Here is a 117,595-nt window from a genome sequence, read left to right as displayed (position 1 = left end):
AGGTAGCAGAACGGAGGGATCTGGCTGGCATGTAGGGTTTGAATATCTTGTGGAGGTATGCTGGGGCTGATCCCTTGACTGCCTGGTATGCTAGGACCAATGTTTTGAATTTTATGCGAGCTATAACAGGCAGCCAGTGGAGGGTAGTGAGCAGGGGAGTTACGTGGGAGTGTCTGGGGAGGTTGAAGACCAGACGAGCCGCAGCATTCTGAATGAGTTGCAGGGGTCTGGTGGCAGATGCCGGTAGTCCAGCCAGAAGAGAGTTGCAGTAGTCCAGGCGGGATAGAACCATTGCTTGGACCAGGAGCTGGGTTGAGTAGGTGGTGAGAAAGGGGCGGATTCTGCGGATGTTGTACAGGAAAAATCTGCATGCCCGGGTTACTGCTGCAATGTTCTTGGAGAGGGACAGCCTGTTGTCCATCACCACTCCAAGTTTCTTGGCGCAGGGTGATGATGTCACTACGGTGTCCCCTAGGGAAATTGAAAAGTCGAGGAGGGGAGAGGATAGAGCAGGAATAAAGATTAGCTCCGTCTTTCCCGGGTTGAGCTTTAGGTGGTGATTGTCCATCCAGCTCTGAATGTCCCTCAGGCAAGCGGAGATGCGGGCAGGGACCTGTGTGTCCGATGGGGAGAAGGAGAGAAAGAGTTGCGTGTCGTCGGCATAGGAGTGATAGGACAAGCCATAGGCAGATATTACAGGGCCAAGGAATCTGGTGTACAAGGAGAAGAGAAGGGGACCGAGGACTGAGCCCTGGGGAACTCTGGTGGTGAGGGGACGGGGTGGTGATACCTTACCCGCCCAGGCAACCTGGAAGGAACGGTCAGAGAGGTAAGACTCAATCCAGTCAAGGACTGAGCCGCGGATCCCTGTTGCTGCCAGGGAGGACAGGAGGATAGAGTGGTCCACAGTGTCAAATGCAGCGGAGAGGTCTAGAAGAATCAGGACAGAGGAGAGGGAGGCTGCTCGTGCGGCATGGAGTCACTCACTGACCGAGAGGAGTGCAGTCTCGGTCGAGTGGCCAGGTCTGAAGCCAGACTGGTGGGGATCAAGCAGGTTGTTCTCAGAGAAGAAAGCAGAGAGCTGGTTAGATGCAGCACGTTCAAGTGTTTTGGATAGGAAAGGGAGGAGTCTGGTGTGATTGCTTGAAGGAGAGATGAGGGGATAGGTTCGAGGGCGCAGGTGGTAGGGCGGTGAGTGAGCAGAAGCTGGGAGACTTCAGTGTCTGAGAGGAGAGAAAATGTGGAGAAACGGGGCGGAGGAGGCAGAGGGGGCGGAGGGGGCAAAGGAGCTGCGGATGTCTGCAATCTTTTCGTCAAAGAATGCTGCAAAGTCATCTGCAGTGAAGGAAGACTAGGGTGGAGGAGGTGGCACGCTGAGGAGAGAAGAGAAAATAGAGAAAAGTTTATGAGGGTTAGAAATGGAGTTATGAATTTTGGTTTGGTAGAATTTTGCCTTAGCGGCAGTGACAGCAGAAGAGAACTCTGTCAGGAGAGACTGATAGGCTGAGAGGTCAGATGGGTCCCTGGATTTGGCCCACTTCCTCTCAGCAGCGCGGAGGGTGGCCCTGGAGGTGCGTAGGATGTCAGACATCCATGGACTGGGAGGAGATGAACGTGCTGGCCTAGGGACGAAGGGGCATAGGGAGTCGAGTGCTGAGGAGAGAGATGAAGTTAGGGTGGAGGATGCAGAGTTAGTGGGGAGCTTGGAAAATGATTGAAGAGGGGGGAGGGAGGCAGTCACTCTGGGAGCAAGAGAAGAGGGTGATAGGGAGCGGAGGTTACGGCGGACAGTGACAGTGGGGATGGGAGGGGGAGAGGGAGGATGTGAAGAGAGGGGGAGGGAGAAGGAGATGAAATGATGGTCAGACGTATGCAGGGGGGTAACCGTAAGATTGGAGCTGGAGCAGGTCCTCAGGAAGATCAGGTCTAGGAGGTTGCCTGCCTTGTGGGTTGGAGGAGAGTGTTGTAGGGAGAGGTCAAAGAAGTGGAGTAGTGGTAGGAAGGCAGCAGACTGGGAGGCTTCTAGGTGGATGTTAAAATCTCCAAGGAGGATCAGCGGGGTGCCGTCCTCAGGGAAGGAGCTGAGCAGGGTGTCTAGCTCATCCAGGAAGCTTCCCAGGGGCCCCGGGGGACGATAAATAACAATAATATAAAGGTTAGCAGGGTAGGTGATAGAGACAGGATGGAATTCAAAAGTGGATATAGACAGGTCAGGGAGGGGGAGAACAGAGAATTTCCAGGTGGGGAGATCAGTAGACCAGTACCACCACCACGGCCAGATCGCCGGGGGGTGTGGGAGAAGGAGTAGGAGGATGAGAGGGCAGCAGGAGTGGCAGAGTTGTCTGGTGTGATCCAGGTTTCTGTGAGGGCAAGGAACTGCAGGGATTGGAGGGAGGCATAGGCGGAAATTAAGTCTGCCTTGCGCGTAGCAGACTGGCAGTTCCATAGCCCCCCTGTGACCGTGAAGTTCTCACAAGGGGTCAGCGGGGGGTAGCAGAGGTTTGAGGGGTTCCGTTGTCGAGGGGGGCCATGTCGCTGGAAGTGCCTTCTGAGGGGGAGAGCACAGACTGGAATGGGGAGCTGGCTCATAAACTAGGAGGGAGCGACGCTAGCATCGCTCCGAGTGTACCTAATTAGCAACTGAAAACCTGAGTCGAATAACGCGCTGATTACACAGGTTAACAGTTTGTGTGCAATAATCGCAATCTATCAATTCTAAGAATGAAAGTGGTAGATAGAAACCTAACACAACCTAAAAACAAAGAGACCTAACACAACCTAAAAACAAAGAACAGTTTCCACACAGGGGAAAGTTTAAAATCTAACGCGGTATGTAATTAGTAAATGAACGCAGATACTTATCCAACTCTAGCAGGACGGATTTCGGCAGTTCTACGCACCTGGACGAATTATACACTTACTGATATTGTCAAATGGGCTGTTGAGAGTGTGTCGCAAAGATAAAAAACAATATGATAGCGCTAAGGAGGTGGGGAAGTTGGTAGTGAAGGTTGAGAGCGTGGTTCCCAGAGAGAGACAGGGACTCAAAGGAGTAATTTATGGTGTGTACGCCGGCCTGTCTGAGAAGGAAATCTTAGACAACATTAAGGGTGGCCGAGTGACCGAAATCTTTAGATTCAAAAGTAAGGAGGGAAGCAAAGGGAACCCGCCAGTCCTGCTAACGTTTGCAGACAGTGCGCTGCCAGAAAGAGTGTATATTGGAAGCATGGCGTATCGTGTAAAGGAATACGTAAGACCACCGTTGCGATATTATAACTGTCAGAGGTTTGGGCACATTGCTAGCTCTTGTCGGGGCAAGCATAGATGTGCGAAGTGTGGGGAAGATCATGTAATCCAAGAATGTAAGGCAGAGGCCCCCAAATGTTGTAACTGTAGAGGGGATCATGCGGCAGCGTTCCGTGGATGTGAGTACTTTGTCCAAGCCAGGTGAGTCCAGAATGTGAAAGAGCAGCACAAAGTTTCGTATGCAGAGGCAGTTAAAAGAGTGGATAGAGAGCGGGGACTTGGGAACTTAACGACAAACAGTGCAGTGTTGGGGAGCCAGCCCGCTTGTCCAACTTTACCACAATTTCCCCCTGATATGTTGATATTGAGCAGAGAATCTTTGCTAGCTTTCATTGTTGATGTGTTGGTAGGTGCAAAAATAACAAGCAAGAAATCGGACATTATTAAAATTGTGGTTGATGCAGCTGAAAGGTTTCTTGGTTCGAAACAGTTTTTACCGGAAAAATTACATGAGTACATGACAAAGAAACAACATATAGGTAACTCACAGCTGACAACTGACAATATGGAGGAGTTGTACGTGGACGACGATACTGGGGATTAATGTTCGATATTCTTCAATGGAATGCCCGGAGTCTTATAGCAAATGGCCAGGAATTAAAGAGATTTGTCGACGCATTTAAAGAGAAACCTGAACTGATATGTATCCAAGAGACGTGGTTAAAGCCCTGCCTGGATTTTGTAATTCCGGGATATGTATGCTTGAGAATGGATAGGTCTGATAGAACAGGCAGGGGTGTGCAACTTTTATTAAGTTACGAGTCCAGTATAGGAGGCTTGAAATACGCCCTAATCTTGAGTGTTTGGCGGTGGAAGTTTGGAGTAGCCATCGGTCTATAACTATTATTAATTTTTATAATCCTTGTAAGCGTTTAGCATTGTCAGAGTTTGATGAGATTATGGAGCATGTAAGATGTCCTATTATATGGGTTGGGGACTTTAATGCTCATAACCCTCTATGGGGCAGTGAGAGCAAGGACATCAATGGAATAGTTGTAGAAGAGTTCCTGGATAAATATGATTTGGTAGCGATAAATGATGGAAGGCCGACCAGGTATCATATTTTAAAGAATACTTGCAGTCACATAGACTTAACTATTGCTTCTTCAAACTTAGCCAGAATAGGGAAGTGGGATGTTATGGATGGACATCTATTGGGCAGTGATCATTATCCAATTGTATGCAGTTTCGGTAGAAATCTGAGAATAGAAGTGGAAGAGAGAGTTCCCAGATACAATTTTTCTCAGGCTAAATGGGATGAATTTCAGGAGAGGGCTCAAAGTTTAGTAGAAGAGATAGATAGTGAGGGCTCTGTAGACAATTGGATTTCGTCTCTCAGTAAGATGATCCATAAGGCAGCCTGTGGCACTATTCCTATGAAGAAGAATCCCAGATCTCGTGCATTGGTTCCTTGGTGGAACAAAGAGTGACACAGCTGTAAGAAACAGAAATATGGCATATAGGAAATTAAGGAAACATCCAATGCTGTGTTATGCAGTGGAATATAAGAGATTAAGGGCAGTAACAAGAAGAGTAATTAAAAATGCAAAAAGAAATAGTTGGAGAAGATATTGTGGAACACTAGGCCCTGAGACTCCTGGAAGGCACCTGTGGGCAGCGGTACACAGAATGTCAGGATTGTATAAAAGAAAACCAATTCCGGTTTTACAGAATGGCGAGGTGGAAGCAGTATCCGACAAAGGAAAAGCTGACATGTTTGTTGATGTCTTTCAAGCAGTGCATAGATCTGGGAATTTGGGAGTTGAGAGAGGTATGAAGAGGAGCAATCTGATGTTAGCTAATCAGTGGAAGCTGGATAGGAGTTCAGAAAATGACAATCCAATAAATTTGTTTTTTACTATGAAAGAAGTGAGGGATGCCATTTATTCTGGTGCAAACACTACTCCTGGGAGAGACAGGCGGTCTTATGAATTATTCAAACATTTGGATGAGTTAGTTCTTGAAGAAATTCTAGCTTTGTTTAACTCGGTGTGGGCAGAGGGTTGTCTACCTAAGGAATGGAAACATGCAGTCGTAGTCCCTATCTTGAAACCAGGTAAAGATGCATCTGACCCCAGTTCATATCGGCCTATAGCATTAACATCAGTGCTTTGTAAAATCATGGAAAGGATGATTACCAATAGGCTTGTTTATTTTTTAGAAAGTAAGGGACTTTTTGCCAATTTCCAAAACGGCTTCAGAAATGGTAGGTCAACAATGGAGTCAGTCACAGTTTTAGACCAAGATATTAAAAAGGCATTTGATTGTAAAGAAATAGTGGTAAGTGTATTTTTGGATATTGAGAAAGCTTATGATTCCTTGTGGAAGGAGGGACTAATGATTAAAATATATGATTTAGGAGTTAGAGGTAGAACGTTCAGTTGGATCAAAGATTTTCTAATGAAAAGAACAATACAAGTACAAGTGGGTTTGAAAAGCTCAAAAATCGTTGAAATAGGAAATGGTACCCCGCAAGGAAGTGTAATTAGCCCAGTCCTATTTAATATAATGATAAATGATGTATTTAGTAACATTGGAAGAGGGTTTGGACAGTCTTTATTTGCAGATGATGGTGCCATTTGGAGAAGAGGAAGAAATGCAGAGTTTATTTTAAAGTCCAAAAGGCTCTAGTTTCTGTAGAAGAATGGGCAGACAAATGGGGCTTTAAAATCTCAGCTGCAAAGTCTAAATTTATGATATTTGGTTTTAGAAGAAGTTACCTAACCTAGGACTTCAAATTTTTGGGAATTTGGTTTGAAGAGCGAATGATTTGGGCTGTTCATACAGCAAGAGCACTAGCAAAAGGGGAAAAAGTGTTAAATGTCATGAGAAGTCTGGCTGGATGTGACTGGGGGGCAGAGAGAGAGACTATGCATTTAATATACCAGGCAATGATAAGATCTGTACTTGACTATGGGTGTTTTGTTTATGGCTGAAGTCAAGTTCTGCTGGGTTCCTGGGCATACTGGAGTTGAGGGAAATTAAATAGCTGACGCTATAGCAAAGGCAAGTCTTAAGAAAGGAGACATAGATGTAAATATATCCCTGGGAAGGGTGAAACTTAGAGGAAAAGGAGGGTGTTGAAAGAGAATGGCAGGGATTATGGGAAAAGGAGAGTAAAGGAAGACACTAATTTTATTTTCATCCTCAGATTAAAAAACCCAGTTGTTGGTCTGGAATCCGAAGAGATTCAGTTAAAATTAGCAGACTGAGGCTTGGACACTGTGGGTTAAATCATTACTTGCACATTGTAGGAAAACATCCAACAGGACTATGTGAGTGTGGAAACCCAGAAACAGTCAAGCATGCTCTCCTGGAGTGTGGCAAGTATAAAGCAGAGAGGGAAACTTTCTATAAGAGATTGTCAGACCTAGGAGTAGTTGCATTCTCCATTAAATCTTTTTTTTGGCCAAAGCGAGAACCACCAGCTGATCACCAATACAGTTTTACAGTTCCTGCATGAGTCAGGGCTGTATATGAGAGTATGCGCTGCAATTGTTAAATTTCTATCCTGTGGAGGGCAGTAATACGCCTAGTTGCATCTACACTGCCGAAAACTGACAAGAAGAAGAAGAAGAAGAATGGCGGGCATGTTGTCGATTTGGAGCCAAAACCATAGAGTTAAGCGGTCTTGTGATTTTACAATGTGATTGACAGTCCGGTGCCCATCAACCTGAACGAACGATTGCAGAACGAACTTGAGGCTAGCTGCCATTATGTTTTGAAATATATGATCAAATGTTTACGGAGTTTAATTTCCATCCGTGACTGTACTGTGTCATGTAATCACATTGTATGACATTAATAATACAATTATGTTCAGTTATCTTCAATTTATGTTTCTCAGCAAAACGAATATGCTTAGCTAGCATACCAGCTTGCCAGTGAGCTAGGTAGGCTATCCGTGGTTAGCTCACGCATTAGCAATATGAACCACAGGGGAAGAACATCGACTACACTGATGGTCAATCAATCAGAGATGTGTAGGCTACTGGTGATTTGACTAGGCTAATTTTCATATAACTGTCTGGTAGACCTGCTGTTAACCGAGCAAGTTATCGTCGTAGGTTTTCGCCACAGTCAGTTAATGAGCCAGTAACTGCTACTAGCTACTCCATCCCCGTTTGTGGTGTTTACTTGCTGGGTGACGCTAGCTGACAGATCGTTCTCAAGTCACTACCGAATAAAAATTAACACTGTCAGCGGTGATTCACAAATCTACCAAGTATTTTAATAACTGACATGCAGGCGTGTAAATATGACAACGCACTTTGTACAGCATGTTTTCCACCTGGTGCATGAAGACAAAAATAATGTACATTGAATTTCTAATTATTATTAGGCTATTGTTATTATTTTATTGTAAATCATCAAAACCAATGGAGAAAAGCCAATATACGCAAGGAGCCCCCAGGACCGATTCTGAGAACCACTGTCTTAAATGCTCTTGTCGGTCTCTTAAATGTTAAAAACATGTTCCTTTCTAAATGCCAGTCTTACAAAGATATTTAATTTCGTTAAATTCTGTGTGATTTCATCATGTGTTGCATGTTATTGAGCAAGTAAACCTTAAGACTCTTAATTCGCTTCGTGAAACTGAAAAATTTGCAGTGTTTATCCCAAAATCGGGATTATAGTAGCTTTGTCACATGCGTGAAGCATGGCCCAGGTAGACATTTACGGAATGTACACAACTGACAAGCCGTCAAACACGTTTGACAGATAGAATATTTGCCGGTTAGGGTTAGCTAGCTAGTCAAATGGCTTGGTAGCCGAAGTTGCGAACTGTTTTAGCATAGGCTACTGGACTACCAAATATAGCAAGCTGATTACGCTTTCTGCCAACTAATTATTTGGTTAAGTAGGCTAAAGGAAATAGTAAAAATGACTCGGCTACCGAAAAACTTCAGAGGATGATTATTTTATAGTCGTCTACTGCAGCTGTAAATAGCACACGCCATAATGAAATCACTACAAAATGGGATGCCTGAATTTCGCACAGGTGGACCGTGGTCGGAGCCGCAATGTCAAGGCCAAGAGGCGCCACCTCCCACCCCAGTGACCATAGACTGTAGCCCCTACTGTAGCTTAGTCCTCCGCAGTAATCAGGAAGTGAAGCAAACTGTACCTCATTGGTCCACAACAAATATTATAACAGTGCCCAAATGACACAATAAATCATGAAATCGACCCGTGGACAGTAATAAGACGAATAAAATACACATATTGTGACTATTTGTACTCATGAGAAAAAATGATTGACTTTGTATTTTGACCGCGTTTGTACCGTAGACTTACATGGAAAGCGGATATGAAAACACCTATACTGGAGCCAACCGTAGTGGCGCTAGTGAGCAACCAGGAACAACAAGACCAGGAAATGAGGTTCAGAAACGAAGTCTGGTTTTGGCCGCTTGGTTTCCACCGCGGGAACTTTACCCCGGAACTAGGAACCTTTTGAGGAACTCAGTGCGTTTCGACCGCAGGAACTAGGGTCTAAATTTAGTTCCGGGGGCTTTATTTTAACCCCAAAAAAGTTCCTGCTCGGGGGGTAGTACTTTCCGAAAGTACCGGAACCTTTGGGGTGGGGCGCAAGCGCTGAAAATTTCTGATTGGTCGACTACTTGCAGTGTTTTATTTCAACCGCCATGTTTAAAAATCTGCAGCCGCAAACCGATTTATTTTCATAATAACTTCAAATCAAACTTGTATGTTATGCGGCGCAGTAGCCTAGTTTTGGTTATAGCCTGCCAACGTCTTGGAATTATAACGTGTGCTCTTCTGTTCTTTTCTTGCTTTAGTATTCGTTTTATAAAATGCTAAGCATTCGTGCTGGGACAGCATATTACGTACCAAAACATTCAAACGGTTTCATTCGGTTGCTGAATATTTTCTTCCGGATTTTCTTTGTTAGCCCGTTGTAATTGACTCAAAACGTTTGATACAGTTATGTGAGGTATGCGGTAGTTCTGCGTAATTTACATTGGTGATACAGTAAAAGCAAACTGGAAATCACCTTCCGCACTTTTTGTCAGGGTAAAATAACAGGTTAATTCTAGTAATCGTCCCTTTTGCTTTTTCAGACTGCCATAATTTTACTATGCCATTCTTCAATGCCACAAAAAGACCAGGATGACTATGATCTAATTTATGGTGCATGGTTCGCATCTGGAGGGCACACTTCGCTGCTCGGCTAGCAGTAACCTTGAAGGAAAGCAAACGGTGGCTGTACCACTACTAATTTAAATTTTTATGCAAGTCCAGGTTTTCGTTCTATTCTTGTCATTTTGCGATTAGCCTATATGGAATTGACGATAAGAAAGTAATCAATTCAACAGCAAATTGTTTACAACGTGTGCATGTTTTCTGCTGTTGTTGCCAGTTATTTGTGGAATGTGAATGCATTCTCGGATGTCAAGACATGAAAGTGAATGTTCGCATTAAAACATAATGAAGGTGTTTGAGAGGATATATGAAACAGTTACAATCTGACTATTAGCCTGTTATATCCTATTTGTTGCATAACAACGGTCCAAGTTCAATTACCAACGACAGTTTTGCTTGACAACAGTAAAATATGCCCAAACGGCTGCGGAAGAATATTTCAATTTCAGGTGATTAAATCGATAAAAATCAATAAATACAAAAGTAACCATACATAGTCATTGTTGGTAACCCGTTGTATATAAGTGGAATGAAACCCTCCGGGCTGTCCCGGTTATTAGAAAATAATGTAGGCTACTTCGGTGGTAGTATGGGGTTACAGAAGAAATCATAGGACAGATGGACCGACGACGACGTTGCTTTTACATACGTCAGTGGGCTAATTTGCCTAATCATCGCGGGACTTTAGACCGCGGTGGAAACGCAGACAACAATGGGCTGAAGGAACCTTTTAGTTCCTTGAAAAGTAGTTCCTGGGACTAAAAGTTCCGGGTACTTTTGGTGGAAACTAGTTAGCTGCTTACGCTTCAGCTAGCTAACGTTAACTTTACTGTACAATTCAAGACATCAGAATTGTTTTTAACGTTAAACAAATAAAACTTGATTCACATTCAGTACTCACACTCTGATTGTCGTCCATCTTGTCCGTGTTCCTAGAAATGCGGTCCTTGGTTATCCAATTCGGGAGGTGGCAGTGTCACAAAAAACTAGTAGGGTTCTAGAAATGCGGTCCTAGAAATGTGGACCTGAAACTGCAGCCTCCGCTACTGCAGGAACATGCTACTCAGTCCAGTGGCGAGGTTACGTGCCTTTTATGTATGTTGGGCGAAGAGTCGGTATAGGCCAAAATACAGGGGATGTTCATTGCGGACCCTAGATGTTTGGAAAAGCATTAGCTTGAATTGTTATTTCTGTGGGCTGCACCGTGGTGCAGTGGGTAGCACTGTCACCTCACCGCAAGAAGAAGAAGGTTTGAATCTCGGCTTGGGGCCTTTCTGGGTGGAGTTTGCATGTTCTTCCCCTGTCTGCGTGGGTTTCCTCAGGGTACTCCGCTTTCCTCCCACAGTCCAAAGACATGCAAGTAGACCATAGGTATGAGTGTGTGTGTGAATGGTGTGTTTGCCCTGTGATAGATTGGCGGCCTGTCCAGGGTGTATTCCTGCCTCTTGCCCAATGCACGCTGGGATAGGCTCCAGCACCCACCGCGACCTTGGTCAGGACAAGTGGGTATAGATAATGGATGGATGGATGGATGTTATTTCTGCCTCGTTTTGTGTTCATTGCAGATGGCGATATGTCCGTGGCAGTGTGGTTGTTTGCTTTCGTATCGGTAACCAGACCCTCGTGTACGTATGCGGGTTGTTTCCAGTGTCAATTCTGAGAGCGAAGGTATCGGATATGGGTCACTTTTAAAAGTATATCTAAACAGGCTGTCAAAAAATAGCATTTAGGCAAAAAATCGGAACTGGGCATCAAGACCTACAATGTCAGTGTAGCCTAAGTAAACTGTCCTGGCCTTACACTACACTACAGTACAGATATGAAGATGTTAGGCTACACATTACATTACATTACATTACGGGCATTTGGCAGACACACAGCTTATCCAGAGTGACGTGCAACAAAGTGTATAACCAAAACCAGGAACAAGCGTGTTGAAAACCCTAGAGGGAAGTACAGTTCCAAGTGCAGGGAACGACCACGTAGTTTAACTTGGACCCTGTAGGTTAATCTGATTAACACAACAAAAACAGCAACAAAGCAGTCTATGCAAATAAAACAAGCAATAGTTATTGCACTAGTGCCTACTCAACTAAGTCAACTAAGATAAACAGCTTACCTAACTACAACCCTAAGATTACATAGTCAATTGGAGACTACAGGGATGTAGGGAGGGATGGGGAGAGGTGTAGCCTGAAGAGGTAAGTCTTTAGTCGTCGTTTGAAGGTGGTCAGGGTCTCAGCTGTTCTGGACTTCCACTTCCACATATAAAATGCTGCACATTAGAGACATCACTCAAGATTCCTAAATGACTGACACTCTTCTAAACATGTACAATTAGTGACCGCTCACTTGTGTATCCTCACCAGGTCATTATGTATTTACTTGAAGCAAGGGTGGGGTTAGTAGTGGTGAGTGTTCACACTTGAGTCCAAGTCACGGGACAGTCCAAGAGCAGTGCTCACAATTTATATTCCTTATTTCTATTTGGGGGTGGGAAGCAACTTAGCAAAGTTCTATTCTCCACTGAATCCATGTTGATTTTCTGCGCACTGGGGCCCAGTGTAACCTCCAAGGCTGCTGATCTGCTCTGATTCAGGGTGGATTTCATGGCTTCATAAGACCACAGTTCAGAGGAACTAGAAGATTTAACTACGTAATGTTTGGGATCATTGTCTTGGTGCAGGATGAAGCGCCATCCAAAGAGTTTGGAGACATTTGCTTGAAATGTAGCAGATAAGGTGCTTCTGTACACATCAGAATTCATTTTGCTGCTATCAGCAGTTACATCATTAATGAAGACAAGTGAGCCAGTACCAGTATACCAGTGAGTGCAATACATGCTCAAACCATAACACCTCCAACCCCCATGTTTCACAGGTGGCGGGGGGGGGGGACTTTGGATCTTGGGCAGTTCCTTTTGGCCTCCACCCTTTGCTCTTGGCATTACTCTGACACAAGTGAATCTTGGTCTCCTCTGTCCACAAGACCTGGGCTACAGACTAATATACGAAAGAGCAATAGCTCCTTATAATATCAGTGGGCAGCAACGGTTGTGCATCCGTTTTGTCAAGAGTAATGCCCACACAGCACACCATATATTCACCAAAAAGAAACTGTTATAACACTAATTTGTGGCCAAACTGAAGATAAACATAGCCACTTGCACATATTGCCAATACAAAAAGTCACCCTAAATTGCACACCACAAGTGGGTTAATACTTATAACATGCACACATCACACAATCTCTAGGTGCAAAGTTACACTCCATTCAGAATAAGTGGATGGACACTCATTTAAAAAGCACACCACACAAGAGCATTTCATTTGACTGGTAACAAGCTACACCCCAGCCCCAATTTAGTTACCCTCATTAAGGCAAACATATATGATGTGATATTGCAGTCCCACATTGTCCTCCCTTATTAACCGAACTCCAGTATCCTTGCTGAATTACTAAAGCTGAGATTTTTATGAAGTAGGACTATTTTAGTCAAATAATTATAGGACTTAATTCAGCAAGTCTAAAAAACAATATAAAATAGGTTGTATCTTTCATAAGAAACTACAGTAAAACTGAGTGAAGACATTAATTGGTGCCCATACATACACAATATCGGCGATTTATATGGGAGTTACAGTACACATACAAAACTGTCATAGGGTAACCGTGTCTCACAGTCAAGGGAGGTTGTAGGAAGGCTCGGGAGGCAGTAATTCAGCAAAACTGATATTGTTTTTAATTTTTACAGTGATTAAATATTTACAGTGAAATAAACACTGGCAAAAACAAAACAAAAAAAAAGAAAATAAAAAATATTTACAAGTGTTCAGACTTGTCTTAGTCTAATCCAAAGTTGCACACATTGCAACACATGCATCTCCCCAGCAGTCCTGCACCGACTGGCTTTTAAACTCTTCAGCCTCCCGCTAAAGTGGAGGAACAACCCACATTAAAATTCCCGCAGGTATGATAGTTATATAAGCAAAGATTACACCTCCCCTCACTAAACATGGGTGCCTTGGCACGCCGTTTGTGAGTGGGAAACCAGATGTGATGAATCGATAAACAGATTGGATCGTGAATAATGAATGGAAAGCAGTTCACATTTAAACGTCGTTTACACAATTTTCTCAGCTGTTCCAGGCCATGTGAATAACAGCCCTAATTCCAAAAGTTGGGACGGTAAATGAAATGCAAATAAAAACAGAAAGCAGTCATTTGTAAATTTACTTTGACTTGTATTCAAACAAAAACAGTGTAAAGACAAAGTATTTCATGTTTTACCTAATCAACTTAATTGTTTTTTGAAGATATTCGTTTATTATGAAATTTATACCTGCAACATGCTCCAAAACAGTTGGGACAGTCAAGTGTTTACCTCTGTGTAACATCACCTTTACTTTTAATAAAACTTATTAAGTGTTTGGGCACTGAAGACACCAGTTGGTTCAGTTAAGCAAACAGGATTTTCCCCCATTCTTCCATTATGCAGGTCTTCAGCTGCGCAATTGTACGGGGCCTTCATTGCTGTATTTTGCGCTTCATAATGCGCCACACATTCTCAATCGGATTCAGGTCAGGCAAGCCAATCTAGCACCCGCACCTCTGTTTACACAGCCATGCACTTGTAATCCAGGCAGAATGTGGTTTGGCTTTGTCTTAGTGGAAAATGCAGGCACGTCCCTGGAGAAGACGGCGTCTGGCTGGCAGCATATGTTGCTCCAAAATTTGTAGATATCTTTCTGCATTAATGGTGCTGTTATGACCCTTCTAGGGGTTAAGGGTGCAATATTTAAAATGATGTTTGGCACCAGGAGATGTAACTGAACATATAAGCCCTCTTGTGAGAACAATGAGAGACACACAAGGCGGACTACGGTGAAAGGGGTTTTACTGTGATGGTGGTAGGGTTATTTACAAGTATTTACACACATTTTCAAACATAAAACACGCCAAGACACACAACCGAGGCCAGTAAAAAAAAAAAGAGTGGTGCCGAAAATAAACACAATACCCTAACTACGAATTTGTAATATAACTAACCAAATAGCAATACAGAAAACAAAACCTGTCTAACTAACCTAACTACGACCAGCAGTCATAAATACAGGGGGCGACACCACCACTAAACTAATGTGCTTAGACAGAGACCTTACCCTACGTGTCAACACATGTATAGGGGCCCCCGGAACTTGCCTAACACTGGTCTCTGAAGTGAACCAGGGAGGACGAAAATTTAGACAACACACAACTCTCTCATATAACACACAAAATGTACCATTTGCCCAAACACACAGCACAAGTGAGGAAACGGAAGACTCTCGCAGGAACGAAATGGGGATATTTTAAATTGAGAGCTGAGGCGTGATTGGAGAAGACATGATTGCAGGAGGGAGCTGATTGGCGGGGCGGGGGGGGATGAGTGGGGAGAATTCTGATGATTGACAGTGGGGATGACCAATGGGAATAACGAAGGGCAGCACACGGACTCCTGCGGAAATGACAGCAACTGAGAGAGAGCAGAACAAAAGAGGGGAGACAAACGCACACCCGCATCTCACACAGGAACGTAACAGGTGCCCTCACAGATGCGCAAGTTACCCATGCATGGGCACTGACACACCCCCATACCATGACAGACGCTGGCTTTTGGACCTGATGCTTATAACAGCTTGGATGGTCCTTTTCTTCTTTGGCCCGGAGAACACGACGGCTGTTTTGTCCAAAAACTATTTGAAATGTTGACTCGCCGGACCACAAAACACACTTCCACTGTGCTACTGTCCATCTCAGATGAAACCAAGCCTAGAGAAGTCGGCAGCGCTTCTGGACAGTGTTGATGTATGGCTTCTGCTTTGCATAGTAAAACCTTAACTTGCATCTGTAGACGTAGCGACGAATGGTGTTGACTGACAAAGGTTTACCGAAGTATTCCCGAGCACATATCATGATATCCATTGCAGACGCATGACAATTTTTAAGACAGTGACGTAGGGATCAGAGATCACCTAACTTCAGACGTTTTCAGCCTTGCTCTTTACGCACTGAGATTTGACCGGATTCCTTGAACCTTTTAATTATATTGTGCACTGTAGAGGGTGAAATGCTCAAAATGCCCAAAATCCTACTGATTTGTCTTTGGGGAACGTTGTTCTCAAAGTGCTGGATTACTCGCTGATGCATCTGTTGGCAAATTGGCGAGCCTCGACACATCCTTACTCTTGAAGGACTAGGCCTTTCTTGGAGGCTCCTTAGATACTATAACACGATTGCCTCACCTGTTTAGCATCACCTGTTTCACATCACCATGTTATTTCAAGTTATCACGTCCTTTTATTAGTCCTAAATTGCCCCTGTACAAACTTTTTTGGAATGTGTTGCAGGCATAAATTTCATAATAAAAGTATGTCTTCAAAAAACAATGAAGTTGATTAGGTAATTACAAATTACTGCTTTTTGTTTTTATTTGCATTTCATTTACCTTCCCAACTTTTTTGGGATTAGGGTTGTAATTGTGCACTTATTAATTCACAAATCCATGCAGCAGTCATGAGAGAAAAGATGTACAGTGAATTATGAGAGTTCGTTAAAGTTTATTTTTAAGGTGGTAAATTATCCGGGAGTGAAAAATACGGAAGTGGCGGGTTTGAGCGCTTTGATGCATAACGGCACGCTCATGATCATATGTGCAGCATGAAAGTTTAATCAAAGTCAGGGCTCTGAAGTACAGGCCCCTGACAAACAGTCCTTCAAGTCCCTGAAAACAGCATCAGACTCCTCCGTCCACACCACATTTTGAGGGCAGGACTTCCAGGTCAGGTCACCGATTACCGCCGCCCTAGTGGGAAAGTTGGGGATGAATCGATAGTACCAGCAAACTTACCCCAAAAACGAGCGCACTCTCCTTTTGGTGTTTTGAGGCGAACATGCCTTCACAGCCTCCAGCTTGTCGACCTGTGGCCTGATGAGCCCACCACCCAGGACGTACCCCAGGTACTGGACCTCTACCTTCACCAGGTTGCACTTCTTCGCGTTCACCACCAGATCCGCATCCTGGATCCGGCGGAATACCTCAGCAAGGTGTTGCAAATGCTCCTCCCAAGTGTAACTGTAAATCACTACGTCATCCATGTAGGTCACTGAGAACTCCTTGGCCCCCTGCAACACATGATCCATCATGCGCTGAAAAGTTGTGGGGGCCCCATGGAGCCCAAACGGCATGATGGTAAAGTGATACAGACCACTGGGCACCCGGAAGGCAGTCAGTTCCTTGGAGGCGTCAGTGAGGAGACCTGCTAATAACCCTTAGTCAAATCCAATGTGCTCAGGTACTTGGCCTTCCCCAAGCATTCAATCAGCTCGTCCACCCAAGCCATTGGGTATGGGTCAAAGGCTGACATCGAGTTCAGTTTGGAAAAGTCCACATAGAAGTGCAGACCCTCATCCTTCTTTGGCACAAGGACAACTGGGCTGCACCACTCTCAGCGTGGGGGTTCAATGACACCCAACTCAAGCATCACTTGAACCTCTAGTTTCAGCTCTGGGATGAGTTTTGCTGGCACCCTGCAACACATCTGTCACAGTGGGGTTGGATTCAGGAGACAAATGTCATGGGTGTTTACCTTCATTCGTCCCGGCTCCTCTCGGAACAATCACTCTGGGACGCACTCAAGCAGCTGCTCTTGGCTAGCGGCAGTGAGGTGCGTGATATCTGGTGTGGTAGCCCGACCTTGAGTCATAAGGAAGTATTGCTCTCCTAGCTCCTCTTCATCCCTCACAGAGCGGGCCCACAGCTGATCTGCTACCAGCTCCGGTTGTGCCATCCACTCTTTCAACAAGTTCACATGGAATACCTGCAGCTTCTTTCGCCGGTTGGGGGTGTGGATTTCACATAACATAACATAATATAATGATGAGAACAAGCCATTCAGCCCAACAGTGCTCACCATTTTATTAACTAAATTAGTGCTCTGATTACCTACAGGCTAGATAGTACCTAACACTGTATCAAGCCTATTCTTGAAAATCCTCTACTACATGACCTGGCAGGCTTTTCCACATATTGACTTCTCTCTGTGTGAAAGAATTCTTCCTAATGTCATTATGGAATCTACCTTTGGTTAATTTCCATTTATGTCCCCTTGTTCTACTAACAGAACTCAACCTGAAGAATCTCTTGTAGTTCACTTTGAGGCTTTTAAATTCATAAAGGGGATCAACAATCAAATCACCCTGAGTCTCTTTTTACTAAGCTTGAAGAGGTTAAGCATCTTAAGTCTTTCCTCATAGCTTTTATCTTTCATACCAGGAATTAATTTTGTTGCTCTTCTTCAAACTTTTTCCAGAGCCTCTATATCTTTCTTTTATAACGGTCCCCAGAAATGCACACAATACTCCAAGTGTAGTCTAACAAATGTATTGTATGAGATAAGTATAACTTCCTTTGATTTGTACTCAATAGTTTTGGCTATATATCCCAGAATCCTGTTGGCCTTTTTTTTTACTGTGACAGCACAGTGCCTGGAACCAGAAAGGCTTTGATCAACCATTACTCAAACTGAGCACATTCCAATTTTGTTCCTCCGATAAGGTAATCCTGCCTAATATTTTTATTTCCCACATGCAGAAATTCACATTTGGCTCTATTAAATTTCATTTGCCAGGTTTCCTCCCACTTCTGGATTTTATTTAAATTTTCTTGGATTACCTTAGTAGCTTCCAGACTATTAGCTGGGCCTCCCAGTTTTGTATCATTTGCAAACTTGACTAATGTACTTTCTATATCCCTGTTGAGGTCATTGATATAAATGAGGAAGAGCAGTGGTCCCAGCACTGACCCTTGTGGGACTCCACTTCTAACAGCTCCCTGCTCAGATAATATCCCTCCTACTACTACTCTTTGTGTTCTACCCTGTAGCCAATTCCAAATCCAGTATGACATATATCCTCTAATTCCTACTGTCTTCATTTTACTAACAAGTCTCTCACGTGGTACCTTATCAAATGCCTTTTGAAAATCTAAGTAGATAATATCATACGCCTTTCTATAATCAAAACACTTGGTAGCTTCTTCAAAGAATACCAGAAGGTTTGTCAGACATGACCTTCCCTTTCGAAAACCATGCTGGCTATCCCTTAGGATGTTGCTATTTTCAAGAAATACTTCAAACTTGTCTCTAATGATAGATTCCAGTATTTTACATATTATGCAAGTTAAACTTACAGGCCTGTAGTTTCCTGGATCAATACGGTCCCCTTATATATTGGTATTATATTACCGCACTTCCAGTCCTGAGGTATTTCTCCAGTTTCTAAGGACTGCCTAAAAATACCTGCCAGTGGTTTAAAAATGATCTCAGCTAACTCTTTGAGTACTCTTGGGTATATACGCCATCAGGACCTGCAGCCTTGTTTGTCTTTAGTTTAAGTAATTAATGCAGTACTTTTTTATCCTCTATTTCAATATCTGATAAGACTAAGTACTGAATATGCCTTCCAGTCTATTAGTAACCTCTTTTCCTGTAAAACTCTCCACAAAATAACAATTTAAGGCATCAGCAATGTCTTTATTCTCAAAAGAAATGCTCCTTCTTCATTTCTGATGCACCTGATATCCTCTTTCACTTTCCTTTTCCTACTACAGTATTGAAAGAAACATTTAGGATTTTAGGCATCTACGGTAATTTGTCTTTCAAAGAGCCTCTTGGTTTCCCGTAAGTTATTTTTTAACCTTAGCACGCATATTACAATATTCAGCCATATTACTCTCAGTGCTGTCATTTTTATGTATCTTATACTGTTTTGTTTTTTTCTCAAACTCTCCCATATGGCTTTGTTCATCCACTGGGGGGAGCACTTCTTCAACATACTTTTACTTACCTTTGGAATAAATTTACTTTGCGCCTCAAGAATAGCCCTTTTGAACCTAGCACACTTTTCATTCACAGTCTTGCAGTTAAGAAGTTTCATCCAGTCAGTATTACTTAAATGTTCTTGCATCTTTTTAAAATTGGCTCACCTAAAATTAAAAATTCTGGCCATAGAGAAGGCCTTGTTAATTTGCCATAATACATCAAATCTAACTGCATAATGATCGCTACTCCCAAGTGGCTGAATTGCCTCTATGCTACAAATTCTGTCCAGATCATTGCATAGCACCAGATCCAGAATTGATTTCCCTCTTGTGGGCTGATTGACATACTGTGCCAATAAAAGGTCATTTATAACTATATCTAAAAATTCTTTCTCACTTTTCCCTTGTCCTGTCATCATTTCCCAGTTAATAGCAGGGTAATTGAAGTCACCAATAATAATAGTCTCACAATCCTGACAAGCTTTTTTTATTTTTTCAAAGAGCGTTGAGTTCACACTACTGTCTGAAGCTGGTGGTCTGTAATATACTCCTACCGTAAGGTCCTTTTCATGTTTGTCTATGAGCTTTACCTAGATATCCTCACTAGGCACAAGCTGGTCAATTTCTGGAATTTTCTGCACATTAAAATTTTCTTTTACATAGAGGGCTACACCCCCACCTCTCTTACTGGATCTATCCTTTCTAATGAGTTTGTCATGTCAAGTCATGTCTCTGTAATCCCAACACCCAACTTCTCGCATTTAAGCAAAGACATTTCAAATTATTAGTTCTCATGTTCCCTCACCCCCCGCCATCCCAAGCCAACCTTACTACAACTTTGCTTTAACAAGACTTCATCACTGTTCACACTATTATGACAGCTTCTATCCTGGCAGTCTGCACTTCCCTACCCTTTTCACTTTCTGACCTCCCTGCCCCCGACGCATACGCTGGCCCAGTGCAGCAGTACCCCTCCGGTTCAGGTGCAGCCTGTCGCGCTTGTACAGTTCACCCCTGTCTCAGAAGAAGTCCCAGTGCCCCATAAACCTGTACCCCCTTTCCTACACCAGGTTTGTAGCCACATGTTAAACCTCCAAATAAACTGTTGCTTCCCTCTACTTGCACATGGTACTGGTAGTATTCCAGAAAAAACTACCGTGGAGGTTCTGCTCCTAATCTTTTTGCTAACTTCACAATTTTGTTTGGCAGAACCTCAGACCTACCTTTACCTATGTCATTGGTTCCTACGTGAACCATGACCACTGGATCCCTCCCCGCTCTGGCCAGGAGCTGTCCGCATGCTCCAGGAGATCTCCTACCTGGGCACCAGGCTGGCAACATACCGTACGAGACTCCTTTTAATGCAAACAGACTATGTTGTCTACCCCACTAATAATTGAATCCCCCACTATCACTAATTCCCTTTTCTGAGGGGATGTGGCCATCTGGGTGCCCAGTGGCTCCTCAATCCTCCCACTCTCAAGGTCAAGAGCCAGATCCAATTCCAGCAAGGGCTGGAATTGGTTGGACACCACAACCTCAGGAGATGTCGCCCTTTTGTGGTGTTCACGCCCTTTTCTGTGGCTGCGCCCCACTGTCACCCATCTATCTCTTCCTGCCTGCTCTGGCTTCTCCCCCCTTCCCAGCTGCACACTAAATCACTACTCAGTTCCTGGAACTCTGATAATTATGAACTGAGGAGTCCAGCAAGCTGGCCCTCAAGATCAAGAATCTTGCTCTCAAGGCGCTCAACCAGTTGGCAACGGTGGCAGACAAACTCGCCCTGGAAATCGCTTTCCAGAAGCGCGATCATCCTGCAACTCTCACACAGCTTCGGCCACATTTTTAGCCCATAACTATCACCCTCCCATGTCTAGAGTAAGTTACTGCCGAAACGGAAGCATCAAGACCACACTTTAAAAATGTGCAGGTGGCTCTTGGAAAACAAGCAGCAGAAACCGGAAAGGAAAAATAAATAAATAAATAAGGCACTTTTATCTAATGTTAACTGCTGAATAAGTAACAAGAAAACGAACTACCCAGAGTGGAATCACTCCAGTTATAATAAACTAACTTAGTTAGCTTTATACTGTCAGGGTTCTGTGTCTTCCCCCCTGTTTTTCCTGGTTGGGCCGCCAGATGGCGGCACCTCTGTTTTGTGTGCTGTTTGATTGTATCATTGGTTTCAATTATCCCATTATTGGTTGCTGATTGTCTCATGTTCCCTTCCCTCTCTGCGGCCTGATTGTTCATTGTGCCCTCCTGTGTCTCGTCTGCGGCGTGTCTATTTAAGTCTCCCTTCTCCCTGACTCAGGTGCTGGATCCTTGCCTGCGTGCTTGCCTGCCTGCCTGCCTGCTTGTTGCCTGCTTATTGAAGTCTGTTAGTTTGTCTGATCATGCCTCCGACCGTGTTTCTGCCCTGAGTGTTCCTGCCCCTGTTCTGTTGGTAACGTGTTTTTGGGTTTTTGTATTTTCTTGTTTCCCGCGTTTTTTGAAGTTTTTCTTTGTTCGTTATAGCCGCCCTGCGAGGCTTTCTGTTCCCTTTGTTCCCCTTTTGCTGAGTAAAGTCTTTTGTTCTCCCCATTTTGGAGTTTTGTGTTTTTCCCCGCACTCTGCATCTGGGTCCATTCCCGCGCCCACCCTGACATATACTAAATAGCAATGACTGAAGGAACACTTGTATTAGGCAATATTTTAATTATATCTCAGAACAAAATACAGCCCAAAATTTAGCTGGAATAAATTTATAATAAACTACAGCTAATGTTCGTACGTAAAAATGCTGAGACAGAGACACCAAGCCCTCAACTTAAAAGTGCGCAGGTGGTTCCGGACAACTAGCAGCAGAAACCGGAGAATAAATAAATAAAAACTAAGACACTTTTAACTATCTAACGTGAAACGTTGAATAAATAACACTCAAAGAACTACCCGGAATACAATCCTTCTGGTTATAATCAACTAACTTGGCTAGCTTTTTACTAAATAGCAATGACTGGAGGAACCCTTTTGTTTGAAATATTTTGTTTCTCTCAGAACAGACTACAACTAAAATTTACCCGGAATCAGATTATAATTTTATAATAAACTACAGCTAATGTTAGCATGTAACAATAAGGTCAAACTATCTAACAACTATAATATTTTGCTTTTTCAGCAGGACCCATTCTCCTGAACACATCGTATGGGCCTTGCCAATTGGCCAGAAGTCCACTGTCGTCATCATGGTGTGGCCTGGGGACCATGACTGTTTCGGCTCACCCATTGGCGCTGTCATCAGGGTGTAGCCCTGCGGTGCTGTAGAGCACCAGGGTCCTGACTGAGATGGAGTACTTGGCTCTGTTCTGCAGCAGCTGGAGAATGCAGGTCCTTCGGCCTCTGGGATGAAAATGGAGCCATCGCTGAACCTCCCCTCAGCTTCCACTCTTCCTGCTCCTGCTAGACATCTGCTTGGAGCAGCCCAAACTGGTGCTTAAGGCTCTGCCAGCGTTGCTCTTGCTGTCAAGCCTCCACCTCTTGCTGCTTTCACCTGCTGATTTTCCAGGAAGGCCCTGAACATGGCTTTGAGGTCTGCCACCTCAGCATTCACCCTTGGCACTGTGGGGTCTGGTCCCATGGCTCCACCCTCATCATGAACAGGGTTGCCATCAGAGAGGGTGCCATCGTCACCTGCTTCAGGTGCTGGTTCTGATTTCAGCTGCCCTTGTCCACGGCCTTTCATCTCTACTGGGCATCAACTGTACTCCCTGGCATTGAATCCCTCTGCTGCCACCATGTCATAGAGTAACCGTGTTTCACGGTCAAGGGAGGTTGTGGAAAGGCTCAGCAGGCAGGAATTCATCAGAACTGATATTGTTTTTAATTTTTAGTGATGAAATATTTAGTGAAATAAAAACTGGCAAAAACAGAACAAAAAAAGAGAAAATACATATTTAAAACTGTTCAGACTTATCTTAGTCTAATCTAAAGTTGCAGTCATTGCAACACATGCATCTCACTGCAATAACTCACGACAGTTATTCAGACCTATCCCCCCCAGCAGTCCCGCACTGACTGGCTTTTAAACTCTTCAGCCCCGGCTAATGTGGAAGGACAAACCACATTTAAATTCCTGCAGGTCAGTCAGTTATACAAGCAAAGTTTACACCCCGCCTCGCTAAACGCAATAACAATGCGCGTGCCCTGGCGCACAGTTTGCGAGTGGGAAACTAGATGTGATGAATTTAAAAACAGATTTGAGCGTGAGTAAAGAATGGAAAGAAGTTCACATTTAAACGGCGTTTACACAATTTTCTCAGCTGTTCCATGCCATGTGAATTAATGGTTCACTTATTAACTCACAAATCCATGCAGCATTCATGATAGGAAAGATGTACAATGAATTATGAGAATTCGTTAAAGTTTATTTTTAAGGTGGGAGATTGTCCAGGAGTGAAAAATACGGAAGTGGCAGAACACATATGTGCTTCAGCACATAAAGGCACGCTCATGATAATATGCGCCTGCATCATTATCACAAACACAGACTGGATTAAAACCATGCAATCGAGGAGGGGTAGGCATGTCCCTAGCCAATGTCGAAATTTAACTCCCTTCCATCCCAAATCAGGGTAGTATGACTCAATGGGGCAGGCCCCATACCTTTACAGCCAGGCTTTGCCACTTTTCAGGGTTTACCACAGGAATAACAACAATGACCACAGACTCTCCGCCCAGAAGAACATTAAGTTCTGTACCTTCTGACCTTATGTAAATACACAGAATTCAGGTACAACTTCACACGGCCACACAATAAAGCCCCAGACATGGGTTAATCTGCGGTTAATTTGCTTCTTCTTTTTCCTTCTGATTTTTCACCACAAATGCTCCAGTCTGAAAATCTATAGTTCCCACCACTGGACATTTAGCTACATCTTCTGCCAATTACAACATCTGATCAATGTCGTCTGATTAAAGTAGCCAATTGACCGTTTGTGAATTAAGATTGACACTGCAGTCCACCAATCCCTGCTTAGAAACGGTTGCTGTACGACCTCCTCTGATATCTAGCTCCGACACTGTGCGCAACATCATTGTAGCTGGAAAAAACTTTAGCTACAAGTAACAAAGTTTCTTCTGGAGGTGTTTCTTGGGGAATATGCAAAACAGAAATGTATCCGGAAAGTCTGGGGGGAGTGGGGGGAGGGGGGGGGGGGAATTGTGTAATTTTGATTCCATTCCCCAAACCGAAGATAACCATGAAAAGTGCCTGTTGTGCATAAAAACTTGTGGATGACAGCTGTGGTGGAGTGGGCGTGGTTTGAGCGTCGGCTGCAGAGAGAGAGAGAGTGAGAGGAGCGGCTCTCGGACCCTTCGTCACAACTGTCAGCTGGAGGTAATCAGCGCCGATAATTGTTAATTGTTTAATTGCGCTGATTGCCTCTGATTGCTTTCAACAGTGAGCCTGGGGTTTTTAAAAGCACGACCGGAAGCCGGAGGGAGAGAGAGACGCGCCAGCGAGAAGACGGCGAGAGAAAAAGCGCTGTGATTTCTTGTAACCGAGAAAAAGCCACGGGCTTTAAATAAAATAGCACGCAAGTGCTACGAACTGGAAACAGTGTCTCCCGTGAGTGTGTTTGGCTTAGGAGGGGTGGCACTCATTTGCCACAGTGGTGGCCCGTGCGGGGGGCCCGAAGTAAACACACTGCACAAAGGAGAAAAAAAAAAATGGAACACAGCCAGGAGCAGGGGAAACCGGCACAGCCAGTGATAGCGCTTGCGAGGATGCTGGAGGGGATGGCAGCAATGCAAGAGAGGCAGGCGGTGATGCACGCCGAGCAACTTGAGGCTCTGCGAGCACAGACATCCCTGCAGACGCAGGCTCTACTGCAGCTGGCTGCTGCGGGAGAAACTAGCTCCCGCGAGCGACAGAACAAACCCCCCGTAGCTTTTCACCTGCCTAAAATGACCCCGGAGGACGATGCTGAGGCATTCCTGGAGGGGTTTGAAGTGGCAGCGAAGGCGATTCAATGGCCGGAGGAGGAGTGGGTCGTCCGCCTCCTGCCCCTCTTGACTGGGGAAGCCCAACAGGCGGCGCACAGCTTACCCCCCACCGCGCGGGCTGTCTACCTAAACCTAAAGAAGGCGGTCCTGGACCGCCTGGGGTACAGCCCGGAAGAGCACCGGCGGCGGTTCCGACAGACGGCTCTGGCAGGAGAGGACCGGCCATTCGCCTACGCCCAGAGACTGCTGGATATGGCCCGACGGTGGCTCCGACCGGAACTCCGGTCAGCCGACGGAGTGGTAGAGCTGGTGACACTGGAACGGTTTACCGATGGCCTCCCGGGGGAGACAGCGAACTGGGTGAGGTGCCATCGACCGACCGGGTTGGCGGCCGCCGTCACCCTGGCGGAGGACCACCTGGCGCTCTACCCCCGCGGCCAGTCCCAGCACCAGCAGCAGCAGCAGCAGCAGCAGCAAGGACGGGCAGACACGGCTCCGCGCCGGAGAGCCCCTCCTCGTTCCCTTCCTCCCCCCCTTCCTTCCTCCCTTCCCCGTGCCCAAACCCCCTCCTTTTTCCGTAACAACCCTTTTTTTGTTTCCCCAGCCCCAGGCTCAGTGGCGGCGGGGTTCGAACCACAGAGAGCTCCTCAGACGCCCGGACCGGGGTGTTGGCGGTGCGGACAACCGGGTCACCTGCGCCGAGAGTGCCCGCTCATGGAGGTGGGGCAGGTGGTTCGTGTTGTCGGCCCGCCCACCTCCGCTCCCGACCCAGACGGAGCGTACTGTATTCCGGTAAGGATTCAAGGGAGTGAACACCAGGCGCTGTTGGACTCAGGGGCTATGCAGACCATGATTCGACAAAGCCTGGTTCGACCCGAGGCGTTGTTAGAAGCATCAAGGGTATCTATAAGGTGTGTGCATGGGGATCTACACGAGTATCCTATTGTCTCAGTGGAAATTCGGTGTCAAGGGAAAAAGCATAAAATAAAGGCTGCGGTTAGCTCCGCCTCTCGCACCCTCTGATTTTAGGCACTGATTGGCCGGGGTTTCGCCAGGCAGCTGGTAAGGTAGGGGGGGTGCGTTCACGACGGGTAGGGCTGTGTGATGTGTGTGCTGCTGTCAGCGGTGACGCGGGGTCGTCCGACACGGCAGAGGGGGAGCCGGCACCAGTGGAGCCTCCGGGGAGACTCCGCAGGTACCGGTGTTTCGCCCCATGGAGGATTTCCCACTCGAGCAGTCTCGTGATGACACCCTACGCTTTGCCTTTGACCGCGTGATGTCCATTGATGGTCAACAGGTGCGCCCTGATGCAACACTCACTCACCCGTATTTTGTAATAATTCGGGATAGGTTATACAGAGTGTGTCGTGACACTCAGACTAACGAGGAAATCACCCAATTGCTGGTGCCTAAAAGCTCCGGGAAATGGTTTTTCAGACGGCTCATTTTAACCCCATGGCTGGTCATTTAGGGTATGAGAAAACACTGAACCGGATAATGGCCCGCTTCTATTGGCCGGGCATTTGGGCCGACGTGCGTCGGTGGTGTGCGTCGTGCCCTGAATGCCAACTCGTAAATTCCCCGGCTATACCAAAAGCGCCGTTGCGCCCCCTTCCGCTAATGGAGGTCCCTTTTGAGAGAGTGGGGATGGACCTCATCGGGCCGTTTGATCTGAGCACGCAGGGATACCGTTTCGTGTTAGTTCTGGTGGATTATGCGACAAGGTATCCCGAAGCAGTTCCTTTGCGCAGCATTTCGGCAAAAAGTGTTGCGCAGGCATTGTTTCAAATAATCTCCCGAGTCGGAATCCCGAAAGAGATTCTGACTGACCAGGGCACCCAGTTTATGTCACGCACACTACGCGAACGGTACGGGTTATTGGGCATTCGTTCTATTAGAACTAGCGTGTACCATCCCCAAACGGATGGGCTGGTGGAGCGTTTTAATAGAACGTTGAAGTCTATGATCCGGAAGTTCGTTCATGAGGATAGCCGTAATTGGGATAAGTGGTTATCTCCTCTGGTGTTTGCAGTGCGGGAGGTTCCCCAGGCCTCCACGGGATTTTCTCCCTTTGAACTACTGTTCGGTAGGAAACCCCGGGGGATATTGGACCTAGTTAAAGAAAACTGGGAGGAGGGTCCGAGTCCTAGTAAAAATGAATTACAATACGTGCTGGACCTGCGAGCAAAACTCCATACACTGGGTAAGTTGTCACGGGAGAATTTGCTCGAGGCGCAGGCACGTCAGCAACAGCACTATAACAGAGGAGCTAAACTACGGCAATTTTCACCGGGAGATAAAGTTCTTGTGTTACTCCCTACCTCTAGTTCTAAATTACTCGCCAAGTGGCAAGGGCCCTTTACGGTCACACGGCGAGTGGGGGAGGTTGACTATGAGGTAGAGCGTACTGATAGAGAGGGGGCAAAACAGATTTATCACCTCAATCTCCTGAAAGCGTGGAAGGAGGTAGTGGCTGTCTCTCTGGTTACGGTGGATAAGGAGAGAGATGAGCTGGGTCCGGAGGTACCAAATTCATCCAATCAGATCTCAACCCTTTCAGATGACCATCTCTCACCGAATCAGAGAACAGACCTTGCCTTGTTGCAAAAGCGTTTTGCTGATGTGTTTTCTCCCATACCAGGACGCACGCACCTCATACACCACCATATAGAGACTTCCCCGGGGGTGGCGGTGCGGACCCGCCCCTATAGATTGCCGGAACACAAAAAGAAATTGGTTCAGGCAGAGATAAAGGCAATGCTAGAGCTGGGGGTAATAGAGGAATCCCACAGTCCCTGGAGTAGCCCCATCGTGCTGGTAGGTAAGCCTGATGGGTCTATTCGCTTCTGTGTGGATTATAGAAAGGTAAATGAAGTGTCACGGTTTGATGCTTATCCAATGCCTCGGGTCGACGAGCTCTTGGATCGGCTTGGCACGGCTCGATTTTTTTCGACGCTGGATTTAACCAAGGGTTACTGGCAGATTCCCTTATCTGCCAAATCTAAGGAAAAAATGGCTTTCTCCGCTCCGGATGGTTTGTACCAATTCAGGACACTTCCGTTTGGGTTATTCGGGGCCCCTGCCACCTTCCAGCGCCTAATGGATCGGGTATTGCGTCCGCATGCTGGTTATGCTGCTGCCTATCTGGATGATGTCATCATCCATAGCAACAGCTGGGAGCAGCATTTGCAGCATGTGGGGGCAGTGCTCGAGTCATTAAGGCAGGCAGGGCTCACGGCTAACCCAAAGAAGTGTGCTATTGGCCGAGCGGAGGTACGGTATTTGGGGTACCACTTGGGAAGTGGACAGGTGCGGCCTCTAGTGGACAAAACCGCTGCGATTGCAGCCTGTCCCCGACCAAAGTCAAAAAAAGAGGTAAGGAGGTTCTTGGGGCTGGCCGGCTATTACAGAAGGTTCATCCCGGCATTTTCTGAGCTAACCAGCCCCCTAACTGACTTAACCCGAAAAGGTGCCTCAGATCCGGTCCAGTGGACGGAGCCGTGCCAGCGGGCGTTTGAGAGGGTAAAAGAAGCTCTCTGTGGGGAGCCGCTCTTGTTCACACCTAACTTCTCTCTCCCTTTTGTTTTGCAGACCGACGCATCGGATAATTGTTTAATTGCGCTGATTGCCTCTGATTGCTTTCAACAGTGAGCCTGGGGTTTTTAAAAGCACGACCGGAAGCCGGAGGGAGAGAGAGACGCGCCGGCGAGAAGACGGCGAGAGAAAAAGCGCTGTGATTTCTTGTAACCGAGAAAAAGCCACGGGCTTTAAATAAAATAGCACGCAAGTGCTACGAACTGGAAACAGTGTCTCCCGTGAGTGTGTTTGGCTTAGGAGGGGTGGCACTCATTTGCCACAACAGCACTTTCAGGTTAATGGCAATACCATAATCTAAACAGACACACATACATTTGGATAAACTAAATGTCTGCCTATTGATAACATCAGACAACATAGTCTATTACCTTGTTAGCTGAGTGATTAATTCAAATCAAATCAAAGTTTATTTGTCACATGCATAGTGAAGGTCATTGTGGTATGGGGATGGCTGGTTTAAGCAGCCACACCTGCCCTGGGTCAAGCTAATTAGACATGGCTAATTAGATAATTGGTTAAGAATTAGATAATTGGCCAGGCTAATTGAACAGGGGTGGCTGCACCTGTGTGTAGTGAGGCAATCAGTGCGCACAGGTTAAGTCTGCCATCCCCACCCACACAAAGGAGAGCCTCTCGGTCATGACAGGGTTAACATCTACTCTTTGGCTGTACCATCACATCATGCACATCAAGGCAACATCAAGGTCCTGCAGATTCCTCCTATACAACATCAGGAGGATTCGACCATACCTGACGACGCACTCCACCCAGCTGCTCGTCCAGGCTACGGTGACCTCTCGCCTTGATTACTGCAACTCTCTCCTTGCAAACCTGCCAGCCTGTGCCATACAGCCACTACAGATGATTCAGAATGCCGCTGCCCGGCTCATCTACAACCTCCCCAAATTCTCCCACGTCACTCCTCTGCTGCGATCGCTTCACTGGCTACCGTTCGCTGCCAGGATCCGATTCAAAGCCCTGACCCTTGCCTACACTGCCGCCAACAGGACAGCCCCCATCTACTTGCAGGACATGACTCAATTCTATGTACCTGCTCGACCACTCCGCTCTGCAGCAGCAGGGCGTCTTGTAACCCCTCCCACCCGCCCAAAGGGATCACAGAGCTTCTCCACCCTAGCTCCCCAGTGGTGGAACGAACTCCCCGTCCCTCTTCGAACCTCCCCCTCACTATCCATCTTCCGCCGTGGCCTGAAGACTCATCTCTTCAGACTATACCTAGAATAACCACCACCATGCTGTGTATATATATATTTAAAAAAAAAAAAAAAAAAAAAACCCTTTTTCCTTGTCACTTGTTACATGTTGCCCCATCCCTGCACTTCTTGGTAAATTGTATTTGTCCTAATACTCTAGCTTAATCTTCTGCCTAGTTTGGCTTTGCAGATGTTAGACCAGGATAGTGTTCATTGTTCTCAGCTAGAAATAGCTGTACAAAATAAGTAATTGTACCTTACTGAACCCGTGTTCAGCAGTTGTCTACGATCATGAAAATGCACTTCTTGTACGTCGCTTTGGATAAAAGCGTCTGCCAAATGAATGTAATGTAATGTAATGTAATGTAATCTTGCCACCCTTGTAAATAAACATGGACTGTTTGAACATCATCTCCCTGTGTCTCTGTGCTGGAGGGCCCCGTGGAAAGCCACTTCGGTGGCCTGTGGCAGGCTTGTTTGCCACAGTCGTCTTACAGTTTTTGCAGTAATTTGTGCAGTTACAGCATATAATGAATTATTTCCATGGAAATGAAATTGTTTTCCAGTTAGCCTGCTTACAGTCAGGAAATCATTTAATGTCTTATAAAAAAGTGATTGTCTTGACCTGGAAGTGTTTTATGAAATGTCATAGTTTAATGAATATAGATAAATGGCAATATTGTTGTTTTGATGTATTCCAGGGGTCAGAGAAGTTTTTATTTTTTACCTCAAAAGGTCCAATTTAATTCTTTAAATGATGAATGAAACCAATAAGGCCATTATACTTGTAGAAAACAGAATATAGCTACAGCTCAGGAAATGCATGCTGCAGTTGTGTGTGTGTGTGTGGAGGGTGGAGAGAGGAGGTGGGTTTCATGGGCTGCTTGCACACTCAACATAGTGTGAATGTGGGGAAGGGGAGGAGGACTGGCAGAGATAGAATGCTGTCTGTGTATTGAATAAGAAAAATTATGTCAGAAACATCATTGCTGTTCAGCCAAAATGAAATGTGTCATAGGAACTTATACTTTGTCATGGACCTTATGCACATATTCTACCATAAATACATGGAAACACATTCTAAATAGTGGGTTTGGCTACTTTAGCCACACTCATTCCCAAAACATGCAAAAAATCAAGCATACAGCCGTGCAATCTCCATAGACAAACATTGTAGGTGAAAGGGTCATACTGAAAAGCTCAGTGACATTCAATGTGGCACTGTCATAGGATGCTACCTTTACAAGTCAATTTTTCAAATTTCTGCCCTGATAGAGCTGCCTTGGTCAACTGTAAGTGCTGTAATTGAGAAGTGGAAATGTCTGGGAGCAACAACAGCTCAGCTGCAAAGTGGCAGGCCACACAAACTCATAGGGTGGGACTGCAGAGTGCTGAAGTATGTAGCACATAAAAATCATCTGTCCTCGGTTGCAACACTCACTACTGAGTTCCAGACTGTCGACTGCAGACAGTACAAAAACTGTTTGTCGGGAGCTTCATGAAATGGGTTTTCATGACCGAGCTGCTGCACAAATGCCTAAGATCACCATGCACAATGCCAAGGGTTAGCTGGAGTGGTGTAAAGCACACCCCCATTAGACTCTGGAGCCATGGAAATGCATTCTCTAGAGTGATGAATCACGCTTTGCTATCTGGCAGTCTGATGGACAAATATGGGTTTGGCAAATGCCAGGAGATCACTACCTGACCAAATGAATGGTGCCAACTGTAAAATTTGGTGGATAAATATGGTCTAGGGATGTTTTCCATGGTTTGGGCTAAGCCCCTTAGTTCCAATAAAGATAAATCTTAATGCTGCATTATACAGTGACATTATAGAGAATTGTGTGCTTCCAACTTAGTGGATACAGTTTGGGGATAGCCCTTTCTTGTTTCAGCATGACAGTGCCCCCATGCACAAAAGTACGTCCATAAAGAAATGGTTTGCTGAGTTTGATGCGGATGAAATTGACTGGCCAGCACAGAGCCGTGACCTCATCAAACACTTTTGGAATGAACTGGAACGCTGACTGTAAGCCATTTCCCTACATTAGTGCCTGACTTCACCAATACTCTTGTGGCTGAATGGAAGCTAATCCCAGCAGCCATGTTGCAAAATCTAGTAGAAAGCCTTCCCATACCCCTTTTCCACCAAGGCATTTCGAGGGCCGGTTCGGAGCCGGTGCCTAATCGCGAACCAGATATTCGCTTTTTGACAGCAAAAGAACCGGCTCTCGGCCAGGAAAACTGGTTCCAAAGCGGAACCAACACTTGACTGGTCTAGAACCAAGAACTGCTTACATCAGGGGCTGGGGGCGGGATTATCGTGACCAACCAAGACCAAGTAAAACTTTGTGACTGCCAGGTATAGTGAGAGCACCTATTATCGACCACCTTCATTCGACAGACAGGAAAACGTAAACTGATTTGCAACTATATATGAAATAGGCGAAATATCGGTAACAACCTGTACCTAGTTATGTAGGAAAAAATGTCCTTGTTATCCTCCAGTGGTGATTTTTCCAGTACTTTCGCGATTTTTTTCTGTGCCGGCAAAGTCAGAGGTGGTCCAACGCTAGCTTTTGGTTGCTAAGGGGACGTGTATCGACAACCCCATATAAATGAATGGAACTTGACATAAATTTGCTAGCATACTGTTTAAGTGTCCTGTCTTGCATATTTGAGGTTAATATGAGAAAATGTGGTCGCTATCAGCACGTCTAGGAATCCGTACATATTCACTGTTGTAACCCAAGTCGCAGGAGGCAAAATAGCCGTTAGGAAAGCAGTTTGAAATTTTGAAGCAACGTCTGCGCCATTGGATTTAATGGGTCGCCATGAGATAATTCCGAGAGTGTTGCTTGTCTTAAAGTTGATATAGTAAATAAGGCTGTAATAATATAACTAAATGTATATGTATGAAGTTGGTTTTTTACATTTAGAGTTTATTATCTGTATTTTTACAGGACATACATTTTAATAGGTAACGATGTTGCTGGGAAAGCGGAGACATATACAGACGTATACAGTGACGTAATGACGTGGCACTCTAGCCCGTGGAAATTCAAACCGGTTCTTAGAAGGTTCGCAAGTTGAACCAACTGCGAACCGGCACTAGCATGTTATGTTCTCCTGCATGGGGGTGGTATACCACGGACACGTGTTCACAGAGAACAAAGGAACAAAATGGAGTGGTTTTTGAAAGAAGCTGGAAGTAGTGAGGACGCATGGAGTGTATATGGCTGTGGGTGTATGTTTAACGAGATCAACATGCCGTGTTAAGACCAGTTAGAAATTAAAACAGATCACATGCATGATATATTCTGAGTGTGATATATATTAAACCTTACGCAGCGCTGTGGATGGCTTAGAGCCAACTAAACATACAGAACGTTTGCATTTATTATTAAAACACAATAACCGTTAGTTACGTACATCCAACCATAAATGCGGCTACATTCGGTTCGTCGCTAATTATACTATGCCCAGAATTACAGCATTACTTTTGGTTCTATTGTTGGAAATGATTCCTGGTTTCCAGTGCAAAGTCTGTGGGAGTTGTGGTGGAAAAGGGGAAGTCGGCAGCCCTTTTCTGGTTCCAAAACACGCAGCCTTGTCGCAAGTCGCTTGCTTCTTGGGTCTTTCTCTGCAGGATGCGTCGGTCGTGCATGGCTCTCCTGGGTCTTCGACCACCGCTAATCATAGGAGCGCCTCGTTCCTCCCGCAGCCGGTAGCCGGGAATATATGCGCCTTGCTCCGTTGCAGGCCTTGCAAACTCTTCCTGGCATATGAACTCACACAAGAGAGACGGGAGAAGGGTGGCGAGTCCAGGGAGAAGAAAATAGAACAGAGCGAAATGGAGTACATTACATTACATTACAGGCATTTAGCAGACGCTCTTATCCAGAGCGACGCACAACAAGTGCATTAGTTCAAGTAGAGTAGAAGGTGAAACAACGGCAACCTCCGTTTTACAGCTTGTTTGCAATCACATGACTATTATGGCGCACTAAATTCAGATGGAGGGCAGGAAGTGAAGTGGTCGTTGACAACTTGCCTCAGAATCTGCCTCCAATTCAGAATCAGAATCAGAATCAGAATCGGGTTTATTACCAAGTAGGTTTACACATACAAGGAATTTGTTTTGGTCAGGTGGTGCGTAACGGTGAACATAAAATAAGATAAATAGAGTAAGATGAACATAGTGCAGTAAAAAACATAACAGACATAACATAACATAACATAAACATAGTGCAAAACAATAACAATAGTGCAAGGGGATAAAGTGATTTTAAGTACAGCTGCTGTCTGTTGGTGTCCGTGGGGGTCAGGATAACAGTACAGTGTCAGTGGTATCAGTGGGGGTCCCGGGCCTTGTTGATGAGGCCAGCTGCAGTCGGGAAAAAACTGTTCTTATGACGTGAGGTTTTGGTCCTGATGGACCGCAGCCTCCTGCCGGAGGGGAGTGTTTGCAAGAGTTTGTGTCCAGGGTGGGAGGGGTCGGCCACAATCGTTCCTGCCCGCCTCAGGGCCCTGGAGGTGTGCAGGTCCTGGAGGGATGGCAGATTGCAGCCAATCACCCTCTCAGCGACGCGAATGATACGCTGCAGTCTGCCCTTGTCCTTGGCAGTGGCAGCAGCGTACCAGATGGTGATGGAGGAGGTGAGGATGGACTCAATGATGGCAGTGTAGAAGTGCACCATCATTGTCATTGGCAGGTTGAACTTCTTCAGCTGCCGCAGGAAGTACCTCCTCTGCTGAGCCTTCTTGGTGAGGGAGGTGATGTTCAGCTCCCACTTGAGGTCCTGGGTGATGATGGTGCCCAGGAAGCAGAAGGACTCCACAGTGTCGACTGGGGAGTCATGCAGGGTGATGGGGGCGGGTAGGGCTGCGTTCCTTCTGAAGTCCACAACCATCTCTACTGTCTTTAGGGCGTTGAGCTCCAGGTTGTTATGGCTGCACCAGGACACCAGATGTTCAATCTCTCTCCTGTAGGCGGACTCATCCCCACCAGAGATGAGTCCAATGAGAGTGGTGTCATCTGCAAACTTCAGGAGCTTGACTGACTGATGACTGGAGGTGCAGCTATTGGTATACAGGGAGAAGAGTAGAGGAGAAAGAACGCAGCCTTGAGGGGAGCCAGTGCTGATGGTCCGGGAGTCGGAGACGTGTTTCCCCAGCTTCACGTGCTGCTTCCTGTCAGACAGGAAGTCGGTGATCCACCTGCAGGTGCAGTCAGGCACGTGCAGCTGGGAGAGCTTGTCCTGTAGTAGAGCCGGGATGATGGTATTGAAGGCGGAGCTGAAGTCCACAAACAGGATCCTGACATAGGTTCCTGCAGTGTCCAGGTGCTGGAGGATGAAGTGGAGGGCCATGTTTACAGCATCGTCCACAGATCTGTTGGCTCTGTATGCGAACTGCAGGGGGTCCAGGAGTGGGTCCGTGATGGTTTTGAGGTGGGACAGTACAAGGCGCTCAAAAGACTTCATTACCACAGAGGTCAGGGCGACGGATCTGTAGTCATTGAGTCCTGCGGTCCTTGTTTATTTGGGGACGGGGATAATGGTAGAGGTCTTGAAGCAGGCTGGTACGTGGCATGTCTCCAGTGAGGTGTTAAAAATGTCTGTGAACACCGGAGACAGCTGATCGGCACAGTGCTTCAGGGTGGAGGGAGAGACAGAGTCTGGTCCAGCTGCAATTGCCTGCCCTCCATCTGGAAAGCACGCCAGGTTGTGACGTCATATGCAAAGAACCTATTGAAGGTTGGGCATTTCGAATTTACAGTAAGCCAATACTGTAACCGGAAAGCTGTGGTAGGAGGTGTGGTTAAATGAGGCACTCAGAGGTGGACATATGGGCTTTGAAGTTTAGTGTCTTTTGTAGGCCATGGTACCTACACAGGGAGATATAACATTACACTTATTCTGTTTATGATTGTTGAAGATGTACTTTATCACTCAAAATCATTTTTATATAGTCAGACTGATTAGAGGGTGAGTTGGCTGTGGACATAGTGTTTGAAATGATTGATCTGAGCATAACTTACATCCCTGTAATCCAAAGCCATGTCTTCAAGCAAAGCAAAATCACACAAGAGCATGACTGAAGGGGAATGGGTGGGGTGCCTGAGGACATTTGCCAGAACAGGGGTTTGGCCAGCAAGTGCTGGCAACAGACCAGCCCCATGACCCTCTATCAGAAGGCAATCATACATCTCATATTCCGACAAGATAATTATGGTAAAGTACATGACTGAATATAAAACACACACACTTACAAATATATATTGGTGTGTATGAATAATCAATGTGTTCACTAAATATGCTATTAATAGATCATAGGTGATAATTCCTTGTAAAGGTGTTAGTTGACCAATGCAACTGAATCCTAAGCTCATGAACACAATATGTAATTCAGTCAGACAACATTTCTGTAAACTGTTACAGATAGAGAAATGTCCAATGCAAGCTCTTGGGCAGACAGGTCTGCTTGGAGGCTTGCAGAGGTGTCTCTGTGGAGTTCACCTTCAGAAGTTAGGATTACCCATATTTAGAGTTATTAAAAATGTAATTATTTTACATTATACATAATATATTTAACATTTAGAATGTTCTATGCTGTATACTTTGTAAATGTACTGCCTCGCTGAATTTGAAAGCAATACTGAAGCAGCATTGGTGCCAATACCATTTCAATTTGTTAATTTACAGAAATGATAGAATTTCAGTGCAATTGATCACAATATGGCACTTTAGTAATCAACTGCTCTAATTGATTCATGAAGTGCAGAGTCACTATGAAAACCAGCAGACCCTGTAGCTCTCCAGGACCAGGGTGGAGACCACTGCAATACAGAAATAAAATGTCTGCAAAAATACTTAATATATGTTGTCTTCATCTCAGTTGCAAACAATATAAACAATATAATGATTTCCATTTACCTCTGCTACATCACATTCAAAAATGATATCATCAATAATTTTTGTGAAAGATGTGATATAAAAATCCACTATAATGGGCATAAATACTGTTTATCTGTCAAAAATTTAAATGAAGCAAGGTTTTCATGCTGTAGATTATTGTTTAAATTAGGTTAATGATTTGTTGATTTAAACTGACATGTTCAATTATTTTTCATCTTTAGCTTATTATATTCAAAGAAACTATAATAGGGAAAAAGATAAAGCACCTATAGATGATGAAGAACAAATAGAAACACAAAACAAGAACCAAATCTACACTGGTTTAGTCCCTGATTATGCAATACATTTTTCCATAGTGTCATTAATCTTTTCCTCAATGTTTAAAATGGGTCAATTTTCCCCAAATTGGACACATGCGTTGTACCTTTTTTTATTAATTATTCTAAGCACCCCTCTACCAGTGGACCATTGGAGTCTGTACAGAGCCATTCCCCACTACCAGGTCTAGCAGCCCTTCACTGAGGACTGTGCTTAACTTGTCCAGGGTAAATATGAAATTTGTTTGAAACAGATTTTACCCACAACCTCTTTGTGGTTTGGTTGTCATGCTATTATCAAAATTTTGAAAGTATCCTTTTGACTAGGCACTGAGGGTCAGATTTATTAAAGGACTGCAAAATCCCTGCCGGCTACAGTGGAGTTGGTCACAATTTCACATTTCCTTGCATCCAGATAGTTTAAATGTACGTAGTTGTGGTTTGGGTCAAAATAAGTAAAATGTAAGTCAGTCATTAGTGTGTCAGTATGTGAAACCGGAGCAGAGCCACAATATAATGACTGGTTTTATGCCAAAACTGCTTTCGGAGATCTGGCCATTAATTCTTTTCTGTTCCCATTGGGACTTGTTTTTTTTTTCCTTTAAATTTTTTTTTCAATTTGACAAACCAAGGTTTGGTGGCTCCCACATTGCTACTGCCAAACCAAACCTTAACGTGCTCAAGGAAGCCTGTACATGTTGATACAAGATAACCTATCAAGCACTTGATTTGTGTTTTTAATGAATGCATATAAATAATTATATGCCCCAGGTATCTATTAGCGTCTGTGTAATTCTAGAGACAAGAGGCTCTCAGCCGCGTTCCAGCCTCTCCCGTCATCACCAGTGCATCATGTACTGTTGTCTCGGTAAGATATCTTAATTTAATATATATTAAGAAATAACTGTAACATTGTCATGTTCTGTACGAACTTGGTTTAGTCATTATGTTTCTTCCTCTTGTGGTTGTTTTAAGTATTGCACTGCTTTTCTCTAGCTTTTTCTAGCTTTGATGCTATTTGAGACCCTACCACCGCAGGACCACAAATGGATTGCCAGCACAATGTTCCGAGTTCGTGCCAGGGGTAAGCTAGAGCTACATGACAACCTCCAGCTCTGGTTTTACCCACCCCAACCAGCCCTGCTCTACCAACAAGCTTTTTTTGCATACCCCCTTCTGCTCTGGATGCCTTATAAGCTGTGGAAGGTGCGGGTGTTTTGTCCTGATCAGGCTTGTCAGATGCATCAGCTGACCGGGGCAGGTCTCCACAAGCGGGCATGGCAGATTCTGGATATTGACAGGTTTTTATAATATTGAAGGCTGTTGTCTTCGAATCGGAAGATTTGAGGATTGAATCCCGTCACACAAATATTTACTTTTTTGTACACTTATTTGCTGGCTAATAATTGTCTTGCTTGTTAACTATTGCTTTCGTAGTTGTCAGAATAACTGAATCTTCAATGCATATGTTTAGCAAAAGTCACGCACGGCCAACCATATGCATTTCATGACGCCACATTTATTGTTTTTCTTAAACAGTTACAACAGCTGACCACTGTGGCATTTCTATTCTAACTCCTTTACTTGGCTACTGTAGAAAATGTTCTTACCAGTAAATGCCAAGTTTCTACATTCATGTTACCTCATCCTGTTCTCTATCTACTGACAAACAATTTGTACGTATGAGCGCATTGGTCTCTGTTGGGCTCCCAAAAATAGAAACGAGTAACCAAAAATGACCCAGAATACACCGCAAATAACGCACTTTTTTAAAAAGCATGAAACTAAACTCAGTTAAAGTTAACTAACGATGTCAGGCATAAAACTATTAATATAACAGTCTGATACGAGCAAAACCATCATATTTTCATGTATAATATCTATAAGTTTTATTGTGCAATCTTGTTTGTTTCTTTAATCCTTCAGAACGTTTTTTTCAAAAATTCTAATTCAGTGTTCAAGAACTTAAATGCTTTCAATTACCAGTAGTGATTGTTACATGAATGTTCAGCTTCTACATTCTACGGACATATAAATAGTAATCAATCAATACTGTGTGCTTGTTTATAAAATAGTTTATTTACAGTGTTTACAATAGTACTGATTCAGAAAATTGCTAAACAGAAAACTACAAATCTGTTTTCCAGCTTTTTATCCACATTTTCTATTTTGAAACACATCCATCATGGAAACAATTTTTCTTAAAAATTAAATACAACAGCATCTGTTATGGCATCTTTTAAACATTGCCATAGCAGTCTAAAATGCTTTACAAATGATCATAATGAAAACAACAATAATAGTACATTAACAGAACAGTAATAAATGAAAGACTAGATTAAATTGATGCCATCTATCATGACATCTGAATGGCACCTTTTATACAGTGCCACAGCAGTCTAAATTATTTGCAAATGAAAAAAATGCTACTACTTCTACTACTAGTACTACAAATAATAATAATAATAATAATAATAATCATTTAACAGTATAGTAATACATACAAGACTATAGATTAAGTGGGTGGCATCTGTTATGACATCTTAATGCCATACATGTGTATACAATGCTATAGCAGTCTAAAACCCTTCATTCCAGGTTAAAAAAATGCTTTGTTTTATTTAGTTTTGCTCATTGCCATTTTTTAAAAGTTATAATACAGCCTGGGATATTAATATGACATTATACATTTCATGCTGCTGGGCTCCAGCCTACCAGACACACATATACAGAGATATAATGAAATAATCATGAATGTTGATTTGGGATAGACTTGCCATAGAAGTGGAAGCACAAGTGGATCAGACATATACACAAAGGTAAAAATGGCCATTTGGTTAGCTGACACCTTATTGGTACATTTTGTTCTGTAATATGGGTACAAAGCAGGTGCTTAACTTTGTTAATGAACTGTTATCTGTACTGTCTGCAACACCCCATAAAACATTCCATTTACAAACATGATTCATTTATAATTCTAACGACTAGTAATGTACATGGAAGAAGTACAATTGTCTGCCTACACAATTTCACATGCTCCTTGAACGAAGGAGTACACTGTACATCTCATACCACATACCATCTGGTTTATATACCGTTCAATCATGACATTTATCACGCTCATGGTCAGTATATTTACTTTCTACTATAGTCTGTGATCATGTCAAACTTCACCTAAATGCCCATTCAGCTGAACACATATTGTTTCAACTACTCAATTTAATCATTTCTTGTAATTTTTTTCATACTACTGTTATTTTCTCAGAATTCTCACGTAACGCCCGTGTTCAACCTAAGGAAGACAAGGAGGAGTCATACCTACAGCTAAGCGTATCCAAATGCCTTTTAAACCTCATAAACAAAAAGGTTGTGTCAGAAGAAAGGACCTTGTCGATAATTTTCTCAATGAAGGCTTGTCGGTCGGCTGTCACATCAGTGAGTACGTACATCAGTTGCGTTTCTCATGGTGCAGGCATCTTATACTTCCACCCCAGCGTTTGTCACAGCCATTGCTTTATATATATAGCAAAGCGAAAGGACTCAATGGAACACGTTTATCACACTGTAAAAATTCACAAAAGATAACCATTATCCACAACCATTTCTTAAAGGGTTACTTCTCATTTTTACACCCAGGTCTGCTGCATGATTCATCATGAATTATGTGATAAACTTCACTCCACCCAAAATCTTGTTCTGCTTCCCAAGCACACCAGTCCACATTGGGCACTGGCTACGGTGTATGCGTGTTTGCAGGCGTGTAGGTATGTGTTACGCATATACTTCTCACAGTCTACATTTATATGCATTACTGTTATCACTTTTTCAGAACTAACACTTTGCAAAAAGAAATGATATCTGAAGAAAAGCACGTTTTCAACGTACAAAAATGCCACATTACACATACAAATCACTATAAGCCATTAATAATGGCAGGGCTAGCAAAATCTAGCCCTGCCATTAAAAGTATTGATTTCAAAATTATGCCAGCCTACAATAAACAATATTGGCTACCTTAGCTAACACAAATGAAACATGCTGTATTCGAAACCAATGCTGCTACCCAATGCTTCCTAAATTATTAAAAGTAACTTGGCCCTGTGTTCTCTCTTCTTACCAGCTGAACACATTGTTGTCATTCAAACTTTTCACTGTCACATCAAAGTATCACATAAAAAACTGGCCCCATGCAAGAACATTTAAATGAATGTTCTCAACATCTGATGAATACTTACACACCAGAAAGATTATGCTCATGCTTTCTTGTCAAGTTCATTTTACTAAATGTACAACCTCTTCAACATTTCCAACATTTGCACGTGTAAAATATTCTCAATGCTGCACATACATACATCCATAACTACAGTACATAGAACACTTCATTATCCCTATGAAGACATTTCCCCAGCACCATACAGAAAAGACTGGGGGGTGAGGTTCAATAAATACATATAAAAATTGTACATATTTCAGCGTCTGAAATACATATTTCATTTTATAAATCTATCCACACGTTTGCCCCAATCATGTACTATAGGCTCTTGATATTCAAATGAAGTTTTGCCTACTAAGTACAATAGTATAATTTCTTCAGCAGTGTTAAACAACAACATATCTTCTTTGTCAACACAATTTTCTAAACAAAACTATTTAATTCATGTGTTTGATTCTACATGTGCTTCCGAATTCTTCCGCAATTATTTAAACATATTGCGTAGTCATTAAAAAACCTACATTGCTGTAAAACAGCTGCAATTATTCAGTAAGATTATTCCCACTTTAAATGCCATTTCTCAATTTGATATGACACATATGCTTTGAATGACCACATTCTCTTCACATGGTAAGATGAAAAAACACAGGGCCAAGTTTCATTTGTGTTAGTTAAGGTAGCTAATATTGTTTATTGTAACTTGGCGTAATTTTGATATCAGTACTTTTAATGGCAGGGCTAGATTTTGCAAGTGTTAATGGGTTATAGTGCTTTGTATATGTGAGTAACTTGCCATTTTTGTACATTGAAGACATGTTTTTCATGGGGTTCTGCTGGCCAGAGAGAAATACTTGCAACAGGGGTCCAACAGGAGGGGGCAGCAGAGCATCATTTTTCCACATAAGGAGATCGTCCATTAATTTTCCATTGATGTCTATAGAGAAATTGCAGTTGACGTCATGGCCATGTTGCAAATCGAGGTGACATCAACTTTAGAGGAAGGCTTAGCTCTGTGATTTGGAAATATCATTCATATTTGGAAAAAGAAAAGCCATTATGTTTTTGTTCGCTTTCACTGGACATAACCCCGATTTGGTAGGCTGCAGGCTTGACATGTTCTACATTAACAGCTCAAATTAGGTTAATTTCTTCACAAAGGAGTCCCCCAAGTACAGCAAAAATCAGCTGAAAGATATAGTCAGTGGTCATAGCAGTGGTAGTACGTATTTCATTAAATGTCGCATCCGATAATAATATAATATTCCGTAACAGTAAATGCATAGTTTATTAATTTTTCTGTACAAATATCAATAAATATTGGTTCATGTTGTTGAAGAAAAAAGATAACCCCACCCTAAAGGTTGCATGCGATGATGCGTTTCCCTCCTACAAGAGTGATTACATGGAATCCACCACCATCAACCCCTACTAATTTTTATTCGTCAGTTGTTCATCCTTTTTACTTCTACTCAACAATAACTTGACAATTATGGAAGCAAACACCTGAGTTGCCAAGATGAAGAAACAAAGGGCCAAGCTCCTAACAAATGTAGGACAATATGGGTATCATTGCTTTGGAATATAGCTTCTGTGAAATATATTCTGCGTAGCTTGCCATTTTTATATCAATAATTTGGTATGCATACAGGTTTTTAGAATTTTTGTTTAATGATTCTGTGAATAATTTATGTGTGTAATTTACAGTATCCTTATTTCTTAAATAGGCAAGTCTCATTTTGCAGCGAACATACTAAAAGTTAATCAATAAACAATAGGCGGGCCAGCATTTCATTAGAACTTCTTCCTGAATGACAGATCTACTTGTCTGCACGCTATGTTTTGCATGTTAGGCACACTGTTTTAGCCCTTCCCTTTTTTGTCAAACACTGTTGACTACACATTGTATTCTTAAGCAATAGTGCTAAGCTACTTCTTGCTGTTTAATTTAGCTAGCTAAAATTTTTTGTGAAAATAGGGACCCTGACCAGGTATAATTGTGTATGATTCTAATGTATTACGGGGCTCCTTGAAGTACAGTGTAGAATGAATGTATACCGAAATAATGTTTCAATACAAATACCTTACAAACTGGTAACAACACGACATCTTTCACCTCTAATGCATGCGTCATGAGTAGACAAAAATACTGCTTTATTTTCCAGAAGCAGTTAAAACAATTTGCTTTTTTAAATTAAATTATCTTCTTTTCTTAAAATTTTGTCCATAGTCCAACCAGTCTAATTGTTCCTGTATACGTCTGGCCCCCAGAATGAACCTGAATAAATAGCCATATATTGAATTATGTCGTATGATGTAGTACAAAGGTACACCCCCTAGAAGTTGTGGAATGTCAGGATCCCTAGTGGTACACCTTGGTACTACATCACTTGACATAATTAAATATATGGCTATTTATTCAGGTTCATTCTTGTGGTTTCTGTAGAGTTACCGCATAGTAACTAGGTTATTGGGTTATTTTAAGGCAGATACTAAGATCAGGTTATCGGTCAACATGTATGCTACAAGACATGAAAAAAGGTAGTTGTTTCTAGCCCATTTTTTAACCCTCCAGTAAAAAGGTTAACTAAGTTCTATACCTCCACAACCTCCATACCTCCTAAAACTAGGCCTTTGAACATCTAACAGCTAGCTCGAACTGAAAAAAAAATACAGCTGTTTTTTTTTTTTTTTTTTTTTACAATTTTTTATTAAACAACCTTGATCAGCAATTTTACAAGAGCAATCTCCTAGTCTACTAATACAAACATGCATAAGTAGTCTCTAAAAAGCTTTTCTACAATTCAAATGCTAAACATTTCTGAATAGAGCAGCAACCAGCCCGCTTAGAGAGAGCAGAAGTGGGAGATGGTGCTGTAGATAATGAAAACATGCGCTGTTCGTCCCAGCCAATGGATTACCCTATATATACAAGGTAAAAAAAGGTAAATCAAATCTCACTACATATTTCTCACTATATATTATTAAAAAACAGTGCTGTTGTTCAATGAGACCAGCCTGTAGTCTGACCTGCTGTAGAATAAGAAAAGGCAGAAGCACTTTGAGTTATGATACCGAGCCCTGTTCATATGTACCACGCTACTGCAATGAAACTAGTTTAGTAAATGTCACAACTAAAAACTAAGTAATTTTAATAACCGCAGATATCTCCATAATTCAGTCCAAAGTCCTCTGAAATTCTTGTTCCGTGTTTACACTTATTGCAGATTCTCCAAAGTGAGGGGGGTTTGAAAAGTTTTGGGAGCAGGAGATGAGGGGTTAGGCATGGTCGCCATTTTGGCTCTTTTTCACGAGGAACAAAGGCGTCTGAGTGCGGCTCCTTGCATCCAGGCCTTGCTACTACTGTCAGCCATCTCGCTCTCCGGCCGGACAGGACTGGGTCAGGTGAGTCTCTCACAAACACCCCCCTCCATCCCAATGCAACATGGCCCACCCACTCACATGATGTACACCTTCTCGGCCTGGGAGAAGCTGAACACCTCTTTGGTTCTAGGGCAGATCACCTTGTCATCTTGGCGAATGGACAGGAGAGACTAAAAAACAGATAAAGAAACATTATGTATGTGTGTGTGTTTGTGTGTGTGTGTATATATGTGTGGTTGGTTGTGCATGCATATGTGAAGTGTGTGTGTGTGTGTGCATATGTGTTGTGTGTGTAGGGCATAAATAGGGCCTGGAGAGAATATAAGGTAGTTCTGCTTGTAATTTTGAAGTTCAATGACTGGCTTTCTTGAGCTTGAAGCAGCATAAATTATGGTTTCTAGATCTAGACAAGCTTTTTTCCATCCTGTGAGCTTTTCTGTTACTTCACTAATTTAAAACATTAACTGGTTACTATCCTGCCTGTGCTGTGTGCCAATGACAAAAAAAAAACATTAAAAGGAAACACTGAAGTTTAATGTGCTCATTCGCAGCCTAAATAGGACACTGAACACAAAAACTTGCTCTCAATTCTCAGCCTTCATTACTCTTTTGATAAAATAAGAAATGACCAGAGAAATCATATCTGTGTATTTCAGCACAGGAAGGGCCACTGTGACAGATATAAAACATTCTTTTTACCCCAGAAACAATGCATTATTTTCATTACCCAAATTGATTTGTGAAAGTTAAATAAAGAGTTATCCATCCATCCATACATTATATATACCCACCCACGCGGGGGGTGCTAGAGCCAGCGTGCATTGGGCGAGAGGCAGGAATACACCCTGGACAGGTTGCCAATCTATCGCAGGGCACACACACAATTTGCTCACCATTCACTCACACACTCATACCTATGGGCAATTTAGAGTCACCAATTAGCCTACCTGCATTTCTTTGGACTGTGGGAGGAAACCGGAGTACCCGGAGGACACCCCACGCGGACACAGGGAGAACATGCAAACTCCAGGCCCAGGCTGGATTCGAACCATACTTTATTATTGAACTATACATTCAATATTATAAACTGCTTCTATTGCCATGCTTATTTTATTGTATCCAATTATCCTACATGGGGTTGGATGTTCAAGATTACACTGTATTCAGCAGGCCAGAGCTGTCGTTATGCCACTGACTGGGTGTTTTAATAGGCATCAAACTGGAAGTACTTGTATTAAGATATACTGACATTTCTGAAATACATTAAGAAAGGAGAATGTCTAAAATGTGACTAAAAGCAGCAAATTTTTAAAAAATTAAGTGGAGGCCCTGTTAAAACAAATATATTAAAATGCAAATTACATTACCCATGCTGTATCAGTTCATACTAAGCCATAAGTTTCATTCTCACAGACGCTGTATCATTATGCTCACACAAAATTTATCGGAATCACCCTGCCTCTGTCTGAACACATTACAGTAGTTGCTGTGTCCACACACAGAGTAGGCGTGATACTCACACTGTATCTGCACCCAAATGTTGTATTACTCATGTTGCATTATAAAACAGGCTGTTTCGATCCTGGATGCTGATTGGCTGACACTGTGTTCTACAGTGATTGTAAATCTGATACAGGAACAGTCATTCAAACAGCCTGTTTGTAAACAGTATCACTCTGTGCACAAGCTCTTACTTACGAAATAACATTATAAACTAATTAATATTTGTCATCATTTTACTGTTTCTCTATGTTGTAACCATTTATATAAGCAATACAACACTCCAGGCCCTTGCTGAATCTTGAAGACAGTCACGGCTACAGGGGGTTGCCAGCACTTCATTTTGCGTTGTGCCTAACAACTCCCGTTGCCATGACTGTATTCGCGATACAGCATTGTCTCTCATAACATATTGCTTAACTGCCACAGTTATATTACTCGTGTTGTATCTGTATAGAGTAGGTGTGACACTCGCACTTGTATTACTCACATTATATCCATACACATAGCCGTTCGGCAGCATCATAGGAGGGTTGTTCTCATTCATCACCTCGCCTGAGATCTTGCAGACCAGCCGGGAGTTGGCGCAGTGAGCCATGGGCAAGGGCTGGGCCAGCTTGTTCAGGGACTTGCTGCACACAGGGCAGTCTGGGTTTTTGGAGGTCCCGTCCTCTTTATAGCACTGCCTGAGGTCAAGGGAGTCAAGGACAGGAGAGGTACAGGAATTGCACATCTGTTCCACACACCTGCAGCTATGGTGGCAAGTCCAGCATGCTGTTCCAACATAAGCATTTGAGAGTAATCATTGTACTTTTCTGAAGCTACGAATATACTGGGTGTTTATATATAATGAGTTTCTGGGGTGGCTATTATGAGTGGTGTGCCAAGTGTACATTAGTGATGGGACCCTCAAATAACCCATGGGTTTTGTCATGTACCAAAAACTCCCCACAGCAAAGCCCTTTGATTGCTTCTAATCAGCATATTATTGGCTACACATGGTCACTTAACCCATTTTACAGTTCCTGAAACACTAACACTCCCAGTAAGCATCTCATGCATCAGGTGCATTCCTCCAAGTAGGGGCTGAACCACGGAGCAAAAGAAAGGAAATTTCACTAATTTCCTAATGAGGAAGACTGTAATTAAGCACAATTAGTAAACTATTATTTATTTTCACAGTAATATGAGTAATGTTTCAGTATTAATGTAAAGAGGTATGCTTACATTCAGCTGAACACATTTCCTGGGATTTACTTTCAGAAATGTATTCCTGAAATGTTCCATTCATCTCAAGTTCAAACTAGGTAAGATTAAAAACTCAGGGCCATGTGACTTGAAAAAATTGAGGAAACATTGGGTAGCATCGCTTTGGAATACAGCTTTAATTTCGGTGAGGCAAGATAGCCTATATTGTTTGTAGTTTAGTAACTTGGCGTCATTTTGATATCAATAATTTTAATGGCAGGCGTAGATTTTGCCAGTTTTAATGAATGAGTTATAGACAGTGCTTTGTATGTGTGAGTAACTTTTTGTAAACATGTTTTTTTATGAGATATCATTTCTTTTTGCAAAGTGTTTGTTATGAGAAAGTGAGAAATGCAAAGTGACCCTTTAAGAAGCAGTTGTGGAGTATGGCTATCCTTGTGTGAATTTGTACAGTCTGATGAGCGTGTACCATTTAGCACTTTCACTTTGCTATATATGTAAAACAGTGGCTGTGACAAAGGGTGCGGTGGCGTAAGTATAAACGCATCAGAAACGCAGCTGAAATATGCCCAGTGTGTACTCGGATTTGACGGCCATCCAACAAGCCTTGATTGACAAAATTATCAGCAAGCTCGTAGCATCAGAGCTCCCTAGGTTGCAAATTGTGCATCCTTCTGTCCTGCTCCGTTTTCTGTTATTTTGTGGAGATGCACTTTTAGTGTCTGTAAGGTTTATAAGGCATTTTTATATGCTTATCTGCGGGTAGGAGTCGTCTTCACTGTTTTGGTTAGGTAGATCAGTGACCTTATGTGAGAAATGGAAGTACTAGAACCGGAACACTTGATAGTGGAGAATAGGAGCAGATGCATATGTCCCAGCAATCTTTGCATATGATAAGAATGGGCATGTAGGTGAAGTTTGACTTGATCACAAACTATAGTGCGAAGTAAATGAAGTGACCATGAGCGAGATGAGTTTCCTTATCGAACGGTATATATAACAGACGGTATAAGGTATCACTCGTTAAAGTGGTGGGTGAAGTAACGTGTGATAATGTGTAGGAAATCTATTGCACTGATGTACTTTTGTCATGTTCAGTATTAGTAGTTATAACTATGATTGAGTCATGATTTTAAATGTAATGTTTTAATGGGAAGTTGCAGACAGTACATACGTAGAAATTGTTTGTATGTGGGTAGATAGAGAACAGGGCGAGGTAACATGAATGTAGAAATGTGGCGTTTGCTGATAAGAACATTTTCTACGGTAGCCAAGTGAAGAAACATAGTTAGTAGACATGGCACAGTGGTCAGCTGGTGTAACTTTTTAAGAAAATCAATACATTTGCCGTCATGAAATGCATATGGCTGGCCGTGAGTGACTGTTGGTAAAGCAAATATAAGTGTAAGAAACGTTAATGTAAAATATGAAAATATTTGCCTGAGGGCGAGGCGGGATTTGATCCTTGGACCTCTGGTTCCCAGTCCGTAACTTTGGCAGTGCGCATCCATGACATAACTATTCAATGCGTGAAATTTCATGGTCAAACCTGTCCGTGGTTTTAAAGAAGAACACAGGCCAGTAAGCACAGCTGAGCTCTGGCTGAATCCATATGGCCTGGCGAAATTGTAGCCGGTTAAGTGCAGATGGTATGTCATAATGCACTGTGTACGTTCGGTGAACACAGAGTAGATGTGGTGCAAAGGCAATTGTTGAGAAGTAATAGACAATTATTAATGTGGAAAAACGCACGTTTAAGAAACTTGCTTGAGGCGGGGCTTGAACCTGTGTCTTCATGATCCGTAGACTGTGACATTTACCACTAAGCCACGAACGGACGAGCTGTTGAAACTAGGAAATTTCATGGGTGACAATAGAAGAGCTCCCATTGAATCCATATGGCTTTGCAATATTGTAGCCCGTTAAGTGAAGGCGTAGATGGTACGTCATAGTGCAGTGTATACGTTCGGTGAACGCCGGGTAGATGTGGTGCAAAAGAAATAATTGAGAAGTAATAGACAATTATTAGTGAGGAAAAAAGCAGGTGAAATAAACTTGTTCCAGGCAGGGCTTGAACCTGGGAGCCTATGATCTGTAGACAGTGACATTGACCACTCAGCCAGGAACGGACTAGTGGTTGTGACTGGAAATGTTTTAGAGTAAAAAGATATGGGTATTTTGCGTGTGTATGCAAGATTTTGATTGGGTCGTGTCAGTAAAATGTCCAATGGGGACACATTTTGTTTGTGGGATCGGTGGCGGAGACTGAGGAGGACGAAGAAGAACGACGTAAAATCCCCTTAGTTTGGGGCTTTATTGTGTGGACATGTGAAGTTGTTTATGAATTTTGACTTGGGGTGAGAATGTACAGAATTGAATGTTTTTAAGGGCTGAGTATGTGGCTGTTGTGGTTATTTCTTTGGGGAACCCTGAAAAGTGCCAAACTCTTGGTGCTGTATAGGTATGGGGCATGCCGCCCCGCCAAGGCGTAACTTGGCGGGATGGCATACCTGCCATCCCAATCAATTTGAAATGAAAGTGTTGTTAACAGAGTGCTGGAAAGCTGAATAAAACTCGGTCACGATAAAAGAGAACAGGGTTCTGAAAGAGGAAGGATACGGAGTCTTGATGGCAGACAAACCAGCCTGGAGTGTAATTGTGAACACAGAGTTGTTTCCCAGCTGGTGGAGTCTGTAGTTATCGTAGCGGAATTGCTGGATCAACATTTTCCAGCGAGCTGGATCTAGGAGATCCTGAAAAGACAGGAGAGTGTCACATATTGAGCCAGTCAATCGAGGGATGAGCATATACAATTAATTAAAAATTCAAAAAAATTCTGGGTTAATGACTCACTACATTCACAACATGCAGAAGAATAATTTCATGCTCAAGGTCAATGTAGTCAAAAGAAATCCCATCACCCCGCAGTTGTGTGTGAGTGGCATTACATGCGAGTGTCAAGAGCATGTGCCAGGGTTGCGGTCAATTCCAGTTCAATTCACTCTCCCTTTAAATGCCACTATTTCAATATCTTGCCGTTATCAATTATCTAAATTTGGTTTAAATGCAATTCCTTTAAGCTCTAACTCAAATTACACAATTCCAATTCAATATGCTCCCATGAACAATTCTTTAAATTCAATCCCCTGTCTAGGGGTGGGACATTTTATCATTATCTCGAAACAATGACAAAATGCTTTGTCCTTGCGATTACAAGTATTCTTTCATTTCTCTAATACAGTTTCTCTTCCTTTAATGCTAGTGATAACAGTTGTGTCAAATATGACAAGACAGATGGTCGTGCTGCAGGCACAGACTATTGCTGGCTTGCCTGAGCTAACATTAGCTAAGAGGGGGAATTACACTTATTCTAACACCGTTCTCCTCTGAAGGCCTTTGCACCATCTAGAATTCCCACCTACTTAGCTAAGAAAATGAGAACAACCTGTAGATTTCCCAATATGAATGACTTGTAATCTCAGTAAATCAGATGCTTTTGTTAAACTGTATTCACCCAGGGCCGATAAAATTAACCGATAGCCCCCTGAGCTTTGATGTATCAGTTTGGTAGACCCAGGTGTCTGGATTACCACTTTCACCAGCCCAGTGAGAGTTGCTTTGTGGACTCAGTGGAAAGAAAAAGTGAGCCAAACTGGGACATAGTATATAGCTCAATGCCAATTACACACCTTACATTCGGCACTGTCCTTGATACTAAACAATTAGACTTGTTTTGCCATTTTCTTCACTTTTTGAAATACAATTTCATGGTTTTTAAAATTGAAAACTATTTAAGGCTTAATTTGAGCAAATTTAAATATTGTTATTAATTGCCCATTAATCACAGCAAACTCTGTGGTTAACTAGTTAATTTTTAATCATGTGACAGCCCTAAAAATGATTTCATCTAGTTAAACTACTTTTACAAATGCTATACAATGCAAGGTGCTGAAAAAAAATAGCATCTGTTCCCAGGCCATTTTATTTCTACAAATTATATATTACTGTGTGCATCCCAAGGAATGAATGGAAAAAGAAAATGCAGTCGCTATTGTACTGCAGTTCAAATTCATGATCAGTTCTCCACTTCATAAGACATCAACTGGAACTGTCTCTTGAATTGCAATTTATACTGGATTCATTCCAAACCATGGCCTATGTGCAAATATCTGTGGTGTTACTCTGTTTGGAGAGGTGCGTAATGTGTCACCTTATATGGCTGTGTGCTTGCAATGTGTGTACGCAGTATTACCTTATATGGGGAGATGTGTGTATCAGAGGGGAATGCCAGCATGCCCATCACCTGCCGCACCTCATCCAGCTGCCCACCCTCTGCTTGACTGAAGTGCTTTCGTGCATGTCTGAGTCACACAGAGAGAGTGTGTGAGAGAGAGATAAAGAGCGAGCGAGAGAGGTAGGGTAAGAGAAAGGACAGGAGAGAGGAAATGACACTGCGGGTGAACAATACACCAGAATGAAGGTGCCCTGAGATATTGCAGAGTGAACATGTCTTCTGTGACCAGCTCGAAATAAGTGTCCTTCCACAGGGCAACCTGGCCCTGCCTGTTACTGTCCAGTCCTGGAAGGCTACCTGAGGAAGGGTATTTGAGACAGGACTTCTTTTATTATGGTTAAATAACTGTTGTTAATACTGTACTCGTTTTTTAATGAATAGTTGTTATATAGTTGTATTAGTGTTGGTATCATTATTACTGTTGGTATTAATATGATTCTGATAGTTTGTTAAAACTTTTTTTATGGCAGGTGGCTTCTGACTGGATGAGTATTTCGTAAACATCAGTGTGATGTTGCAGTAAAAAACCTGTAGAAAGTGGATGATCCCTTTAAGTGTCAGCCAAGTAACAGAGAAACTACAGTAGCTCTTTCTTTAAACATAGTGAAAATGCGGGAAAAAGTTGACTTTCCCATTAAGCAGTCATTTTCACTGATTTCATTTTGTCCAGAGTGCACATTTAAGCTTGATACCAAACACTGACATGGCTTAAGCCGCGTTTCCACCGCAGGAACTTTCCCCAGGAATTAGGAACCTTTTGAGGAGCTCAGTGCGTTTCCACCGCAGGAACTAGGGTCTAAATTAAGTTCCGACTATTTTACCCCCAAAAAAGTCCCTGCTCGGGGGGTAGTACTTTCCAAAAGTACTGGAACTTTTGGGGTGGGGCGCAAGTGCTGAAAATTTCTGATTGGTCGACTACTCGCAGTATTTTATTTCAACCACCATTTTTAAAAATCTGCAGCCGCAAACCGATTTATTTTCATAACTTGAATTCAAACTTGTTATGCGGCGCAGTAGCCTACTTTTGGTGATAGCCTGGCAACGTCTTGGAACAGATGAGAAGTTAAGATTGAGGATTATAACGTGTGCTCTTCTGTTCTTTTCTTGCTTTAGTATTCATTTTATAAAATGTTAAGCATTCGTGCTGGGACAGCATATTACGTACCAAAACATTCAAACGGTTTAATTCGGTTGCTGAATATTTTCTTCCGGATTTTCTTTGTTAGTCCGTTATAATTGACTCAAAACGTTTGACACAGTTATGTATGCGGTAGTTCTGCGTAATTAACATTGGGGATACAGTAAAAGCAAACTAGAAATCACCTTCCGCACTTTTTGTCAGGGTAAAATAACAGTTTAATTCTAGTAATCGCCCCTTTTGCTTTTTCAGACTGCAGTAATTTCACTCAGCGATTCTTCAATTCCACAAAAAGACCAGGAAGACTAGACATGGACTCTATTTATGGTGCATGGTTCGCATCTGGAGGGCTGCTCCGCTAGCAGTAACTTTCAAGGAAAACAAACGGTGGCTGTACCACTGCAATATTAATTTAAATTTTCACGCAAGTCCATTCTATTTATTCTTGTCATTTTGTGATTAGCCTATATTGGAAATGACGATAAGAGTCAAATTAATCAATTCAACAGCAAATTGTTTACGACGTGTGCATGTTTTCTGCTGTTGTTACCACTTATTTGTAGAATGTGAATGCATTCTGTCGTCTCGGATGTCAAGACATGAAAGTGAATGTTCGCATAAAAACATAATGAATGTGTTTGAGAGGATATATAAAACAGTTACCATCTGTATATTGGCCTGTTATATCCTGTTTGTTGCATAACAATGGTCCAAGTTGAACTACCAACGAGATTTTTGCTTGACAGCGGTCAAATAATATGCCCAAACGGCCGTGGAAGAATATTTCAATTTTAGGTCATTAAGTCGATAAAAATCAATAAATACTTAAGTAACCATATATAGTCATTGTTGGTAACCCGTTGTATAAGTGGAATAAACCCCTGCAGCTGTCCCGGTTATTGGAAAATAATGTACTTCGGTGGTAGTATGGGGTTACAGAAGAAATCATAGGACAGATGGACCGACGACGACGTCGCTTTTACATACGTCAGTGGACTAATTTGCCTAATCTTCGCAGGTCTTTAGACCGCGGTGGAAACGCAGACAACAATGGGCTGAAGGAACCTTTTAGTTCCTTGAAAAGTAGTTCCTGTGATTAAAAGTTCCGGGTACTTTGGGTGGAAACGCGGCTTTAGTCTATGAGCGCTGGATATGTGTGAGAAGTTTGCCTCATACCTGACAGCATCCATGCGCTTGTTCTGTCGAATTAGCTCAATGAACTCCTGGATCCGCAGGCTGAACTCCAGGCAGCTCTGAAATGAGAACCATATATGCAACTATGTGTGCTGCAGGACCCTTTTATTAATCTTACATTTTTCGTAATTAGCTGGGATTTGAATTTTGATTAGGTGCTTTTCCCAAGAGTAGAAGAGATTCCCAGCCTTGGATTAAAATTCATGGGCCTGGTGTGTGGTGTTTAACCACTGCATGGCTATCTTGACTTAGTTTGACATGGTTTAACCACTGCAGGGGCGACATAGCTCAGGAGGTAAGACCGATTGTCTGGCAGTCGGAGGGTTGCCGGTTCAAACCCCACCCTGGGCATGTCGAAGTGTCATTGAGCAAGACACCTAACCCCTAACTGCTCTGGCGAATGAGAGGCATCAATTGTAAAGCGCATTGGATAAAAGCGCTATATAAATGCAGTCCATTTACCATTTACCATTTGACTTGCACTACCCACTTTCATTTTCTGACTACCAGTACACATTGTATGACTCCCCTGAAATTTAGTCAGATTGGAATACTGAAGAATAAATATGCAGGATACAGCTTGATTTAACACGTGGGGTGCTTATACTGTTGAACAAATACACAGCATTCAAACACCTCTTCAGGAGTCCAGTTACTGATATGTTGAATTCATAAGATACTGCCGAAAAAAATATTTTATACACAAAAAATATAGGAATATTATTTTTGTGCCATGCCTTGCTTGTGTTCCTGCCCCCTTTTTTTGGAAAAAGTACACAAAATCAGCTATATAATATATTCTTTATGTTCAAAAACAGCTAATCACAATCAATCAATAATCTTGCAGTGCTGTTTATTCAGGGGGAGATTCGGGTGCAAACTTTGGACAGTGCTCAGAGACAGCGTGCTTCTGAAAGAGAAAGGGCTTTCACAGTACCTTCATCTTACGGAGGCGGGATTTGTTGTCATGGCACCAGGCCAGGCAGGTGGCCGTTTCCTGTCGCTCCAGTGACTCCTCAACCTCCTTCGCGGTTAGGAACATCTCAATGTTGACCAGGTCCTGGAAAGCAGGGCGCAGGTATAGGTTACATGTATGTCATTGCACAGTGGTCAAGGCTGCAGTGGGGCACAACAGGGCACAGATCTTTCAGTATCCTGAAACTTTATAACTCCTACAGCCAGCACAATGTTGCAAAACTTGCTATTTTCCCCCCTCCAAATTAAAAGTGACCAACTGTTTTTGTAGGTGTATTCCATTGCTCCAATGTCCAGGAATGGCATTACTATCTGTCCTTGTTTCCCCATTACCCTAGTTCTCCAGTGTATGATGAGCACTTTGTCCTACTTACCATGGATCAGCACTGATTGAGGCTTTTTGGGGAGATGTTTTTCTTATTTGGATCTTATGTGGTTACAAAGAAATGTTCCCTTACTATTTAAAACCATTGAACTACACTGTGGAGCATGGAGGTACACCAAGGTGTATACCAGACTTCTAAAGGTTAAAATTCTGGAAGCTGAATTTTTTTCTATACAGCTTTAGCAAGCAAACCTTGTGTTTAATTTTCAAACATTTAAAAGCTTTGTGTTGCATCTTTATTCACATTTTAAATCTTTTGTAGAGTGGAATGAAAAGGAATGAAGAGATAAATTTGACGGTAATAGGAAAAGCAGACGAGTGTAATTCCACTGCTGCGGGTTTGGCAGTCTCCAAACACACTCTTTCAAAAAAAGACATAGCAAGCATTTCCCAACCCGAAATTAGAGCAATTTTCACATTAACATCAAATTATCAGAATCAGCCACACGATAAGAGACACTGAGAAACAAAGTCCATTTTACAATGTGACATTAATGTTGTTATCATCACACTTGTCAGTTCAAAATCTTTAGGCGCATGAAACTTAAATTGAAGAAAACAGCCCTTTTTAATGGCTGTGATGTTTTCAAGTATCTGAAAAGTATGAAAACACTAACATGACCACTGATATATTTTCATTAAAGATAATTAGGCACAAATCAAAAAATTTAATTAACATCAGTAGCTATGAGGAGAGTCAAAAATTGAGTTGGTAGAAATCAGTGGTCAAAGCAGTGCACAATTAATGTTTTGTATCGGGAAGGCAGTATCTGAAATGTGAGGGGAAAACGTAGCAGAAATAACTTAAGTAGATAATACAGTGAACTGCAATGTAAAAATAAATAATACAGGCCTATCTGAAACACCAGCTGTGGCCAGGCAATGTATGATGTAGGACTGTCAATGCTCCACAAAAATACCCTTTGAGTAGTCTTTCTTTAAAAATGTAACCATTTGAACGTATTTGAAAATATTATATTAAATTAATTAAATTAATTAAATGCCAAACCATTCACCAGGATGTTTAACAGGAATGTTATACATGACAGTCTCTTAGTGCTCAACAGAGAGCATGTGTTTGGAAAAGAGAGAGAGAAAAAAGCTGCAATGTATGACTATTAAGTTGCAGGTGCCTGAGCCCCATGTTGTGTGATATTAAAGCTCCATTTTGCTAAAATTGACGACCAAATTACTACAAACCACTATCCTTCTGTTGAATCTTTCCCTGATCTGAACAGTATCCAAACACTTCCAGCCATGCTGCTGCAGCTTCAGTGTTGGTTGGCAAATTTGTAAAAAAAAAGATACAGCGGAAGAAATTTATCCTAGCAATGAAATTAGGTAAGAACGGCGAGGGATGTGTTCAGTAAGCCAAAAAGTTTGAAAGCACTCAAAGTAAAATAACCACAGTTGGTTTAGAGATTTGTATGGTAATTTTTTTTATTAAAATGAAATAAATCTTGTAATTTAAATTATGTTTGGATTGTGAAATCTGTTCTGGTAGCTCTAGTGTGAGGTAGCTGTGCACTGCCTTTTTCCCCAGTACATTTTGATCTTATGAAAAACACGTTTTCAACGTACAAAAATACCAAGTTACTCACACATACAAGACATTCACTGTCTATAACTCATTCATTCAAACTGGCAAAATCTAGGCCTGCCATTAAAAGTACTGATATCAAAATGACGGCAAGTTACTGTACCACAAACAATATAGGCTTGCCTCACTGAAATCAAATAAGCTGTATTCCAAAGCAATGCTCTCTAATGTTTTCTAAATTGTTTCAAGTCACTTGTCCCTGTGTGTATAAGCATATATTACATGAACAGGCCAAACATGTGTGGCTGGGTTTGTAAGAGTCAAGATTGATTGAATAGGCCTCAATATATCCAATTTGTATCTGTATGTATATATTTAGCTGCCCAGCCTTTCTGTTGCATGAACAATTTTATGATTCTTGGTATAAATGTTTGTTCGTAAATGTGAATGTTACATGCTGTGGGGGAAATGTCCCCATGGGGATAATGAAGTATTCTATGAATGTATGTACAATATTTGTTTTACATGCAGTATTTATTGTAAGTTGCAAATATACAAGAACTTGTACATTTAGTAAAATGAACTTGACAACCATGTATAAACATATGTTTTCTGGAGGAATATGCTTTTCGTAGGTATTCACCAGCAGTGTTGTAAATTCATTTAAATGTCTTGCATGCGGCAATTTGAGGTATTTGACACTTTGATGTGATACAAAGTTTGAATGACATTGTAAGATAGCACGATTTAAAAACACAGAGCCAAGTGACTTGAAAAAATTTAGAAAACATTGGGTAGCATTGCTTTGGAATACAGCTTCTTTAATTTCGGTGAGGCAAGACAGCCTATATTGTTTGTAGTACAGTAACTTGGTATCATTTTGATATCAATACTTTTAATGATAGGCCTAGATTTTGCCAGTTTGAATGAATGAGTTATAGACAGTGCTTTGTATGTATGAGTAACTTGGCATTTTTGTATGTTGAAAACATGTTTTTTAATGAGATATCATTTCTTTTTGCAAAGTTTTTGTTATATGAGAAAGTGAAACAGTAATGCATATAAATGTAGACTATGAGAAGTATGCATACACATACTAACATGCAAACACCCATACAGCGTAGGCGGTGCCGGATTTAGACTGGTTTGATTGGGAGGCAGAGCGAGATTTTGGGGGGGCCAGGATTGAGGACATGATCCGTGATGAACATCGGAGCGGACCTGGGTGTAAACATGCGAAGTAACCCTTTAAGAAACGTTTGTGGATTATGGCGTGCATCGTTTAGCACTTTCACTTTGCTATATACAGTCAGGTCCATAAATATTTGGACATTGACAAAGTTACTGTTATTTTAGCGGTCTACCACAGCACATTGGAGTTGAAATTAAATAATGAATATGAGCTCAAAGTGCAGACCTTCAGCTTTAATTTGAAGGTATTTACATCCAAATCAGGTGAACGGTGTAGGAATTACAGCACTTTTTATATGTGGTCCCCCCCTCCCCTTTTTTAAGGGACCAAAGGTAATTGGACAATTGGCTGCTCAGCTGTTCAATGGCCAGGTGTGTGTTATTCCCTCATTATTTCATTTACGAGCAAGCAGATAAAAGGTCTAGAATTGATTTCAAGTGTGGCATTTGCATTTGGAATCTGTTGCTGTTAACTCTCAATATGAAGTCCAAAGAGATGTCACTGTCGGTGAAGCAAGCCATCATCAGGCTGAAAAAAAAAACAAAAAACCAATCAGAGAGATAGCAAAAACATTAGGTGTGGCAAAATCAACTATTTGGTACATTCTTAAAAAGAAAGAATGCACTGGTGAGCTCAGGAACACCAAAAGGCCCGGAAGACCACAGAAAACAACTATGGTGGATGACAGACGAATACTGTACCTGGTGAAGAAAAAACCCTTCACAACAGTTGGCCAGATCAAGAACACCCTCCAAGAGGTAGGCGTATCTGTGCCAAAGTCAACAATCAAGAGAAGACTTCACCAGAGTAAATACAGAGGGTTTACCACAAGATGTAAACCATTGTAAACCAAAAAAAACATCTAAAAAAGCCTGTACAGTTCTGCAACAACATCCTATGGACAGATGAGACAAATGTCAACTTGTACCAGAATGATGGGAAGAGAAGAGTATGGAGAAGGGAAGGAACTGCCCATTATCCAAAGCATACCACCTCATCTGTGAAGCATGATGGAGGTAGTGTTATGGCGTGGGCATGTATGGCTGCCACTGGAACTGGTTCCCTTGTATTTACTGATGATGTGACTGCTGACAAAAGCAACAGGATGAATTCTAAAGTGTATAGGGCTATATTATCTGCCCAGATTCAGCCAAATGCTTCAAAACTCATTGGACAGGGCTTCACAGTGCAGATGGACAATGACCCGAAGCATACTGCGAAAGCAACCCAAGACGTTTTTAAGGCAAAGAAGTGGAATGTTCTGCAATGGCCAAGTCAATCACCTGACCTGAATCCAATTGAGCATGCATTTCACTTACTGAGGCAAAACTGAAGGCAAAACTCCCCAAGAACATGCAGGAACAGAAGACAGCTGCAGTAGAGGCCTGGTAGACCATCACCAGGGAAGAAACCCAGCGTCTGGTGATGTGTATGGGTTCAAGACTTCAGGCAGTCATTGACTGAAATGGATTTGCAACCAAGTATTAAAAATTACAATTTAATTTATGATTATGTTAGTTTGTCCAATTACTTTTGAGCCCCTAGAATGGGGGGGGGGGGGGTATGTATAAAAATGGTTGTAATTCCTACATTGTTCATACAATACTTTTGACAAAACCCTTAACCCCTTAGCGCACATGCCAAATCTGGCCAATCCTTGGCTTTACAACTCCAGATGTGAACTCCACAGAGACTCGAAAAATGGCTTAAACGAAGCAAGACATTTGTACCATTTACAAAACTAACATAGATTAGTTTATATTCATAATTTTGGAAGAAATAAAGTGCCACAAATGCAATTGTCTAGTCAAAAAATCAAAAATGAATTTGCACTTTTTTAGTTTGCAATGAAATACTGAGAGATTGCATATAGGCCTATACAGCAGGTTAAACTATACATGTCCTGGATCAAAAACTTCTTGACCACAAGTTCATAAAATCTAAGGGTGGATATGTATAACTACTATAGATTTAGCAAAAACTAAGCAGTGTAGCCAGCATCTCCAAATCTATCCAAAATGTCTAAAGCCGCGTTTCCACCAAAAGTACCTGGAACGTTTAGTCCCAGGAACTACTTTTCAAGGAACTAGCTTACCAATACGGAACTTTAGTCAGAATCTTACGGAACTAAGGTCCTTCAGCCCATGGTTGTCTGCGTTTCCACCGCGGTCTAAAGTCCCGCGAAGATTAGGCAAATTAGCCCAATGACGTATGAAAAAGCGACGTTGTCGTTCGTCCATCTGTCCTATGATTTCTTCTGTAACCCCATACTACCACCGAAGTAGCCTACATTATTTTCTAATAACCGGGACAGCCCGGAGGGGTTTATTCCACTTATATACAACGGGCTACCAACAATGAGTGTATATGGTTACTTTTGTATTTATTGATTTTTATCGATTTAATCACCTGGAATTTAAATATTCTTCTGCAGCCGTTTGGGCATATTTTACCGTTGTCAAGCAAAAATGTCGTTGGTAGTTGAACTTGGACCGTTGTTATGCAACAAATAGTAACAGGCCAATAGTCAGATTGTAACTGTTTTATATATCCTCTCAAACACATTCATTATGTTTTTATGCGAACATCCGCTTTCATGTCTTGACATCCGAAGCGACAGAATGCATTCGCATTTCCAATATAACTGGCAACAACAGCAGAAAAAATGCACACGTTGTAAACAATTTGCTGTTTGATTACTTTCTCATCGTCAATTCCATATAGGCAAATCGCAAATTGACAAGAATAGAACGAAAACTCGGACTTGCGTGAAAATTTAAATTAGTAGTGGTACAGCCACCGTTTGCTTTCCTTCGAAGTTACTGCTAGCCGAGCAGCGAAGTGTGCCCTCCAGATGCGAACCATGCACCATAAATTAGAACATAGTCTTCCTGGTCTTTTTGTGGAATTGAAGAATGGCAGAGTAAAATTATGGCAGTCTGAAAAAGCAAAAGGGACGATTACTAGAATTAACCTGTTATTTTACCCTGACAAAAAGTGCGGAAGGTGATTTCCAGTTTGCTTTTACTGTATCACCAATGTAAATTACGCAGAACTACCGCATACCTCACATAACTGTATCAAACATTTTGAGTCAATTACAACGGGCTAACAAAGAAAATCCTGAAGAAAATATTCAGCAACCGAATTAAACCGTTTGAATGTTTTGGTACGTAATATGCTGTCCCAGCACGAATGCTTAACATTTTATAAAACAAATACTAAAGCAAGAAAAGAACAGAAGAGCACACATTATAATTCCAAGACGTTGGCAGGCTATAACCAAAAGTAGGCTACTGCGCCGCATAACATACAAGTTTGATTTCAAGTTATTATGAAAATAAATCGGTTTGCGATAGCCTATAAAAGGGGCGACATAGCTCAAGAGGTAAGAGCGGTTGTCTGGCAGTCGGAGGGTTACCGGTTCGATCCCCCACCCTGGGTATGTCAAAGTGTCCCTGAGCAAGACACCTAACCCCTAATTGCTCTGGTGAATGCAAGGCATCAATTGTAAAGCGCTTTGGATAAAAGCGCTGTATAAATACAGTCCATTTACCATTAAAAAAAATAAAAAAATAAAAAAAATTTAAATGGCGGTTGAAAAAAAACAATCAGAAATTTTCAGCGCTTGCGCCCCACCCCAAAAGTTCTGGTACTTTTGAAAAGTACTACCCCCCGAGCAGGGACTTTTTAAAGTCCCCGGAACTTAATTTAGACCCTAGTTCCTGCGGTTGAAACGCACTGAGTTCCTCAAAAGGTTCCTAGTTCCGGGGTAAAGTTCCTGCGGTGGAAACGCGGCTTAAAATTATGCATTGCTGTAAATCAAAAAACATATTCACGTATTTCACTACAAATCAACTGTTTTGACTCAAGAAACTCACTGCGTCATTTTCAAGTGGGAATTACAAGCTTTCAGTCAGTACAGTGGTCTAAAATATCTAGGGGTCCAGAAAAATATCCAAAATCTCTCCAAAAATGTCCATTATAAAGCATATAAATGAGCCCCTTATGAAGGTTTAAGATGAAACATTGCTATCAGATTAAAAAATAATGCACAAATACTGCCACACAATGCACTACAGTACTTAATGTGCAATAATGAACTCTTGTATGTATTTCTATACTCTGTACTCTCGTATGTTTTCTTGTATGGGGATGGGACGACATGAAAACACTTTTCAACCGTCCACCACGTTTTGGCAATGTTCCAACTCTCACGTCATCACTGTTGCATGCATCACAAAAACTATTACACTACTAACTAACGCTTACATTACAGTGTGAAATATCCACATTATACACTCAACAACGCTGTAAACAACACATGTGGTATTACGCACAGCTATTTTGGAAGGTACCCAGGCGTAACAAATGCGCGTATATTTCACAAACGGATTGTCCAAGGCAATATATGACCACTCAGTCTCAAAAGGAACATCTCTACGCGTAAACCAATGGTAAGGTTGTATATTTATTCAATACTTAGTCCTAGATATTGACTGTAGAATGACATGGTATCATTTTTTAAAACTTTTTCTCGTTTATTTCGTTATTCAGTGAGCAGCATTTTCATTGCTGTATTGGCATATCTTAGGGCTATTGCCGCGTTTATCTTGTTGCTACGACGGAATACGATTTTTGAGTGGTGAAAGAATATCTTTATGAACGCCCAGACAGACAATATTGTCCATTATGTCATGGGTGGGGGGTGTAGTTGCAGATGAGACTGCAGGGAAAGGGTGCGTGTTAAATGAACGACCAGAGCTATAATGGTGGTGCTGCGAAACTCCATATTCGGCATAGTTGTAGTGTATCGTCTACGAATGAAACTAAAACAAAGCCTTTCTGTTTTTAACTCCGGTTGCAGTAGCACTGAATGTCTGAGTTCAGCAATCTCAGCACGCCAGCGTGCCGACCACTAGGGGCTTTGCGCTAAGAGGTTAAATTAAAGCTGAAAGTCTACACTTAAATCACATCTTGATTGTTTCATTTCAAATCCATTGTGGTGGAGTGCAGATCCAAAATGATGAAAATTGTGTCACTGTCCAAATACTTATGGACCTGAATGTATGTAAAACAATACTGTTAGGTTCCCAGTTTTACTTTATATATATATATATATATATATAGTGTATTGTGTTTCCTTTTCTTGCCATTACTGTATCTGTAGTTTGCATGCCTCTGTGTCTAGCACTCCTGTAGTGTGTCTCAGTATAACATCTCTAGTGTCTACGGCAAGGATTTCACATCATCGTCCTGCATTTGACTCCATGGAGAAGGGCAAAATAATCCTAACAATAGCTGTGACAAAGGGTGCGTTGGTGTATAAAAGAGTATAAAAGAGGCTTGTGTCATCAGAAAAGCAACAAAAATGTCCCCAGTGTATGTACTCACTGATCTGACAGCCATCCAACGAGCCTTCATTGACAAAATTATCAGCAAGCTTGTATTTGAATTTGAGCTCCCTAGTTCGCAACTTGTGTACCCTTCTGACCTTACGTGAGAATTGGAAGTAGCAGAACAGGAACACTTGACAGTGGAGAATAGCAGCATACTTATATGTCCCAGCAATCTTTGCATATTAGAAAATATTAGATATTAGAAATTAGGACAAATGAGATTGAGTAGTTGAAACAATATGTTTTTAGCAAAATGGACATGTAGGTGAAGTCTGACATGATCACAGAATGTAAAGAAAATAAAGTGACCATGAGTGAGATGAGTTTCCTTACTGAATGGTATATAAAACAAACTGTATTAATAATTACCCGTTTAAATAGTTGTTGAAGTAACGTGTGAAATTGCTTAGGAAAACTTGCATAAATGTACTTTTCTCATGTTTAGTACTAGTAGTTATAATTATGAATGAGTCATGTTTTTAAATGTAATGTTTTAATGGGGTGTTGCAGACAGTTCATACATAGTAATTGTTTGTATCTGGATAGATAGAGAACAGGGCGAGGTAACATGAATGTAGAAACGTGGAGTTTGCTCATAAGAATGGTTTCAACAGTAGTCAAGTGAAGAAATATAGTTAGTAGAAACGCCACAGTGGTCAGCTGGTGTAACTTTTTAAGAAAATCAATACCTTCATGAAATGCATATGCCTGGCCGTGAGTGACTTTTGGTAAACATATGCATTGAAGATTCTGATATTTTGATAAGTGCAAAAGCAATAGTTCAAAAACAATAGACAATTATTAGTTAGCCAATATAAGTGTAAGAAAATGTTAGTTTAAGATATGAAAAGATCTGGCTGAGGGCGAGGTGGGATTTGATCGTCTGACCTGGCGCTTCCCAGTAAATGACATTGGCAGTGCACCACCATCAAGTAGCTGTCCAAAGGCGTGAATTTTCAGTTGTATTCATATGGCATGGCAATTTTGTAGGCGGTTAACTGAACATGTAGACGGTATGTCATAATGCAACAGACATGTGACTCAAGTCATTTGGTCCAAGTCTCAAGCAAGTCCCAAGTCATTTTTTCTTGGGCAAGTCAAGTCAAGTCACAGGTTATGTCGAGTCAAGTCGAGTCCTTAGATAAGGCAAGTCAAGTCCCAAGTCAAGTCACTTTTTTTCCCCCAAGATACTGCAGTCTCACCTGCAGTATCCGGTCTTTAGCCCCAATCTGTAGCTAACGTTAACTAATGTAACGTTAATGTTACGGAACTCGGCTCACGTTAGCTAGCTACGGAGTTGTGAGCAGGGGTTAAATTGGGATTTGGGAGGTGGGTGGACCCTGAGATCCGGTGGGAGGTGGGTGAAAAAAGGTACAAACTAATGAATGTCTCAGCTCAAAATAGGTGTATCTTTAATGTATTGTGCACATAATTGTAATTAAGGAAAACAATGTTTTAAAAAGAATGTATACTATTGATGCAAGCTTTTACATAAAATATTTCAAGTTTATTGAGTGTCATTAATGCTGAGAATTTTTTACCCACAAAAATAATCGGTCATCCTCCTCTTTTGTCCTCCCTTTCTTCCTCCTTTATCCATATTTCTTAAACTGTCGAATTGAAACAAAATAAAACCAGTGGCGACTGGTGAGCTGAAAATTGGTGATGCGCAAAACTTTCCTTTAAACTAATTATTGATCTCAAACTGTTTTAATTAATTTTCAGTGATTAACAAGCATGCAAACGATCTGACTAAGCAATTGGAAAGGGACACACAGCTTCTTCGCATTGTGTTAGGGAGAGTAAATGATAAATGCGATTTAGAAAAATCCGTTTTAATCACTAAGAAGTGGTGGAATCTTCCTCTGATTTTCCTTGAGTATCAATGCAATTCATCCACAAAATAGGCTACTCAATAGCAATACTATCATATATAGCTAGCTCTCCCCAAACAGACAGATTTAGCGAGTAGCCTAGGCCTTATAGCCTACATTTATTTTCATTTGCAGTACAAAATTGTGCTCATTTTTAATCAACATTTGTGGATAAATGCACTTCTTCTCCGCACTCGAATTCATGGCAAATATCTGCAATGCGTAGATTGTAAACAAAATTGAAGTGCAGGTTTTGTTTTTGCTGGTTATTCTGAAAGCTAACACGGTAGATGACAGACTGGTGTATCTTGTTTGTTAAGTGCAGACTACTTGGTGATTAAAACAGATTTTTAACGGATAAACTGAATTCATGATTTAATCCCCCTAACACGGTATGAAGACGCTGTGTGTTAGGCTACTTGCCATTTGATCAGTCCGATCGTTGGCACACTTGATAATACAGGAAAAATTACTAATGAAAACAGGTTGAGATCAATAATTAGTTTAAAGGAAAGTTTTGCGCCCCACCAATTTTCAGCTCACCAGTCGCCGCTGAATAAAACTGTCGGTCAAAATTATTTATTTACCAAAGGTGGGTGGACGCCGTCCACCTGCGCCCACCCCCAATTTAACCCCTGGTTGTGAGAGAACAAATTGTATCATATCAGGCTAACGTTAGCTAGCTACGGAGTTGTGAGAGAACAGATTGTATCTGGCTAACATTAGTTAACATTAGCCCTCACACAGACACATACCAATCCGAATGAGTCTTCAAATGACGAACAAAGTTTGATGTTGTAGTCTGTCAGAAATCTTTGATGAGCAGGGTTTGCATTCAGCAGTTCGCCTTTTTCCTTCACGTGAAATTTTTGAGTCCGGAAGTGATGACTCTTGGCACAGTCGCGGCTGCCATGTTGATCTGATCTGATCTTACTGTAAGCGTAACCAGAAATGGTCTAGAGCGGGAGGGTGTAACGAGTGCTTCTCGTTGAAAAAAACGTCAGGTAGCGAGGAGCTTGACTGACAGGGGGGGTAGTCATCCAGTCATGACAATGCCATTCCCAGTGTGCGCTCGCATACCGGGTAACGTTACACTGACAATTGTAATGTGAACATTGACAACGGTGAACATTTTAATATTTTATATTTAATATATTATTTTTAATTAAAACATAAAATTAACACAAACAAGTCATTTGAGTCATCATGTCTCAAGTCAAGTCACGAGTCTTTAACTTCCAAGTCCAAGTCGAGTCTCAAGTCATTTATTTTCTGTCAAGTCAAGTTGCAATTCATCAAAACAGTGACTCGAGTCGACTCGAGTCCAAGTCACAATGACTCGAGACCACATCTCTGTAATGCAATCTATACGTTCGGTGCACGCCGGGTAATAGACAATTATTAGTGAGCAAATAAGCACGTAAGAAATCTGCTTCAGGTGGGATTTGACCCTGTGACTCAATGTTCCATAGACCGCAACATTACCACTGAGCCACGAACTGACTGGCTCAAGAGACTGGCAATTTTTTTGGGGAAAAATATATAAGTCCATGTGGAGGGGTGGTGTGGTTAGGGAGCCATCTTCAGACGGAGAGGGAGCGGTTTAGCTGGCCCTGCAACCCCAGGTGTGTGCGATTACAATTAATTGCTAATTGTTTATATGCTCTGCCTGCAGTGAGAACAGAGCGCTGGAATGAGAGACGCAGGCGGGAACAACGCAGTGTGTAAATTCCCCTTCCTTATCGTGTGTTTTGGTTTGGTTTGTTTTGTTTGTGTACGTACGGACGTAAACCAGCGCAATAAAACCTGTGTGCGTCCGAGAACGGAGGATTGTGTGGTTTGTGGGGAGAAGGACTGCAAAATGTGTTACAGTCCATTTTGTGTGTGTATGTAACATTTTGATTGGCTGGTGTAGGAGAAGGATTGGCTGGTGTATGTAAAATGACCAATGGGGAGACATATTCTTTGTGGGCTAGGAGCATTCCTGGCAGGAAAAGAACGGAGAAAACGCAAAATCCTCTTAGTTTGGGGCTTTATTGTGTGGACATGTGAAGTTGTTTATGGATTCTGTATGTTGAAATGGGGTCAGAATGTACAGAAATGAATGTTTTTAAGGGCTGAGAGTCTGTTGCGGTTATTTCTGTGGGGAACCCTGAAAAGTGCCAAACTCTCGGTGCTGTATAGGTATGGGGCATTCCCCGCCAAGGCGTAACTTGGCTGGATGGCATACTTGCCATCCCAGTCTTAACAAAAACCTATGTACGTTGTGAATGTACAAAAAGCTGGCTGTGCACTAATTACTCAATTACAACTATAGGCTACACTCTAAGCCAAATCCAACATCAAGCCGATTTCATACTTGGAGTAGCTTTTCAGAAGAGTTTGAAGAACAATCGCCACAATATCTGTGAAAAGGCACATCATGCCTAAAATTCTACCAATGATGATACAAAATTGTCATATTGCCTAAAACGCTATTAAATATAATGAATGAAACATTAACCTTCATTTGTTTATGCTTTGGGCTAGTCTTCCTGGGGCTAGCAAGATCCACTGACAAACTGCAGCTATGTGTAATAAAGCAGAATAAGGTCTATTATGCGGTACAGTTTGTGACCCTGAGCAGTCCAATGCTTGCCCTAGGAAAGTAATACCAGGTGTCCATCAAGATACAGGGCTGATTCACAATTCAGTCTCTTGACCACAGCATGAAAGTGTAGCATTATGGAAACTTTGTGGTTTTATGTGCTTATGCCGAAATCAAATTGCTGAGGGCTTCGGAAGCAAACCCCAGGGCCTGCACAGTTTATGGTTGTGCACACGCACGTGTACCTCGATGCCACTTTGCCGGGCCAGTTTAACAGCGGTGTTGTAATAACCACAGCGTAGCAGGTGCTCCACCATCATGCGATCCATTCGTTTCCGCTTCCACACACTGGCAGCCGCTGGCTGGTCACTGCTGTGCTCCTTCAGGTGCTCGATGCGCCGCTTGCACAGCTTGGCGCTCTCATCCTCTGCCTGGATTGACTCAGCAGCCTGAAGCCCAACGGCACAAAGAGGAACAGATAATGTTAAAGTACCGTTCGACAGTGGAAAAAAAAGCTGGCACGTTATTTAATCTTCCAATTATAATTTGCAGCATGCGCTTGGAAGAGACTGGCCCAACTGGTGAACGTTTATACAGACTACGTAAAGATACAAATGAAGCACCAATGGGTGCCATGGGTGCTTAGATTGTGCAACTATCCTCTGCAACCAACTTAATTTATTACTCAATTACTAAACTTAACACATAGCTACACTGGATGCCACAGTGGTATATTTATTTGTGTAAATGCACCCATCCAAATTAACAGCAAAATGCATAATTTGTATTGCCATTATACAAAAATATAGGGGCGACATAGCTCAGGAGGTAAGACCGATTGTCTGGCAGTCGGAGGGTTGCCGGTTCAAACCCCGCCCTGGGCATGTCGAAGTGTCCTTGAGCAAGACACCTAACCCCTAACTGCTCTGGCAAATGAGAGGCATCAATTGTAAAGCGCTTTGGATAAAAGCGCTATATAAATGCAGTCCATTTACCATTTACCATTTACAAACCACGTAGCGGAGACACCTGAGCTGTAGACAGGCTATGCGTGCGCACCATACATATGACATAATCCCAATAACTTGTCTTCTCCAAGAAGATTGTATTGTGGGTGGATATATATATATATATATATATATATATATATATATATATATATATATAAGCAATAGCTCACGACAGGCCGTGGTATATGGTTCACAGCTAAGGGGTGTTGTACGGCCCGACACGAAGCGGAAGCTCATCACGGCCTGACGTGAGCTATTGCTTTTATAAAACGGTCAGCAAGTATGGCAATATGAAAGTAATAGATACATTCCAATTTAAACAGTTTTTACTAAAAAATAATAATGTTCAAAATAAAATAGGCCCTCCTGGCTGCCTGCACATAGTGCGAGGCGGTTGCTATGCAACGTACACACTAACGTTTTTTTTCTCAGACACGGAATGATACTGAATTGTGCAAAGGAATTAGACGTCATAGCCGTGGTATATGGTTCATATACCACGGCTATGAACCAATCAAATTTCTTGATTTGAGCTACCCGTTTTCTAATACATATATATATATACATTTGGGGCCGCTATTTGTATTTGTATCAGTATTTGTTCAACCAAGAATATGGAATTTGGAGGAAAATGTAAGTGTGGCATAAAACGAAAGTGTATGAAGTATAATCACTGGCACTGTTGCAAAATAAACGCATTAAAGTCATGGTTTTACAATGAAATCAATAATAGTCCAGTTTAACAACAGACCATTTGCTTTTGAAAGCTGTATTTAATAAACAATGTCCTGTATGTTATATAGCCATAACAGGCTTTTATAACACTGAGGTAAACAAACAGTCAAATCAAGTTTCAAAGATAAGCAAAATGTTTTTATAAATCAAAACAGTTACTCATCCTTACTCTGTACTGCATAGCACAAACTGCATGAACCCCACCATCACCACCCCTACCTGAACTCAATTATAAATTGAAAAGAATGCTTTTAGAATTCAAAAGATAGTTCCTCATCTTCATTATGAACTACTGCTATGAACTCCCAATGATTTTTTTAAACTACAAATTGAAAGGTTAACATGTTTTGTTGCTTTTTGTTTGTTGATACGTTTTCTCCCCCCTTTACCTATATGTTTGATTTGCCTAAGCATGGGTAAATTAAAAGAAAATAATCTAAATCTTGAAAATCTTGACAATTTAAAATCTGGGTGGAATACTTCTTAAAATATTATGCTCTAACTCAAACTTCCACAAGGTGTATTTTGTGGAACAGTCTACAGGGATGGGGAGACACAACATTCCCTGCTATACTGAAACGTTGCTTTGAGGAAACACTTGTTGGGTTACGAAAACCATATATTGCAAAACTATTTTCTTGAAATAAAGGATACAACTGCATTCATTTCAATGTTTGTATTTCTAAATTATTGCCAAGAAGAACCCTGCTTACACTCCTTTACATTACGGTTTACTTGGGTAAAAAGCATCAGCCAAATGAATGCAATGCAATGTGTAATTGTGTTTGTGAAAGTGTATTTAAAAGGATAAGCAAAATCTCTTTATATTTGCAAAGTTCACAGAATCAAGGAGTTCCTTTAAAACAATGCTTTCTGTATATTTCAAACACTAGAAATGAGCTAACTCAAACATCCCAAAAATCATGTCAGCACATCTCAAAAAGACCCCAATACATTACAGACAAGACCAGATTAAAACCTAGTATATGGCTGGACCTAACAGTGTTTCCTCTAGGATTTTTTTCAGCAGCGGGGGGAAAGGGTTTTGTTGTACCTGGGTGGTTCGCGCGTTCCGCCGGCATCGCAGTGAATATCAAAAGGTCATTTAAAAATATGAAATAAAATGACACTTGACTGCAAAACAAACTGTAGAACATATTTATTGACATCTATTTATTCATACATAATGGTTCTTTGAACCACTACTTACAGAAGGCACTGTATATTAGCCTCAGTGACAAAGTTTGCAGCCTGGCTGAGAGCCATGGGTGGAACCTTGTCTTGTCCACCCATTTAGGGTCCCAGCCTGATAGTATGTGCTTAATCTTCGTTTTCTCTCCACTCTCCTGTCCTCCTCCACTCTCCTCTCCACTCATCTCTTTCTGCCCTCTCTCCTGCTTCACTCTGCTCTCCTGCTCCACTCGCCTCCACTACTCCTGCCTGTGTACTTGTCTAATAAGGTTACATTTGAGAATGAGCAACGTTAGATAATTCTCTCACATCACAAATATTTCATCATGCAACCAGTAAGAACATTAAAATATTGTAGTAGCCACCACTAATGTTACATATTTTTGAAGTAGAAGGCATTTTTCCCCTTCAAGAGAGAACTGGACATTGTTACCTATTAAAATGTAAGTCCTGTAAAAATACACATAATAAACTGTCTAAATGTAAAAAACCAACTGCATACATATACATTTAGTTATATTAATACAGCCTTATTTAATATATCAACTTTAAAACAAGCAACACGCTATGAACGGAGTGTGGCACAGTGGGTAAGGAACTGCGCTTGTAACCGAAAGGTCGTAGGTTCGAATCCCGGGTAAGGACACTGCCGTTGTACCCTTGAGCAAGGTACTTAACCTGCATTGCTTCAGTATATATCCAGCTGTATAAATGGATACAATGTAAAGTGCTAAGTAAAAGTTGTGTAAGTCGCTCTGGATAAGAGCGTCTGCTAAATGCCTGTAATGTAATGTAATGTAATGTAATGAATTATCTCATCGCAACCCATTAAACCCAATGGTGCAGACGTTGCTTCATAATTTAAAACTGCTTTCCGAACGGCTATTTTGCATCCTGCGACTTGGGTTACAACTGTGAATATGTACGGATTCCTGGGTGTGCCGATAGCAACCACCCTTTCTAATATTAACCTCAAATATGCACGACAGGACACTTATACAGTATTCTAGCAAATTTGGGCCACATCTGACTTATTTGCCGGCACTGAAATAAATCGAAAAGTACTGAAAAAATAACCACTGGAGGATAACAAGGACATTTTTTCCTACATAACTAGGTACATGTTGTTACTGATATTTCACCTATGTCATATATAGTTGCACATCTGTTTATGTGACCTAGCTAATGTTAGCCGGAACATTATTTCACAATATATTATTAATATTAATAATTAGTTGGCCATGAACATCAATTGAGAATACATTGTGAATTAAAAAAAAAAAAAATCTATCTAACTTAACATTAGCTAGTTAAATCTACCTTTTTTCTTGTTCTCTGGTAACGTAATCCTGTCCTCTGCCCTGTTCAGAGCCGGCGCTAGTGGGTATGCAACGTATGCAACTGCACGGGGCCCCGAGCTTGACCAGGGGCCGGACAGGGCCCGCTGAAATGGTGGGGGAAATGCATAGAATAGCCTTTGCGCAAAATACTCGCAACATCTTAGCTCTGAAAAGTAACTACACATTTTGTCTAATCAGAGAACAATATGCTGATAATGAGGGCGTGCCCAGTAATCACAGGGGGTCACTGTCCAATAGCAGCTTTCATTATTATCTTGTCATTATTTGAAGGTTTTTGATCGCGGCTGCACGCATCACTGAACATAGATTACAGTAACGTTAGCTAACATAGCTTACACGTTTCTTGACAGTTATTTCTCAAAAATGCAGAAGTCAAAATCGGGCTTTCACAAGCGAAATGACAATAAAAAGAGGCTAGAAATGCCAAAAAGGTTTATTCACCGTGGTTCACAGGCGCAGCACCAGCGGCGAATTTGCCGCCCACGGCTTCTATTGGAGACGATGCTAGTAATGCTAACGTTCCGGACATTCCGATTCGGGAGACAGCATCGCTATCGGCAGATGTAACGTTACCCCAAGCTGAGGCTTCCCTGGAGCCTGAACCATCCACGGCAAATGCACCTCAACTGGAGGCGACACCATCCACGTCACTGGCGTCAGATGCAACTCAAACAGAGGCTAACGTTATCCCAGTACAAACACGCACGGCAACTCTGTGTACCGGTGCAGGGCCAGAAGAATCAGCAGAGCCACTAGCACAGGAGACCAGTAGCCCTACTAGCGATTCACATTTAACGTTATTGCTATTGATTATATTGATCCAGCACTGTGGCCTGATGAAATGTCACGTTTTACGAGATGACATTGTGTGTCAGAAACAGAAGGAGCTCAAAGACACTGATTTTGAATTCCCTCAAACTGATTGGCGCCGCTTTACGTTTGCAAATTATAAACGCAAGATAGGCACTCAGCATGTACTGAGACCATGGCTAGGGTACTCTACATCTAGTAATGCTGTACTTTGCTTCTGTTGCAAGCTTTTTGGACAAACTAGTGGTGGCGTTTTTGTTAAAGGTTTCAAAAACTGGCAAATGTTATCATGGAGATTGTCGGAACACGAGGGTTCATGAGCTCACTTGGAAAATTTCATTAAGTGGAAAACACTGAATAATTGCACTATTGATAATCGTGTTCAAAACGAGATTGAGAAGGAGAGAGCACGCTGGAATGCTGTGCTTTGAAGACTGTTAGATTGTACTTTATATTTGGCATCCCAGAATCTAGCTTTTTGCTTTTTATGCAGAAAATAATGACAATTAAAGCCGCAAGCGGCGTTGGGAGGGGTCCAAGCATTGGCACTATCGCGCCCCCTGGAGCGATTTTAAAATGGCTTTGTCCTCATGATCATATACCTTCACCCAACATATCTACTGAATACCATGAAGAGAAATGGATAGGAATATGTGTCTGACATAGTAAAATATTGATGACTTATGGCCAATTGTGTGCTAAGAGACGCTGTCGGATGACTTAGTTGCGTCACCATGGATGTGTCCTGGCCGCTTCCCGTAAAGGCCTTTACTATGTCGTAACACTTAGATGGCCCGGCATGTGTGTAAAGCTGCAGCGCGTCCATGCCGCAACTAAAAAAGGCGTCAGACTAGTGTTGTCATGATACCAAAATGTTGACTTTGATACCAACACCACGTTTAGTATCACGATACTCAATACTGAAACGATACTGATTCAATACTCGGTACATAACGATACTGAAATTACCTTAATATATCAGAAACGTAATGTCCACAAGGGTTGACCTCATTTTTGAATTCACGGTTTATTAAAAACCTGGTTTATTAACAACCTTTAAGTTGAAGCCTGTTCAACATATTAACCCTCTGGGGTCTGAGGGTAAAATGAGGAACACTGGTGATTGTGCCATGCTCTGACATTTGTGTAAATTTCATCAACTTTATTTGCAGTGATTCCAAAGTGTTTCATATCTCTGTTTTCAGCACAAACTCAGCTACAATAATATGGCAGCAGTAAGTAGGTCATAATCATATGTGGATTGCAAATTGCTCTAAAAACACACAAACTGTAAACAGTAGTTTTGAACATACACAGGAATGTTGTAATAAAACACACTAAACAATTGTAATTTTTGGTCACTGAAATGTGTTCATCAAGGTCTTGGGTATCAAAAGACAAAATATTTTAGCAAATCCAATGAGAAATATAAAACAAATTGCTAAAAGTTAGTGTTGTGACTACTATTTTTCAACACTAGGTGAGAATGGAAGGGCAAATAGCCTTTCTGTAATGAATATGCATTGGGTAGGAGGACCTGCCAGCTAAGTAGGCTATTCACACCTGGCCGCATGCCTCCCCATCACTAAGACAAAGGCTCAGTGAGCCATTTAAGTCGCGTTTCCACCAAAATTACCCGGAACTTTCAGTCCCAGGAACTACTTTACCAGGAACTAAAAGGTTCCTTCAGCCAATGGTTGTCTGCGTTTCCACCGGGGTCTAAAGTACCGCAAAGATTAGGCAAATTAGCCCACTGACGTATGAAAAAGCGACGTTGTCGTCGGTCCATCTGTCATATGATTTCTTCTGTAACCCCATACTACCACCGAAGTAGCCTACATTATTTTCTAATAACCGGGACAGCCCGGAGGGATTTATTCCACTTATATACAACAGGTTACCAACAATGACTATATATGGTTACTTTTGTATTTATTGATTTTCATATATCCTCTCAAACACATTCATTATGTTTTTATGCGAACATTCGCTTTCATGTCTTGACATCCGAAGCGACAGAATGCATTCACATTTATATGTATAACTGGCAACAACAGCAGAAAACATGCACACGTTGTAAACAATTTGCTGTTTGATTATTTTCTCGTCGTCAATTCCATATAGGCTAATCGCAAAATGACAAGAATAGAACGAAAACTCGGACTTGCGTGAAAATTTAAATTAGTAGTGGTACAGCCACCGTTTGCTTTCCTTCGAAGTTACTGCTAGCCGAGCAGCGAAGTGTGCCCTCCAGATGCGAACCATGCACCATAAATTAGTCCATAGTCTTCCTGGTCTTTTCGTGGAATTGAAAAATGGCAGTAAAACTGAGTAAAATTACAGCAGTCTGAAAAAGCTAAAGGGACGATTACCAGAATTAACCTGTTATTTTACCCTGACAAAAAGTGCGGAAGGTGATTTCCAGTTTGCTTGTACTGTATCACCAATTTTAATTACGCAGAACTACCGCATACCTCACATAACTGTATCAAACATTTTGAGTCAATTACAACGGGCTAACAAAGAAAATCCGGAAGAAAATATTCAGCAACCAAATTAATCCGTTTGAATGTTTTAGTACGTAATATGCTGTCCCAGCACGAATGCTTAGCATTTTATAAAACGAATACTAAAGCAAGAAAAGAGCAGAAGAGCACACGTTATAATTCCAAGACGTTGGCAGGCTATAACCAAAAGTAGGCTACTGCGCTGCATAACATACAAGTTTGATTTGAAGTTATTATGAAAATAAATCGGTTTGCGCCTGCATATTTTTAAACATGGCGCCTGAAAACAAAAAATAACCAAAAAATGCTGCGAGTACTCGACCAATCAGAAATGTTCAGCGCTGCAAGCTCCACCCAAAAGGTTCCTGTACTTTCGGAAAGTACTACCCCCCGAGCAGGAACCTTTTGGGGGGTAAAATAAAGCCCCAGGAACTAAATTTAGACCCTAGTTCCTGCGGTGGAAACGCGGCTATAGAAGACAGAAACAAAGACATCTTTTGATTTTAGAACATTTATTGAAGCAAACTATACGCATGGAAGATGAGATGAGACTGGTGTACTCTTGCAACGCTTGCGTGGCCTCTTAGCTAGTGGTGAACTAGGCCGTGTTACCTGATCAGCATCTCTGTAAATATGATAAAAACAAAATTGTTAGGAAATGTGACATTAAATCAAACTTTATTTATATAGCACAGTTCCTTCAACAGGTGAAAATTAAATTTACAAAAAAGGGGCAAACCACTAACTAACGAAAACAAAACTTAGGAAATGTGACATGGTTACATCATATACAAACAAAGAACCAAACAAACACAACCAGACGCAGAGAGGTAGCCTATAATTTTGAGAAGCAATGGTTAGAATCGTTCGTAGTGTGGGAATTTACAAGCGCGCATATTAGTGAATATTCCTACAAACACACAGAGAATGTAATACAGCACACATTTACAAATAATGCAAACTATCAACAAAACAACATTAGCTAAACTAAATAAACATTGATATTCCAGCTCAACTACACACAACTCATCAATAACAATGCCTCAATCTGAAGTAGGCTAGGTCTGTTTAGCTAAGTGGTTATTATATTGCTATTTCCCGAATTTACTTACAGTATGCTAATATCGATTGTGCGAGGACATCAGTTTTAGAATCCTAGTCACGCCACTACACGCCAGGCATGGGCTATTTATTACCAATATGATCGAAAAAAATACAGTCTACCTGCTACTTCTAACACACAACCAGACGCAGAGAGCCTAGCCTATAATTCTGAGATGCAATAGTTTGAATCGTTCGTAGTGTGGGAATTTATAAACGCGCATATTGCTGGATATTCCTACAAACACAGAGATACGTTGCAATACAGTACACATATTTACCAATATGATCATAAGAAATATACTTACTCATGAAGTTGATCCTCAGCTGGATCAGTTCGCTGTTCGAAATGACACCGCTCTTCATCAATGTCGGCTTCCGGACGGACCATTTTCCAAAATTAAACCGAAATGTTTACCTCAAAAGAAGTGAATTAGGCTACACTTTGACATTCTATCCTGCTTTCGCAGGCTTGGCATTTCTCCCATGGATCTCGCATCGCCCCTACCCTACTATGCCCCCTCCTCCTATGGAGAGTAGTTATAATGTCGTTAACGTGAATGCGATTTGGGCGGACTTCCTGCTGAACGAAATTCACATTGTAATGAATAAGGATTAACGAAGCATACATGGTTTAATTAATCAAATTTAGAACTTTTAAAACAATTCATATTATTTGTCAATGGGTGCATGGAGAGTCGCGATTCTAAGGTTTCTGTCAATGTTTTTGTTGCGTCTGTATGATAACAACTCGTGAAGTTAATCATCCAAATAGAAATGAAAGTTCATTTAATCTTGCCGAGCTCCGCCGGCGAAGCTCCTGACCCCAGAGGGTTAATAAGCATAGGCCAATAGTGTTACAACACTAAACAAAAATTAAAAAGTTTTAAACTAAATAATCATTATACAGGTCTTTCACCTTTAAATAGATCTAAAAAGAGCATATTTTAATAACAACACAGCATCTTCCTACAATAAAATATTTCCAAATTAGAACACCTATTGCTACTGAAGTCAACTGACTCGAAGCTTGCGCTGTATCAACGAAGTGAATGCACAAGCGCACATCACCTCACTTGGCAACCTTAGTTGCTACTGCCATCTAGCGAAGATTCTGACAAATTACACTTTTCATCCTCACAATCAGTAATGCGGGAGACACATTTCCCTGGCTTTTACATTTGACACAAAACTACCGAACGTTGGAAAATTCAAATACCTAACCGTTTCTTTTTTTTTTTTTTTTAAGTACCGAAAAAGTGCTGAAGTTTCAGTATACCGTGCAACACTACGTAAGACACATATTCCAATCCATTGCTCAGCTTAGCAGGGAATGCACATTTCAGAGCGCCTCAGAGACAGATAGAATAATAACACATAAATACACATTTCAAATGATAAATACGACATTGAGAAAAACGAAACAAAAGACGAAATATCAACTCGCGACCCGCGTGCTGTGCGCAGAGTAGCCTACCGTATTATTTATTTAGACATTGGCAGATAAGCAAATTTTCGGTTATGCTGACCTATAAAACGCTATTCCAAAAGCAAAATCAAAATCAAAAGTATACATCGTTAGAAAGCTTTTACTCTCACCTACTGAATAAATGAATTGTCAATCAAGCCAATTTGTACTAAAAAGGGCGACAACGCCGTAAGCAACAGGTGTGGCATTACGCACAGCTATTTTTGAAGGTAGCCGACCCAGGCGTCACAAATGCGCGTATATTTCACAAACAGATTGTCCAAGACAATATATGACCACTCAGTCGCAAAAGGGACATCTCTACGCGTAAAACCAATGGTAAGATTGTGTATTTATTCAATGTTTAGTCCCAGATATTGACTGTAGAATGACATGGTATAATTAAAAAAAAATTTGTCTCGTTTATTTCGTTATTCAGTGAGCAGCGTTTTCACTGCTGTATTGGCATATTTTAGGGCTAATGTTGGGTTTATCTTGTTGCTACGGAATATTAGCCTACATTACATTACAGGCATTTGGCAGACGCTCTTATCCAGAGCAACGTGCAACAAAGTGTATAATCATAATCAGGAACAAGTGTGTCGAAAACCCTAAAGAGAAGTACCGTTCCAAATGCAGGGAACAACCGCATAGTTCAACTTGGACCCTGTAGGTTAAAATGATTAACACTAACACAAACAAGAACAGCAACAACGCAGTCTATGCAAAAATACAAGCAATAGCCTAGTTAAGATGAGTGCATTAACTAAGTCACCTACGAAACAGCTAACTAGTTACAACCCTAAGCTTACAGTCAATTTAGAGGTTAAATTGAGAATACGATTTCTCTCAGCATAATGACGGATTTAAAGACTAAACGAACTCACCCGATATTGTCTTCAAATGGATCCATGCCAAAGAAAAGTAATGATTCATCCTCTCAAAGCTTTTACTAACAAACTTTTAGTAGCAAAAAACGAAATATCAACTCGCCATCCATGCTAACTGCTTCCTACGCTCAGAGTACCGTATTATTTATTTAGACATTGGCAGAGTACAGCATAAATAATAGTAATTGCAGCGAGAAACTGCAGCTGTAGACGCAAGTTAGTCTGTTCTGTTATGGTAGCAATGGAACGAAGGGGACTATATATGTATTACCGTCATTGTTTTATTATACCAGCGTGTTTTCGCACGTTTGCACAGAAACTCAAATACTATCAATAAAATGGTTTAGCTATTTCTCAGCATAATGACAGATTCAAAGACTAAACGAACTCACCCGATACTGTCTTCAAATGGATCCAGGCTCAAGAAAAGTAATTATTCATCCTCTCAAAAAGCTTTTACTAACAAACTTTTGGTAGCCTAGCATGCACTCTGGCTGGCACTGTCTTCCATTGCTTCCCCGACGCTCAGACCCTCCCCTCACTGATAAAAACTAGACCCTACGGTGTCGGATTACTTGCGTCGCCATGGATGTCGCTTGCCGTAAAGAAGTTTACTAGATGTCGTAACACTTAGATTTGGAGCTCCAGCTCTTCCGCAACCCAACTAATAAAAAAGTCCAAATGGCGGGCAAACAATATGGCGGACATAGGTGCCCAATGGCAAAGTTGTAGAGCACATTCAGATGCATCGGTCGATGAAGTTTTGTGTTGATCTGACTTATGGTGTAGGAGTTATGGCCTTTTAAAGTATGACCCTTTGTTATAGCGCCACCATCTGGTCGACATAGGTGATTTGTAGTGACTGAGTAGTGGGGGGCCATAGGAACCCACCTACCAAATTTGGTTGGTCTGCAACTTATGGTTGCTGAGCCTCAGACATTTTAGCGGAGAAAAATAAGAATAATAATAATAATCCTAACAAATACAATAGGGTTCCACCAGCTTCGCTGCTTGGACCCCTAATAATAATAATCCTAACAGATACAATAGCGTTCCACCAGCTTCGCTGCTTGGACCCCTAATAATAATAATAATAATCCTAACAGATACAATAGCGTTCCACCAGCTTCGCTGCTTGGACCCCTAATAATAATAATAATAATCCTAACAGATACAATAGGGTTCCACCAGCTTCGCTGCTTGGACCCCTAATAATCCTAACAGATACAATAGGGTTCCACCAGCTTTGCTGCTTGGACCCCTAATAATCCTAACAGATACAATAGGGTTCCACCAGCTGCTTGGACCCCTAATTATGTGAAGCTTATCGAACTTTTAGCTAAATATGACCCAGTCATGGCTGACCATTTAAGACGGGCTCAGAACAGTAAAGTCCACTATCTCAGTAAAGATAGCCAGAATGAATTTATTACGTTATTAGCAGATGCTGTTTTAAAGAAAATCAGACACAATGTGCAAACAGCTCCATATTACAGTGTGTTAATGGACTGCACTCCAGATATATCGCACAAAGAGCAGCTGTCTCTTATGATCAGATATGTTTCAACAAATGAAAACAAAGTAGAGGTCAATGAAAGCTTTTTAGAGTTTGTTACAGTTGAAAACACTACAGGAGAGGGACTTACCAATATGCTACTCGATGGACTTGCTGAGCATAACATAGAAATCGAACACTGTAGAGGGCAGTGTTACGATAACGGTGCTAACATGAAGGGAGTCCATGGTGGGACCTCGCTCTGCAGCGTGCCGCCAAATCCTCTGTTGAAGCCAAGGCTTTCTTTGGTATATTGAACAGGCTATACACAATCTTTTCGAAGTCAACAAAACATTGGGAAACAGCGCTTGACAAAGTTTACTTTAAAATTGCTCTCAGAAACTCGGTGGAGTGCTCGTGCTGACGCCACAAAAGCAGTTTATGAACAGCTTCCAGAGCTAAGAGATGCGATGCTTGAAGTGGCCGACAGGCTCAGCTGTGACAGTGAAATGCTCTTTGAAATATCTGGCCGTGTGAAAACAATAGAAACGTTTGACTTCATTGTAAGCTTGGCAGTCTGGAACACAGTGCTAAACACCGTTAATCGCGCCAGTGTGATTTTGCAAGAACCAAAATTGAATATGACACATGCAATGGATGTTGTGGCTGCTGTGAAAGACACCTTGTGTGAATACAGACAGACTGGTCTCGTTACTAATCCAAGAGGGGAAAGCACTGGCTGAGAAGATGGGACACGGAGCCCACATTCTCGGAACACTGAACAAGGCGCAGCAAACGGCTTCCAGGTGAATTGTCTGCAGATGAGCCATTGAATGGATAGCAAAAATTTGAGGTTAACTTTTTCAACTGTTTACTGGACACTATCTTGATGGAGACAGAGGAACGTTTTTCCTTTTTTCAGGAGCTTGATGAACGATTCGGCTTTTTGTTTAAGATAAAGAAATGTGGAAACGACACAAATCTGAAACAAGCCAGCAACAACCTTGCCTGTTTTCTGGGGGACATAAACAGCAATGAGTTGTCTGAGGAGTTAACTTTTCTCTCACCTGCTTCCAAATGATGTCACTTCTCCTGCCAAAGTGTTACAGTATGTCTTAGAGAAGGACATGAAAAGTACTTTCCCCAACACATCAATCGCTCTGCGGATGCTACTGACAGTGCCTGTGGCAGTGGCAAGTGCTGAGCGATCGTTCAGCAAACTGTCTCTGATCAAAAAAAATCTCTGATCAACTATGTCTCAGGAGAGACTTTCTGCCTTGGCTGTACCTGAAAGCAAACTGGCTCGACAAACAGACTATCAAGAGGTCATCGCAGTTTACTGCAGCCAAAGTCGGCTGTGCTCAGCTGTGATGCTGAGTCTATGTTTTATTTTGATTTTATAAAGGCAGCGCCATCTGCTGTATTTTTGTGGTAGGCAGCTATATGCGTTTGTTGTGAGTTAGTTCGCAGATCCTGTCTGTCTACTCTGCAGTCTGCTAATGCTATAGTTATTAATTGCCATTATTTGTGTGGTTATGAAGCAATGCTGCACACAGTAGCATAATGAATGTTAGTTTTTTTAATACAGTAGCTAGTTTGTTTACCTTCTCACTTTTGTATCTGGCGATTAACAGTGTATTTGGTTGGGGGTGTGTGTGTGTGTCTGTGGCATTTGTAATTGTTTGTTGATCCATCAGTGCTTTTATCTGAAAATAAGAGATGCTTAATGCCCACATAACATCAGAAGACATTGTATTATAATGTGCTATATAATCTATTATTATTATTATAACGCAATGTGTGATGACGTAAATAAAATAGCGTTCCTCCACTAAAAAAATCCCCACTACACCACTGAAAGTAACCTGATTATTGCGTGACTGTTTTCAAAAGCATTCTGGTACATAGGCTAACGTCAAAGCGGAGATACAGTAGCTCTATTTAAAGGGATCATATACTTTACATTACAGTCATGGTTAACTCTTTTCAGTAATTTCCCAATATTGTTCTTTGTGGAGGGCCCATTTCACCCGCTTTGCATACAGGCCCAAAGGACACTAGCGCCGGCACTGGCCCTGTTTGTCACTCTGCCTGCCCTGAGGAGAAAATGCTGTACTGGCACTGTTGTTTATTTGGTTGTCATGACACACGTGATCCGGCTGACCAATGGTGTAACTTCATCACTCAGTCACTCAGTCACAGACATTTGCGTTTGTAGGGCTGGCCCTACAAACACGAATTGCGGTCCAGCCAAAAACACAGCACTGGTTGGTTAACAGCAGAGGCATTACAGTAGGGCTGCAACTAACAACTATTTTGATAATCGATTAATCTGTTGATTATTTCTTATTAATCGATGAATCGGATGAAAACACAAAAACAAATTTTATTTCAATCATTTTATTCAAAAAACAAAATGGACAATGTTATTCCAAATGGACAATATTAACACAAATAACAGACCTAAATGTATGCTATACAACATGTGCAAAAGATATATGCTCGTTTTTTTTATAAAGTGTATCTGTCAAAACTGCTGCTTGCTGTGGTGTGCATGGCACTTTATTCTCCATCAAGTAGCCACTCATGGAGAGTTGTTTATTTCTGAAATGAGAAATACAGTATGAGTATGCATAGTAGCACATTTTACATAAAACTCAATACATGCCTTGTTGTTTTAGTTAACAATTGATTATGTAAAGGCCATTCACCCAAAGGCCAAGTACAGACAAGACAATTTTTTTATGTAACAGATATGCTCCAAATAATGCAATTTGTCCTAGCTCATTCCTTACATACAATACAGTGTCTCACTCCAACCTAATTTCAGCAAATTAACACTTAGAAATAGCTTAATAATTAAATTAATAATTGTAATACGTGATTATCTCTACCGGGTAGCGTTAATTAGCTTTCTAGACTAACGTTAACTATAGCGCCTCTGCTCTACCACTGACGTTAGCCAGCTAGTTAAATACACTTTTCATGCAATATTGAAGTAAATTTGACTTAACAGACCATTCAAGCTGGATCGCGAGCAAACACCGGCTATTAGATAAACGAGAAGAACTACCTGCTGTGAGACGAACGATTCCTCACTTCAAAACGCAACGCATGCCATGGGTCTAAACTCGTTTAATTAATTAAAATTTTGTAGTAACTTACCCTGCTGTTGAGTCCCCTTCATCCATGGCTCCAACATGTTTTTGTTTCAGGTGTTCTCTGATTACCGTGGTGCTCCCGTGCCATGCAAGATCGGTTGTACAGTTTGCAGCTAACACACTTTTTACTCAAATTTAATGTGCTCCCATATATACAGATGATTTTGGTCAAACAGTTTTCTCCGCCTCTGCCATGTTTCAAATGTTTTTTCTTTCTTGAAGTGACGTAACCAGCTTCGCGGCACAGCGTGCAACATCGACCCAACAAATCGATAATGAAATTTGTTGCCAACTATTTTTATAATAGAATTTTATCGATTTCATTGATTCGTTGTTGCAGCCCAACATTACAGTTCTTGAAAAGTACAAAGAAGGGCAACAAAACTGGTTCATGGTATGACATGCAAACTAAGGAGACAAGACTTAAGGCACTTAATCCATTCAGGCTTAGCAGAAGGTTCTTTAAAAGGAGATTAGATGGCCCTTACAAAGTAGTGTTTTGGGTCTATGGTTGGGTGGGGGCTCACCTTCCTCTTGAGGGCACTCAGCTTCTCCACCACCCCGTCCAGCAGGGACACCACCGAGTCCACCACTGGGAAGCTGCTCAGTGTCTTCTCCAGCTCCGCCACCACCATGGTCACGTGACTGGTCTCACGATCAATGTTCTTCTGTGCTGCCCTGAACCGCTTGTTCAGTGTCTCATAGGGCACCTGAAGGTATGCAACAGAGATAAGGAAATCAAAAGAGCATACAAAATCACTAAATATTTCAGTGGATGAGGCTAAGTGATAGAAATATGTAATTGGTTATTACATTCCACATTAAATATATATTTTTGTGCAGCTGTATACTATAATGGCTACTAGCTGATCTTATGCTCAGAAAATGCTGTTGAATCTAGTCAGTTAAAGGTATGATATTACGGTGGCTGACAAGGGCAAACGCGCTACAACGGCCCAAAACCTTTCCATTAGGAGAAACGTGCTTCAGCTTCAGAAATGATGCCAATTCAAAAACACATACAGAACAACGGAAACGTGCCACAAATGGAAAAACATGCTGCAGAAAGCCAAAACAAATACATTAACAGCAAACACGCTGCAAATACAGAAACGATGCAAAATCAAAAACACACAAACTCCGGAAACATATGCAACAGAAAAACACTGCATATCCAGTCAACATAACGGAAGTTCTCCAGAAGAGAAAAAAGAGATTAAAAAAAATATTAAAGAGGCACCATAAAAAGGTACGTATTCTATTTTACATTTGGCTTTAGTCTTTTACAATATTATAAAAGAGCAACAGATTTACGTAGCTAGCATTGAAGTGCTACAGACTTTGACTTCTACAAGAGCTTGCTAGCGACAACATTGAGTGCCAGATCTTGCATTTAACTCTAGCTAACGTTATCTGTAGTGGTAGCTAACTACTTTCCAGAAGGCCCGAGTGTTTTGATTGCATTTAGTTTTCTCTCCTCTACATCATCTCCACATATGATAGGATACTTAATTGATCAGCGAGGGGACATTGCATAAGAGGAAGGTGGAGAGAGGACAACTGGAAGTGAAGAGAGGTGAAAAGGAGAGCAGAACACATAAAACACTAGTTAAAAACCCATATAAGTTACTGAAATGTAGAACACTTTTAAAAAATCTTATTTAAATAGTTAGGAAAACAAAATATCCACTCTCTCTGAAGTAACTTCGCCGACCTTGCAAACTCTCCTCTTTTTTACTTTTTTTTTTCCACAGATGTACTGTCCATTCTGTGGATCCGCCGTGACAGCTTCTCCTGGCTTTTGTTGTGTGTGTGGCAGAAACATCAGATTTCTAAAAGATGTGGCAAACAAAGTCCCTGAGGAGATGCCCACCACTACTGCACATCCTAATGCACAGCCTAGCACTAGTGCAGGTAAATATATTTGTAGTTGTATGGTGGGGACTCCATTAGGGAGTTATGCGCCTTTATGTCATAGGCCACACCCATCGCCACACCCCCCTCACAAAAACACGTGACCTCTTCTTTGGCTCATGACCAACCTTTCCACAAAATCTTGAGCAAGTCTGTGAATCAATTCGGGAGTTGTGCACCTTTTTGTGATAGGCCACGCCCATCGCCACGCCCCCTCACACAAACACGTGACCTCTACTTCGGCTCATGCCCAACCTTTCCACAAAATCTTGTGCAAATCTGTGAATCCATTCGGGAGTTATGCGCCTTTTTGTGATAGGCCACGCTCATCGCCACGTCCCCTCACAAAAACGTGACCTCTTCTTTGGCTCATGACCAACCTTTCCACAAAATCTTGAGCAAATCTGTGAATCAATTCGAGAGTTATGCGCCTTTTTGTGATAGGCCCCGCCCATCGCCACACCCCCTCACAAAAACACGTGACCTCTTATTTGCCTCATGACCAACCTTTCCACAAAATCTTGAGCAAATCTGTGAATCAATTCGGGAGTTATGTGCCTTTTTGTGATAGGCCACGCTCATTGTCACGCCCCCTCACACACCCTCACACAAACGTGACCTCTTCTTTGGCTAATGACCAACCTTTCCACAAATTCTTGAGCAAATCTGTGAATCAATTCGGGGGTTATGCACCTTTTTGTGATAGGCCACGCTCATCACCACGCCCCCTCACGCCCCCTCACACACCGTCACACAAACACGTGACCTCTTCTTTGGCTCATGACTAACCTTTCCACAAAATCTTGAGCAAATCTGTGAATCAATTCAGGAGTTATGCGCCTTTTTGTGATAGACCACGCCCCCTCACACAAACACGTGACCTCTTCTTTGGCTCATGCCCAACCTTTCCACAAAATCTTGTGCAAATCTGTGAATCAATTCGGGAGTTATGCGCCTTTTTGTGATAGGCCACGCCCCCTCACACAAACACATGACCTCTTCTTTGGCTTATGCCCAACCTTTCCACAAAATCTTGTGCAAATCTGTGAATCCATTCGGGAGTTATGCGCCTTTTTGTGATAGGCCACGCTCATCGCCACGCCCCCTCACAAAAACACGTGACCTCTTCTTTGGCTCATGACCAACCTTTCCACAAAATCTTGAGCAAATCTGTGAATCAATTCGGGAGTTATGCACCTTTTTGTGATAGGTCAGGCCCACCGCCACGCCCCCTCTTGGTCAATCGGCCTTAAAAGTTACTCAGCTCAACCTTCGGTCATGACCAACGTCCATGCATAATTTCAGCCTCCTGGGGCTAAAAACCATGGCCGCTATGGGGTGGGACACTTTTTGTGGACCAACCGACTGACTGACAGACAAAGCTATAGAGCTGCGGTCGCAGCTAAAAATCAAATCTCATTAAAAAGATGCAACTGTAAGTTACGACTCAAGACAAAGAGATCCAAGTTGACAGAAGATTACACATGCAGGAATGTGTCATTTGACCCCACATAAGAGCTGAATTTTCTCTGACAACCTTTTGGTTGTGTCCTAGCTTTGGGCTGGTATTGTGAGCCAGATTCTGCATGAGGTGTAAAAATAAATTTCCAATTAAATAAATATATTATATAAATAATGTATAATAAATTATACACTTTGTTGTACGTCGCTCTGGATAAGAGCGTCCGCCAAATGCCTGTAATGTAATGCAATAGTCTGACTTGTGTTATGCCACGCCCAATTTATTGCATTTGTAGCGCCCCCTAGTGGTCGATTTGAATGAAACATTCAGGTACGTATGTGGACATTTCCTGAAAGTTTTGTGATGATTGGCCCAACGATTGTTGACTTTGGTCTATTTATGTGCTGAGCCACGCCTTTTGAAGTTCACTGGTCAATATCTTCAAAACGCAATAAGATATCAACAAGCTTTTAAGAACTTTTCATAAGCTTGGTCCAGTAATGAACCACAGAAAACTTGGTAACAATCGGACCTGCAGATTAGGAGGAGATGTCAAAAATGTGTTTTTCCAAAAATTCTAAATGGCGGAAAATCTAGTCACACAGACTTAGTGGTTCTTGATGCAAATTTGTAGAGTGAGGATAGATGGATGTCTGTAGCAACTTTCGTGTAAATCGGACTCACGGAATTTCATGTCTCCACCATTTACCATCTCACGGGAATTTGTGCAAACATTTCTGAAAAAAATGAATAATAAACCAGCACAAAAGCAAAAACAATAGGGTTTCACAGCTCTTTGGGTTTGAACCCCTAATAAAAGGTAACAAGTAGTCAGAATTCACCTTTTGAAAATGCAACATTCTTTTTCAGGAATTCTTTAGCCAACTCTAAAAAGTTCTGCCATGGCTGCCTCAGACCGGCACTCCCTACTAGGGCTGGGCCGGTTATTTCATAATCATGCGATTTACGGTCATCGACACATACGCGGAAAATCCGTCATAATCGCCATTTGTTAATGTTTACTTTTTCATAATGTTGTTGCCAAAATAATTTATCTTTCCTATAAATATACATAAATAATTAAATGTATGCTTAAACACCACACGGTCCCCCTCTAAAACAAATGTGACAATACTTCTCCCTGCAACAATCTTTAAATCGTGCGCTGTCTCTGAAGTTTACCATGCACCTCCGCTAATCTGGGAGGGGGTTGCAAAGGAAGCATTGTTTTTAATCTCCCTTTGCAGTAGACTATGTAGGCTAATAATAATAATAATAATTATTATTATTATTATTATTATTATTATTAAAGCTGCAAGCCGCATTGGGAGGGGTCCAAGCATTGGTACTATTGCACACCCTATGGAGCGATTTTAAAATGGTTTTGTGCTCATGATCATGTACCTTCACCCAACATATCTACTGAATATCATGATGATTGTATAAAATATTGATGACTTGCGGCCAATTTTGTGCCGAGAGACGCTGTCAGATTACTTCGTTGCGTCGCCATGGATGTGTCCTAGCCGCTTGCTGTAAAGGCCTTTACAATGTCGTAGATGGCATGTCATAACACTTAGATGGCCCGGCGTGTATGTAGAGCTGCAGTGCTTCCGCGCTGCAACTAAAAAAGGCGCCAGACTAGTGTTGTCACGATACCAAAATTTTGACTTTGATACCGATACCAGGCTTAGTATCACGATACTGAAACAATACATGAAACTTAAACGATACTGATTCGATACTCGGTACCTAATGATACTGAAATTACTTTAATAGATCAGAAACAAAATGTCCACAAGGGTTGACCTCATTTTCAAATTCACGATTTATTAACAACCTGGTTTATTAACAACCTTTAATTTGAAGCCTGTTCAACATATTAATAAGCATAGGCCTACAGTGTTACAACACTAATTGAAAAATATATTAAATATATTTCAAAAATTAAACAATTGTAAAGTAAATAATCTTTGAACAGGTCTTTCACTTTTAAATAGATCTAAAAACAGCATATTTTAATAACAATACAGCATCTTCCTATAATAAAATATTTCCAGATTAGAACACCTATTGCTACTGAAGCTTGCGCTGTATCAACGAGGATGAATGCACACGCGCACGTCACCTGACTTGGCTACCTTAGTTGCTACTGCCATCTAGCGAAGATTCTGACAAATTACACCTTTCATCCTCTCAATCAATAATGCGGGAGACACATTTCCCTGGCTTTTACATTTAACGCAAAACTACCGAATATTCTAATACTGAACCGTTTCTTTTTTCTTTTTTTTTTTTAAGTACCGAAAAAGTGCTGAAGTTTTGGTGTACCGTGCAACACTACGTCAGACACAAACCTATTCCAATCCATGGCTCAGCTTAGCAGAGAATGCACATTTCAGAGCGCCTCAGAGACAGATAGAATAATAATACATATTTCTAATAAAAAATACGACATTGAATAAAACGAAACAAAAAACGAAATATCAACTCGCCATCCCTGTTACCTGTGTGCTGCCCGCAGAGTACTGTATTATTTATTTCGACATTGGCAGACTACAGCATAAGTCTTAAAAGACTACAGTCTTTTATAGCAACGGAACGAACCGAAATATTTTGAGCAGTAATACTTACATAGCAATGATGAAATTTTATGTGTTCGGTAGATAGAGACAGAGACAGTAAAGCAATGATACAGTCCTATCTGCTTGTGTTTTGCTCCAGAAAACGATGTCAGATAGGTCTATCAGCAAACATATGGCTTAGCTATGCCCAGAAGTTGTCAATAATAATAGTATTTTTCAAGAAATTATGAAACATCGTTGACAACGTTTCGTTAGGTGCAGCGTCTTTTACTGCTACCCCATAGTGAATGCGTAAGTGAATGCGATAAGAAAATCTTTGGTTACGCTGACCGATAAAACGCTATTCCAAAAGCAAAATCAGACATGTTATACATTGTTAGAAAGCTTATACTCTCACCTACTGAATAAATGAATTGTCAATCAAGCCAGGCTGTACTAAAAAGGGAGACAACGCCATAAACAACAGGTGTGGTATTAGGCACAGCTATTTTTGAAGGTACCCACGCATCACAGATGCGCGTATATTTCACAAATGAATTGTCCAAGACAATATGACCACTCAGTCTCAGAAAGAACATCTCTATGCATAAAACCAACGGTAAGGTTGCATATTTATTCAATATTTACTCCCAGATATTGGCTGTAGAATGACATGGTATCATTTTTTAAAACGTTGTCTCGTTTATTTCGTTATTCAGTGAGCAGCCTTTTCACTGCCGTATTAGCATATTTTAGGGCTAATGTCGGGTTTATCTTGTTGCTACGGAGTATTACATTACATTACAGGGATTTGGCAGACGCTCTTATCCAGAGCGACGTACAACAAAGTGTATAATCATAATCAGGAACAATTGTGTCGAAAACCCTAGAGAGAAGTACCGTTCCAAGTGCAGGGAACAACCGCATAGTTCAACTTGGAACTTGTAGGTTAAACTGATTAACACTAACACAAACAAAAACAGCAACAACGCAGTCTATGCAAAAATACAAGCAATAGTTAAGACGAGTGCATTAACAAAGTCACCTACGAAACAACTACCTAGTTACAACCCTAAGCTTACAGTCAATTTAGAGATTAAATTGAGAATACGATTTCTCTCAGCATAATGACGGATTCAAAGACTAAACAAACTCACCTCTTCAAATGGATCCATGCCAAAGAAAAGTAATGATTCATCCTCTCAAAAAGCTTTTACTAACAAACTTTTAGTAGCAAAAAACGAAATATCAACTCGCCACCCCTGCTACCTGCGCTCGGAGTACCATATTATTTATTTAGACATTGGCAGACTACAGCATAAATTGCATCTTTTGTTTATAATCAATATTATAAATTGCAGCGAGAAACTGCATCTGTAGACACAAGATAGTCTGTTATGTTATTGTAGCAACGGAACGAAGCGGACTATACATGTATTGCCATCATTGTTTTATTATACCAGCGTGTTTTCGCCCGTGTGCACAGAAACTCAAAACCTACCAATAAAATGGTTTAGCTATTTCTCAGCATAATGACAGATTCAAAGACTAAACAAACTCACCCGATACTGTCTTCAAATGGATCCATGCCAAAGAAAAGTATTCATCCTCTCAAAAAGCTTTTACTAACAAACCTTTAATAGCCTAGCATGCACTCTGGCTGGCACTGTTTTCCATTGCTTCCCCGACGTTCAGACCCTCCCCTCACTGATAAAAACTAGACCCTACGGTGTCGGATTACTTGCGTCGCCATGGATGTCGCTTGCCATAAAGAAGTTTACTAGATGTCGTAACACTTAGATTTGGAGCTCCAGCTCTTCCGCACCCCAACTAATAAAAAAGTCCAAATGGCGGGCAAACAATATGGCGGACATAGGTGCTCCCAATGGCAAAGTTGTACAGCACGTTAAGATGCATAGGTCGATGACGTTTTGGTTTAGCTAACTTATGGTGTGGGAGTTATGGCCTTTTACGCATACCCCTTTGTTATAGCGCCATGGCCGACATAGGTGATTTTTAGTTCCTGAGTAGTGGGGGGCCATAGGAACCCACCTGCCAAATTTGGATGCTCTAGGACTTATGGTTGCTGAGCCTCAGACACTTTTAGCAGAGAAAAATAAGAATAATAATAATAATAATAATAATAATAATAATAATCCTAACAGATACAATAGGGTTCCACCAGCTTCGCTGCTTGGACCCCTAATAATCCTAACAAATACAATAGGGTTCCACCAGCTTCGCTGCTTGGACCCCTAATAATCCTAACAGATACAATAGGGTTCCACCAGCTTCGCTGCTTGGACCCCCAATTAAAACAACAACTAGGCTACTACTACTACTAGACTACTACTACTACTACTAATAATAATAATAATAATAATAATAATATATTAGTATTACTGTTTTAATTACGTTAATATAATATATAACTCTTATCAAGAAATATTTCACATGGTTTGACTAAACCGAAGTCCCTAACATTTCTGATAGTAGCAGCAACAAAGCGCTCTGATTGATGGAATGAAATCATCTCATCCAGTGAATTCACGTGACCTGTCACTCACAATTTTACTGACAAGAACAGAGACTTGAGGTAAAATCAAGATGGAGCTTGTTGGCAAAACCAAAGTTACGTCGCCAGTTTGGACCCATTTTGGATTTAAACCGAATGAAGATGGAGAACCAGACGATTCAAATAAACCAATGCCGAATTTGCTTTACAACAATACCCGTAAAACAATCTAGCACAACAAATCAGAGAAATCACCTCAGAACGCACCACTCAAGCAAATCTGCTCAACTTGGACTTACATTCGAAGCTGCTACACCATCTACATCTGGCCAGGGGCAGCTGAGTGTGGCCCAAGCATTTTGCCCGAGGGGTGAAATATAAGTGGGACAATAACAAATGGAAAGCTCTGACCGACAGCGTACCCAAATTAATTCAACCGTCGCAGGCAGAAAGACAGGCAATGCCGGTCTGTTTTATTTCGTTTTAACAGAGCCTACTTTGTTTAGCACTGTAAAAATAAACATTTTACTCATTTCATTTATTCCAAAATGTTTGGAAATGTTAAATCTTTGTTCTGTTTAAAGAAATAAGTGTTAATAAAGGGTTCATTCTATTCTACTTATGCTGCCTTTTTGTAAACGAAAAGTCAGTCAGTTTGACCAAAATAAATTCATTTGATTTAATTCGACTGTCGCTAATTAAAAGCACATTTTTATCTCTCTTAACAGGCAATGTCGATCAGTTTTATTTCGTTTGATTTATTAACGCTGTCACTACTTAAATATGCTATAGGACTATTGTTTCATTTCCTACTTAATATCTAAGAATGTTTAGGCAATTTAATCTGTTTAAATGAATGTTTAGCACTGTAAAAAAAAATATTTTATTTGTTTCAAAAAGTTTGGAAACGTTAAATATTTGTTGTTTATAGAAATAAGTGTTAATAAAGTTATGCTGTTAATTATATTCAACCTTTCGTGAACGAAACGCCCCCCCCCCACCCCAAGACGAGACGATTATGCCGATCGATTCGATTACCTTGGGTGACGATGATCAGCAGCAAAAATTCCATGACTGTCACAACCCATACTCCATTACCTTATTGACAGTGGCACATTCCTTCTGCTCAGATTACATCCTTAAATTTGCACCACTGGCAGGACAGATTAAAGGGGAATTTCACTTTACAACACTTCTGGGGTCATTTTCACACCTACCCAGGCTTTTGTGTGCAACCCACACAGTTTTTAGGTTGCTTGCTTCAATATTTAGATATTTAGATATACCCGTGTAAGCAACCCCCCCCCCCATCTAATAGAAGCCTATTCAACATCAAACTCCACGTTAGACTCATTTTAAAAACACGTCCCTGCTTCTCATGACTGATATTGTCCTTCTAATGAATGTGTTGCCCTTCATTTCTCAATTACTTATTTCATTATGTTAATATTTTACGCTGTTTTGTTGCTTTCCTCTACAAATGCAGGAAGTACACCCAGGCAGTTTAGTGTCAAACGTGAGTATGCATATCATTGCGCGACTTCTGATGTGGGCGTACCTGCTGCAGACAATAACATTAGGTTGGTTGTAGAAATAGTGTTGTATTACTACTAGTTAGCGAAACCGAAAATGTCTGAGGACGAAATAAATGGATGGTGGCAACCCTATAACAACAGCCAGCAAGCTGTCTAACTGTTACCGTAGACATCCTATGTATCACTGGCAGACACGATAATGTTAGCCAGCCCGCTTAGTACTGATAGGTTCCCAGTTTTATTTAGTATACATATATATATATATATTATATGTAGTGTATTGTGCTTCCGTTTCTGCCATTCCTGTGTCTGTAGTTTGCATGCCTCTGTGTCTAGCCCCTCTGTAGTGTGTCTCAGTATAACACCTCTAGTGTCTGCAGCAAGGATGTCACATTCCTATGCTAAATGGCTGCGAGGGTCCCCAGGAAGGGACAAGACCATTTGTCTCCGGCCCGCCACTTAACTGAACCTTTTGATATGCATGACTGCAAACTGTATATCCAGACACCACACAGCGTGATCGGCAGAGATTCTCTCAGCGCAGCGCCCGAATGTGCTGGGTCTGTCTCTCCCTTGCGCATTGAATTAAACATCAAATCCTCTGAGGAAACTATGTCAGCGTGTTCTTCACCGTCCTGCCTTTTGACTCCACGAATAAGGGCAAAATATCCTAACAGTACCTACCTCGAGTGGTTCAACCAAAGATGGGAAAACGGTGGGTACAGCTCCAGGCTTCAGACGGTCGCCTTGGTAGTCGGTGGCTTCAAAGTGGTCGCTGCATAACCTTAGTCCTCGTTTGCAAACTTTCTCGGCTGTTATGTTGGGGTGTCTGATTACATCCAGCCATGTCTGGCACAAAGTTGCATCGCGTAGAAAACTATGAAAATGTGCTTTCAAGGCAAGTTTAACAGGGGCATTATAACAACCGGGTACAATGCACCTCATTATTACACCGATATCGCATCAAACAAAAGCTAGCAGACGTTAGTTTGTTCGATTTCAACAGTAAGTTAACGGAATGTTTTGCTTCGCTTCTTCTCGATTTTGCCGCAAAACGAAATCGAAGAAGAAGAAAAAACTGGAAACTGTACTACTATGTGGACTTGCGCTAAAAAAATAGGCGTTTCTAACGTTAGACATTTAAAATGAAATAACTAATCAAAAAATGAAGGGCGACATATTCATTAGAAGGACAATATCAGTCATGAGAAGCAGGGACATGCGTTTACAATGAGTCTAACGTGGAGTTTGATGTTGAATGGTCTTCTATTGGATTGGGGGGGGGGTTTGCTTACACGGGTATATCTAAATATCTAAATATTGAAGCAAGCAACCTAAAAACTGTCTGGGGTACACACAAAAGCCCAGGTAGGTGTGAAAATGACCCCAGAAGTGTTATGAAGTGAAATTCCCCGTTAAGTAAAGGGTTAGCTGCTTTGGTCTTGGTCTCTGTTCTGTTACTGCACGACTGCTGCAAGTTCCATGCCCCACTCCCATACATTTTGCTGTGGAGAAAACATGCCTCTGAGCAGTACCGTCCCTCAACTGCCTCTGACTCCATGACCGGCTTTGAGGACAAAAAGACAGCTCCCATATCATACTTTTACCAATACAAGCATTAATACTGTAGGTCTAAACAGGGGCAACAACTGGCAAAGACTCAAGCTGCTGGATATCATCCCGTTTGACCATACCCAGAGTGAGGCTGGAGCTGATGCGAACAGCATTCCTGTTGCACTACCATTACGGACGCTCACTTCCTGCTTTCCTGATGCCAGTAGAAGGGCAACAGCACCATTGTCTGCACTCCAGATGATTTTACCCTGATGCAAGATTGGAAAGCAGAGAGGACAAAACGGTAAAAACAACTCAACCAAAAAACTAAGCTTTGACTACAGAGTAAACTCATTCATTCCAGAGCTCAGCATTGACAGAGCGGGAGGGGGTTTCCAGGAATTTGGGTCCTCGCCACCATCTGCCTGACACATCTGCCGGAGAAAGTGCCAATTATGAGGGGATCCACAAAGCATGCAGTAGTGTTTTCATGTTCTTAGCCACCATAGGAATGTGAACAGCTGTCTGACCGCACCAGTGAGACAAAAACAGCCCAGTAGCAGGGGCAGAAACAACTGAATGCGAACCAGTCCCAAAGAACACTTGGTGTAGTTCTGAAAGATTATAATTGACACCTACACAGCATAAGACAGATACTTCTCTTCTCTCAGTGATCTGGCCATAACTCATATTCAAATGTGACAGATCAACACTGACGTGACAGCGTCTTTCAGCGACATGTAACCTGCGTGACAGGAAATTGAATCTACTGTTAAAGTTAAGCAGGAAAATAATGCACTGTGTTTGGAGAAGTTTACATGAGAACCAACTTTGTAAACATGGGTTGTCCTTATAGTAAGTGTGCATAACAGCATTCAAATTCAGATGCCTGTCCCAGTGAGCAGAACTTAGGAAGTGCTCTGAGTATTAAATCCATTCCCCTTGAGCTTGTATATTTTTCAACAGACTTTCAACAGTCATCTCTAGCACCGCTAACTGACACATAGCCCCTGGTGGCATTCTGTCCTCTCATAGCCATGTTTTTGAGAAAAGGAAATTCTCATCAACAAGCACTCCCTCTTAAAGTAATGCAGTCACTACTCTAGGCATCTTAAAGAGCTTAACTTAACACAAATCAACTGGCTTTGAATACCATCTCTGGTGCTTGCACTAGCACAAGCAATGCTGAACTTCAGAAAATTTGCCTAATATTCCATCTTTACAATGGCAGTTGTGATCCTCCCAACCACAGCAGCAAAAAGACCCAGTAAAACCAAATCATACATTTTAAACATAAAGGGGCAAAAGCATATATATACTTATATATACTTACACACACACACACACACACATAGGCTATATATATATTTGTGTGTGTGTGTGTGTGAGTATATATAAGTATATATATGCTAGATTTTGAAATGTTTTCTTTATTTCTTTATTTCTTATTTCTTTATTTTTGTTCCTGAACGTAACATTTTCATACTGCCCACTACATGTCATTGGTCATTTGGAGATCATGTACACTACATTTCCAAAAGTATGTGGACACCCCTTCTAATTAGTGGTTTTGGCTATGTAAGCCAGACCCATCGCCAGGGGTTAAACTGGGATTTGGGAGGTGGGTGAAAAAAGATCCGGTGAGAGGTGGGTGAAAAAAGGTACAAACCATTGAATGTCTCAGCTCAAAATAGTTGTATCTTTAATGTATTGTGCACATAATTGTAATTAAGGAAAACAATGTTTTAAAAAGAATGTATACTATTGATGCAGGCTTTTACATAAAATATTTCAAGTTTATTGAGTGTCATTAATGCTGAGAATTCCTTTACTGACGAAAATAATCAGTCATCCTCCTCTTTTGTCCTCCCTTTCTTCCTCTTTTATCAATCTTTCTCTAAACTGTCGAATTGAAACAAAATAAAACCAGCGGCAACTGGTGAGCTGAAAATTGGTTATGCACAAAACTTTCCTTTAAACTAATCATTGATCTCAAACTGTTTTAATTCATTTTCAGTGATTAACAAGCGTGCAAGCAATCTGACTAAGCAATTGGAAAGGGACACACAGCTTCTTCGCATTGTGTTAGGGATATTAAATGATAAATGCGATTTAGAAAAATCCGTTTTAATCACTAAGCAGTGGCGGAATCTTCCCCTGATTTTCCTTGAGTATCAATGCAATTCATCCACAAAATAGGCTACTCAATAGCAATACTATCATATATAGCCAGCTCTCCCCAAATAGGCAGTTTTAGCGAGTAGCCTAGGCCGTATAGCCTACATTTATTTTCATTTGCAGTACGAAATTGTGCACATTTTTAATCAACATTATTTTTGGATACATGCACTTCTTTCTCTGCACTCGAATTCATGGCAAATATCTGCAATGCGTAGATTGTAAACAAAATTGAAGTGCAGGTTTTGTTTTTGCTGATTATTCTGAAAGCTAACATGGTAGATAACAGACTGGTGTATCTTGTTTGTTAAGTGTAGACTACTTAGTGATTAAAACTGATTTTTAACGGATAAATTGAATTTATGATTTAATCCCCCTAACACGGTATGAAGACGCTGTGTTCGGCTACTTGCCATTTGATTAGTCCGATCATTGGCACGCTTGATAATAAAGGAAAAATTATAAATGAAAACAGGTTGAGATCAATAATTAGTTTAAAGGAAAGTTTTGCGGCCCACCAATTTTCAGCTCACCAGTCGCCGCTGAATAAAACGTTATGTATGTGGGAAATATTCAATCCTAACTTAGCTGCTGACCAGCAACCTGCTGATTTAAAATGTTGCATAGATAAAAAATGTTAATGAAATTAGCTACCTACCGCGTCCGCTTCCAAACAATCAAGACAATCACCGATATTTTTCTTTCTGTGCCTGTCTATATAAACGACTGTTCCTCCTGAGTTTTTTTTTTTTTGATTGGTTGAGCAACTGGGGTAACTGGCTAGAGGGAACACATGGACTGGAGCATATGAAAAATGGACTGGATTGTCATAGTTATTTGTAAAACAGTCGGTCAAAATTATTTATTTATTTACCAAAGGTCCACCCCCAATTTAACCCCTGCCCATCACTAACAGGCCCTGTTAGAGCCGCCTCAATTGCAAATGCTGTTGTTGTGAAGCGGAAATGTATCGGAGCAACAATAGCTCAGAATCACGCTTTACTATCTGTCGAATAGTACTGACTGACGAGTCTGGGTTTGGCAGAATGCATATTGCCAACTGTACTGCTCAGAATAATGCCAACTGTAAAGTTTGGTGAAGGAGGAATAATAGGGGCTGTTTTTTGTGGTTTGGGCTAAACCCATTAGTTCCAGTGAAGGGACATTTTAATGCTACAGTATAAAATTACATTCCTAAGAACTGTGCACTGCGAACTTTGTGGCAACAGTTTGGGGAAGGCCATTTCCTGTTTCAGCATGACATGCCCCCATACACAAAGCAAGGTCCATAAAGAAATGGTATGTTGAGTTTGGTGCGGAGGAACTTTACTGACCTGCACAGAGCACTGACCTCCACCCATTAAACACCTTCGGCATGAATTGGAATGACGATTGTGAATGAACTGAAACGGCCAACATGAGTGCTCAACCTGACTAACTCTCTTGTGGAATGGAAGGGAATCCTCGCAGCCATGGTCCGAAATCTACTGGAAAGCCTTCCCACACGAGTGGTGGTCCAGCTCGATATTGTCGCCCATGATTTTGGAATGAGATGCTCAACAAGTACACATGGGTGTGATGTTCAGATGTCCACATACTTTTGGAAATGTAGTGTATATTGTGTAAACAACATTCCATTTACATTTTAACCAATCAGCAGTGCAACCGTTTAGTGAGCTGACACTCAGAAGTAAATCTGAAGTGAACATCCATGTAGAGCGGACAGGCCATGTCAGACCTCCAGCACTTGGGTTTAGAAATTACAGAGACTTATGTAACATCAACAGAAATTGTTTTTATTTCTAGATTTAGAAATCTGACGGTATGCTCCTGTATCTTTATCTTGTTGCGACAATGAACACTTCAAATGCAAGAGTGTGGGCTGACCGGTAATGTCACAAGGAGACCACAAGAATGCATCCTGGCTTATTGAAATTCTCATAGCTCTGTGCAAATCAATTTGTTTCCATTAGGTGAATTTTCTTTTAATTCCCAAGCCAACTGAAAATTCTGACCGCAAAAACAAAATGTTACATTATTTTGGAAAAAATCTGTCATGTGGTGTAATATAGTATAAGTAACAAATGTGAATTATGTGTCACTTTCCCTTTTACATTAAGAAAAACTGGAATAGGCAATACACGTTTTGATGTCAATTATCTGGGGAGCAGAATTATTTTCACCCAGAACACGATTTGTTCTAAACCATGATGGGTCGCCTACACCTGGCTTGTTCCAAACCTGTTCCAAACCTGTCCAAACATTAGCCTCCAGGGTTTTGTACACCAGTAAAGCTTTGACGATGCTGAAGTTGGCTCCCGATTCGCAGCTCCCAATTTGAAAATTCCGGTTCACCTTAAATCGGTTGCGTTATATGACTGGATGGTTTCATGGTCTTCCTTACGTGTTTGCAAAGGCTATGATTTGCTTCTAAAAGTGAGATACGACTCAAGAGAGAAACTGAACAAAGGTGGTAATGTGAAATTAGTTTTTTGTAATTATTATCTTCGCCAGGCGAGAGCCTGGAGGGGATTATGTGTTTGGTCGCGTGTGTGCGTGTGCGTGTGCGCGCGCGCATATTTGTGTATCTGTCCGCAGCTAATCTTGCATACTACTGGGCCGATCAGCCTAATACTTGCTGTGCATGTTGACAGCAGGCCAAGGACCTGAATTCTTGAATATTTTGCAAATCAGTCAACGACAAGTATTTTATTTGAATTTATTTCCATCATTGCCCATTCAAATACATTGAGTGCTAACTCCTCACTCCTTCTAACCAGGGGAGTGATCAGGGGAGTAGGGGCGGCAAGTGATCAACAACTGCTTCTGTTTGGAATGAAAGACCAGCGATATAAAATGTCAATTTCAACATTAAAATGCCAACAAAATAGTCCACCAACAAACAGGGTACGTTAATGTTTAAATCTGTGCCAATTATTTAGTTGGCATTTTCACGTTTAAATTGATATTTTACATCACTGGTCTTTTGGAATTGTTCCTGTCCAGATTTTAAACGAAAGTGCCAGACTATAATGTCAACATTAGCTCTGTCTAACACATCGTGGCTGATATGAATGAAATTAGCTAACATGTCACCACCTTTAGCGTTACTTCACTGAATCTGCGTTTTTGGGATTTTCAGTGGCACATGGTCAAAACTTGTAATACTGTTTTTAGCCCTATTCGCACGGGACTAGTATTACCTGGGGACCTCATGTGATTTAGAAATTACTCCCCCCACATCTGTGTTTCGTGCAGCGCATTGCCACGGGATAAGCGAAGTCTGAATTTTACTCGAATTTAGACGCCGCCTTGACTGCTTTGGCCTGTTGCTGAGATATGTCAACGTCGCCGTCATATTGGACCAGGCAAGACTGGCCTGAAAACAAATAGAAGTAAAAGGGGGAGCTGCGGCTTTTCTGGATAAAAATCACTATAACGTTTACATTTCTCAATCGATTTCAATGAGTCATTTTTATATTCAAGCGTTTATGATCTACGTGGAGTACAAAAAAAGTTTTATCTCCAGTTACTTAGAATCTCGATAGTTAGGCTATAATCACTGCTGGACGCTCAAGAGAGGAGTGTTTAGGTAGGTAACAAGCAAAGCTAGCTTTACAATCAAGGTGCTTACAGTCCTACTCAAGTTAGATAGCAATGCATTTATTACTTTCTAGCCAGCTTGCCAGGTTAAAATTAACTGTGGCAATTCCTTATGACAATGGATTATTTTCCACCACGTAAGTAATTCAGTTCATGTAAACCTAATGTACACACTCCTGTCTTGAACGTCTAGCAGCGATTATAGCCTAACTATCGAGATTCTAAGTAACCGGAGATAGCCTAATACTTTTTTTGTACTCCACGTAGATCATAAACCATTGAATATAAAAACGACTAATTGAAATCGGTTGAGAAATGTAAACGTTACAGTACTTTTTATCCAGAGAAACCGCAGCTCCCCCGTTTACTTGTAGGCTATTTGTTTTCAGGCCAGTCTTGCCTGGTCCAATATGGCAGCGACGTTGACATACAATCCAAAGGCCAATGCGGCGTCTATGTATATATGTCTATGAATTTACTGACATTATCCCCCCGGATATGATTGAAAATGTCAAGGCTCTGCTCTGCGTAACAGTAAAATACGACCCCAAATCACCGAGATGCCGATTCGCACGGGACTAATATTATCACATGACCTCTGTGTTTGGCGAAATATGGTAGGTAATTTGCGGTGGAATTTTTACTTTACAAATTACGGACATGACAGATTCGCATGGGATTAAGATCACAGACGACCTCCACAATTATTACAAGTTACTAGAGGTCCCCAAGTAATACTAGTCCCGTGCGAATAGGGCATTTTTCTGGTTGCATTGATTGTGTAGCCTCTATTGTTGCATCAGCAAAGCTAACACGCCTGGCGGAGATCTGCACTCTACTGAGTGCACTCTTCTAGTTTTTTTATTATATTACGTTCACTTCACACGTCTTTTAAGACTGTAAATGGAAAGATCCGATACCCAAGTGTCACGCATTTTGTTTTCTCCTCTCCTATAAATCTAATACTCTCAACATTGCATCACGTGTGTATGAGAGAACAGAAAGTAATGTACATCTGAAATGATGTGGATGAAATATCACAACACCATATGCAAATAAAACTCCAAACTGTCTATATAAACACATACAGTAACAAAATCCTATTGAAAAATTGACATATGGACTGCATTTATATAGCGCTTTTATCCAAAGCGCTTTACAATTGATGCCTCGCATTCATCAGAGCAATTAGGGGTTAGGTGTCTTGCTCAGGGACACTTCGACACGCCCAGGGCGGGGTTTGAACCGGCAACCCTCCGACTGCCAGACAATCGGTCTTACCTCCTGAGCTATGTCGCCCCATATCACATATCAGATGGCCGTTTCTCCTCAAAATTTACAAGTCTCAAAATTTGACATTCAATTATGACAGAAGGGGTCCTGAAATAGTACTGACCTGATTTGGGTGAAATATTCCTGAAGCGTTTTCAAATAATCCCACCCCAAATATGTAATCCAATGCAGGCTGAAATTTAAAAGGTCTCAAACTTCTGACTTCTGGGTCCTGATCTACATCCTACCCCATTTCTGTGAAATTTTACTGTAGCGTTTTTGAATAATCTCGCTTCAAACATTCTATGTTATCCAATACAAGCTAATATAAAAAAATAACATTTTGGATATAAATATCTCCAGTTATGTAGAAGGTCTCAAACTTCTGATACTTGTTCATGATAGAAGGGATCTACATTCTACCCCATTACTGTGAAATTTTGCTGTAGCGTTTTTGAATTATCCCACTTCAAACCTTCTATGTAATTCAGTACAGGCTAAGTGAGAAATGTGAAAATTTGATTTGGAATTTCTTAGTAAATTCAAAAGGTCTCAAACTTTTGATACTTGTTCATGGGAGAAGGGGTCCTGATTTACATCCTAGCCCAATTGCGCCGTCGCTGAGGCATAAAAACTAATTTCATATTACGACCTTTGCTCAATTTCTCTCTTGAGCCGTATCTCACTTTCAGAAGCAAATTATAGCTTTTGCAAACTCGTAAGGAAAACCGCGAAACCATCCAATCATATAACGCAACCCATTTAAGGTGGACCGGTATTTCGGAATCGTGAGCTGCGAATCGGGAGCTAACTTAAGCGTCGTAAAGCTTTTTTTTTTCATGTTGAATACCCCGTTATATTAGTCCTGAAAAGAAATCGATAATGTTTAGAATATTAAATGTCTAACGATGCGATTTAGCAAATTGACCAGGAGGAGCTAACTGCTACATTAACTGAAAGTTCCATTCGAACAAGCGGACGATATTAATTTAATTTGCTAGCTATGTGCTCAAAGTTTAGAATGGTCTTTTTAAGAATAACAAGCTAGCTGTGTTACATAACATAGCACTGCAGAATATAAATATACGATATACTCTGCTGACCTGAATGGGAAACGAGCTACCAACCTAAAGCCTTAACTAGCTGGTTGTTTACTAGCCTAGCTAGTTAGCTAGGTATCTAGCTAGCTGACACTGGAAAAGTAGTAGTGTGTTTAGCTTGCAAGCTAGCCAGCATCCAGTTACATTTGCATTCTACGGCGGCGCTGCATCCCTGCATCTATTATTTCTCATTTCGTTTAGCTGCCAAAAAGAATAACAAGGCCTTGTCATATAGCTAGTTACTTCAGTACACAGTTGAGCTAGCAAGTTAACGCACGAAGTTCGGTTTTAGTAGTAAAGGTCCACACGACAGAAGCTGCCCAGATCACTAAATATAGGATGAGGTGAATACACTCGAGTTAGCTGAACTGTCAACTGTCAGTTCAATAAAGTTCAATAGCTAACGCCAGCTATCTAGATAGTCTCGCTTGTACCAGCATGTTATTACATAGACGACGAGCTAAGTAGGTAGACCTAACATTAACGTTTGAAGTAATACATTTAGACAGAGAGGGTACCTAAATATTTTCTCTTCCCACTACGGAAAAAAATTACATTTTGGAATTAGCTTGCAAGCTATATTTAGCTAGAACTAGTTACATTCTCGTCTTAATGCTCAATAGCTGTAAAATGAACGCTACAGATGCCACAGGACCGCTAGCCATACCGTAACTTAACTAGCTCTTGCTGTTAGCCAGCTAGGTATGAAGCTAGATAGTGTAACACACCATTAACATTGTTAGCGAACGTTACAGCTCAAGCTTGAAGCTTACAAACCTGTGAGGAATTGGAGGAAAATAGCACTTTGTCCAAAGTTAGCCTAACTAGTCTAGCAAAATAGCCAATGCAGCTGAAACATAAAGCGGACTAATCTCTATTTCGCTAGCTATTCAACGTTAGCTGGGCTACGTTAGCAAGTAAGCGTTTTGGTTGTGTCGTACTGTGAAGACAGCATTTGCCGACCATTATAAGATGTGCAGTCGGTAACGTTTATACAGTAATTTGACCGATATACCATGATTGCTTAATCGATCATTCCAATCGCTTGGAAACATGTACCACACCTTTAGAGTTGGATATTCTTGGACCTTCAGTGCCATCGAGAGTTGAGCGGCTGATTCCTGCACCGCCATCTTCATTTGGGGTTAAAAAAAAAAAAAAAGTCAAGAGCACACACTCAGTTCCATAGAAGGGTAACGTTAATGGCTTTCGAAACGATTCACTTCGACGAGAGTGTATCTAACGCAGTGCTTGTTTAACAATAGGGGCGTGGACAGCTGGCAAGAGCCATACCGAAAATAAATATATGTATATGTATTTTTAACATATATTTTAACAATATATGTAAATATTTAAAATGGCACATTAAATATATTTTGTTTAAATATATTTCCATATATGTTTTCTGACTATTATAATGATTGTGAAGACAATCTGTATATAATATTCTTTTTAAACCATGTTGTATATCGATCATAAAAAATATTTAATGTCAAGGTTTGAGATTTTGTCCCAGGAACCCCATATAAGAAAATTTTAATTAGATATGATTATAACTGTACGCAGGTGCGTAGTGAAACCTATGATTAGAATGGATTCTTAATTGTCTGCCATTGTGATAAATTAGTGAAACTTAACTATTCCTCATTTGCAGGGGACCTAACTTCCATAAGGATGTCCGGGGTTTCCTTGACCCACAGAATCAAATAGACAATAGCTATTCAAGCACAAGTACTTGGCCAAAACATGCCACATACATTCATTTTAGTGTACATTTCATAGCTAGGAGTGTAGGCTAATTGAACCATTGCATATTTTTGTCCATATACACTCACCGGCCACTTCATTAGGTACAACTGTTCAACTGCTTGTTAACACAAATATCTCATGCCAATCACTTGGCAGCAACTCAGTGCATTTAGGCATGTAGACATGGTCAAGACGATCTGCTGAAGTTCAAACCAAGCATCAGAATGGGGAAGAAAGGTGATTTAAGTGACTTTGAACGTGGCATGGTCGGGCTGGTTTGAGTATTTCGGAAACTGCTGATCTACTCAGATTTTCATGCACAACCATCTCTAGGGTTTACAGAGAATGGTCCGAAAAAGAGAAAATATCCAGTGAGGGGCAGTTCTCTGGGTGAAAATGCCTTGTTGATGGCAAAGGTCAGAGGAGAATGGCCAGACTGGTTTGAGCTGATAGAAAGGCAACAGTAACTCAAATAGCCACTTGTTACAAACAAGGTATGCAGAAGAGCATCTCTGAATGCACAACACGTCAAACCTTGAAGCAGATGGGTAACAGCAGCAGAAGACCACACCCGGTACTAGCAAGTACCTGATGAAGTGGCCGGTGAGTGTATTTCTTAACCAAAATGTACTGTGACATATATTTATGCATATATTCTTGTCCATATATTTCTAACCAAAATATACTGTGACATATTTTCAGCATATATTCAAATATATGTTCTGTATATTCTGAATATAAGAAATATATTTGAACAGGAATGAACATATACTTTCATATAGTGCACATATATTATGGATATATGGAAACATATGCCAATATATTTCTTTTTGGTATGGGAAGTGGTTAGATTTCTTATGACCCCATTGATTTTGGTGAAGCGTTAAGAGTAGGCACTGCTAATAATAATAATTTCAGATGTAAAAAGTAAAAAAGTAACATTAATGAACTGTCAGTGCACTTTTGAAAGAATTGAATGGCTTTATCTACTCTAATTTTGTATATTTCTTTGTGTTCAATGACCTATTAAAGTGAGCCCAAATGCCAATTTTGTTTTATGTTTGTGTGTGGAACGCCCACTGGGAGTACATTGCGAGCAGAACATTCGACCTCCCTACTTATAGTTACAGGGACAAGTGCAGACCAGTCACAATTTTATTTTTTTACACTGAGCAAAAATATAAATGGAACACTTTTATTTTTGCAGCCATTTTTAATGCATTTAAATTAAACCTCAAAGATTTGTTCTATGTGGACAAAGATCTTATTAGGGGTCCAAGCAGCGAAGCTGGTGGAACCCTATTGTATCTGTTAGGATTATTATTATGGGTCCAAGCAGCGAAGTTGGTGGAACCCTATTGTATCTGTTAGGATTATTATTATTAGGGGTCCAAGCAGTGAAGCTGGTGGAACCCTATTGGATCTATTAGGATTATGTATAGAGGTCCAAGCAGCGAAGCTGCTGGAACCCTATTGTATTTGTTAGGATTATTAAGGGTCAAAGCAGCGAAGCTGGTGGAACCCTATTGTATCTGTTAGGATTATTATTATGGGTCCAAGCAGCGAAGTTGGTGGAACCCTATTGTATCTGTTAGGATTATTATTATTAGGGGTCCAAGCAGCGAAGCTGGTGGAACCCAATTTTATCTGTTAGGATTATTATTATTAGGGGTCCAAGCAGCGAAGCTGGTGGAACCCTATTGTACCTGTTAGGATTATTAGGGGTCCAAGCAGCGAAGCTGGTGGAACCCTATTGTATCTGTTAGGATTATTAGGGGTCCAAGCAGCAAAGCTGGTGGAACCCTATTGTATCTGTTAGGATTATTATTAGGGGTCCAAGCAGCGAAGCTGGTGGAACCCTATTGTATCTGTTAGGATTATTATTATTATTAGGGGTCCAAGCAGCGAAGCTGGTGGAACCCTATTGTATCTGTTAGGATTATTAGGGGTCCAAGCAGCGAAGCTGGTGGACCCCTAATAATCCTAGATGGTGGCGTTATAACAAAGGGTTTTGCGTAAAAGGCCATAACTCCCACACCATGAGTTAGATCAACACAAAACTTCATCGACCTATGCATCTGAACGTGCTCTACAACACCTATGGCCGCCATTTTGACTTTTCCTTGGGGTGTGGAAGCTTTCTCTGCTAAAATGTCTCAGGCTCAGAAACCATAAGTTGTAGACTAACCAAATTTGGTAGTTGGGGTCCTATGGCCCCCCACTACTCAGGCACTAAAAATCACCTATGTCGGCCAGATGGTGGCGCTATAACAAAGGGTCATGTTTAAAAGGTCATAACTCCCACACCATAAGTCAGATCAACACAAAACTTCATCGACCGATGCATCTGAATGTGCTCTACAACTTTGCTATTGGGACCACCTATGTCCGCCATATTATTTGCCCGCCATTTGGTCGTTGTTATTAGGTGGGGTGCGGAAGAGCTGTGGCTCCAAATCTAAACGGTTACGACATCTAGTAAACTTCTTTACGGCAAGCGACATCCATGGCGACGCAAGTAATCCGACACCGTATGGTCTAGTTTTTATCAGTGAGGGGACGGTCTGACCCTCGGGTAAGCCTTGGAAGACAGTGCCACCCAGAGTGCATGCTAGGATAGGCTACCAAAAGTTTGTTAGTAAAAGCTTTCTGAGAGGATGAATAATTACTTTTCTTTGGCATGGATCCATTTGAAGACAGTATCGGGTGAGTTCGTTTAGTCTTTGAATCTGTCATTATGCTGAGAAATAGCTAAACCATTTTATTGATAGGTTCTGAGTTTCTGTGCACATGCGCGAAAACACGCTGGTATAATAAAACAATGACGGTAATACATATATAGTCCGCTTCGTTCCGTTGCTACCATAACATAACAGACTATCTTGTGTCTACAGCTGCAGTTTCTCGCTGCAATTTCTAACATTGAATATTCACAAAAGACGCAATTTATGCTGTACTCTGCCAATGTCTAAATAAATAATATGCTACGGTAAAGCATTGAGAGGATGAATCATTACTTTTCTTTGACATGGATCCATTTGACGACAATAATGGGTGAGTTCGTTTACTCTTTAAATCCGTCATTATGCTGAGAGAAATCGTATTCTCAATGTAATCTCTAAATTGACTGTAAGGTTCGGGTTGTAACTAGTTAGCTATTTCGTAGGTGACTTAGTTAATGCACTCATCTTAACTATTGCTTGTATTTTTGCATAGACTGCGTTGTTGCTGTTCTTGTTTGTGTTAGTGTTAATCAGTTTAACCTACAGGGTCCAAGTTGAACTATGCGGTTGTTCCCTGCACTTGGAACGGTACTTCTCTCTAGGGTTTTCGACACACTTGTTCCTGATTATGATTATACACTTCGTTGTCCGCCGCTCTGGATAAGAGCGTCTGCAAATGCCTGTAATGTAATGTAATATTCTGTAGCATCAAGATTAGGCGTAAAATATGCCAATACAGCAGTGAAAACGCTGCTCACTGAATAATGAAATAAACGAGAAAACCGTTTTTAAAAATTATACCGTGTCATTCTACAGTCAATATCTGGGACTATCAATATCATTGAATAAATATACAATCTTACCATTGGTTTTACGTGTAGAGATGTCCCTTTTGCGACTGACTGGTCATATATTGTCTTGGACAATCCGTTTGTGAAATATACGTCTGGGTCGGCTACCTTAAAGAATAGCTGTGCGTAATACCACACCTGTTGCTTACGGCGTTGTCGCCCTTTTTAGTACAATTCGGCTTGACTGCCAATTCATTTATTCAGTAGGTCAGAGTATAAGCTTTCTAAAATTTTCTTATTTGCGCATGTCTAAATAAATAATACGGTAGGCTACTCTGCGAGCAGCACGCAAGTCGCACGTTGATTTTTCGTCTTGTGTTTCGTTTTTTCTTAATGTCGTATTTATTATTTGAGTATTATTTTAGTATTCATGTGTTATTCTATCTGTCTCTGGGGCACTCTGAAATGTGCATTCTCTGCTAAGCTGAGCAATGGATTGGAATATGTGTCTGACGTAGTGTTGCACGGTATTCCGAAACTTCAGCACTTTTTCGGTACTTAAAAAAAGAGAAACAGTTCGGTATTAGAATTTTCCGACGTTCGGTAGTTTTGTGTCAAATGTAAAAGCCAGGGAAATGTGTCTCCCACATTACTGATTTAGAGGATGAAAAGTGTAATTTGTCAGAATCTTTGCTAGATGGCAGTAGCAACTAAGGTGGTGTTAAATATGATATAAAATAGTTGTGTGGTCTTCATTTGGTTTTTGGTGTTTGACAAACTGGAGCTAGCAAGCCTTTTCAAGCTAGCATTGTTGGCGCCTCTTTTGAAAGCTATTTTTGCGCTCTTTTTAAAGCATTTAGCTAAACATTATTTCCATTAGAAATAAAAGTCAACTTTTTCCCCCCCAAATCCTCTAGCATTATTACTCTATACATGGTGTAATCGTGGCCTAAACAATTTAAATAAATAAATAAATTGGCTTTGGCTTTGCGCCAGTGCATTGTGTAATCAATATTAATCAAGAGTATTTCTCTGTATTTTCACCAAATACTGACTTAAATTGATTTTGTTTTGCAGAGTTCTCTACATTTGGCACAACAGCTCAAATGGAAACTACTGTACAAGATCAGAATAAAGGTAGTTATGGATATTATATGGAAACAGCTCTTTGCTCATTGACTGTTTGTCATTGTCAAAACACAATTATGATTTTAGCCTGCTGCGTGTGTTACTCAATGTATTTTTCTTGCTTGGTCCAATTTAACATCCTTTCAGCTCCCACACATGGCCTTATGACTGTTGCCCCAGTGAAGAACCCGAGGTCCAGCCTTTTACCACTGAAGACATGCCTGAGACAAGAGTGACTGTATTCCAAGTTGAACAATGCACTGGAGGCCTGTGATTTTGGGCAGTGTGATTTGGAACTGTATAGTACGTAATAAGACTCTATTGAGCTCTTATAACCTTATTAAATAGCTAACATGGAAAGCATTTTTGAAAATTAAGTAACATGAAAAAATGAATGTGATATGTCTTTAAGGGTGATTACAAGCCCTTAAAAAGTCTTACATTGTCTTAAATTTATTTTTGTTCATAGAATTGTCTAATACACGATGACAGTTGACTATATCATGGTGTATTTATCTGTGGTTACAATGTGTTTGTATTTCAATGGTAAAAGCCCGCAATGTGTCCTTTTCTTGGACCAGAATAAACATTTGGACAAATGTCATTGTTGTCGTTTTAGATAATTGTAAAAATGTCAAGGAACTGAGAGTACAACTTTCCTGTGCTTACTTGTGTGGTAAACTGTCTTAAATGTTATTCTAAGAAGCATTTAAAATGTCTAAAAATGCCGGCAGACATCCTACTTTAATATGTGGGGGATCCTAACTTAAATGTAGTTCACTGCTTGAAAAAGACAAAAATACTCAACACTGTTATAATGTTGAAATCATTGGTCTATGGTTATTACTGTCCTGAAACTACAACAATGCAAGACAATGCGTATTTTATTGACAAGCAGTTCTGGGTGTTTTAATTTAATTCTTGTGCACTTCAATCTGTTGACATATCAAGAAATTGTAATGATGGTAATGCCATCATTTTATCAGAAAAATACTAGGGAGGATGTAGTCATGATATTCTGTCAATATGCTGCAGTTGATGCTTATGATGGTGGTGGAAGTGATTATGGTGATGAGGAGGTACTGCATATTATACTAGCACGTATGCTTTGGGGGACCTACTATAGACATTGCACTAGTGCAAGTCACCCTTTTTATGTTGTTTTTGTATCTAGTTTTGTATGTTTGTCTCATCTTCTGTACCATAATTATGCTTGCTTCAGCACATACTGCCTACCTAGAAATGTAACTTGAACCTGATCTCAATGGTATTCTATACAATGACAATAAAGGCTTTCTATTCTATTTGGGCTTGATATGTGTACATTTTTATTGCTGCACTGAGTATCTTTGAAAATAAATTTTGAAGATATGAATTACAGAAGCAATGGCATTTCATTGGTAGGATAGAATGGAGATCAAAATTACAACACCATGATATACCTTTTTTTTTATACACAAAATCTAAATGTATGGTCAGGGTTTAGTAAGTAAGTGACCAATCAGCAACGTTGTGGAAAGGTAAATAACGTAATAAAGAAGTTTAAACAACGTGTCAGCGACGTAAATCTATAACGTTACGACGGATGACTGCCTGGCGACGTAATCACAACGTCGGGGTAAGGTTATTCTATTACACTGTCAAACGTAAAGTTGTAAGGACGTAACTGTTACGTATCCACAACATTGTTTTGCGACGTCTCAGCGACGGGGCGCTGGTCTTTTTTACGTTAATACTACGTAAATTGATACGTAACGCGGACGTTTCGAGACCAATAGAGGACGTTAATAGTACGTCGCCACAACCACATTTTGTTAGTAGGGCAGTAGCCAGCATCATTACATGACATTACATTAGATTCAACTTTATTGTCATTGCACCAAGCACAAGTACTGGGAGAACAAAATGCAGTTAGCATGTCACCTGAAGTGCAAAAGAAGCAGTAAAGTCCAATGCAGCGTATGTACATATGTATTATATATATATAGCCTATATAGAATATGAAAGGTTTGAAAAGGTATATACAGTATGAAGAATATTGACAGGACGTACAGTATAAACAGAGTGAGTATAAACGGTGCAACAGAATGACAGCCACTGAGTAAAGTGAAAGGCAATGTCGGGTGTCTCCGTAAATGCTCGTGCATTGCCTTCTACAAACTTATGCCTTCCCTATCAATCCAACAAATAATAGTATCGGAATGCTGTTGAAGAAAAGATGGTATGCAGCAGCATAGACTATATAATAGCTTGATAGTTACGCTGCGCGCCACTGGGCGGTGGTACCCAGACGTGTGAATGCCTGTCCTCCGGAGCGGCCAGACGTGTGAATGGCTGTCCTGTGGAGCGGAGATCTGGGCGCGTTCATGCATTCACATGCAATGATGACCACTTTGCATGAAAAGCGCCCACTCATATTGACAATCGTGTGATGATGAAGATGAGGAGGAGGCCAATGGCTGCATTCATATGTCTTTAAAACAACAGGGCCAATATACATTAGGACTCAGGATGAACAATCCAATGCTTGTCCTCACATTATTCTCAGAGACAAGCAGCCACACACAACAAATAGGCTGGAAATGTTCACACATTTACACATAAAGAGACTGTAGTTCTCATGCGCACAATGTCGGTGGATACAAGCATATCTCACGCTTCTATGTTATCTGCACGAATCATATGTGGGGGAAAAACCGAGATATAGACAGCTACTACTCAGAAAAGTATAACCAAAGCATATTGGTAGATGTAAAATAATGTGAAAGGCAACGGCAGGTATCTGCGTAAATGCGCGTGCATTGCTTTCCACAAACGTATGCCTTTCCCATGAATGAAACAAATAAAAGTATCGGAATGATGTTGAAGAAAAGATAGTATGCAGTAGCATAGACTATATAATAGCTTCATAGTTAGGCTATAGGTTTTGACATCGCTTAGCATTTTTAATTGCTAGCGCCTCAAAAGGGGAGAAATGTGAGTGAATACATTTGGGCATCCAGTTATGTTAAATCGATACCCTGAGAAAAAGCATCAGACATTTACACAGTTTGGAGAACAGAGTCATACGATTCAAAAGAAATCTGGGACAAATGCAATCTTATTGTCATTAACACAATGTGCAGACACATATGTAAACGAAAGGAGTGCTTCGGCTTCACCAAACGGTGCGGGGGGGGGCACATAGGGACATACATAGCATACAATACATATGCCTACAGATAAAAACACAAGAATATGAATATATTTACAAACGTACATTGAATGAGCTAGTACAGATGTATGGACACACGGACGACGACAAATAACGTTGCAGAGGTGAGGACATCCCATAGCTAGATAGCTATGACTGGAATGGAGACGATTTGAGGACATCTATAGGATGAAGTGCGTGAAGATTATTTCTACAATCAGCTTCTACCTCCTAGTTTGCTAGTCAGTGGCCTCTGGGGAAAATCCCAGCATTCTCAGCGTTGATAAAACCCCAAAGGCTTCAAATTTCACTTTTGGGTAGCTACTTAGCAAGCGCCTTCGTTTGAGGTAGTTTTCCTTGTGAAACCATTATATCTCTCATCGTTGAATTAAAAAGCAAATAATAAACATTGATAGTCGAATTTATATCAAAACATTTGTTCATTAAGGCAACTGGAATCGACATGTTAATAAACCTGTTAATAACCAGTTTTAATTGAAGACCAGCATTGACAAACCAGGCCTGGGGTAAGTTTGTCGTCTTCATTGTTTGGCGAATAGCTTCCTACCTTGGCTACGTGTTTTACAACGAATGTGCTAAAATTCACTGTAATCAACTGTTTATGCAGCTACCTTTGCACCGTTGGCCAATGTACTCTTTCAGATCATATAAGATAGTCGGTTAATGTTAACTTGGCTGCTAGACCCCGTCCACACGTATCATTACGTCGCCGCCCGGAGGCAAATAAATATATTGCGCCCAACAGTGTAATCCACCTCTTTGTTTTTATAAAATATTAAGCATTCGTGCTCGGACAGCATATTACGTAGCAAAACATGCAAACGCTTTAATTCGGTTGCTGAATATTTCCATCCGGATTTTGTTTCAAAACGTTTGACACAGTTATGTGAGGTATGCGGTAGTTCTGCGTAATTTAGGCTACTTTGGGGATACAGTAAAAGCAAACTGAGAAAAATCGCCTTCCGCACTTTTTGTTAGGGTAAAATAACAGGTTAATTCTAGTAATCGTCCCTTTTGCGTTTTCAAACTGCCATAATTTTACTGCACTCAAGTATTTAGCTGCTCCGCTAGCAGTAAGTTTGAAGGAATCTAAAACATGAGAGCAAACGGTGGGTATACGACTGCAGTATTAATTACAAAATTTTTATTTTTCATTCTATTTATTCTTGTACTTTTGCGATTATATGGAAATGACGAGAGTCGAATTAATCAATTCAACAGCAAAATCTTTATGACGTGTGCATGTTTTCTGCTATATTACATTACATTACATTTATTTGGCAGCCGCTGCAAAAAGTGCATTTCGTGGTCATGGACAACTACAAAACACAGGTTCAACAAGATAGAATACTTATTTTGTACAGCTATTTCTAGCCAAAAACACAGTTTAGTTCACACCGTGAACACTATTCTGACCTAACCTCTGCAAAGCCAACTAGGCAGAAGAATAAGCTACAGTATTAGAACAAACACAAATGACCAAAAAGTGCTATAAATGTTGTTAACGGTTATTTGTGGAATGTGAATGCATTTAGTCGCCTCGGATGTCAAGGCATCAAAGTGAATGTTCGCATAAAAACATAATGAATGTGTTTCAGAGTATATATAAAACTGTTGCAATCTGTATATTGGCCTGTTATATCATGTTTGTTGTTCTGGTCAGGGCAAATCTGTTCAGATACAAGTCTTATCACTTTTAACTAGGGTTGAGTACCGAAAACCAGTACCTTAATGGCACCAGTTGCTGTATGGTCAGCACGGACCGGACCAAATCACTACGCAAATTTCGGTGCCTCGTTTCGGTGCCACTTTTTAGCCCCCCCAGGAAATCGTGAGATCGCAATAATTCATGCAAATTTAACGAGACAACGTTTTACGAAATTATACCATGTCATTCTACAGTCAATATCTGCGACTAAATATTGTATGGATATACAACCTTATCATTGGTTTTACGCATAGAGATGTCCCTTTTGATTCTGTGTGGTCTAATATATTGACAATCCGTTTGTGAAATATACGCGCATTTGTGATGCCTGGGTACCTTCTAAAATAGCTGTGCTTAATGCCACACGTGTTCTTTACGGTGTTGTCCCCTTTTTTAGTACAGTCTGGACGATTGACAATTTATGTCTTCACTAGGTGAGAGCATAAGCTTTCTAACGATGTATAACTTAACTAATTTTGCTTTTAGAATAGCGTTTTATAGGTCAGCGTAACCAACAATTTTCTTATCGCATTCACATACACATTCACTCTGTGGTAGCAGTAAAGATGCTACACCTAACGAAACCTTGTCAACGATATTGCCGGGCAATATTCGGGGCATAGCTAAGCGATATGTTTGCTGATACACCTATCTGACATCGTTTTCTGGAGAAAACCGAAGCGGATAGAACTGTCATTGATTTACCGTATCTGTCTCTATCTACTGAACACATCATTGCTATATAAGTATCACTGCTTTCGGGTATATGCCTTATTTTTGAAATTGAGTGTGTTTAAGTAGGTTAGTGGTATTACATAATGTGGATATTTCACACTGTAATGTAAGCGATAGTAGTGTAATCGTTGTGACGCATACAACAGTGATGACGACAGTGTTGGAACATGGCCAAAATGTGGTGGACCGTTTGTTTTCATATCGTCCCATCCCCATACAAAAAAACATACAAGAGTACAAAGTATAGAAATACATACAATAGTTCATTATTACACATTTAGGTACTCTGCAGCATTGTGTGACAATATTTGTGCATTATGTTTAAATCTGATATCAATGTTTCATCTTAAACCTTCATGCTCATGTATATGCTTTACAATGGTCAAAAGGCATTATATTCCTTTTTGGACAGATTTTGGATTTGTTTCTGGACCCCTAGCTATTTTAGACCACTGTACTGACAGAAAGCTTGTAATTACCACTTGAAAATGATGTACAGTGAGTTGCTTCAGTAAAAGCAGTTGATTTGTAGTGAAATATGTGAATTTGTTGTGATTTAGGCTACAGCAATGCATAATTCAGCCATTTTGGGTAGATTTGGAGACGCTGGGTACACTGCTTAGTTTTTGCATCTTAGATCTGTAGTAATTAGGGTTGGAAAAATGTAAAATGTAAAAATTTTCTAACCGATTTCATATTAAGCCAAATACCGGATTGGACCGGTAATACCGAATCACCGAACGTGACTCAGCCGCTCCCGAGTGGAACATAATGAGAGCGCATGAATGAGAGTGTAGCGGCTTTACCGTTGTCAAGCAAAACTCAAAATTAAAATTAAAATTCAAAAACTCTGGTTGGTTTCTATTTCCACCGTTGTTAACAAAAAACCTCTGGTCGTTAATTCTATGAAAACAATGATTCTATCAAGAAAAAACAGTTCCATCTTGTTTTATACCATACAATTAGGGTCAATTTTGGTCATTTTTGTCATTACATTATTTAATAAAACTGCATGAAACCACAAGTCAATCAAATTAATCTCCCTAGCACTGTCTTGCTTTTTTAAATGGTGTGGTCGCGCAGTGTAGACATGGTGTTTTTCTAAGACCCTCTGAAACGGGCTTTGAATGCCAGCTAGCTTTATGATAGGTTCGCGTCACGTAGCCAATATTAAAATTCTTGGTTTTAGGTCAGAATGGTCTCACAACATGCTTGTTATCCCGGCTAGCTAGCTAGCTAACTATTGAATTGTATTCAAAACAGCGGTTACTATAAACGCAATCGTTCACAAACATACGGATGAAAATGCCTCTGTAGCCATGAGTTAAATGCGGTACGCCTATTCTGCTGTCCAAATAAGGGACGATTCCGATTTTTAAAGCTAGCAACAGTAACTACAAATGTGATTCAATGTTGCAATCAATTGTGAAATTGGACATTGAGGGGATATAACAACAATTAAAAAGCGAAAGAATAATGTTGCTGTTTAAACATTTAGAATTCTGGATTTTGTAGCGCATTGATTTTCTGTTAAAAGGCCGAGGTGTCCCTTTACTGAGAAATAATGCCCACCCTTGGACCAATCAGAATCGAGTATTCAGCCAAGCCGTTGTATAATGAAACTTGATCTCCTTGTTGCCGGCCTCGGCACTAAATTGCGCACAGCCTGTCAATGTTTTTTTTTTGCACTCAGACGCGAGTGGCTCCGTTTATAAACAAACATAATATTACGTTAATCACGTTGTCATATTGCTTATTACTAATGCAATACAAGTTGGATTTAGCGCCGTCAGCACAGGTTGCTGATGTAGGCTACTTTTTCATTTGCCAGAACATCTCATAATGACAAATGCCAGTTCAGTCGGTTTGCATAAAAT

At 41.2% G+C, this 117,595-nt stretch overlaps 1 protein-coding gene and 1 long non-coding RNA gene across 10 annotated transcripts; one reads left to right on the top strand and one right to left on the bottom strand.

The window, feature by feature from the left end:
• Positions 1 to 39,420: 39,420 nt before the first annotated feature.
• Positions 39,421 to 104,879, bottom strand: LOC135259585 (E3 ubiquitin-protein transferase MAEA). Of its 9 annotated transcripts, XM_064344115.1 has the most exons (11): positions 104,735 to 104,837; positions 102,695 to 102,763; positions 84,501 to 84,683; positions 68,490 to 68,693; positions 55,230 to 55,352; positions 54,275 to 54,351; positions 51,919 to 52,027; positions 50,286 to 50,419; positions 46,948 to 47,143; positions 45,905 to 45,994; positions 39,421 to 45,127 (listed from the first exon to the last, which is right to left on the bottom strand). In XM_064344115.1, exons 1-11 carry the CDS (start codon positions 104,807 to 104,809, stop codon positions 45,032 to 45,034), a joined length of 1,356 nt encoding a protein of 451 aa, XP_064200185.1. In that variant the 5' UTR covers positions 104,810 to 104,837; the 3' UTR covers positions 39,421 to 45,031. The 9 variants fall into 9 exon arrangements, 8 of the variants coding, with proteins under 8 accessions (XP_064200185.1, XP_064200187.1, XP_064200191.1 ...); XM_064344117.1 differs by lacking the exon at positions 102,695 to 102,763 and having other exon boundaries at positions 104,735 to 104,879; XM_064344121.1 differs by lacking the exons at positions 102,695 to 102,763; positions 104,735 to 104,837 and adding an exon at positions 104,448 to 104,573.
• Positions 104,880 to 104,911: 32 nt separating this feature from the next.
• On the top strand, positions 104,912 to 111,365 carry LOC135259588 (uncharacterized). Its single transcript, XR_010331333.1, has 3 exons — positions 104,912 to 106,022; positions 110,011 to 110,070; positions 110,209 to 111,365. It is a non-coding gene; the product is annotated as an uncharacterized LOC135259588 (long non-coding RNA).
• The last annotated feature ends 6,230 nt before the right edge of the window (positions 111,366 to 117,595 follow it).

This window comes from Anguilla rostrata, chromosome 7 (genome assembly GCF_018555375.3).
Source record: "Anguilla rostrata isolate EN2019 chromosome 7, ASM1855537v3, whole genome shotgun sequence".
NCBI classification, from domain to species: Eukaryota; Metazoa; Chordata; class Actinopteri; order Anguilliformes; family Anguillidae; genus Anguilla; species Anguilla rostrata.
This window is presented reverse-complemented; position numbering and strand designations above follow the sequence as displayed.

What these genes read in the sequence shown, in the direction of transcription:
- LOC135259585 (XM_064344113.1), bottom strand. Translation starts at nt 94,908, where the DNA reads ATGAGGTGCATTGTACCCGGTTGTTATAATGCCCCTGTTAAACTTGCC. An exon ending in AAGCGCATGGATGCTGTCAG is followed by an intron (nt 52,028 to 54,274) that starts GTATGAGGCAAA and finishes TGTGTGACTCAG; the next exon opens with ACATGCACGAAAGCACTTCA. An exon ending in TTGTCTGCCATCAAGACTCC is followed by an intron (nt 47,144 to 50,285) that starts GTATCCTTCCTC and finishes CCTTGACCTCAG; the next exon opens with GCAGTGCTATAAAGAGGACG.